General features: G+C 42.2%; 5 protein-coding genes and 2 long non-coding RNA genes across 20 annotated transcripts; 5 read left to right on the top strand and 2 right to left on the bottom strand.

Annotated features, from left to right (window-relative positions):
• The first annotated feature begins 11,290 nt into the window (after positions 1-11,290).
• LOC103554713 (leukocyte immunoglobulin-like receptor subfamily A member 5) lies at positions 11,291-22,659 on the top strand. Of its 14 annotated transcripts, none has more exons than XM_070558474.1 (9): positions 11,631-11,962; positions 12,149-12,223; positions 17,842-17,976; positions 18,421-18,523; positions 18,736-18,867; positions 19,031-19,066; positions 19,257-19,541; positions 19,689-19,991; positions 22,082-22,659. In XM_070558474.1, the coding sequence occupies exons 4-9, from the start codon at positions 18,508-18,510 to the stop codon at positions 22,216-22,218; spliced, it is 909 nt and encodes a 302-aa protein (XP_070414575.1). In that variant the 5' UTR covers positions 11,631-11,962; positions 12,149-12,223; positions 17,842-17,976; positions 18,421-18,507; the 3' UTR covers positions 22,219-22,659. The 14 variants fall into 14 exon arrangements, with proteins under 14 accessions (XP_008524124.1, XP_008524131.1, XP_008524135.1 ...); XM_070558477.1 differs by having other exon boundaries at positions 11,636-11,962; positions 18,629-18,867; XM_070558473.1 differs by lacking the exon at positions 12,149-12,223.
• A 30,874-nt stretch (positions 22,660-53,533) lies between these two features.
• Positions 53,534-68,800, bottom strand: LOC139073565 (uncharacterized). The gene is made up of 2 exons (XR_011522452.1): positions 68,511-68,800; positions 53,534-54,214 (listed from the first exon to the last, which is right to left on the bottom strand). It is a non-coding gene; the product is annotated as an uncharacterized lncRNA (long non-coding RNA).
• Positions 53,772-68,228, top strand: LOC103566287 (killer cell immunoglobulin-like receptor 3DL3). The gene is given in 8 exon segments (XM_070558481.1): positions 53,772-53,883; positions 54,124-54,159; positions 54,973-55,086; positions 55,089-55,247; positions 56,542-56,841; positions 58,330-58,370; positions 59,082-67,308; positions 67,879-68,228. Coding segments are annotated over 7 exon segments (720 nt in total). The 5' UTR covers positions 53,772-53,849; the 3' UTR covers positions 59,118-67,308; positions 67,879-68,228.
• A 19,001-nt stretch (positions 68,801-87,801) lies between the features above and the next one.
• LOC103566281 (leukocyte immunoglobulin-like receptor subfamily B member 4) lies at positions 87,802-92,710 on the top strand. Its single transcript, XM_070559539.1, has 9 exons — positions 87,802-87,869; positions 88,088-88,123; positions 88,295-88,582; positions 88,742-89,130; positions 89,795-89,951; positions 90,265-90,340; positions 90,424-90,461; positions 90,706-90,758; positions 91,776-92,710. Exons 1-9 carry the CDS (start codon positions 87,818-87,820, stop codon positions 91,917-91,919), a joined length of 1,233 nt encoding a protein of 410 aa, XP_070415640.1. The 5' UTR covers positions 87,802-87,817; the 3' UTR covers positions 91,920-92,710.
• A 6,082-nt stretch (positions 92,711-98,792) lies between these two features.
• Positions 98,793-104,851, top strand: LOC103566283 (leukocyte immunoglobulin-like receptor subfamily A member 6). Its single transcript, XM_008542627.2, has 7 exons — positions 98,793-99,199; positions 99,419-99,454; positions 99,626-99,913; positions 100,073-100,372; positions 100,600-100,881; positions 101,190-101,489; positions 104,322-104,851. Exons 1-7 carry the CDS (start codon positions 99,151-99,153, stop codon positions 104,438-104,440), a joined length of 1,374 nt encoding a protein of 457 aa, XP_008540849.2. The 5' UTR covers positions 98,793-99,150; the 3' UTR covers positions 104,441-104,851.
• Positions 104,852-119,505: 14,654 nt separating this feature from the next.
• On the bottom strand, positions 119,506-135,104 carry LOC139073564 (uncharacterized). The gene is made up of 2 exons (XR_011522449.1): positions 134,962-135,104; positions 119,506-122,445 (listed from the first exon to the last, which is right to left on the bottom strand). It is a non-coding gene; the product is annotated as an uncharacterized lncRNA (long non-coding RNA).
• Positions 135,105-135,171: 67 nt separating this feature from the next.
• On the top strand, positions 135,172-141,709 carry LOC103566285 (leukocyte immunoglobulin-like receptor subfamily B member 3). Its single transcript, XM_070558457.1, is given in 13 exon segments — positions 135,172-135,304; positions 135,473-135,508; positions 135,697-135,981; positions 136,130-136,182; positions 136,184-136,433; positions 136,651-136,947; positions 137,207-137,509; positions 138,165-138,212; positions 138,828-138,950; positions 139,264-139,339; positions 139,422-139,459; positions 139,696-139,751; positions 140,768-141,709. Coding segments are annotated over 13 exon segments (1,743 nt in total). The 5' UTR covers positions 135,172-135,270; the 3' UTR covers positions 140,912-141,709.
• The last annotated feature ends 2,470 nt before the right edge of the window (positions 141,710-144,179 follow it).

The following is a 144,179-nucleotide window of genomic DNA, read 5'->3' as shown; positions in this document are numbered from 1 at the left end:
CTCATCAAGAAGATACAGCTATCGTAAATACATATGCATGCAACATCACAGCACCTAAACATCTTTAGCAAATACTAACACATCTGAAGGAAGAAATAGACAATAGTGTAATAATAGCAGAGTGCGTCAATACTCCACTTCTAGAAATTGATAGATCATCCAGATAGAAAATCAACACAGAAACACTGGACATGAACCATACTTTAGACCAACTGGACTTAATAGACATATACAGAACACTCCTTTCAACAGCATTTGAATACACAGTCTTCTCAAGCACACACGGAACACTCTCCAGGATAGATCATAAGATAGAACACAAAATGAGTCTTAACAAACTCAGGAAAATTGACATCATACCAAGTATCCTTTCTGACCACAATGGTATGAAACTAGAAATCAACAATGAGAGGAAAGCCAACAATTTACAAACATGTAGAAACTAAACAACACACTCCTTAACAACCAGTGGGACAAACAAGGAATCTAAAGGAAAATAAAAGAGTATCTTGAAACAAATGAAAATGGACACACAATACACCAAAACCTATGGGGTGCAGCAAAAGTAGTTCCAAGAGGGAAATTTATAGCAATAAATGCATATATTAAGAAAATAGATATATTTCAATTACCAAACCTAACTTTACACCTGAAGGAACTGAAGAAGAAGAACAAACTAAGTCCAAGGTTGGTAGAAGGAAGAAAATAAGAAAGATCAGAATGGAAACAAATGAAGTAGTCACCAGAAAAACAATAGAAAGGTCAACAAAACTAAGAGTTGGTTTTTCAAAAAGATAAATAAAATTTTCAAGCCTTTGGGGAGATCAATTAGGAAAAAAAGAGATAATACTCAAACAAATAAAATCAGAAATGAAAGAGAGGACATTACAACTGATACTACAGAAATATATAGGATCATAATATGTTACTATAAACAATTACGTACCAACAAGTTGGATGACCTATAAGAAATGGATAAATTGCTAGAAAAATACAATCTACCAAGATTAAATAAAAAAATAAATAGAAAATCTGAACAAACCAACAAAAGGAGGGACCTTGAATCAGTTATCCAAAATCTCCCAACAGAAAATCTCAGGACCAGATGGCTTCACTGCTGAATTCTACCAAACATTTAAAGGGGGAATTAATGTCAATCCTTCTCAAATTCTTTCAAAATATTGAAGAAGAGGAAGCACATACAAACATAATTATCATAACACCAAAGCCTCATAAGGACAATACAGGAAAAGAAAATTAGGGACCACTATCCCTGGTGAATGTAGATGCAAAAATTAACAACAAAACCTTAGCAAACAAGATTCAAGAACACATTAAAAGGATTATGCACCATAATCTAGTGAGTTTGGGACACAAGTATTGTTCAATATAGGCAAATCAATAAATGTGATACACCATATTGATAAAATGAAAGATATAGATCATATGATTGTCTCAATAGATACCAAGAAAGTATTTGACAAAATACAACATTCTTTCATGATGAAAACTCTCATGAAATTGGGTATAGAATAAACATAGCTCAATAAAATAAAGGCCATGTAGTATAAGCCCATAGCTAACATCACCCTCAACAGTGAAAAGCTGAAAGTTTTTCCTCTAAGATCAGAAACAAGCAAGGATGACCAGTCCTATTCAGTACAGTACTGGAAGTCTTGGGCAGAGCGATCAAACAAGAGAAAGAACCAAATGAATTTAAATCAGAAAGGAAGTAAAATGGTCTCTGTTTGCAGATGGTATGGTCTTATATAGAGAAAATGAAAAAGACTCCAAAAAATTGCTAGAACTAATGAGTGAATTTAGTAAATTTACAGGATACAAAATCACCATACGGAAATCAGTTGAATTTCTATACACTAAACATGACAAATCTGAAAAAAGAATAAAGAAATAATCCCCTTTACAATTGCATCAAAAATAAAATGAAATTGTTAGGAATAAATTTAAACAAGGATATATAAGAATTTGATGGGAGGTGGTGTCAACATTCCAGTGTAGGCAGACTCTTAACTCACCTCCTCCCAAAGACACAACAAATTTACAACCACTCTTGGAACAATTACCCCTGAGAAAGAACAGAAAAACTGGATAAAAGGAACACCCACAACAAGGGACAGTGCTAACTGAGATGAAAGAGGTAGAAATTCATTTCTGGAGGGAAAAAAGCCACCTTCACAAACTGTGGCATTTCATGACTGGCTGGGAGCAATCTTAAGGTAAGCAGCTTTCCCTGGAGGAGTGGGGAATCTGAGAAGGGGAGCATTATCACTATAAGAAGTTTTTGGACTCAGCACAACCAAGACGAATGTTATAATATCTGGCTTTACTGGTTACTAACAACAATGGGGAGTACCCCAAAAAGCTATGAGACACAAGGGTAAAAAAGCCTGCTCTTAAAGGGCCCACAAACAAACACCCATTTCAGAAAGCAGCCTAAAATAACTAGAAAGAAAGAAGCACGGTTCTTTGGTGAAAAGGGACTCAGTTGACAGGCTCTGGGTGCATCTTGGTGAGAGGTGAGACCTCCCCAGGCTGGGACCACCTCCTGAGATACTGAGACATTTTTGGAAGCCATTTTTGTGACCTAGTATAGGAGTACTGACAGGCACAGGCAGATGCTATTGGAGTTCTTCCCCTGGCCTGTAGCCTGGGGTCTGCTCCACCCAGTAGATCCCTGACTTAATCCAATCAGTCAGGGCAGGCAGCTGGCCCTAGGGACTGGCCCCACCCAAAAGCAAGCCCTCTGACAACTTGTGGGCCCACATACATGGCGTGCCTGGAAACTCTGCAACCCAGCAAGTGGGTCTGCCTCTCTGGGGCAGGGCATATATGAGGAGCAGGTGGAGGCTTTGGGGAATTGGTGGAGTGTGTGGGGCCTCTGCAGTGGGGTGATGGGGCCTGCTTCAGTAGATTGGGGCTTGCACATGAGGCAGGACTGTTTTGATGATGTATATGGCCCTGTGGGTGGTGAAGCTTGTCAGCTGCAGTGGAAATGTACTTCTCAAACAGCCACATAGGAGATCGGCCTCACCTTCCAATGCTTGAAAAAGTTAAGTGCTCCTGTGCCTGGGGCCAACCCCACTCAGCTTCAATCCTGAGAGAACTGACAAGTGCCTTGCAGGCCAGAGGCCTACAGAAATTATAAGCTCCTGAGTCAAGCAACCAGCCAAGCTGGGTGCCTACTCACTTAAAAGAAAAACTGCAACAGTAATCTGCTACTAGACCTTGCAACAAACTGTGCTGGGGTTCCCTATGCCAAATAAAGCGACTGAAGGGTCCATAGCAGCCACCACACAGATGAGAATTACAACCAGCTGGCCAGGGGGACAGCATAGCCTACCCAGGCACCTGCAACAAGAGCAACTCTGCCACAACAGAACACACGTAGCCCACATGGGGGAAACTCCTGGAACATTTGGAACTGATGATGATGAGGAAGCACACTGGTGGGCTTCATTAGGCATCTCTTATGTAAGCCTACCTCTCCAAGATTGGGGGATGTAGCTGACCCACCCAATACATACATATAAGCACAGAGAAAGAGGTAAAATGAGGATACAAAGGAAAATTTTCCAAGTAAGGGAAGAGCACAAAACCTCAGAAAAAGAACTAAATGAAAAAGAAATAAACAATCTACCTGAAGAGAGTTCAAACAAATAGTCATAAGTATGCTCCCTGACATTGGGAGAAGATTGGATGAACTCAGTGAGAACTTCAACAAAGAATTGAAAAATATAAAAAAGAACCAATCAGAAATGAAGAATACAATATTGGAAATAAAAAATTCACTAGAGGGACTCAATAGCAGAGTATATGATACAAAAGAATAGACCAGCAAGCTGGATGAAAGACTAGAGGAAATCACCCAAGCTGAAGAAACCAAATAAAAAAAGAATTAAAAAGAATGAGGACAGTCTAAGGGACCTCTTGGACAACATCAAGCAAACTACCACCTATATTATAGGTGCCCCAGAAGGAGAAGAAAGAGACAAAGGGGCAGAGAATCTATTTGAAGAAATAGTAGGTGAAATTTTTCCTAACAGAGGGAAGGAAACAGACATCCAAGTACAGAAGCTATGGAGATATCAAACAAGGTAAACTCAAAGATGCCCACAGCAGGATACATTATAATTAAAATGTCAAGAATTAAAGTTAAAGAGAGAATCCTAAAATCCACAAGAGAAAGGTAACAAGTTACACACAAAAAAAACCCCATAAGGCTATCAGCTGACTTCTCAGCTGAAACCTTACAAGCTAGAAGGGAGTGGCATGATATATTTAAAGTGCTGAAAGGAAAAAAACCTACAGCCCAAAATACTCTACCCAGAAATGTTGTCACACAGAATGGAAGGAGAGATAAAGAGTTTCCAAGACAAGCAAAATTAAAGGAGTTTATCACCAAGAAACCAGCCTCACAAGAAATGCTAAAGGGATGTATTTAAGTGAGAAAGAGAAGACCACAAACAGGAATAAGAAAATTACTTTTAAAAAATTAATAAAATCAATGGTAAAGGCAAATATACAGTAAGGGCAGCTGATCAACCACCTATGAAGATAACGTGAAGGTCAAAAGACAAAAGTACTAAAATTATCTATTTCCATGATAAGAGAGTGACAGATACACATGTACAAAATAAGAGGTTAGACCTGATATGAAAAACATAAAAGGCGAGTGGAAGGGAGCAAAAGAGTAGCAGTTTTAGTGAGAGCTCAAACTAAACAGAAAATCAACTTAATATGGATTGCTATATAGGTAGGTTATTATATATGAACCTCGTAGTAATCACAAACCAGAAACCTATAATTAATACACAAAAATTAAGAGAAGGGAAGCCAAAAACAATACTAAAGAAATCCATCAAACCACAAGGGAAGAGAGCAAGAAAAGAAGAAATCAATAGAGAAGAACTACTAAAACATCCTAATAAAATGTAACAAAATGGCAACAAGTGCATACTTACCAATAGCTACTTTAAATGTCAAGGGACTAAATACTCTAATCGAAAGGCACAGGGTGGCCAATTGGATAAAAAAACAAGACCCAAATATATGCTGCATACAAAATACACGCTTTAGACCTAAAGACACTCACAATCTGAAAGTGAAGGGATGGAAAAAGATACTCTATGCGAATGGCAAAGAAAAGAAAGCTGGGATAGCAATACTTATATCAGACATAATAGACTTTAACAAGAGGCAAAGAAGGTCACTACATAATGATAAAGGGAATAATCCAACAAGAGCATATGACATTTGTAAATATCTATACACTCAACATAGGAGCAACTAAACATATGAAGTAATTATTGACAGATATAAAAGGAGAAATATACAGTAATACAGCAATAGTAGGGGACTTTAACACTCCACTTACACCAATGGATAGATCATCCAAGCAGAAGATCAATAAGGAAACATTGGCCTTAAATGACACATTAGACCAGATTCACTTAGTTGATACATACGGAACATTTCATCCAAAAACCACAGAATATACATTCTTTTCAAATGCACAAAGGAAATTCTCCAGGATAGATGACATATTATGCCACAAAACAAGTCTACATAAATTTAAGAAGACTGAAATAATAGCAAGCATCTTTTTTGACCACAAAGATATGAAACTAGAAATCAACTACAGGAAGAAAAGCAGAAAAGCCACAAATATGTGGAGATTAAACAAAATGCTAATGAACGATTATTGATTCAATGAAGAAATCAAAGGAGAAATTAAAAAAATACCTGGAGACAAATGAAAATGAAAGTGACATGCCAAATTTTATGGTACACAGCAAAAGCAGTTCTAAGAGGGAAGTTTATAGCAATACAGGCTTCCCTTAACAAACAAGAAAAATCACAAACAAAAAACGTAACACTGCACCTAAGGGAATTAGAAAAACAACAAACACAGCCAAAAATCAGTAGAAGGAAGGAAATAATGAAAATCAGAGCAGAAACAAATGAAACAGAGACTAAAAACACAATAGAAAAAATTCAATGAAACTAAGAGCTAGTTCTTTGAAAAGATAAACAAAATTGACAAACCTTTAGCTAGACTAACCAAGAAAAAAAGATAGGCTGAAATAAATAAAATCAGAAATGAAAGAGGAGACATTACAATGGAGTCCTCAGAAATACAATAGAATATAAGAGAATACTATGAAAAGCTATATGCCAACAAATTGGAAAACCTAGAAGAAATGGATAGATTTCTAGAATCATACAATCTTCCAAAATTAAATCAAGAAGAAATACAGAAATTTAGTAGACCAATCGCCAGTAAGGAGATCAAAAGGCAATCCAAAACCTCCCCAAAAATAAAAGTCCAGAATCAGATGGCTTCCCCGGCAAATTCTGCCAAACATTCAAAGAAGAATTAATATCTATCCTTCTCAAACTCTTCAAAAAAATTAAAGAGGAGTGGAAGCTTCCTAACTCATTCTACAAAACCAACATTACCCTGATACTAAAACCAGAAAAGGACAACATAAAAAAAGAAAATTATAGGCCAATACCACTGATGAACATAGATGCAAAAATCCTCCACAAAATACTAGCAAATTGAATACAACAATACATTAAAAAGATCATATACCATAATCAAGTGGGTTTTATTCCAGGGATGCAGGGATGGTTCAACATCCACAAATCAATCAACGTGATACACCACATTAACAAAATAGAATAAAAATCACATGTTCATCTCAATAGATGCAGAGAAAGCATTTGGCAAGATACAGCATCCATTCCATTTATAGTAAAAAAACTATGAATAAAATGGGTACAGAAGGAAAGCACTTCAACATAATAAAGGCTGTATATGAAAAACCCACAGCTAATATCATTCTCAATGGAGAAAAACTGAAAGCTATCCCTCTAGGAACAGGAACCAGCAAGGATGCCCACTTTCACCACTCTTATTTAACATAGCATTGGAAGTCCTAGCAACAGCAATCAGGCAAGAAAAAGAAATAAATGGGATCCAAACTGGAGAGGAAGAAGTGAAGCTGTCACTATTTGCAGACGACATGATTTTATATATAGAAAAGGCTACAGAATCCGCCAAAAATTTTTCAGAAATAATAAATGAATACAGTCAAGTTTCAGGATACAAAATCAACATAGAAAAATCAGTTGTGTTTCTATACACTAACAATGAAGTAGCAGAAAGAGAAATTAACAATACAATACCATTTACAATTGCAACAAAAAGAATAAAATATCAAGGAATAAACTTAATCAAAGAGGTGAAAGATCTGTACACTGTAAACTATAAAACATTGTTGAAAGAAATTGAAGAAGACACAAAGAATTGGGAAGATATTCCATGATCTTGGATTGGAAGAATTAGTATAGTTAAAATGTCCATACTTCCTTAATCAATCTACAGATTCAATGCAATCCCTATAAAAATTCCAACAACACTTTTCACAGAAATAGAACAAAGAATCCTAAAATTTATGTGGTACAAGAAAAGACCCAAATAGCCAAAGGAATCACGAGAAAAAAGAACAACACTGGAGGTATCATGCTTCTTGCTTTCAAAATATACTGCAAAGATATAATAACCCAAACAGCATGGTACTGGCACAAAAACAGACACACAGATCAGTGTAACAGAATCAAGGGCCCAGACATAAACCCACACATTTATGGACAGCTAATATTCAAAAACGGAGCCAAGAATATACAATGGAGAAAGGAAAGTCTCGTCAATAAATTGTGTTGGGAAAATTGGGCAGTCACATGCAAATGAATGAAAGTAGACCATTGTATTACACCATGCACAAAAATCAACTCAAAATGGATTAAAGACTTGAATGTAAGACCTGAAACTATGAAACTTCTAGAAGAAAAGATAGGCAGTATGCTCTTTGACATTGGTCTTAGCAGCATATTTTCAAGTACCATGTCTGACTGGGCAAGAGAAACAAAAGAAAAAATAAACAAATGGGACTACATCAAACTGAAAAGCTTCTGCACAGCAAAGGAAATCATCCAGAAAGTGGAAAGACAACCTAACAATTGGGAGAAGAGATTTGCAAACCATATATCTGATGAGGGTTTAATATCCAAAATATACAAAGAATTCATACATCTCAACAACAAAAAAACCTAAAAATCCAATTAAAAAGTGGCCAAAAGATCTTAACAGCAATTTCTGCAAAGAAGATATACTGATGGCCAACAGGTACATGAAAAGATGTTCAACATCACTAACCATCAGGGAAATTCGAATCAAAACTACAGTGAGGTAACACCTTACTCCCATCAGAATGGCTATAATTAACAAGACAGGAAACAACAGTGTTGGAGAGGATGTGGAGAGAAGGAAATTCTCATACACAGCTGGTGGGAGTGCAAACTGGTACAGCCACTATGGAAAAGAGTATGACAACTCTCAAAAAATTAAGAATAGAACTACCATATGATCAGCTCTTCCACTGCTGAGTATTTATCCAAAGCACATGAAAACACAAATGAATAAAGATAGATACTTCCCTATGTTCATTGCAGCATTGTTCACAATAGCTAAGACTTGGAAGCATTCTAGGTGCCCAGCAAGGGATAAAGGGATAAAGAAGATGTGGTATATATACACAATGGAATACTACTCTGCCACAAATAAGCGATGAATTCCAGCCATTTGTGAAAACATGGATGGACCTTGAAGGTATTATGCTAAGGGAAATAAGTCAGAGGGAAAAAGTCAAATACTATATGATCCCACTCATAAGTAGGAGATAAAAACAACAAACAATCACATAGAGACAGAGATTGGATTGGTGGTTACCAGACAGGAAAGGGGGAGGGAAGAAGTTTAAATGGGTGATTAGGCACATGCATGCTGTGATGGATTATAATTAGTCTTTTGGTGGTGAACATGATGTAATTTACACAGAAATTGAAATATAACGATGAACACCTGAAATTTACATAATGTTATAAAACAATGTTACCATAATAGAAAATAAATTAATTTAAAAAATTAAAAGTAGAGCTACCATATGATCCAGAAATCCCACTTCTGGGTGTATTTCCTATTCAATAAAATTATGATCTCATAGAGATAGCTACACTCCTAAGTTCATTGCAGCATTATTCACAATAACCAAGATGTGAAACAACCCACATGTCCATCAACCAATGAATGGAATACTATTCATCTTTTAAAAAGAGGGAAAGTTTGCCATTTGTGAAAACAAGGATGAACCTGGAGAGCGTTATGCTAAGTGCAATAAGCAAGACAAAGACAAATAAAACATAATTTGATTTACATGTGGAGTCTAAAATAGTCAAAACCACAGAAACAGAGTAGAATGGTGGTTGCCACGGGCAGGGGAAATGGGGAGACAGAGAGATGCAAAGTTTCAGTTATGCAGATGAATGAGTTCTGGAGATCTAAAGTGCAGTCATGTGGCTACAGGTAGCAAGACTCTATTGTGTCTTTGAAATTTGCTTAAAGGGTGGATCTTAGGTGTCATCACCACACAGACACGAAATGGTAACTCTGTCAGTTGATGGATGTGGCAATTAGCTTGATTCTGCTGATTATTTCACAATGTATACGTATATCAAAACATCACATTGTGAACTTTAAAAATAAATGACTTTTTATTTGTCAATTTTACCTTAATAAGCCTGAAAAAATTTGTTTCGTGTAATTACATGAAGGATTTGGGAAGTGAAATAAGTCAGACAGAGAAAGACAAACACAACACGACTTCAGTTATATGTGGGAGAAAAACAAACACATCCACAAAGAGAACAGATCAGTGGTTACCAGAGGGGAAGGGTTGAAGAGGGCAAAGGGCCACATATGCATGGTGGTGGATAAAACTGGACTGTTGGTGGTGAATATGATGCTGTCTATATAGAAACTGACATATAATAGTGTACTTCTGAAATTTACACAGTGTTATAAGCTGATATGTCTTCAATAAAACAATTTTTAAAAAGTTCTGCCTGGGAAGGAAGTGGCTCCGAGGAGGTAGAAATGACTCAGAGGTTTTGAAGGAGGGCGATGAAGAAACAGGTGGTGCCAACTTACAGAAACAAGGAAGTCAGTGAAGGAATGTGTTTGAGGGGAAGAAACTCCACAATCCCAGCTCAGGGGGCAGGGCCATGCTTTCTTCTGAGAAATGGTGATCAGCCTTCTAAGCATCTCCCCAAGCCTCCCTTTCCCCCAGGGTCGTCCTCCCTGTGAGGGCCCCATTGGCTCCTCCAGGCACCAAGGTAGAGAGAGGAACAGCACTCAGTTTGTCAATCTCTTGCACTTCACATCCGCTCTTCAAATCCACACCACCACGCCCCCTGAGTCCTTCCTAACAACCCCTGATCTATCACAAGACTCAAGATGTCTCATCTATATCATCTCATCAGCCTCCTCCCTGGTCCTCCAGTCCAGGCCTCCACTCCATTTCATTCTTCTCGCTGCCTCCAAAGGACTCTTCTAATAACTCTCTCTCGTCTGATCCTGCCCTGCTCAAAATGCTTACTGTTTCCATCTTCAAAAAACATACAGTTGCACCATCTGATGTTCAAGGTTGTCAATGATCAGGGCTGAGCTAAACTCACCAGCCCCAGCAAACACAACTCTCCTCCTCAACCAAACTCATCATAGTTAACCACACACATGCACAAACACACGCATGAACTGAGCTACTTAACAATTCTGTGCCTTCCTCCAGCTGTTCCCTCAGTTGGTCTGCACCTAGCCCACTCCTTTCCAAATTGCTAGTCCAAGTAGCTGTCTGGTATCTTTCTAGTCAACTGTAAATGTATTTTGTCTTATAAGTTTGTGTAAGAAATATACATGAAAAACATATAAATGACTTACAATACTGATCAACACACCATCCATGGGCTAGAGTAATGTTGGAGTTTTATTTTTAATATAGTTAATTATCAATAAGTTCTTTCTGCCTTATGTTTTCTACATGGTGATAGTCTTTATAAAATAGAAATCTGTTCATACTGTCTTGTTGCTTAAAATCTTCCCATTGCCTCAAAGATAAAATTAAAAATGCTTTCAAGCTTCTCAAGATCCTGTGTGGAAAGGTCCCGCGTTCTCCTGATTGGCCTCAACTCTGAAAACAACTCAGATCTTTCTGGGCAAGGATGCCCGCCCCACCACCTCTAGGATGACCCCTGCTCCTACCTTGGGTCACTGCTTCCCCCAGAAGGACCCCTCACAACCAGGACCCAGGTAGCAGGACATCTACTTGTTATTGAATCTCATTGTACCCTGTTTTCTTTTTTCTTCCAGCTTGTATTAAAACAAGACTACAGCTGAATTATTTGCCACCTAAATATTTGTAATCTCTGTCTTCATTCACCTTAGCCCCAGGAGTCATGGGGAAAGACTCTGTCAGCTTCACCAATGACTCTCCAGTGCCTGGCACCATGAATGGACAGGGTAACTGCTCAGTAAATATTGACTGACTTCCTAGCTGATGAAAGGAAGGAATAAAATTTGCATTTACAGAAGCTCAGCAAAGGAAGTGATTTGCCCCAAGTCACGAAGCCCCTATAAGAGGCAGACCCGGAATTGCAACAGAGGTTGTGCTGGCTCTTCTGCCATCTCCAAGCCTCATGTTCTGAAACAGGTGTCACTTTAAGGATTTGTGTTGGCACGAGGTGGAGGCAGAGTGTGTGGAGTATGAAGAGACTCAAATCTGATCTGAAAGATCCCCAGTACCTACTGTCTCCTCAGCCCCACACTTCAGGAAGAGCAGAGTGAGGCCCTGGGAGGGGCTGTTCTCCTTCTTATGAGGAACTACTGATGAGGAACTCGTGATGTGTTGCATGGAGCCCGGACCTTGTCACACCCCATGTGTCTGTCCTGCCAGGCTCTGTGGACTTTATACATCCTCTGCACGGCTGGAGACCATGGGAAGCAGTGCCGGGACACCTTCCCTCATTGCCTTTCAGTGACTTGGTGAGTTTTAAGGAAAAGAGGATTGGTGCGGTCATGTGGTCACCTCTCCTTTGATGTCCTGGTTATTGAGACCTCAGGACTCAGTAGGCTCAGTGGAGGGGGACTTCTCGGGGGAAGGAGAGTGTGCTCAGCCCCAGATCTAACCCCAGCTCTCAGGGGCCCAGACTATGCCTGGATCTTCTATAGGTGGGAGAGTCACACTCTTACAGGGAACTCTCTTCCATGGATGCCTCAGGGACCCTTGGCACCAGGTACAGGCAGGTGAGTTGTCCCCCACACCTCCTGCTTCATCCTACTGAACCCCCCTGGGCAACTGTGGGAGCACAGAGGGTTTGGACTGATAATGAGTAGTCAGAGAGGGAACTTGAGTGACAGCTGTGGAGGCTGAGGAGAGAAGGGCTCCCCTGAAACTTCAGGTCTGATTCCTTTCCAAGAGCCCCCCCCCAAAACATCCGTATGGACTGTCCCAGGTCCCATGGTCACCATGGAGAGCCCTGTGACCATCTAGTGTCCGAGGTCTCTGCAGGTTGAAATTTACCATCTGTATAGAGAGATGGTCTCTAAACCTTTGGATACAGAGGCCCCACAGGACTCCAGCAAAAAAAAAAAAAAAACCTGTTTCTCTACAAATCTATGAGATCCAATTCCCTGCTATAGGCTCCTCTTCACAGGCATAAGGGAATGACATGTGGCCTCAGGGGACCTCAGCACTCACAGTCTACACCTGGTGTATGTTGGCTGACAGTCTCCCTCTCTTCAACACAGCTCCTTCCTTCTCCCTCAGGAATGTAGGTTGCACCCTCCCTTTCAGCCCACCCAGGCTCTGTGATGGAGTCAGGAGGGGATGTATGTGGTCAGTATGAGAGGAAATGCATGAAGGGAAAGACCCTCAGCTGAGGTGGGGGAAAAGAGCTGACTCTGCCCATGGTGCTGATTTCTGGGGTCGGTTAAGAGTGATCAAGGCAATTTTGGAAGAGGAAGGTAAAGATAGCCTCTCATTTTCAGGTCGAGGAAGCTGGGGGATTCAGTAGAACTTATAACCTGAAGTTGAGTTCTCTCAGCCATCCTTGGATGAGATATCAACAAAATTCTATCCGTATCTGAAACTTTATTCTCTCCTCTCTCAAAAGCAAAATCCTATCCTGCATTTCAAAAGGCTCAATTAGTTCTGAAGTTGTCTGCCAGTGAATTTCTGTGGAAGAAGTTCCATAAATTCTTCTCTGGGGATTTCTGTCCATGCTGAGCATGTTCTGTCCCCACCAGGAAGCACTGTCATTGCATGAGAGGAAAGGAGAAAGGCAGGATTTCTGCCCAATTTCCATGAGCAGCAGGTTGTCACCCAGATCTGGTCATTCTCTGAAACTTATTCCACAAGAACTTATGTTTAGTATTCCCCTCCTCCATCTCCATGTTTCCTGGTATTCCTTGGTATTGAAATTTTCAAATTTCCAGTGCCTCTCTTACATCTATAGATATCTGTATTTTGTCCATGTGCCCTTCTAAATATTTTATTTTATCATTTACCTTTTTTGCTTGTTTCTCATCAATCTTCTTACATAGAATACAAACTGAAAGAATAATTAGCTTATGTTAATTAGGATTATTTTTCATCTGAGAAAAACAGCCTATTTTGTAGATAGCTTATCATTTATTTTCTAAAAGAATACTTTGATAGAGAGAAGAAAGGAAAATGATGTGAAATATGTAATCCTGAGCCAGAGACAAAAAGAACTGGCTGAGACGGAGGAACTGAAAGGTAGACCCAGCCCTTCACTCCTTCATATTACTAATTCTCAGGACAAAATAAAGCCCCAAATGGACATCTCTGCCTCCTAAGTAGATTGAAGATGAGACTCTGGAGGTGCTCATCTCAAGGGATTGAGATTGGCTTTAGCTAGCTTTTGAGACTCACTGGAGATGAGAAAAGAGATTACCTATGCATGCCTAAGTATCCTCATTCACACTCTCTGGTTTTGGCTCTCAGGAGTAGCTGATAAGCTCAAACCCTCACAAAACAAGTCAGACTCCAGGAAGGATGAGTAAGGAGAAATTCTCAGTTATGGAGCCGGGTCCAGAGAACCAAATCCTGTCAACAGAAGGCAGGTGCCCTGGATGGACATGCAGGGATCCTGGGGTGATTTCAGTCTGCCCTGACCACTGTGATCTCTTGGTCCTCAATTTCTAGAATCAAACAACCAAGATTACACAATGGAGAATCTCATCTAGATGGGCATGTTTGCCTTGATCATGGTGGCTATCAGGGTGCTTCTGTTTCAACTCAGCCCAGTCAGAGAATGACCCAAAGTTACAGCCAGGAGATAAACACAAGAGGGAACACACCCACTATTTAGGGAGATAGAAGCTTGGAAATAAATCTGATGATACCAAGAGGTTCTGGAAGAAAATCAGAGGCATAAATAGGGAGAGCAGTCTGCTGAGAATATTGAGAATGTAAACATAGTTCAGGTGTAGGAAATATATGGGTTGTTCCTGTCGAGGCTTTTCTCTAGTTAAATTGTGGTAATTTCTCTCTGTACCACTATTGATTTTTCTTGACTGGACCCCTTCTTTTCTCACCCCTATAACACGTGGCTGCATCCGCATCATAGGTTTGGGTCCACATCTATGTTCATCTTCATGCTCTGCTCCAATTTCCTGTAATATATTTTTCTCTATTTTTATTTACCACATAATTTGATGTATGTACCTCTTCAAATCAGAATACAGAATCTGTTTTAAATAACTGAATAAATGGATGACAATTGGGTCCAGATTAGAACAGATAAATCCAAAATAACTCCCTAAAACCCTTTTTGGATCCATTAAGTCTTTCTTTCCTTGTCGGATGATACCTGTCATAGTTTCTCCTGAAATACCAAACCAACAGTTTGAATGAGCACACTGCTGAGTGAAGTGAAAGTCAGGTGGTATGCTATAACTCAGCGCTCTGAAAAAAACATTATTAAAAATGGTCTTTACATCCTATAAAGATACGTCTGAACGTTTTGTTCAAGATGGAATCCACAGGGTCTTGTGGAACACTGGCGATATTCTTGACTTTCATTTGTATACTAATCAGTCTATTTGTTATTACTGATAAATAATACATTTCTATTTATAACTTGTGTGTATATTCTGTACAATTTTGTGAGGTGAGATTAAATTAAGGTGGAGAAAGCTGTAGCCTTCACTAGACACTGAACATCAACCAAAGTTTCTCTTTATCTGTTATATCAAATATTTCATATATTGGCACTGAGGTTCTCTCAAAACATGATCACCATCAACCTGTTCAGGTTCACCTAAGTCTAGTCAGACAGTGAGCCACTTCCCAGGTGAGAAACTGGGTCTCTGAAGACATTGCCCAATATCACAAGATGTAAAACTATGAATGAAAATGAGTTCATGTGAGTTTCTGAACCCACCATGTCCCATGAATCTGAATTGAGATGAAGGTTATCAGTATGGACTTGGGTGTTATTTCAGAGATGAGGTTCAGCCATCTTCAATTCTTGTTGTCAAAATCATTGTTCTTTGGGAGCCTGATGGTAAGAACTCTTATTCTGCTATCCTAGAGTAAGTCCATAATCTTTTAATGTTTGGAAATAAAAGAATATTTTGAAGTATCGCCACCATTTTATTTAAGCGTTGTTGCTTCTTTATGAATTAAGATATCCTGTATTCTCCTACTTTCCCTTTGAATTTCCAGACCACGTTTGGTTTGATTACGATTTACTTCTTTTGTACAATTACATTAACCAGTTGGGATGTTATAAATTGCACTTTTAATTTTAGGTAGTTAACTCCATTGTTTATCTTGGTATTTAGATATGGTTTTGAACTATTTTTGATGCATCCTCTGCTTTAGATAGGAAAAGAACGTTTCACCTTAGCTGAACTCTCAGTACTTACTTTCTTTCAAAAGTATTCTCTCTCTAACACACACAAACTAACACACACACACACACAATATTTTGACTCAGCTTTCTTAAATTTAAATATGTGTGTATATGTGTATGCATATATAAGCAAATTTTTCCAAAGTTTATTTGTTTTGCCTTTATTTTCCTCACTTTTTAATCTCAATTTCTCTGATTTTCTTATTGTTCTTTGGCTTAAATACATATTTTAGTGTTACTTTTGGTGAGCATGTAAACAGTAAAATGTCTAAGACCTTGTACATCTGTAAACACCTTATTTTTGCTCTTTATTTTTATTAAGATACTTGAAAGCATTTTCTTATTTCAAATAAAAAATACAATCCAACTTTAAGGAGGGGAGAATACATCTGATGGTTAAGGATCTACTACCAACACCCTTCTCATCTCTCCTGATGATGAAGCCTGACGTGGAGGTTTCAACATGTGAGACATGAGTCCAAACATGTCAGATGCGCCCCAGGTCTCCTCAAACTAGGGGATTTCTCCTCTGCTGACCCTTTCACCTTTGCCCCTTAGTAGTAATTTGAGTGAGTATAGAATTCTTCACTCACAATTAATTCTTTGATTGTACTTTTCCATATCTTTTGGCACTTTTGTGTGTGTGTTTCAAGCTCAGCTCCCATCGATTTCCTTCACTTTGCCTTTAAAAATCAAGACTCAGATTTCGCTGATATATTCATGCACCTGACCACTTATGTGTTACTTCTACATGTCTCCAGAACACCCGCTATTTGCCTCTAGGCCTGCTGCAGACATCATTCTCACTGCTTTCCTTCTGAAATTCACAACATACATTATTTTTTCCTTTCTATTCCCCATGAATCTTACTTTTCTCATTCCAGTCTATGTTGCATCCTACAAAATTCCCTCAATATTGTATTCCAGTTTCGTAATTGGATCTTTGGCTATGTCATCTCATTGAGGAAAAGTATATTTTGAGTATATTAAATGAAAGTGTTATTTTTGCCTCTAAGATATTTGTCTAATTCATTTCTAAAATTCCATACACTTCTGCAATATAACTCCTTTTGTTTTTCCAAGAATTTAATTTCCTCTTTTATTTTTTCAGATATTTAGACATGCTTATATTAAAATGAGTTTCATTTATTCCTAGTGTTCTATTTCCTTGGATATGAAAATTCCAGTCATGACTTGGTACATTGTCTTTCACAGCACTGTTTATCATTATTAGGACTTCTCTTTGATGTCTATTTATGTTGAATGCTAACCTCCTACACACTTGATTTTCCCTAGTTTATCCCAGGGCTGTCCTGAGCTTCAGGGCTGAAAGGAGTGGATTGTTGCAACTGAACTGCCCTGTGGTAACCCCTCTCCCAAACTTAGCATCTGACTGGGCATGTGCTCAGAAGGGTTGGTTCCACTATGAACCTCATACTCACACATAGACAAACATCTATGGGGGACTATACTGAAATGAATGTGTTCCACAAACACATGGGACATGACTCAGTGCTGACCTCTGGGCTGGGTCAGTGGGCAGAGATAATCTAGTGCCCACCCACATATATGAGGGAGGGGAAATACAGCTTCCAACTTTAACCTTGAGCCCTGCTCCCTTCCCTGTCTGTGAGGACCTGGGATCCCTCTCCTTTCCATGTAGATGTGAAAACTTCCACTCTAATGACCCCTTGATGGTTCCAGGCACTGTGGCTACTCAGCTTTGATTTTTTTTTCTTGCCATTCTCTCTCTATTTCAGGACTTTCATTTCTCTTTTTCTGCAATTGACTATGGCTGCAAACCAGAAATATTACAAACAACATTTCTCAGTGTTAGGAGCAGATGGGGGTTCTTGAGTGGGCAAATCCATCATCCACCATGACTGTGGAGTCTGACACCTTGATACTCTCATGTTTCAAACCCCACACATCTTAATCAGGACTGGAAGTTAAAATGATTTATCCCTCCTATGAACCCAGCACCACTGACCCCAAAACACCTCTGAGGAGTGGGACTCATGACAACATGTTGCAGATGAGGAAACTGAGGATCAGAGATTGGACATTAACACTCAAGGTCACATGGGTAGTATATGAAGATGGAATATTTAAATGGTAATCAGCCTTGTCCCCCAAAACCAGAGCACTAACCCACTCACTGGCCCCTAAAGGTCAAGACAGTACCCCAGGATGAGGAAGAGAGCTCTGCCCAAGGGAACAAGGAGTCTGAGGAGGTGGGAATGACTCAGAAGTCCCCCAAAACCAGAGCACTAACCCACTCACTGGCCCCTAAAGGTCAAGACAGTACCCCAGGATGAGGAAGAGAGCTCTGCCCAAGGGAACAAGGGGTCTGAGGAGGTGGGGATGACTCAGAAGTTTGTTCCCATAGAAATGGTAGTGGATGCTGTTGCAGAAAAAAGAGAAGTCTGTGAACAGGGGATGTGATAGAAAGAAAACCCACACTCTGGGGCCAGCATAAGGGTGACGTTTCCTTCCTTTATTTCACTGTATTTCTCCTTTGTGCTCATTGTCCCAATGACCTCGACCTGAACTGTACAGTTAGATGTTGAGCGTGTGTCTCTGCTGATCTGAGCTCTGCAGTGCAGCAGGAACCTGCATCTTCCCTGAAACATATCCAGGTCATAGATGACCAGTGTTTATGGTGAGGACACCACAGGGATGTTGTGATGGGTGGGCTGAGGATGAAGACCCCATGGGGGAGGCTCTGAGAGGGAAGGACATGTCCTGAATCACTCTCACGTGGCAGGAACATCTCTGCCTCTATTTGCTGCTCCAAACTGTAAATGAGACACAGCTTCCTGGAGAAGGCAGTTCCCTGAACTGGGGGCTGCTGACATGACAACTCTGTGACAGGGAGGACCAGCCTCAGAGGGAACACATGCTGTCCCTGTCTGTCCTGCTGGACACCGTCGTCTCCTTCTGCATTGCTGAGGACAGAAGGAGAAGACACCATGACTCCTACCCTTATGGCCCTAGTATTCCTTGGTGAGATTTGAGGAGGGTGAGGGGAAGCCTTAGTCTGGGCGGGACCCCATGCCACAGCCAGGTCCTGGTCTGTCAGGAGACCCCAGGACTCAGGAGGCTCATGGGGAGGGGAGGTTCTGCTCAGGATTCAAGGGCAAATCTCTCACAGGGAATTCTCTTCCAGGGCTGAGTATGGACCCGAGGACCCCAGTGCAGGCAGGTGAGTCTGTCCCCAGATCCCCAGATACCACCTTCTCATTGGAGACAAGGGGTCACCCTCAGGCAGCTGGGGATGGAGAACAGCAGTTTGGGTTGAGGGATGGGGATCATCTGAGAGGTTCCTGGAGCTAAGAGCTGGGGGAACTGGGGGTTTGGAATGTCTTTTGACCCAGCCTCTGATATCATTCCAGACACTCTCCCCAAACCCACCATCTGGGCTGAGCCAGGCTCTGTGATCCCTCGGGGGAAGCCTGTGGCCATCAGGTGTCAAGGGACACTGGAGACCCAAGAGTATCGTCTGCATAAAGAGCGAAATCCAGTGCCTTGGGACCAAAAGAGCCCTCTGGAGCCCGGGGAAAAGGCCAATTTCTCCATCCCACACATGACAGAGAAATATTCAGGGACATATCACTGTTACTATCTCGGCCCCACTGGCTGGTCAGAGCACAGTGACCCCCTCGAGCTGGTGGTGACAGGTGAGAGGACACTCAACAGTCCCAGCATCAGGCTCTGCCCTCAGGATGGGGATCGACTCTCAGGGATGTGTCCCTTCTCACAGCCCAGCCCTGGGGGATATGAGGGATGTGTGAGCCCATTTAACATACTTCCTCCTCCTCTCCTAGGATTCTACACCAAACCCACCCTCTCAGCCCTGCCGAGCCCACTGGTGATCTCAGGAGGGAATGTGACCCTCCAGTGTGGCTCAAAGCTTGGATTTGCCAGGTTTGTTCTCACTAAGGAAGGAGAAAACAAGACCTCCTGGACCCTGGATTCACAGCGACAACCCAATGGGCAGTTCCAGGCCCTGTTCCCTGTGGGCCCTGTGATCCCCTTCCACAAGTGGATGTTCAGCTGCTATGGCTTTTACAGGAACTACCCTCACGTGTGGTCACATCCTAGTGACCCCTTGGAGCTCCTGGTCTCAGGTGAGGCTCCTCAACCCTGTGCAGTATCCCTACAATCTATTCAGGGCCCTATCCTCAAGAGATGTCTGGGCTGGGATGGGTGTGATGAGTCTCTGAGGCAGGGTCACCTAGAAGTGGTCTGCCCCTCATAGGCCCTCCTATCCCTGCCCACACCCTTCCCTCTTTATACCCCTTCCTGGAGTATAAAAGATGCCAGGTAGGCAGAAAGGGGCTCTTGGGGGTGGCACAGGACAGATGTAGGAGAAGAGCAAGAGTGAAGTGGACTCTAGGGTCAGGCCCAGCCACTCATTCCCTTCCTGTCCCCTCCAGGACCAGCTTCAGACCCAAGCCTGTCACTGACATGTCCCATCTTTTCTCAGAAACCTCTTTTCTCAGGAGGAGCACAGACCCCCCCCCCCCCCCCCGCCAAGGGCAGTTCTGAGAGTTCTCAGAGGATCTAATGCCAACTCAGATACTCAAGGACAGGCTTGTGTCCCAGGGACACCTTTTGTACATCTCTTGAATGTTTTCCAAGTTTAACCATGGTGAGATACATTTAAAAGACTTCTTAGTGTCAAATATTTGGATATTAACCCCGCTGAATGATGTCTACTATTAATTCACACTTCCTGACATGTATAAGCCTATTTAGAATTTTTACCTTTGGATGTATAATTGGAATTGATCTATACTTTGTTTTTTCTCTTTTTTATGTTAAAACTGGTTAAAATACATTTTCAGGGTTACCTATTTTTTTGTACTCACCCAATTTTATAATGTCACTCATTTTTCTGTTCCTTAAGACTTTGGAGACCAGAAACGTGGACTTTCTTGGTTTTGGATATTTGAAAGAGAGAGGGTAGAGATTACCTTTTGTTTTTCTTTCATTTAGTGTTTACTGAGTGCCATTAACCATTACAAGATTTTAATATCTAAGATGCTGAGAAATTCACACATTCTTGCAACTCAGTTTCTTACCCAGCACTTTAGCCTGAAAAGTTCAAATATAAAATTGAATGGCTAGTCCTCTCTCCTTGAAATTTTATATCAGTTTCCAGAGTTCTTTGAAAGAGAGAGCCAGAGAGAGAGAGATGATGATGATGATGATGATGATGATGATGACAGTTATGGAAACTCCCTCATGTGTCCTGTCATTTCTGGCCTCTCTTGAATGCACCAAACCCTGAATCTCAGCTCCTCTTTCTCCCCTAGACCCTCCCTACATCCCACAGACATGACTTTATTCCTTATTGAAGAACAGACTGAGATCTTTCTGGGGACCCGCTCTTCCTGCATCCTGTGAGGCACTTCATCTGAGTCATCACATGGTTCTTCTCAGGCTCCTTTTTCTATTTAGGAATCAGTTTAAACATCATCTCCAAGGGTGACCTTCACTGTGACACTGTGCAGAACAGACCAACCTCCTTATTAAATAATTTAATTCTTCTAATTAACCCAACCTGTGCTATATGGCTTACACTTTCTCTCTTCTCTCATATGTATATAACCAATCTCTCAACCATGGATCCTGTGTCCCCAGTTGAACAAACAGGAGCTCTCGTATCCGGAGAGTTAGCTTACTTGGTCCATATCCCAGAATGTACAGAGAACATACAAGAAATATTATTTCTGTATTGAGAGATGATCTTTCTCATAAATTCTTAGGTCTTGGGGCACATCCAAATTCTGTTCCAAAGTGAATCAGAAGCAAATTCTAAATTCAAAAAACAGAGAGACTGAAAGAATCAAATAAGAAAATAGGAAATCCTTCTACAGCAAAGAAAGTGTTCACTAAGAGACTGCATAAAAGTTATGTCATGAGAAGCAGAGTGAATTATAAAAACACAGAGCCCAAAGGAAATGCTTGAGTCACATCAACTCCTCATCCATGCCCACTTTTTTATGATTCTCAGAAAAAGCTCACATGATCAGGCCATCACAAAACAAGTCAGACCCCAGGAGTAGTGAGTAGGAGGAATTCTCAGTTATGGGACTGGTGCAGGGGATCATGTCCTATCAAGGGGTGGCAGGTGCCAGGGTGGACCTCCTAGGCTCCTGGGGTGATTTTCCTCTGCTCTGACCTCTGTAACCTTTCTCTACACTATTTCTAGCCTCACACCCTCAAGATTACACAGTGGAGAATCTCATCCGGATGAGTGCAGCTGGCTTGATCCTGGTGGTCCTTGGGATTCTGCTATTTCAGGCTCAACACAGCCAGAAAAGACCCCAAGAGGCAGACAGGAAGTAAACACAAGTGAGAAAAATGCACAGTTCAGAGTAGTAGAGCCTTGAAAGTAAATCTTGTGCACCCAGGAGGTTCCTGAAGAGCATCTGTGGTGTATGATCAGTGAACTGTCTGCAGGTCATTGTGAGGTGTAGTAGTTATCGTTCATGTGCAGGGACAATGTCCGCTCCTTTCTGCCATTAAACTGAGGGACATTCCTTCACAAGCACTTTTGAGTTATCTTGGTGGGTTTGTAACTTTCTCTCTTTTTGTGAAATCAGCATGTATCCCAAAGGACAGATTTGGGTCCACACTTCCTTGCACTTTCATGCTGTGGTACAATTTCATGTAATACATATTTTTTTAAATTTCTAATTACCACATAACTGATGTGTATTAAGGTGTCTCCATCTCTTTGTTCAGAGCATGTAATTTCAATAAATCAATAAATTGACATAACAAGGATCCCACCTGAAAGAGATAAATGCAAAATGATGCTCTAACACCTCTGGACTCCACAAGCCCTCCACTCTTCAATGCTACCTGTGTAGTTTCTTTAGAAATATCATCGCTTGGAATCAAGACATTACTGTCTCAAATCATAGCAAGGTTCTAACAGCTCTTGAAAACCCCATTCTTAAAAACACTCATTCAAGACTTTTTCCAGTTTCTCTGGTGTATATAGTCCCTTCATGACCAACTTCAAGGTGCCAGTGTGAGGTCCCTGATGTAGAGTTTGGAAATGATGCACAAATTTGACTATCACAAAACAATCCAAGCCAATAGGACACCTTGAATGCCACTCTGAGAGCCCCAAAATGCACCTAAGTTTCCTTGTACTTTATGTATAATGATCATTCCTACTTCAATGTTGTGGCACATTTTCAGTGAAATCACAAGACCAAAATTCCATCACGTTCAGGAGACATGCAAATAGAAACATGAAAATATTTGTTGTGAGAGAGAATAGTGAACACACAAAATTCTAATTCATTACTTGTAGGAGTGCAAAGTACATCCATCAATTTAGAGAGTAGATGATATTTATCTAGTTAAAGTAAGAGACATACAACTATGAGCTGTAAGTATATACCTTAGAGAAAATGTGTACATATGCACCACGGTCCATTCACAAGGACGTTGACAAGAGAGTTATTCACATTAGTCAAAATCATCTTAAGACTAGATGCACCAGCAAAGAGAGAATTTGGTGTTCTACATAGAAAATCAAATATTATGTCAGTGAAAATGAGTAAACTAAAATTCAAGTGGTTGAGTGTATCCATCTTCAAACAAGATAGTGAATAAATGTAAGAAGTTTCCCAAAACCACATCTTTAGGATTATCCCATTTACGTCATGTTAGAGGGAAACATCATGTATTAATTAGGGATGTATACCTAAGATAGAATCTACAAATAAAGGAGGGAAGAGAGTTCCATCAAATCCATTATGGCAGTTACAAATAAGGTGAGGTTAGATAGTGTTGTTCAAGACTGAAACCATAGAACTTTCTGGAATACTGGAACTGTTCTTTTGGAAAGTCTACTTTCCATTGCTGGTGGATAGTTCATTTCCATACTAAAAAACTCTCTTTATTTTCCATACAATTTAGTGAGTTTGGTTGAAGTAGGTGGTGAGAGGCACATCCTATACTAGTGACTAATTCTTAACAAAGTGGCTGTTGACCAGTTATAGCAGATACTTCACATGTTGGCATTGTGTTTTCCTCAAAACGTGACCTCTCTCCCTGTCTGATCACCATCACCTGAATCTAGTGAGACAATGAACCTCTTTTCAGGTCAGAAACCGGGTCTGTGAAAAAACACTTTGGCAAATACTAGACCATATGTGATTAAGAATTTAAAGTGTGCCATGAGTTCCTGAACCCGTAATGGCCCAAATACCAGAATTGGTATGAATCCACCCATATGGACTTGGGGGTGATTTCACAGGTGTGATTTTAACCCCATCAGGTAGTGGTTTGGAGTCCCATCCCTGGGGTTGGTTCCAGACTGAACTACACTCAGAATGTGTACTTTTTTATTGGACTTCCATGATGGGGAATCACATAGAGGTCCTGGGAGGGAAGAAGCTCCCATTTCCTACAGAAAACCTATGTCAGGGTTTCTCATGTGCTGTGTTCTGTCTGCTTCCCTCATCTCATCTGCACTGAACCAGGCAAGGTCACCTGGGGCAGTGCCTGGGTCCTCACATGCTCACCTTGTGTTTCCAGGAATGGAAATGATATAGACTGCAGGGAAATCAGTTCAGCCCAGATTCTAGGACAAAATCTCCCCATGGAGCTCAGCAGCCATGACCCCTCCCAAGTGGGGAGCTTTATCTACCCCTTTATCTATCTGCTTTCTTTTCCAGAAATTCTTAACATCCCTGTCCAGTTCAGCTAAGACTCTTTCACATATTTCAGCTCTATCCTCTCATTTAGCCTCCTCACGCTTGACCTTCCATGATGCTCAGACTAGTTAAGATCCTCTATTATATACTCTCCAATCTCCAAAGATTTATTCCACATAACACATCAATTGTATGATTACATAATAGTTTGAAATTAATTATTTCGTGTCCATCACATCCCAAAGACTAATAGGGATCAGGAACAGGATCCATGACAGTTAAGCATATATTTTAGTTAAGCATATAGTCATGCTTGGTACATTGTGTGAATATAGTTGACATTTGTTGATAAACTTTGTCAGACTCCATGAGTTGTAAGTAATCTATCTGTTCAGCTTGGGGAGCAGGGTGCACACAGGGCACATGACCCATTCAAGTGGGACCTGAACCTCCACTCTGGATGCTGTGTTGGGTGTAAGCTGTCTTGCCCTCCATGACCTGTTTCTCCAGGCTCCAACTCCGAGATTAAACAATGGAGAATCTCATCTGCCTGGGTATGTCTGAATTGATCCTGGTGGTGCTAGGGGTGTTGATATACTATGCGTGGCACAGTCAGAGCAAGTCCCTGGGCAAAAGCAAGAGGTAAACTGAGGATGGAGCCCTACACACTCTTCAGAGTTTGTAGAACCTTAGTACAAAATTGCAAGAGGGTATGATGACAAATAAGGTTCTGAAGAGCTGGAGCCATAAGAATGCGAATTCTGTGCTGAGGACCTAAAGGCAACGAAGCAGTATTTCTCAGTGCAGGAGGCAATGATGGAGGCTGAGAACGCTCCTCAGAGGAGGCTCCCTCACCATGAGCCTTTCCCCTTGCCATGCTGTCTCCTCAGAGTCTGGCTTCTCTTATTTCTTTCATCCTCATGACACAGCGCTTTGCCCACATGAAGTTTGTGTCCGTAACTCCACTCTGTCTCATACTCTGCTCCAACATTGTGTATTACAAACGTCTTATTTATAACATGCACATTCCCTGATGTAAGTTGTTGCATCTCTGTGCCTCCAGCTGTGAGTGCAGAGACTCAGATAATGTGATTGAGTAACTGATTGAATGGACTAAAATTTATGTCCAGCCTGGAAGGTGCAAGACCAGAATGATACCCCAACATCCTGTCTGGATTCTGCAGGCTCCTCTCTCTTCACCAGGTGTTTCCCAAGGGGCTGCTGCCACAGCATCCACATCTGGAATCAGCAATATCTTGTGTGACCTCCTGTAAGTGACAGCCTATCTGTCAGCCTCTGTTGTCTTCCTGTGTCACTGGTAGTGATGGTGGCTCCTTCAGGACTGTGGTGCCGATTAAGTGAGGTTTGAATTTCAAGATGGTAGACGTGAGTTTGTCATTTGTTCATTTTAATTTCAAATTGCCTGTTGGAGAGGGGACAGAGCGAGTAGAATCTCACACTCTGATGGGATGTATACAACTTACTTCAGCCAATTTGAGGAGTAGCTTGGTATTTCTTGTGAAGCAATGCACAACTATGACCAAGCAGTCTCACACTTAGGGATGCTCCCTAGGGAAATCTGTGCACATGTGCCCAAGAATATAGGCTCTGGACAGGAAGAGGAGCATTCTTCCAATTAGTCCAAAACTGTAAACAACAAAATTCCATCCACTTAAGAATTAATAACATTTTTGTTTTACTTTTATACAATGGGATATTATACAGCAGTTAAAAATGGATAAGCCAGGACTACAAACAAAAGTACAGATCCTGTAAACATAGTGGTGAGTGAAAGAAGGAAGCCAAAAAGAATGCATATGATGTCATTGTATTATTAAAAACCAACAATGGAAATTACTTAGGTAGGCAAAAACTGTGAAAAGGGGTGAAATGATTAACTTAAAATTATGATGATGGTTACCTATACAGATTATGAAGGAAACTTAAGAAGCTTCTGGAATGCTGTGCTTTTTTTTTTTTTACTTCCTTTTGGTTACCCTTATGTTCAATTTTGATTATTATTAATAATTAATTTTGTTTAATGCTCTTTCTGTAAGTTTTACTCTTCTCAATAAAAAAATTATAGAGAGATCTCAGCATAACCTCAGGGTATAAGAGCAGGATATTATTACAATAGTCGTTATTGCTGGAAATAGCATGGAAGTAACAGATCATCTGCAACCTCAACCAAAGTTCAGGTCTGGGGGGGAATCCAGTGCCCTGGACCCTAAACGCCAGAAGGGATGGGCTTGCGTGGGGTAGACTTCCGACTTTAAAACTCTTTCAAGAAGGGTCAGTATTACACAGTGATCAAGCACTTCACCTCTGATGTTCCATTTTATTTTTACCTTAAAACTTTTTTGTGGAAATTACCTATTTACTATGTTTAATAAATAAAATACAAAATTGGAAAACTGGAAAGTAAGAGTGAGCTATAAAGAAATAAAACATATACAAAATAACCAACTACCTTATGTACATAAACCTCATATTAAATGTCAAAAACTAAAATGATTAGTTTAAAAAGTTGTGTACACACCCCTGAAAGGAATTTTATTTATAAGACAGAAGAAACTACAATAATGATGCCCAGAAAAATAATATAATTTAAAATATGAAGTAGTGCCATTAATCATTACATGATTGCAATTTGAAAGAAGCTGGGAAAATCACACATTTTTTCAACCCACTTTCTTACCCAGCATTTTATCATGAAATATTTCAAACATAAAATTGAATGACTTGTCTTCTCTCCTTGAAACCTTATAGCAATTTACAGAGATCTTGCGAAGAGAGAGCGAGAGGGAGAGAGACAGAGCAAGAGGGTTGGGGGGAGAGGGAGAGGGAGAGAATGAGGAGGAGGATAATGATGATGATGGTGATGGGGCCTCTCTCATCTGTCCTGTCACTTCTGGCCTGTCTTGAATGCACCAAGACCCTGAACCTCAGCTCCCCCTTCTCTTCTGGACTCTTGCTACATGGCACAGACATGACTTTATTCCTTATTGAAGAACAGACTGAGTTCTTTTTGGAGACTGGATCTTCCTGCAGCTTGTGAAGCGCCTCCTCTGGGTATTCACACGACTCCTCTCAGGCTCCTTCTACTATTCACGAATCAACGTAAATGTTATCTCCAAGTCTCACCTTCACTGTGACATTGCTTAAAACAGACTTGCCTCCTTCCTACCTAATTTATTTAATGTAATTAACCCAATTTGTGCTGTGTGAATTAAATTACCTTCCTTTCTCACATACATATATGACCAATCCATCATGAATTGATCCTGGGTCTTCAGTTCTTGGATAAATAGAAGCTCTCATACCTAGAAGTTATCTTACATGGTTGGTATCCCAGAATGAACAGAGAGCATACAAGAACTCCATTATTTCTGTATTGGGAGACCATTTTTCTCATCAATCCTGAGAAGTCTTTGGGCACTTCAAAGCTCTGATCCAAAGAGACTCAGAAGCAAAGTCTAAATTCACAAAACAAACGGAGACTGAAAGAACCCATTGAGAAGAGAGGGAATCCTTCCACAGCAGAGAAAGGGTTCATGATGGGAATGCATAAGTTATGTCATGAAAACAAAGGAATTATAAGACCTCAGATCCCAAGGGAAAGGCTTGAGTCTCATCAACCCCTCATCCATCCTCACTTTTTTTTGGCTCTAAGAAGGAGCTCACACCATCTGCCCATCACAAAACAAGTCAGACTCCAAGAGCAGCGAGGAGAAGTTTTCAGTCGTGGAGGTGGCACAGAGGATCATATCCTCTTAAGCGGAGGTAAGTGCCCTGGGTGGACAACCAAGGATCTTGGGGTGATTTTGCTCTGCCCTGTCCTCTGTGAACTCTTTTCCCACAATTTCGAGCCTCACACCCCAAGATTACACAGTGGAGAATCTCATCCAGATGGGCATGGATGGTTTGATCATGGTTGTCCTTGGGATTCTGCTATTTCAGGTTCATCGCAGACCACAAAGACCCTAAGATGCAGCCAGGAGAGAACAATGCATTGTTCAGAGTGGTAGAGCCTTGGAAATAAATCTTGTGTGCAAAGAAGTTTCTGGAAGAGCTTTGGGGATGTATGCTGTGTGAACTGTCTGCAGGTCATTGCAAGGTGGAGGGACAATGTCTGGACTCTTCTTCCATTAAATTGTGGAACTTTCCTTTCTGACCACTGTTGGGTTTTCTTGACTGGCCCCTATCTTTCCCTCTTTTTGTGAAATAAGCATATATCTCACATGGCCTATTTTGGTCCACAACTCCTTACAATTTCATGCCCTTGGACACTTCCATGTAACACATTTTTCTTTGTTTCTAATTTCCACATGCTTTGATGTATAGTAAGGAGTCTCTATTTTTTCTTTCAGAGCATGCAATCTGTTTTAATAAATCAATAAATTGTAATAACAAAGACCCAGCCTAAAAGAGGTAAATCCAAAATGATGCCCTAACACCTTCTCTTGACTCCACAAGCTCTCTGCTTTTCATTGGATGTTACCTGTGTTGTTTCTTTGGAAATATCATGACTTGAAATAGAGACGTTACTGTTTGAACTGGTAGTGCATTTCTTAATGTCCCTGAAAGGCCCATTGTTAAAAACACTGATTCAGGAATTTCCCAGTTTCTATAGTATATATACTCACTTCGTGGCCAACTTCAAGGTGCCAATGTGTAAAAAACATAGACTAAATCTTCATAAACATGACTTAACAATAGTTATTAGATATGACATTAAAAAGACAAGATGGAAATCAAAAAAATACATGAATTAAAATTCATCAAAATTTAAAATGTATATGCACTTAAAAAAACACTATCAAGAGTGTAGAAGTCAACTCACAAAGTTGGAAAAAATATTTGCAAATCATATATCTAAGAAGGGTCTAGTATCCACAATGTATAAAGAATGCCTTTCACTCAACAACAAAAATCAATCCAATTAAAGATATAGTCCAGAGGGTTGAATAGATATTTCTACAAAAAAAAGAAATACAAGGGGACAGCAAACTTATGAAATAAGGTCAAATCATTAGTCATTAGGGAAGTTCAAATAAAACCACAATGAGATCCTACTTCACTCCCACTGTATTGGTTATAATTTGAAAAAAAGCAAAGAAGTGTTGGTGAGGATGTGGAGAAATCTGAACCCACATACACTGCTGGTGAGTGTGTGAAATGGTTCACCCACTGTGTAAAGCACTTTGGCAGTTCCTCAAAAAGTTAAACCCAGAATTACCATATGATCTTGAAATTCTCCTTGCAAGTGTAAGTTTCAGTTATTCAAGACTAATAAATTATAGAGATCTGCCATGGAACTATGTGCCTATAGTTAACAATTCCATACTGAGCCCAAAAACTTTGTAAAGAGGGTAAATCTCATGTTATGTTCTCTTACTTTAACAAAGAAAAGGAAAATAATTGCAAACTTATATGTGAACAAACACTTATTCAATTGTGTTCATAGAAGTACTGTTTGCAATAGATAAAAAGTGACAACAGCCCAAATATCCATCAACTGATGAACGGAAAAACAACAAAAACAAACCTCTGAATTGTCTATGGCTAGCGCATTTCCGAAAGCATGGAAACAGAATCCACAGTATCAGATGAAGAGTTATTGTCTGGAGGACAAGAGCTAGGGAGGAGGCAGGAATGACTCAGAGGTTTTGAAGGAGAGTGATGAAGAGAAACACTTATAGAAACAAGAAAGTCAGAGAGAAGTGCTTTGGAAAAACAAAACCACAGACCCAGGACAGGAGGGAGGTGGTGATTCCCTCTGTGAGTCAGCTGACAGTATTATAAACATCTCCCCAAGCCTCCTTCTCCTCTTAGGGTCATCCACCCTGTGATAGCCCCATTGGCTCCTCCAGTCAAGTAAGACATAGAAGAGCCCTCAATTCTTCACTCTCCCCCACCTCACACACTATGAGTAAATTCAGCAGTTCTGCCCCTGAGCCCTTCTTTCCATGACCCTGGTCCATCACGGCAGTCAAGTTCAGTTAAAGACTCAAGATGCCTTGTTAGTGCCACATCATCAGCCTCCTTCCTGTCCTCTGCCTCTGGCCTTCACTCCCTGATGAAGTGTTTTATTCTCACGGCCTCAAGCTTATCTGTCACTGACCCTCCCCTGCACAAAACACTTCCACAGGTCTTCTCCTTCCTTCAAGTGAATTCCAACAATCTCCACCTGACAATCCATGAAACTGATGATCCAACTGGGCTAAACTCTCCAGCCTGAGCAAAATCAGCTCCTCCCTACAAACCAAGCTCATCCCAGCTGACCACCTCCCCTCACCAGACACACACACAACCTGAGTAATTACCACATTTGTGCCTTCTCATGGGCAGCTCCCTGAGCCAATTTCAACATAGCAGACTCCTTGCCAAACCTCGTAGACCATGGTAATGAGAAAATTTCTTCCTGCCTCACCACATTCAACTGTGAATGTATTTTTGTTGTAGGGTCTGTGTAAGGGTTACATGAGAAATCCTTGTAAAACACTTAGAATACCCATTGAGTCGTCACTAAATTAATGATAGAGTTTTATCACTGTTTAGGATCATTACGGTCCTCCTACAGAACAGTCCCTACAGAATGGTGCTCTTCTGAAAACAGAAAGCTGATCATATGTTCCCTTACTGAAAATTTTCCTGTTATCTGAAAGACAAAATCCAAGAATACTTTCAGGGTACACAAGACTCTGTGTGACCCGGATGCAGTGTTACCTGATTACTCCCAGTTCTTTGACTAGTTGTCCCTCTTCCTGGTCAAGGATGTCAATCCCTCACCTCGCTTGTGCTAACCCTACCTTGCCTTCATCTCTCCTTCTTCAGAAGCTCCCCACACTCCCATCACTAAGGTTGCTAGACATCCACCTGTTGCTGAACTTTTGCTTTCAGTTTTTCTTTTTCTCTATGACTTACCAAAACTATAGCCAAATTATCCATTGTCTAAATATCTGTATTGCCTGTTGTCACTAACCAGAGCTCCATGAGTCCACCGAAGGAATCGGTCGACTTCACCCACATATCTCATGCCTAGACATGGCAACTACTCAGTAAATACTGATTGATGCCTGGATGGTGAAAGGAAGAAAGAAAATTTGCATTTATGGAGTCTCAGGAAAGGGAGGTGATTTACGTCAGGTCACAGAGGTTCTATAAAAGGCAGAGTGAGAGGTTGAACTGAAATGGGCTGGCTCCTAGGCCCTGCCTTGCACCTTCTACCCTCATGTTCTGGGACAAGTGTCACTCTCTGGATTTGGTTTGACACAAAATGGAGGCAGAGTATGTAGGGTCTGGGGAGATTAAGATGGTCTGGATGGCCCACAGTCCCTTCTGTCTCTTTGGCCCCATATTTCAGGGAGACCAGATTGAGTCCCTGGGAGGGGCTGTTCCTCTTTCCAGGAAACCACTGATGAGGAAACCATGACATGTCAAACATGGCCTAGACTTTTTCACTCCCTCTGTGTCTGTCTGCCTGTCGGGCTCTGTGTTCCTTATGTCATATGCACCAGTGGAGACCATTGAAGCCAATACAGAGATCCCCAACAGTCATTGCCCTTCTATGCCTCTATGAGTTTTTTTGAAAAGCAGGGGATAAGGTTTCCTCCTCTCCCAGATCCTGGTCACTGAGACCCCAGGACTCAGAAGTATCAGTGGGGGCAGAAATTCTTGAGGGAGGAGAGATGTGCTTAGCTTTAGATCTGACTCCAGCACTAATGACCCCAGACCAAGCTTGGAGCTTCTATGTGTGGGTGAGTGGATGTGCTCTCACAGGAACCTCACTTCCAGGTCTGTGGTGAGGCCTATGGGACCGGGTACAGGTGGTGAGTCCCCCACCACACCTCCTGCTTTAGACCAGTGAAGCCCCTGGGCATCTGATAGGAGTACAGAGGGTCTTGCTGGATGATGATCAGTCTGGCAGGGACCTTGGAGTGACAGCTGGGGAGCTGAGGTTGTAAAGGGCTCCCCGACACTTCAGGTCTGATTCCTTTCCAGGACTTCCCCCCACAATCCTCCATCTGGGCTGATCCAGGCCCTATGGCCTCCTTGGGGAGCCCTGTGAGCATGTGGAGTGGGAAGTCTCTGCAGGCTCTACCTGTTTGCCTATATACAGATGTCTTCTATCTCTATGAAGACAGGGTCTCTGAACTCCAGGACACAGAGGCTTCAGAGGACTCCAGCAAAAGGACTGATTTCTTCATTGAATCTATGAACTCCCACCCTGCAGCACTATTTTGGTGTGCATATTATATCAGCAGGAATGACTGGTGAAAGTAGAATGACCCCTTACCCCTGATGGTAACAGGTAAGGGAGGGAGCCGGGTCCCCTTGCACTGTGGGCTCCTCCTCACAGGCAGAAGGGAATGCACTGTGGCTTCAAGGGATGTCAGCCCTCACAGTCCACACCTGGGATACGTGGGCTGATGATCCCTCCTTTAAAAAGATCCCTCCTTTCTCAGGATTGTAGAGCACACCTTGCCACTCAGCCCAGCCAGGTCCTGTGGTGGCATCACGGGGGAAAGTATGGGGTCAGTATGAGAGGAAACGCACGAAGGAGAAGACCCTCAGGTGAGATGGGGAGGAAAGAGATCTCTGTCCATGGTGCTGATTTCTAGAGGTCAATGAGAGTCACCTTGCAACCTTTGGAAGAGTAAAGAAAGCCTCTCAATTTCAGGTCTAGGAGGTTGGGGGAATTCACTGGAAGTCGTAAGCTGAAGTTGAGTTTGCCCAGCCACTCTTGGTTGAGACATTGACAAAATTCTTCCCATATCTGAAACTTTATTCTCTCATCTATCAAAAGTAGAATCCTATCCTGGATTTCAAAAGGCTCAATTAATTCTGAAGTTCTCCGCCAGTGAATTTCTGTGGAAGAATATGCCAAAATCCTTTTCTTGGGACTTATACACTTCCTGTCTCCACCAGGGACCGCAGTCACTATGTAGAAGAAAGAAGAAAGGCAGGATTTATTCCCAATTTCCATGAGCACCAGGTTGTCAGCCAGATCAGGTCATCCTCCAAAACATCTCTCATAAGAACTCAAGTTTAGTATTCCCCTCCTCTCTCCCAGTGTTACCTGGAATTACTAGGTATTGTTTAGGTCAAATTATCAAAGCCTATTTTATATTTATATGTCCATGCATCCATCTAAATATTTTCTATCGTTTTTCTTTTTTGCTTGTTTCTTGTCAACCTTCCTACCTAGATTACAAACTGAAAGAATAATTAGAAGTTATGGTAAGTCTTTGGTTCAAGAAAAATTGTCTGATGTGTTATAGATATTCCATCATTTATCTTCTAAAAGAATAGATTGATAGAGAAAAGTAAGGAAAATGATGTGAACTATATAATCCTGAACTAGAGTGACAACGAGCTGGTTAAAATGGAGGAACTAAATGGCAGACCCAACAAGTGACTCCTTCATATTCCTGATTCTCCCTTCAAAATGAAGCCCATGATGTTCATCTTTGTATCATAATTAATTGGAAGGTGAGACAGTAGGAACACTCTCTTCAAGGTATTGAGATTGGCATTAGCTAGTTTTTGAGTTCAATTGTAGACCAGAAAAGACATAACCTAAGCTTGCCTAAGTCTCCTCACACAGATTCTCTATTTTTGGTTCTCAGGAGTAGCTGATACTTGCAGACCATCACAAAACAAGTCAGACTCCAAAAGGGATGAGTAAGGAGAAATTCTCAATGTGGGGCTTGGTACAGAAGGCGGGTGCTTTGGATGGATGTACAGGAATCCTGGGGTCATTTCAGTCTGCCCTGATGACTATGATCTCTTTGTCCTCAATCTCTAGGCTCAAACAATGAAAATTACACAGTAGTGAATCTCATCGGGACCGGCATGTCTGCTTTGATCACGCTGGTTCTCAGGGTGCTGCTGTTTCAAACTAAGCACAGTCGGAGAAAGACCCAAAATTGCAGCCAAGAGATAAATACAAGAGAAAACAAACCTACCATTTAGTGAGGTAGAACTTTGGAAATAAATATCATGATATCAAGAGGTTCTGAGAGAAAATCTGGGGCATAAAATTGGGGGAACTGTCTATTAGAATACTGAGAATGTAAACACAGGTCAGACGCAGGAAAATGTCCGGGTTGTTCTCGTAGGGGACTTTCTGTAATGAAACTGTGGCAATTTCCCTCCATACCGTGATTGATTGTCCTTATTTTCTCACCCCTGTGACGTGAGGCTACCTCCACATTGCAAGTTTATGTCCACACCTATATTCACCTTCGTGCTCTGGTCCACTTTCATGTGATACATTTTTCTCTTTTTTTATTTACCACATTCCCTGATGTTTGCAACTTTTCAGCTCAGATCACAGAACCTCTTTTAAATAACTGAATAAATGGGTGAAAATTGGTTCCCGATTAGAACAGATAAATCCAAAATAATTCCCCGAAACCCTCACTGGAAGCTTTAAACCCTGCTTTCCTCGTCAGAAGATACCTGGTACAGTTTCTCCAGAAATACCAACAGTTTTAATGACCACACTGGTGTTTGAACTGAAAGTCAGGTGGTGTACTGGTAAACCAGCTCTCTGAAAAAACCATTATTAAAAACGGTAGTATATTATAAAGAGATGTTGGAACATTTTGTTCAAGATGGAAACCACAGGGTCTTGTGGAACACTGAAAATGTTCTTCTTGACTTTCTTTTGTTGACTTACAAGCTTATTTTTTACTATTGGCAAATAACACAGTTCTAACTGTAACTTATGTTTATATTCCATACCACTTAGTGATCACTGAGTAAAAGGTTCTTGAGCTTCACATCAGGAAAACAGCTTAACTCATACTCAACATTATTTGAAGTCAAACCCATTAAAAATCTATATTTTATCTATAGCACTATAGACCTATTCCTTTCAATTCATTTTCCTGATTCATTAGGGTCTTTTTGGTAATGCTTTCTTTTCCTGACTGTTGTACATCTCTTGCACAATTATCTTTCCTCTTTGATTTATAACTATGTGAGACACATTACAAAGGCCTCTTGATTTCAAACATTTGAGTATTAACCCAACTGAATAATGTTTATAATTCATTCACATTTTCTGAAATTTATAAGCTAATGCTCATTAGAATTTCTGCATTCATGTTTATAATTAGGGTTGGTCTCTGTGTTTCTTTTCTTTCTTTCTTTTTTTCTACCATCTTGGTTTTCATATCAAAACTGGGTAAGAAGGTCACATGATTTTCTGTTTTTGTGCTCACTCAATATTACAATTCCACTGATTTTCTCTGTTCCTTGAGATATGAAAACCAGAACTGTGGACTTCCTTGGTTCTGGTGCTTTGATAAAGAAGGTGTAGAGATTGTATTTTAAGATAAAAATCAAATGACTAAGTACCTCTACTTAATACTTTATCAGACTTTCTGGAGTTTGTCCAAAAGGAGAATGATGATGATGGAGCCTCCCTCTTCTGGGAACCCCTCCCTGACCTGTCTCCAGAGCTATGACCATATAGTTTATACCCTACGTGGAAATGTGTATGTAAGAACAAGGTCACATTCATAAGAACGTTGGTAGGAGACACTCTTATTTCAAAAACATTAATAAAACACAAAAAATATATACATTAAAAAAGAAAGGTAGATGGCATATCCCCAACATGAAATATCACATGGAACTGCAAATTCACAGGTTAAATCTACAAATAGCAAATATATAGATTGTCAAATCTGGTGATGAGTAAATGAAAGATTGTCAAAAGGAGGCATGCAGGGCCTTTTTATTACATAAAGTTCAGAAAGAGACATCATTTGTCATTTAGGTAGGCATACCCAAGATAAGCCCAATAAATAAAAGAAGGGATAGAAACAAAAGTAACCCATTTAGTAATTAAATCTAATGTAATGTTGAAAATTTCTTCAAAATGGAAAACATAGGGACTGCTAGAAATCTGGTCACATCCTCTTTGACCTTCACTTGGTGACTCATAATTCTGGTTGCCGTACTAGTAAACCATTCATTTCTATTTGTAACATATTTTTACTTTTATAAATATTTTACTTTATCATATTTTATTTTATCATACAATGTAGTGAGCTGGAATTGCCATAAGGGGTGAAATCCACAGCCTGAACTAGGCATTGGACTTCCAACAAAGTGGCTGTTGTTGTGTTAGAAAGCAAATATGTCACATCTTGGCAATCTGGTTGCCTAAAAACATGACCACCACTTGCCTGACTAGCCTTATAAAGTTCAGTCAAACAATAGGTCCCTGCCTGGAGAGACACTGAGCCTCTGAAGAGAAAACACCTTGCCTAGTATCACTTGACACGAAACTGAAAAATTTAAACACACATTAAAGTTTCTGATTCTACTTTGTTCAAACAATCCAAATTGGGATCGAGGCCACTAATATGGACTTGGGGGTAATTTCAGACATGGGGATAACCACATCATTCATAGTTTCTGGATCACACAGGGATTGGCTCCAGATTGAGCAATACTCAGGTGGTCTGGTCTCTCCTTGGACCCCAATAAGAGGGGGTCAGCGAAAAGCAGCTGTGTGCTGAGGGTGCCAGTTGTTGGGATCAGGCTTGTTTTGATTCCATTCCCAGAGGAAAACTCACTGGATGCTTGACCTTGAAAAACAGACACAGTATAGCTAAGACTTGGTGTCTTTGACAAATGTTGCTGGATAACCGAACGTGAAAAGAAAACATGAAAAAGAATGAAGTTGGACACTCACCACACACCAAATTTACCTCAACATGGATCTGTATAGCAGCTAATATTATAAAACATGGACGAAAACATAGGGGTAGGTCTTCCAGACCTTGTGCTTCCAATGTTTTCCTAGAAAGAACATCAAAAGTACAATAAACCAAAAAACAAAAACATACATTGGACTTCATCAAAATTAAAAATGGGGGCTAGCCTGCTGGCCTAGTGATTGGTTGGGTTCCAATGCTCTGCTTTGGCAGCCCAGTGTTCATGGATTCAGATCCTGGGCACAGACCTACACACCGCTTGTCAAACAATGCTGTGGCGGCATCCCACATACAAAATAGAGAAGACAGACGGAGAAGAGAGGAAGAAATGGACAAAGAGCTTATTCAAAGAAATAGTTGTTTAGAACTTCCAAAGCCTATAGAAGGAACTGGACATGCAAGTACATGAAGGTAAAAGAAATCCCAATTACATCAATGCAAAAAGACCTTCTCCAAAGCATATAATATTAAAACTGTCAAAAGTCAATGACAAAGAAAAAATATTAAGGGCAAGAAGACAGAATAAAATAACCTACAAAGGAACACCCATGAGGTTTTCAGGAGATTTCTTAGCAGAAAACCCACAGGCTGAGACTGGAATGATATATTCAAATACTGACACACAACAACTATCAGCCAAGAATACTCTATCTGGCAAAATTATGCTTCAGATATGACAGAGGAATAAAAGCATTCCAAGACAAACAAAAGCTGAAGGAGTTCATCACCACTAAACCTGACTTAGAAGAAACACTGAAAGGAGCCCTCCTACCTGAAATAGAAAGGTAAAGGTTTACCTTTGAGCAAGGAAATAAGTAGATAAGACAGAATCAGAAAATTGCAGGCCTATATCAGAATAGATTAGTAAACACTTTAATTGTAGCATAAAGAATAAAGGGAAATAAATTATCAAAAAATAACTATAACCAGGAGCCAGCCCTGTGGCCAAGTGCTTAAAGTTCCACACACTCTGCTTTGGGAGCCCGGGTTCATGGGTTCGGATCCTGGGCACAGACCTACACCACTCGTCAAGCCATGCTATGGCAGTGAACCACACACAAAGTAGAGGAAGCCTGCACAGATGTTAGCTCAGGGCTACTCTTCCTCAAGCAAGAAAAGAGGAGTATTGACAACAGATGTTAGTTCAAGGCCAATCTTTCTCAATAAATAAATAAATAAATAAAATAACTATAACCATAATGATCTACTCACAAACCCACAACACACAAAAAAGAGTAATTTGTGACAACAAAAACAAAGAAGGGGAAGAGGGAAGGGATGGAACCTACTTAAGCTAATGGAAATAAGAGGCTATCAAAAATGGACTATCTCACCTGAGATCTTTTATATAAGCTTTAGTAACCACAGTATAAAAAATCAGAACAGAGTTATAAATCATAAATAAAGAGAAAACTGAGAAAACCACCAAACTGAAATGTCAGTCAGAAATACAACGGAACTAAAACATAGATGAACCAGAAAACAAAGATAAAATGGCAATATTAAACCCTCATGTATCAATAATCACTCTAAAGATAAATGGATTGAATTATCCAGTCAGAAGACATGGAGTGGCTGGAAGAATTAAATTCAAAGCCCAACAATATGATGCCTCCAGGAAACACACATCAGCTCTAAAGACAAACATAGGCTTTGAATGAAAGGACGGAAGATGATACTCCAAGCAAACAGCAAGCAAAAGAAAGCAGCTGTAGCCATACTTAAATCAGACAAAGCAGATTTCAAGATGAAAAAGATAATGAGAGACAAAGATAGACATTATTTAATGAAAAAAAGGACATTCCACCAAGAAGACATAATACTTATTATTATATATGCACCTAACACAAGAGTACCAAAGCATATAAAGCAAGTAATGATATAACTAAGGAGAGAAATTAACAGCAACACAATAACAGTAGAGGACCCCAAATCCAACTTACATCAATGGATAGATCATCCAGACAGAAAATCAACAAGGAAATAGTGGTCTTAAACACTAGAAAAGATGAACTTAATAGACATATACAGAACATTCTATCCAAACAGAGAAAGATACACATTCTTCTCAAGTACACACAGAACCTTCTCAAAGATAGACCATAGGCAGGAAAACAATGCAAGCCTCAATAAATTTAAGAAGATTGAAATCATATCAAGCATCTTTTCTAACCACAATAGTATGAAATGTGAAGTGAATGACAAGGATTGTCACAAATATGTGGAGAGTAAACAACATGCTACTAAACAACCATTGGATCAGTGAAGAAACCAAAGGAGAAATTAAAAAATACCTGGACACAAAAGAAAATGAAAACAAAATACCAAAAATTATGAGACGCAGCAATAGTGGTACTAAGAGGGAAGTTTATAGCAATTCAGGCCTACCTCAAGAAGCAAGAAAAATCTCAAATAAACAAGCTTACACTATACTTAAAAGAACTAGAAAAAGAAGAACAAACAAAGTCCAAAGTCAGTCAAAGGAAGGAAATAAAAATCAGAGCAGAAATAAACAAAATAGAGACTTAAAAACAATAGAAAGAATCAATGAAACTAAGAGCTGGTTCTTTGAGAAGATAAACGAAATTGACAAACCTTTAGTCAGACTCATTAAGAAAAAAAAGAGAAGATTAAAATAAATAAAATCAGAAATGAAAGAGGAGAAATTACAATGCACACCACAGAAATGCGAAAGATTATAGGAAAATATCATGAAAAGCTATATGCCAATGAATTAGATAGCATATTAGATAACCAGAAAGAAATAGATACTTAGAATCATACAGCCTCCAAAAACTGAATCAAGAAGAAATAGAGACTCTGAATAGACCAATCACAAGTAAAGAAATGGAAACAGTAATCGAAAACTCTCCCAAAAACCAAGAGTCCAACACCAGATGGCTTCTCTGGTGAATTCCACTAAACATTCAAAGAAAATTTAATATCTATCTTTCTAATACTTTTCCAAAAAATTTAAAAGAAGGGGACGCTTCTTAACTCATTCTAGGAGGCCAAAATTAAGCTGATAGCAAAACCAGACAATGACAACACAAACAAGGAAAATTACAGGTCAATATCACTGATAGAACATAGATGCAAAAATACTCAACAAAATATTAGCAAATCGAACACAACAATACATTAAAAGGATCATACATCACAATCAAGTGGGATTTATTTTAAGGGTGCAGGCTTGACTCAAAACCTGAAAATCAATCAATTAATATTTGCAGTTGACATAATTCTATATATAGAAAACCATAGGAACCCATCAGATAACTATTAGAAACAATCTACAAATACAGTAAAGTTGCAGGGAACAAAATCAACACAGCAAATCAGTTGAATTTCTAGAAATAATGAACCAGCAGAAAGAGAAATCAAGAATACAATCTCCGTTGCAATCACAACCAAAGGAATAACATACTTAGGAATAAATTTAACCAAGGAGGTGAAAACCTACACACTGAAAACTATAAGACATTATTGAGAGAAATTGAAGAAGACATAAAGAAATGGAAAGATATTCCATGCTCATGAATTGGAAGAATAAACAAGGTTAAAATGTCCACATTACCTAAAGCAATCTACAGATTCAATGCAATCCCGATCACAATCCCAATGACGTTCCTCATGGAAACAGAACAAAGAATCCTAAAATGTATGTGGAACAACAAAAGACCCCGAATAGCCAAAGCAACCCTGAGAAAAGAGAATGAAGCTGGAGGCACCACACTCCCTGACTTCAAAATATACTTCAAACCTCCAGCAATCAAAACAGTATGGTATTGGCAGAAAAACAGATGCATAGATCAATGGAATAGAATTGAAAGCCCAGAAATATAACCACAATCTTCGACAAAGATGCCAAGAACATACATTGGAGAAAGGAAAGTCTCTTGAAGAAATGGTGTTGGGAAAACTGGACAGCCACGTGCAAAAGAATGAACATAGACCATTATCTTACACCATACACAAAAATTAACTCAAAATGGATTAAAGACTTGAATGTAAAACCTGGAACCATAAAACTCCTAGAAGAAAATCCAAGCAGTACACTCTTTGACATCAGTCTTAGAAGTACATTTTCAAATACCATGTCTACTCAGGCAAGGGAAACAAAGAAAAAATACACAAAAGGGGCTAAATCAGACTAAAAAGCTTCTGCGTGGCAAAGTAAACCATGAACAAAATAAAAAGACAACCCACCAACTGGGAGGAAATATTTGCAAATAATATGTCTGAAAAGGGGATAATATCCTACACATATAAAGAACTCATACTGTTACCAGAACAAATATGGGTCCTTTCTTTGGGGTTAAATCAAACTGCACCAGAAGTGGATGTTTCTCAAAGTAGCATTTTTATTTGCGGCATGCAGCAAAAAAGAATGGAGACCACAGGGAATAATTTCACAAAGCTATGACCTTCCGAGTACAGGGAGGTGGGTCCCTTTATTTGAGGTAGGAAATGAATGTTCAAAGAGGAAATTTCATCATGGCATGTACAGATGGGCATAAGCTTTCACATGTGTGGTTTGAAATCAGGCTTCTATATACATCACATGACCTAAAAATGGCTTCCTCACCCTTCCCAGAGGAGGGGAATTTACAATGCTATTGAGGACAGGTTACCTTAGTACAACTCTGCTTATCTCTGCAGGTGTCAGTCTTGTGGTTGTGGTCTAGCCCAGTCTGGTCAAGTTCATAGTAGCAGGGTCCAGGGTGGTCATCCCTTAGAGCTTCTTCTTGGAACATAGCTGAGAACCGCATAAGCTTAAGGCCCAAAGGTGTTAGATAAAGGAACTCCTGAACCTTTCAAGAAGACAAGAGACTTAGGTCAAACACAAAGGTCAGAGTTTAGGCAAGACAAAAGTGGGTTAGGGTCCATGTCTGGTGACAAAATAATTCAACAACAAAAAATAAACAATCCGATCAAAAAATGGGCAGAGCATATGAACAGACATTTTTCCAGAGAAGATAGACAGAGGACCAACAGGCACATGAAAAGATGTTCAAGATCACTAATTATTAGGGGAATGCAAATCAAAACTACAATAAGATATCACCTTACACTCATCCAGAATGGCTATAATTAAGAAGACAAAGAGTAACATGTATTGCAGTGGCTGTGGAGAAAAGGGAACGCTTATGCTCTGCTGATGGGAATGCAAACTGGGGCAGCTACTATGGAAAACAGTATGGAGAATTCTCAAAAAATTAAAAATAGAAATACCATGTGATCCAGCCATCCACTACTGGGTACTTATCCAAAGAACATGAAGTCAATCATTAAGAAAGATCTACACACCACTATGTTCATCGTAGCATTATTCGCAACAGCCAAGATGTGGAAGCAACCCAAGTGCCCATCAATGGATGAATGGATAAATAAGATGTGGTATATATATAATGGAATACTACTCAGCCATACAAAAACAAAATTGTGCCATTTGTGACAACGTGAATGGACGCTGAGGGTATTATGCTAAGCAAAATAACTGTGACAGAGGAAAACACACCGTATGATTTCACTCATATCTGGAAGATAAACAAATGAGCATAAGTAGGGAGAACAGATTAGTGGTTACCAGAGGGGAAGGAGGAGGGGGTAAGGTGAAGGGGTTAAGGGAGCACATGGGTATGGCAATGGATAAACACTAGGCTATTGGTGATGAACACGATGCAGTCTACACAGAAACAGAAATATAATAATGCACACCTGAAATGAATACAATGTTATAAGACAATACGAACTCAATAAAATAATTTTTTAAAAATATCCAGATTACACTTTAAATATGTATGATTCTTATTTTTCAATTATACCCCAATAAAGCTGGGGGTAAAAGAAGCAAAGTTTCTAGTTTACTGTCTTTTTTTTACAGAAGTAAAGAATTTGCAACTGCTATGAGTCCTAAAAATTATTCGTGGGGAACCCATTGGATATTCTTTCTGCAAAGAGTTTGTGTTCAGGGACGTGGCTCAATTCAGACCCTCAACACCAACCTTAGGGTGAGAAGAAGCTGGTCATCTTACAGCGTGACAGTCATCATGTGGACTATACAAACTGTGGTGTGGGGACCCTGCCCACCACATCCTGTGAACTTGTCAGCTTTGCTCAACTCCGCCTCCTGTCTGACAGAAGCGGCACCATGTCCCCCAAATTCCTCAGCCTCCTGGGTCTTGGTGAGTCCAAGGAAAGGGAGGAGAGAGTCATGGTGAAAATCTGGGCTTCTCCATGGTACAGGACCAGGTTCCATGGATGGTGGTGCATGGAAGCCTGGGATCCACAGGGGATGAATCATCTCTGATGTGGTTTCCTTCCAGGATTCTGTCTGAGCCAGAGGATCTGGACACACATGAGTGAGTCTTCCCCATTCTGTCGTTACTGTGTGGACCAAACACAGTGTGTTTTACCCAGGGCTGTAGGGGATCAGAAGGATTGGAGCTGATGAGGATGACACTGGGGGACCTGTGGTGAGACTTCTGGAAATGCAAGGAGAGCAGCATGCCCTGTGGATCCTAGGTTCTTATTTTGTCTTGGAGGCTCTTCCCAGACTCTCTTCCCAGGCTCAGTCCAACTCTCTATCTTGTGAAGGAGGCTGTGAAGTTCTGAAGCTGTGACCTGGGGCAGTTGAGTGTCATCTCTATAAGGAGAGGGAAAGGAAATGCTGGACCCTGCAGAGCCTTCCTAAGACCATGTGGTTCATGCTTTCTCCAACCTGCCCTTGACAACAGGATCTACAGGGCCTCCCATTAGACCTACCTCAGGGGAAGGGACTCGTCAGCAGGCAGGGCCACCTGGACATCATGGCACACTCTGATGTAGGAGAAGTTAACGAAAGATCAGGGTTCATATTTCACCTGATTTTTCGTCAAGTAGAACTCACTCCACTCTCCCATGTATAATTTTGTTGTTACAGAAAATTGTGTTTTAAGAGAACCTTAGTCAATATTTTATCAACACTCTAGGCAAAATTCTTATTCTGGGAAGACCTGTCATGTCCGTGTGGGGTAGGCTGTTTTCCTGACCCCTCAGCAGGTCTCCCTTGGCATCAGGAACTCAAGTTTGCAGGGGAAGCCTTGGAAGAATGCAACAGAGGAAAACCCCCATGAGGGCAGCAGGGGGCGGGAGAGGCTCCCAATTTTCCTCTCTAGGGCTGTGCCTCCTTCTCTCTCAGGTAGACATGACAAGCGCTCCCTGTCAGCCTGGCCGAGCCCGGTGGTTCCCCTAGGAGGGAAGGTGACTCTTCAGTGTCATTTCCATCTTCCATTTGTCATATTCAAAATATTCAAAATACATGTGATCTATGTCACTGAACTCAAGAGAGGTCTTTTCAAGAACAATTTCACCATGAGCCCTGCGACCACAGCACAAGCTGGGTCCTCCAGATCTTCTGGATCTTACAGCCACAGCCCTGTGTGGTCAACACGCAGCGACTCCCTGAGGATCATGGTCACAGTTAGGAGAAGCCCAGAGCAAACTAGCATGCAGACGACCCTACTCAGAGTCCAGATCCCAGTGGAGCCCAAGAGCTATCACAGGATCCCTAGTCAGGCCCTCCCCATGGAAAGGTAACCTGCTCTGAGAATGCAAAGACTGGGTGTTTAACACAGAGAATGGGGTGCCCAGGTGAAGGAGGAGGAGCTAATAAGCAGGAGAGCCAACCTAGGGATTAGCAAAAGATGGATGCTGCTACAGCCTGCCAGAAGGACGGACCCAGGCAGGAGCGATGTCATCTGCTCCCAGCACGAGCATCCCACTAGGGAAGTTGTAGCCCTGTTTTGAAAGAGCAGGAGCCTCAGGTATGACACAGTCCCCTCAGGAGAAGTCTCCAGAGGCATGAGGTCTGCATGGACGAGGAAGTACCCCTTCCATCTTCCCCTCCTTCTACAACCTGAAAACAGTCATCCTCTTTGTTCTAGCAGACTCTGAAAGGGGCCTGGGAATGCATCCTGTAGAGTCAGCCTCACCCCACCACAAAATAGATCAGGGAAGAAAGAGAGTGAGAGCGGATCTAACCATCAGAGAGTTTGGAACTAACACAGAGTGGGTTAGGGGTTCTTAGCCAAGAGAGTCAGAAAAGCACATGGAGGTTAGACAGTGAGATCCAGACTATAAAAGTCATGAGCCAGAGGATGCAGAATGAGGCTCAGAGAAAACTCAGTATGAAAGGCAAAGGAAGGAACTGAGGCAGCTTTGGGCTTGAGAGAGGTAGGAATCACTGGCAGTCTCAGAAGTAGGAAGAGGGTTTGCATGGAAACTCACACTCTGTTTCTTCCCAGGCGTGTTCACAAAGCCCTCCATCTCGGCCCACCCAGGCTCCCTTGCGCATGCGGGAGGGACTGTGACCCTGCGCTGTCACTCAGAACTAGTGTTTGACACATTTATCCTTCTCAAGGAGGGGAACACAGGGCATTCTCAGCAATTTGTAGAGGACCTTCCTGATGGGTACACTCAAGCTCATTTCTCCACAGGCCCTGTGATGTCGGCCCATGTGGCACCTACAGATGCTCTCAGTCACTCTCCCAATGAGTGCTCAGCCGCCAGAGACCCCTGTGGGCATGTTGTTCACAGGTGAGTATGCCCAGCACAGCCCTTGTTCTCTTTGTGCCCTGGGGCCTCAGGGGGTGAAGTGGTGATGGGTACAATGTTAGTATAAGGGGTAAAAGACAGACATACAGAGATACTAACAAATGCAAGAGAGAGAGAGAGAACATAGAAGAGTAAAGAGAAGAAAGACAGTACTTTCAATAAGCTAAGGAGAAAACCTAACCATGACAGAACAAAAAAGAAAGAATAAGAAAGAAGAATGGATAAGGATGTCCCAGTATAGGGATGAAGGGTGTCCCCAGCTCAAGCACCAAGGGACAGTTCAGCGCTGGTTCTTAGTTTAACTCCACAGCCCCTCCCTCTGCCATGAGAACAACACACCAGATAGCCCTGCAGCCAGACCTGTGAAAGATCTGAGCAGAGATAAGTACATGGACAAGTTGATCAGCAATGTGGTTTAACACGTCCTGTAGCACAAGCAGGGGGTAGTGATCACTTCCAACCGTCACCACTCAGTGGTCCCTTCCAACACCCTGGGGCACAGGGACACACTGGCCAGTCCCTGCAGTATCAGCCTGTGAGGTTCTTGCAGTTCCTATGGATTTTCAGCACATTCTGCTACAAGGGGTTGGGAAATAGAGAGACCCACAGTCTCTTAGTTCCTGTCTAGTGTAATGTTCTCTGAGTTTCTGACATGAGTACTTATTTCCATGTTCATGGAGGACCCCACAACTCCCATAGCTTTGAGGACGAGTGTACCATGAAGGCATAGGAAGAAAGTAAGAGGATCAAGGCAGTGCAGAGGCCAGGAGGACACACACACACACTCACTGGGTGAGAGGTACAAAGACAAAATAGAGAAGCAGAGAGCCACAGGAAAAGAGACAGGAGTGACTATGATGAAAATAATCCTACATTCATGTCCTAAGATAATTGAGTAAGGTGTATGTTCTAAAATTAAGGTCACTTTTTATACCAGATCTGTACAAGAAACATTTTCTCTGACTCCCCCTTCCACTCACAGATGCTGCCATTATGGGTACAAACTAAGTCCTAAAGCCATATCTGAATGTAATTGAAGAAGATAGTGAGGGAGGCCAGGGATTCTGGAGAGAGAGACAAACACTCAGAAATGGTGTCATAAAAAGTGAACTCATGGGGCCAGCCCGGTGCCACAGTGGTTAAGTTCGCACGTTCCACTTCAGCTACCCAGGGTTCACTGGTTTGGATCCCGGGTGCAGATCTACGCACCACTTGTCAAGCCATGCTATGGCAGGTGTCCCCCATATATAGTAGAGGAAGATGGGCATGGATGTTAGCTCAGGGCCAGTCTTCCTCAGCAAAGAAGAGTAGGATTGGTGACAGATCTCAGTTCAGGGTCAATCTTCCTCAAAAAAAAAAAAAAAGTGAACTCATGTAACACTCTGGATTCCCTATCTTCTCTTATGGATGAAGGCAAAGAGGATCCCTACAAAACCCTTCTTCATGTCTTGTCTGAGGTCCTCCTTGGGTCTTATGTATCCGGGCAGATGGAGACCAGTGTCAGAACAGAAGAAGGAAAGGGAAAAGCCAGACCTTGTTTCAAGAGATCAGACGTTACATCAGACCCTCACCATTATCCATTTCCCAGAATCTACTCATGACCTCGCCTGAGTGATTTCCAGCAGGTGAAAAGATACTTCTTGTCTGGAAGGGAGATAGTGTTTCTTGATCATGGAACTCTTTGCTCACCAGACATCTCCTAGTCCCCTCTACACTTTGCACTTCAGGGAAGAAGTTGTCCCCCAAGGGATGATGGGGAAGGGGTACCAGGATCCCCAACAGTCCTTAGGAGGATGGCAGTGAGGGGTGTGCAGGGGATGAACCTTCCAGAGGAATGGTCCTACTTCAGTGTGCAAGGAAGGACACTGGTTCACCCTTCTCTGTCCTTTTCCCTAGGATCTCCTGAAAGTAATTTCCCATTACCCACAGGAACAAACACCACAAAAGATGAGCAAGGAGGCCTCAATTTAATCCATGATGCCAGAGGAGAGAGAGGGCTTCTGTGTGAGTGTTCATTCTGCCACTTCCAAGCTCTGGCTTTGGGCTAGTCACCCTCACTCTCTCACCCCCATGTTCACCATCAGCATTTGAGACTGTGGTCATCATGGGAATCTGAGGGGACATTTAGCCTCTCATGTCGTGGAACTGAGACCCCTTCCAAAAGGGAGGTAAGGGTCAGAGTGAACTTGACCACCGCCCAGGAGCCATGCTTATCCTCCCTCCATCAAGGTCTGTGGGGATGGGGATGTTGGGGGATGGGGAGGATGGAAGAATGCACCATAACTATTGATTGCCCACTAGTAAAGTTCTACGAGTTAAATATGCAACAGCTAAGCAGGAAGAGGCCTCTGTCCTCATGGCGATCATATTCCAGTGTTAGGTCAAAGAATGGGAGAAGGTGAAATAAATGCCTAACATGTAATTAAAATGTTCTGCATAAAACTACAGAAGTGTCACTTGAAAGAGTATTAAAATAGGCTAGCATTATAGATAGAGAAAGCTTAAGTGGATAACCTAGAGTAGATGAATTCCTAAAATGTAAGGAGCTATGTTAATGACAGAGTTGTTCTTAACAAGATTGGTTGAGGGAGAGTATCAACAACTATATCCATGAGCACCATGAATCCAACCAGACCAGTGTGGCTGACGTGTGGTGGGGGAGGTGGAGTTAAGAGAGGTAGACAGGATCCAAATTATGTGAACGTTCATAAGCAGTTGGAAAGAGCTTGGATTTTATTCAGACTGAGATGTGAAGTGACTCACAATTTTTGATCATAAATGTGTCATGATCTACATTCCATTTTAGAAATAACACATTGGCATAGTGGAAAAGAATTGATTTAGGGGAAGTGAGAGGAAGCCACGGTCCTAGTGAAAGGCTATGACAGTCCTTCTGGGGAAAAATCATGGAGGTTTAGACATGAAGGTAGTAAAGAAAGAACTGAGAAGGTGGATTCAAGATACACTCAGAGGTAGACTCATTAGGAGAGAAATTTAAGAACCTACTTGTAGTAATTTCCAGCTGTGTGATCTTGAACATACTCATTTTCCTCTGAGCCTCTGTTTCACCAGGTAGAAAGTCATACTTGGGGTGTTACAGGCATCTTCTGTCCCTAGGTATCCCTTACTCCCTCTCTACGACTTAATCCTGTCTTTCAGAGAATTGTCATAGAGGAAATTATAGTACTATGTGTGTGTGTGGTGGGGGGGGTGTACATACCACTGTCTCCAAGACCCAAATAAGCCTTCTAATACAGCATTCTACCTCTTATTTTGTGGTAGATGCAAGGACCAAAATGTTTTCCATTACCTAGTAGAGGATACTTCCATGAATCAGAGAAGACCCCCATAAGTTTCACTGACATTTTAGGTTATAAAATATTTATATTCATGTCAAAATTCTATAATCTACAGCACATATGTCTCATCACAGGATTCAGAGAACTTGTTACTTCCTGTTCCTCAAGTCCAATTAAAATCATGTTATCAGTAGAGTGGACCAGAGTAATGGTCTGTAGAATACCAAGATGATCATGGTCCCTTCAGACTATACTGTAACAGAGGACTGGGGGTGAGCAAAGCTCTGGGCATGATGGTGCATGCGTACGGTTGTCTTTATAAGGTGAATGTAGATATTTCTGATCACTCTTCCTGTTATATTTTGGAAATAACATATTCAACAAATCAATGACTAAATAAAAATTGTGTTCTGATAAATAGACCCAACAAATACATCAATTAAATATATGCACCCATAATAGTAGCCATATTTGGAAATCTAGTTAAGTTTGTGGTGGTCCAGCATCACCTGCAACAATCCATCTTGATTTTTTAGATACTATGCAACTGAATTAAACGGAGGTCTGATGGTCCCAACATGATTAGCTGTCACTATGAGTGACTTCAAATTTCATCCCCTGCCCAAATCTTTTCCTCACGTGCTAGCAAAAACCTTAATCCACTTGGGGAGGGTCAGAAAGAATCTGTCGACCTCAGATCCCAAGTAATGACCCATTGTGGCTGGAACAATGGTAAATTTTTAAAAACCCTCTTCCTCCAGGGGGAGTGTAGGACACATGATCCTACAGAGATACCATTAGAGATTTGCAGCTTCTGACTGAAGAATAGGAATTTCCACAAGGTTAGAAAAACATACAGGGTTGGGTTTGGCTGCCATGGGGAACAGGGACAGAAACACTGAACAAGCCCCAAGCTCAAGGCCCAGGCATATAGATCCTGCCTAAAATTGATGTCGAATGAGGACAAGAGAAACCTCTACTTCCTACCATAAGCCTATCCCTGAGGCACTGGATTCTGGAAGTAGGACAACTGCCAGGACATGAGTATGATACCAAGAGAATGAAGACAAGTGAACTGAGTACACGTTACTTGATAGGATTCAATTCCAGACTACAGTGTAGGAAGAGAATCTCAGACAGGATATAGTGGTCTCCTGTATACAGCAGATGGAGTTCAGAGTTCAGGGCAGCTGAAGAATGTAGAATTTTATAGCCAAAAACACGGGAGGAAGGGCTTCCAGATATCTGCATAAGGGTCCAATTGAGTCTGCTGCCAAATACTGGGCTACACAGGCTTAGAGTGAAACTCTACATTTCTGAGCAAAGAATATTTGGGTATTGGAAATCCGAAGACTTCTAAGAACTGAAGCTTCTATGCAGGGTATCTGACTGCATGCCAAAAGGACGTAACACTCTTTAGAAGAAGACACCAAAATCTAGTACTCAACGACATAACATTCATAATGCTCCAATTCCAATCAAAAATTGCTAGGTGTTCAAGGATCTTGGAAAAGTGTACATATGCAAAGGGAAGATGATACAATATAAGGGAGTCCATAAATTTAAAAAAATCTTGAAACTGGAAATTTCAATAAATAAATTTTATTATGGATATTATAAATATGTTTCAGCATCAAAGAGAAAATACAATATAATGTTTCAAAAGAATTTTTTTAAATATAAGAAAGAAATAATTAAGAAATTCTATGAGAAGGATATCAAAAATGAAAAAAAAATAATTCAGTGCATCACATTAAAAGCAGATTACATATTGCAAAATAAATGTCTAGTAAACTTGAAAATATAGCAATAGAAACTCTCCAAAATGAAAGACAGGTAGAAAAAAGTATTGGAACAAATGAACAGAGCTGCAGTGACCCATGGGCTGTAAGTATGTGGTGTTATATGTGTGTAATTGGATTGGTGTTGCATATGTATACAAAGATAGGAGGAGAAGACAGAAAAATATCTGAAAATATAATGGCCAGGGGCTGTCCCCAAGGCCGAGTGGTTAAGTTCACCCACTCCAATTCAGTGGCCCAGGGTTCCACTGGTTATGATCCTGGGCATGGACATGGCACCACTCATCAGGCCATGCTGAGGTGGTGTCCCTCATAGCACAACCAGAGGGACCTACAATTAGAATATACAACTATGTACTTGGGGCTTTGGAGAGAAGAAGAAAAAAAGAAGGTTGGTAACAGTTGTTAGCTCAGATGCCAATCTTTAAAGAAAAAAAAAAAAGATAAAATGGCCTAAATTTATTCATTTGCTTCCCATTTTTTTTCTTTTGCCACTCTTCTTCCTTTCATTAGGTTGTCGTGATGATGCACAACTCTAAACATTGTACTGCTAATAGTCAGTGAACTGTATTTGTAAAACAGGCTAATTTTACCATATGTAAAGGATACATCAAAAAAACTTTTAAAACTAAAAGAATGGAAGATTTTATCCATACAAACTCTAAAACCATGAAAGCTGAAGATATAAAAAGAAGTGCTTCATAATGATAGAGCCAGATTCAAAAAAGCATATAACCATTCCAAATGCATATAGACCTGAATTTAGAACCTCAAAAGACACCAAAACAAAGACAGGATTGAAAGCAGAATTGATCACATCCAAATTATAGCTAGAGATATCAGCACTCCCCTCTAGGAAGATGACAGACCAAGTAGAGAGAATATCAGTAAGGATATAAAAATCATGAAAAGCAATTCAACCGTTTTTACCTAAATAATATTTAGAAAACCTTCCACCTTAAAGTATCCTAATTAACAGTCCTTTCTAGTGAGCTTGGAAGATTCAGCAAGATCAATTTTAAAATATTGAATCATAGAGAATATGATTTATAGCAACAGCTGAATTAAAATTGAAATATTTGACCAAGAGATAGCTGACAAGTCATCAGATATTTGGAAGTCAATGAACACACATCTAAATAACCAATGGGTCAGAAAAAAACATTGCAAAGAAAAGTAAGAAATATTTCATACTTAGCTAAAGTGAATACTTGCCATATCAAATGATAAGTGATCCAGATAAAAGAGTGCTTTAAGGGACATTAAACTTCATATGTTTGTGTTGAGAAGAAAGGTTTAAATAAAGATCTGAATCTCACTTTGAGACATTTTAAAAAAGAGTAAATTAATTCCAAAGTAAGTTGAAGTAAAGAAATAAATGGTAATAATGAAAAATACATACATACATATACACCTGCACACATACATACATACTTGACGGAGAAAAATAACATGAAACCAAAAGACTGTTCCTTGCAAAAAGCAATAAAATTGATAAAAATTGCTCCTCTGATGACTTTTGCTCATATTGGAAGTATTTTGCACTATCTATTAAAGCTGAACATCAACTTGTTCAAAACCCAATAGTTTCACTTCTAGCTATGTATGCCAGTTAATCCTGTATATAGGTACAAGGGATTAAGTGCAAAAATCATCAGAAAGATGTGGGTCATAACAGGGAAAACCTAGAAACAACAAAATTGCCCATTGATAAGTCTATATTGATATAATCATGCAAAGAATAGTATACAGAAATCCAAGAGAATGAAATGGAGCTATAAAAATCAGTATATGTGTCGGCAATATAAATGTGAGAACAAAACAGGAAGATTCGAAGTTTATATATTTTTTTAATTTCTAACAACTATGAATGTGGGTACGTAGGTGTGTGTGTATAAACACACACATACAATTTATAAAAATTAAAAGTTTTACAAATAGATATGAATGTTATATAACTCTATTTAGAACATATAAGGGAAAATTTTATCCAAATTTCAGAAGCTGTAAGGGTCCAACAAAGGACAGAATGAAGGCAAAAACACATAGACACATTTGATTGGTTATTGCAATGGTTTTCAAGTTGGTATATATTATCAGGTTTTTTTCTAGAAATGTTATGCAGTTTTTTTTATAACATTCGTAATTGGCTTTTGTAAAGTTGATTTTCTATAGTATTGTGTTAATGGATATTTATATATTCATATATAATTTAAAGTTAGAGAAAAAGAGAGAGCTAGAGAGAGAACAAGTTTGGATACTTGGGTAATAAGATGAATTCCAGATAAAACTACAATATCCAGAATTTACATGTTTTGTTTATTGCAAAAAAAAAATGGAACTCTGTGATTCCAAATAAATGCATAAACCTTCTCCTGAGAAATTCAATTATTTTTAACTGGTGCTGCTTCAATACTAGAAATATCAGTGTGGAAATAAATTTTGATTTGTATGTTACAATTGGTATAATATTAAGAATACCTATTAGATATTTTAGCTATCTAACACACACGAAGAGTTTGAAGCTCACATACAAATGACAAAAATACATCAAAGGCCTTTAATGTAAGTACAGAATTTGATCATCAGCCTAGGAGGGACTGGATCCAAGATTTTATTTCAAGTCTGACCCTAGTAATTTCTCTGAAGTGACGGCTCTAGTCTGAACATTTTCCGGAAGCTCGGTTACGCCCTCAACCTGGCCCCCGCCTCTGCCATATGTAGGGTCAGAAGAGCCTGTGTGCATCATCCTTCCACACTGTGGTCAACTTATAAGCTACATGAGCTGGGCTCTTCTTGCAACATCCTGTGCACTCATCAGCTTTGCTGGGTCGCTGCCTTCTGTTCAGCAGAAGCTGCGCCATGTCGCCCATGATCATCAGCCTGGTGTGTCTTGGTGAGTCCTGGAAGGGAACAAAGGGGCTTGAACACTATGGTGGAAATATTGGCCTGGAAGTCTGTGTCTCTCCACAGTAGAGCACCCTGTGCATGTGGGGAGAGGTGGGCATTTTTGGCTGAGTTTATCTTCTGCCGAGCACGGGCCTCACTGGTGGGGCTCCTAGGCCAGGCAAGGGCAGGAGTGGGAGGCGAGGTCTTGTGTGGAGATGGACCGTCCAATATGAGTCTTTCTTTCCAGAGTTCTTCTTGGTTCAGAGGATCTGGGCACAAGTGGGTGAGTCCTCTCTCCAAATCTTGGGTTACCATCCATCCCAAATATGAAGATTTTCCTGTAACAGAAGGGTAGGAGGCACAGGACATTGGGTGATGGGTTGACTTCTGTAAGCCTTGTGGGTGAATCTCTTGTAAACCAGAAAATAGGGTCCCTGGGAAATCTATCCCCAATTCTTGTCTAGAGACCCTCCCCAGACTCTTCCTCTTAGTTGAGCCAGGCTCTATGGGCTCCTGGAGGAGACTATGGTGCTCAGGGCTGGCGTGTCTGGAGATAAAATGGTGTCGTCTGTAGAGTAAGGGAAGGAAGCAGTGCCAGGAATGACAGACCCTCTGAGGACAAGATGATAACTCAAGTCCTCCAGCATTTCCATGAGGGAAATGCAGGGCTGCAGAGTGGTGCTGCCATCCTTCTATCAGAAGAGGTGGAAGAACTGTATGCCATGACCCCCTGAAATTCCAGAATGTTCTGTTGCAGGATCAATGGTTTAATGTGCTTCATGTGTTAGCTGATGTGACTTCATTTACATAGTTTATTATTGTTCTGTTCAGTGTCTATTTTGTCTTCTTTTACATTTACGCTTTTTCATCATCAACACCTAGTAAGAGTCTTTTATTCAGTCAAAATTCTCAGTCAATACATGTTGTAGGAAGCTGCCATGTCTATGTGGTGCTGGGGAGTCTTCACGTGGCTCTGAGTACCCCCAGGTTTGGAAAGGAGCCTTAGAACTATGGGGAAGGAGGAGGAACTTCTGAGCACATGGAGGGGAGGAGGTCCCCATTTTCTCCTCTAAGGCTGTGCCTCTCTCTCCCCTAGGTGGTCAGGACAAGCCCTCCCTATCTGCTTGGCCAAGTCCTGTGGTTCCTCAAGGACAGCATGTGAATCTTTGGTGTCACTCTCATCTCGGGTTTGACACATTCAGACTGGACAAGCCCACATCCCTGAGCTTCAGGGCATAATATTCCAGAACACCTTCCTCATGGGCCCTGTGACGCCAGCACATGCAGGAACCTACAGATGTGATGGTTCTTACAGGCACTCCCCCTCTGTGTGGTCAGCACCCAGTGACCCCCTGGTGATTGTGGTCACAGGTCAGAGAGCTCTTACCCAGAGTGGCTATTCACTGTCCCAATCTGCCTAGTCCCAGAATTTTCTCAGGGGAGTGTCAGACAGATCCAGTCAGAAGTACAGGAACCCCTCAAAGTATTTTAGAGAAAACAAGATTTAATACAAGGAAGAGGGTACTGTGGTGGGCAGAATAATGACCCCTTGATGATGACTACATCTTAAGACTCCAAATATACCAATATGTTATGTTGCAATCCAAGGCCAATTCACACTTAAGATGGAATTAAGGTTGCTAATAAAGTGACCTTGAGATACGGAGATGATCCTGGATTATCTGGGTGGGCTCAAGGTCATCACAAGTGTCCATATAAGAGAATGAAGAAAGCAGGAGAGTATCAAGTCATGCAGCATGATAAAGACTTCACCAGCCATTGCTGGCTTTGAGGATGGAACGAGGTTATAAGGCATTCGGGTTACCTCTATAAACCAGAAAAGGCACAGAAACTAATTCACCCCTTGATCTTCCATAAGGATCATAATCCAAATAAAATTTGACATCTTTATTTTAGCCCAGTGAGACCCGTGTTGGGTTTCTGTCATCCAGAACTATATGATAATACATTTATGTCCTTTTCAGCCACAATGTTTGTGGCAATTTGTTACAGTATCAATAAGTAACCAATACAGATACCCAGGTGAAGCATAAATTAGGAAGCCCAACAGGGGAAGTGAGGCTACTCAGCAATAGGGAAGGACAGAATGCTGATGCCACCACTAGATTACAGTGACACAGGGAGGTGTCAGTGCTCATGGAACCAGCCTCAGGGGCCACCCTATGAAGCTTGGACCATGGGGAAGGCACAGACATGACAAGAGATGTGCCCCTCTCCCCGAGGCACAGATTGGGTGGACATTGGGAGGTACAGTGGTACCTGCCTTACTGCTTAACTTTTACCTTCTACCAGGAAACTCAATTCATCAAAAAAATGTATGACCAGGATGATAAGAGAGCCTGGAAATGCAAACTGCAGTGGTCACTCTCCTGCCACCATCATGACGGCAGGAAAGGGCTCTGTGGAAAACAGATACAACAGCAAAAGTGCCAAAGACAGTGCAGTGGGAATGGAGTCTGGTGCTGCTAGAGACAGAGAAACAGAGAAAAGGAAAGAGAGAGAAAGAAGGGGGCATTCACATAGAAAGGGCACAGAGAGCAAGGAGAAAGACAAACATGAGGAGAAATTCTCGATCATTCCAAGTCCCATGGAATGGGGTGAGGAAGGATGGCTCCTTCTAAACTCACAACATCTACGTTCTTAGGAGTCTACAGAAAACCTTCCTTCTTGGCCCAGCCGAGTCCCCTGGTGCAATCAGGACAAAATGTGACCCTGCAGTGTTGCTCAGAGATCGTGTTTGACAGCTTCATTCTGCACAGAGAGGGGGTAATGGAGAGCCCCTTACACCTTGTTGGGCAGCTCCATGATGGGGGCTCCCAAGCCACCTTCCTCATGGGTCCTGTGACGACAGCCCATGCGGGGACCTACAGATGCTTTGGTTCTACCAATTACTCCTCCTATGAGTGGTCGACCCCCAGTGACCCACTGAACATCACGATCACAGGTGAGAGTTTCCAGACCTGCCCCTGTCCTCTTTGGGATGCAGATGGGATGTTCCAGGACTTGGAAGCTCCAGGTGGTGATGAAGGAGATGTACATTGGTTTCTTATGAAGAGAGACAGACTTGGTGACAACTACACCAAGAGAGACAGTGAAAGAAGAGAAACAATATAGAGCATTTGTTACGATATAAAGGAAAGATATAGGGGCAGAGACGGGGGAGTCAGAAATGGACATAAAGAGTGAAGGGAGATATACAGACAGATATGCTTATATCAAAGGGAGGGTGCCCTTCCTCTCTGCATTTGTTCAGACACCTGGGACAGTTTAGAAGTTTGGTTTCCATTTTAAATCCGTATTCTCTTCCCTATCAGAAGAACTCAAAGGCACACCACGTACCTGACTCACATTTCAGGGCCAGGCTGACGTGTCTCAGGCTGATTCTCCATGAGTCCTGTGTCCTCTTCCCATGTGGCACCCAAAGATGCTGTGTTTACTCTGACATGACTTCATTCCATGTGGTTGAGCCATATGTGTCCCAGGATACCATGGTCCTGGGTGAAGGAGCCAAACACCAACCCCCTATATGTTGTATGTTTTATGGGTTCCCAAAGTTGTTTCTCAGGCACATGTTCTGAGGTCACCTCGATGTTGCAGGATTATTGATGTCAAAAGCCCACAGAGAGAAGTAGTCAGAGAGAAAGAAGAGTCAATGAAAATCAGAGACATAGAAACACACGTGTACATGTGCGCACGCATGTGCACACACACACACAGAATGGGCCAGAAGGATGGAAGAGAGAGACAAACACTAGGTCAGAGACACATAAAAAGAAAAAAAGAGATGGAGAAAAATAAAAAGGGATAGACAAGTAGAGAGAAAGATGGGAGGAAGAAGATAAAAACCCTAAAAAGCAGAGACCTGAGTGGGGGACACAAAGATAGAGAAAAATGGTGATGGGGGGTGGATGATAGATTCCAAAAGAGAACTAGAGAGACAGAGAAGCAGAGAATGTCATGGAGATGGAGACAGGTAGGCAGGTAGATAGAGAGATAATGGATGGATGGTTGGATGAAAGGAAGGATGGATAGATACATACATACATATATACATAGACAGATAGACAGACGGATAGATAGATGTAGATACCTAGATAGATGCAAAAAGATAGCGTCAAGACATAAACAGAGACTCAGAATGAAAGAAAAAGATACAGATCAAACCAACCAATCCAAGGAGAGGCAGAGAGAGTAAAAAAACACAAAAAGGAAAACAAATAGGAGGGAGGCAAGGTCAGAGACATAGAGAGAGAGAGCAAGAGACAGAGAAAGTAGAAGGATAGAGATAGACATGAGAGCGAGAGGGAGAGAGAAAGACAAAGAGAAGTCATGAGAATAGGGAGAATGAATTCTCAGTTCAGGTCCTTCAGGTGTTAAGGATACGGTGCGTAAGGAAGAGCCTCTCTAATTAAACTGTCTCTTTTTCTCCCAGGTCTATACAAAAAACCTCTCTTAACCCAGTTGAGCCCAGTGGTAAGTTAGGAGAGAATGTGACCTTGTTCTGCAGCTCCGAGAGCTCATTTGATGTGTACCATTTATCCAGGGATGGGGAGGCCCATGAACATTGGTTTGCTGGAGGGCAGAGCCATAATGGTGCATTCCAGGCCATCTTCCTTCTGGGCCCTGCGACCCCAGCCCACAATGGGACCTATAGATGCTATGGCTCTTTCAATGACTCTCCAGGTGTGTGGTCAGACCCAAGTGACCTACTTTACCTTTCTGTCACAGGTGAGGAAGCTCTAAACTTGCCCCATGTCTTGCGACTCAGACTAAATTTTAAAACTATATCTGAGAAGTATCCTTCTGATAATGAGGGGATGCTTAGGAATTCTGGAGAGAAAGAAGCATAGATAAAGTGGAAGGAAAAAAGAGACTGAGAATGCACCTCCAAGATCCTCCTTCATATCTTGCATGAATGCCCACATTGGGAGGGTCTGTGTATCCAGGCAGATGGAGAAAGGGGTCAGGGCAGAGTTAGGAAGAGGAGCAACGAGGCCCAGTTTGGGGAGATCAGAGCTTGCATCAGCCTCTTCCTATTATCCATCTCCCAGAAGCCCCTCCTGGCCTCTCACCCACAGAGTGATTTCTATGTGGTGCAGATGCCTTTAACGCAAGGTAAGAGACCTCCTTTTGAGTACAGGCATCTTTCATCATCAGCTTCTGCTCCCTCTCTGCAACTTTAAGGGAGGGAGTCAAGTCCCCAGGGACATGGGAAGGTGATCCCAGGACTCCCAGGAGCTCAGCGTTAGAAGACAAAGGATCTGCAGTGGGGTAGAGGATGGGCAGCTTCATTTCCTCATCTCTCTCCTGTCCTGTTTTCAACACTGGTGAGTACCCCAATAAGGGCTGTAGATCTCCATCATCACTCACCACTTGGGTTCAACATGGTTACACCATACAAAGAGAATAAAACCTACTAATTACCTTAATAACCAGTTAGGTAGCTTCAAGGCAAATTTTCCATTAGCTCTGAGACTCCAGAATACGCAGAAACCAATAGATACCTTGATTCTTATCATCTGTCTCTACACAGATACTTGGATCCCTGTGATTCCTGGAGCTCAATGGCTTCAAACTCCTTAGGTCATAGAATGGCTATTATAAGCCCTGTCCTATGGGGATTCCTGAGCAGTAGAGGTGGGAATATGAGGGCTATCTTAGTCAGGGTTTTCCAGAGAAACAGAACCAATAGGATGCATATAGACGTATATATAGATGTATTAATGGAGAGAGAGAGATTATAAGGAATTGGCTCATGTGATTATAGTACCTGAGAAGCCCCAAGATCTGCAGTCAGCAAGCTGGAGACCCAAGACCACTGATGTGTAGCTCCAGTCTGAGTCCAAAGACCTGAGAACCAGGAGAGTCTATGGTATAAGTACCAGTTTGAAAACCAGCAGGGTCAAGACCCAAGGAGAGCTGATGTTTCAGTTTGAGGCTGAGGACGAGAAAAGACTGATGGCCTAGCTCAAAGCAGTCAGGCAGAAGGAGTTCCCTCTTCCTCATGGGAGGGTCAGTCTTTTCATTCTATTCATGCCAAATAGATTAGATGAGGCTCACCCACATTGGGGAGGGCAATCTGCTTTACTCAGTCTACTGATTCAAACGGTAGTCTCACCCATAAACACCTTCACAGACACACCCAGGACAATGTTTAACCAAATGTCTGGAATCCCCATGCCCCAGTCAAGTTGACACATACAGATAACCATCACAGATGCGTATTACAATCAGAGGCAAAAATTCAAAATCAGGTAGAGAAACAGTCAGAGATAACATGATGCTCAGAGGAAGATAAAGGAAGACATATGCAGAGAGAATAAAGCAGAGAAAAAAAGACAGTAATAAACAAAAAATATGCAAAAAACACAGAAAGTGGGGACTAGGATCTCTGTTCAGATACCAAAGGACAATACGAAGAATGAGTGACACCATTACTACATGGGCTTCTCTTTCCCAGGATTGAACACAAAACTCTTATTCTCCACCCAGGCGTGCAATATTGCAGCCCAAGGAGAAGATATTTCACTGGAATGTAACCCAGAAGCATGTTTGTCATGCTCATCTGGTGCCAGGATACAGCAACCCTAGCATCTTCCCTGGAGGATCTAAGACATACTCTGGAGATGGACATTTTTCAGATGTTTAGCAATTGATTTTGTTTTGTTCCTTCTTAGCTGCAGGACCTTTGGCAAAGCCATTTTTCTTAAAGACTCATTTTCCTTATTTTTGAAATCAGGCTGTGACTGATGCCAGCAGAGGAGAGAACCACACCAAGTAGGAGTGTGGACGGTGATCTTGGTGCTAAATTTGGGTTCTTCCTCTGCTAGGAGGCAGAGTGGTACAAAAGAAGATCAAAGTCATTGGAGTCACAGTTCCTGCCTCCTTTTAAGGCATGATATCTTGAGAAGTCCCAGTTGCATCCTCCTTAATTTGGTGCCATTACCATCTCCCTCACAGGGGGCTTTATCAGAATCTAATGGGATCATAAAAGTTAAAAGGCCTCAGGAACAAAGCCTGGCACTTATTTGCTGCTAATGAAATAGTAGACTTCATAACCCTTCTCCTTCCCACTCCTAGAATATCTTTCCTCGGTCTGCCTTCCTCCCAACACGCAGACATCCTAGGGTCCCATACAACCCCTAGTAAGTGAAAGAAGGGTTTAATGAATAAGTAACTGATCTTCGCTGGAGGCATGAGGATAATATAAAGTCATCCAAGTACAAATCCAGTCATTTCTCAGAAGTCTCTGTCTAAGTGGTCCAAGAACCCATTTAGAGACAGACAATAAGAATCAAGGTATCTCAATTTAAATAAAAAATAATTCTTCCTATATGTATCCTTACAGAAGAAAAAAATCATCAACATTAAGGAAAAAAGGTAAAATAGCATCAACAGTAAGAGATGCAGACTAGTATGGAAACAATGTCAGTAAAACGTATGTGAGGAAATACTGTTTCATATACTGGCAGTGGTAATAACCGTAATTAACCGTGTATTCTTTCACTTGTTGGCCTAAGAAAACACTCTAAGAGGTGTATAATTTATTTTAAAAAAGGAAAACACTTAGGAAAACTTTTCAAAATAATACAGTCCATATGTAAGGAAATTTCAAGAGAGAGCCACCTGCCCAAGACCACTAGTCATTTTTTTCCCCATTTATCATACTGAGAAATGTCAGAACTGATCAAAATGTCTCTGATGGTATAAATATGGCCCTAAAAGCCAGTCCACATGTGCACCTGATCCTTACCAAGACTGCAGTCACTTCTTTCCATGAGGCTGTGGAGGGACCAGTGTTCATTCAAACACCACAGCAGAAAACAACAGAGCCACTAACCGCCTATTGCAAATAAGTCCAATAAGATGGGCTTTGGAGAATGGAGCCAGCGATCTACAATGTACAGGCCAAATATGAACCCCTACGTATTTTTGAAAAAGAAGTTTTACTGGAATATGGTCATGCTCATTCATGTAGTTATCAATGGTTAGGTATCATGTAGGTATCATGTGGTTATCAATTGATAACTTCCATGCTGCAACGTCACAATTGATTAGTTGTGACAGAGATTGTATGGTGTGCAAAGCCTATGATATTTATTTTCTGACCCTTTACAAAAAAAAAATTTCCTAACTCTTGGTACATAGCTTGGGGTTGAGTCTAGAATCCATCCTGAAGTCTGGGCCTACACTTAGGGCCCCACCTTTATTCATCTGGACTCAGGAGAGAAGAGAATCTAATGAAATTGAAATTAATGGGCCAAAATAGTTTTGAAAGAAAGAGCAAAGAAGCTGTGGGAAAGATTCTAGAACACTTTAAAATTCTTCTTCCACAAGAGGAAATTACGGAAGAACCCCCCGGCCCCCACCAAAGGTTGTGGTGAGTTAACACAATGTGTCCCTGCTCATTAATAGATGTGGCTCAGGCCAGTTTCTGGCAGTCAACCAATTAATGTTCCCTTCCCCCTAGAAAGCCACTTCGTTTTCAAGCAATAACAATAGTATTTTTAATCAGGTCATTCTGCCTCTATAACCCGTGTATTTTCCCATTACTCCTCTACTCATTTTAAATACCCAACTGAGAGCACAAACATTATTTTTCCTCCACCCAACCCCATTCAAATGAGAGCAAAGAAGGAAAGAAGCCATAAACCACAAGAAAGAAAATTGGGTTGTGGGAAATTTTATGCAATCTATATCACTGAATTCACAGGTGACTGAAAGTGTATATATGGAAATGGATGAAAAGAGATACAACTGAAATTTTCACAAAATGAAATAGTTAATGCGGGAACTTATTTGCCTTCCAAAAGATGGGAGAGGCTCAGGACTTCAAAATAGTTGGAGTGTTGGAAGGCAAGCTTACTGGGGGCTAGGGAGTGGGGGAAATTGGGAGATGTTGATCAAAGGGCACAAACTTTCAGTTATGAATAAGTTCTTGGGATCTAATTTACAATATTGTAAGTATAATTAACAGTACTGTATTCTATACTTAAAGGTTGCTAAGACAGTAGATTTTCCGTGTTCTCACTACAAAAAGGAAATGGTAATTGTTTGAGGTGACAGAGGTGTTAACCAGGCTACAGTGGAAATCATTTTGCAATATATAAATGTGTCAAATCAACACATCGTATACCTTAAACTTACACAATGTTCCATGTCAATTATATCTCAATAAAGGTGGGGAAAAAGAGTGATGTATTGCAATGAAAGTGAGATAGTCAATAGAAAGTTTGATTCAAAATATTTGACTTCCCATACTTGAAGAAGCAGTAATACCCATAATAGCCAGGAGTCTATAACCAAATTATCTGTCTGTCTATCTATCTATCTAATTTATATTCTCTATCCATCCCTCATTTGTTGATATAAATATAGATAGATGTAGATATAGGATATTCTTTCTTTAGAAATGATGAATAGCTCCTGAGAAAATTCCTCTACGTGCTGGCACTGGGATAATCCGCAGCATAAGAGTATACTGCCTGCCTGATCAAGTCCAAGAGGATATACTTAGTCCATGAATTCCAGAGAGGACACATGGGTCTATAACAGAGAAGGCCATGTGGCTTTTTAATGATGGTCCAATGAAGAAAAATCTCTGTCTGCATGGCACCCATCTTATATTTTGTCCCAAGTCCTTCCATTTGGATGTGGGACCTTCTCCAAAGAAGGATTTGAGTCCCTTTAGACGTTGGTTGAGGAAAATGCTCACTTCTGATATGAAACATAAACAGAAAGATTGGTCTCCTCTGGGACCCCACCCAAGAGCTACCCAGTACTACGTTCTTTGGATGTAGCCATTTCTTGTGAAGAAATAGGTGTAGAAATTCTCTGAGGAGGGGCTCTGATCTCATACTTCCTCTAGATCTTACTGTCTTATGAGAATCTTCCATCCTGCTAATATGCACCAACAAAAGGCAAACTGGACTGAGGCTATATCAGAATCATGACCCCAGAGACGGCACTCTCTTCTTTCTCAGCAAGTCCTGAAATGCAAGTGGAAAAGAGGGGAATATGGAGGAATCACAAAGTTGTCAGGGTCCCTCTTAACATGAGGACTTGGTGATTTTAGTGGCTGCCAACAAGATTCTGATCTCCTTAATGGAGAGATTGTCTTTACCCAGATATCTGTAGCTGCCTCTGCCCAAGTCCAAGCTATCTTGTGGGGCTCAGTAGTCAGGTTTTCAAGTTGACCTTGAGAGGCTCATTCAACCCATGCCATGCTGTCTGGGGACACATGATGCTTTCAGAGTTCCTACAGATGAGAGCCTTAGAGACTGGAATCTAGAAGACAAAACTAAAAGATGAGCCTTGGAGCTATGTTCACTGTGGAAGAAGAAATGACACCCTGTATGTCATTATGTAGAGTGATTTATAATAGAGACTGGAAACTGGAGGATTGCTTTTTCCAGACTCTCTCTCTTCCAGTGCTCGGTCTGAGCCAGAAGATTCAGGCACAAGAAGATAAGTGTTTCCCTAAGTCTTCCCAGCCTCCCTAAACCCTCATGGCAGCTCTGAGATAGAAGGGCTGAAGGGATAGTCTAAAGCCCAGATGAATTCCAATTATATTTCCCATTCTGATCGTCTCTGCTATGTCCCCCCTTGCAGAATTTGTATTTCACTTTCTATCTCCAGACCCCTCAAATTCCTCATGCTCAGACCTGGATTGAGTCTTTGCCTCTGTTAGGCTGTCTGTCCATCAAAGACGTGTGCACTACTGACTGTTCACAGCTGTGGGGATGAGGAAGTCAGGGGTCGTTTTTGATTGTCCAAATCTTTCTCCTGTGTTGCATCTACTTGCTTTCACAACCTCACTCTCCCCAGTCTCTCCTCTTTGCTTCAGTTAAAGGGACACTGCCTCAGCCCAATGCTACTGTAGGATCTGTGTATTCTGTACCAACTACAGTACAAAGCATTAAGCAGTACTAAATTACTGCCATATATTCTGTCCCTCCAGCTATTGTTTGGTCTCCTAATGGGTGTAACCCCATATCTATCCATCTAGACACTGTAACCTGTGTCTTTAAAATACGAATATCTTTATCTCTCTCTTAAAACTCCCAGTAGTCTATCTTCAGATAAACCTAGCTATTTCCCCAGGTCTCCCAAGCCCTTGTGTCTACTTCTCCAGCACATCTTCCACTCTCCCTCTGACTCCATGCTCTTCACCCACAGTGACCTTAATTTAGTTTCTCCTTCATCCATTCCACTTTATTACCTCAGGGTCTTGCCTCATTGTCCCTTCTATCTGAAATGCTCCAAACCTTCCTATTCACATTGCCTAGGCAATTCCCACTCATCCTCATATACCAGTTGAATTCTTATGTCTGTTATAAGATCTCCAAATTCTCTATTTTTATACTGTAGGCCATATATCATGATCTACAATTATATAACTGTGTACTTTTTAAATTAATATCTGACATTTCCCACACCATCATTCCCTTAAAGGTATTAATCAAGTCTCTTTAGCTCAGGGTTTCTAGATCTCAGCACTATTGACATCTGGGACAATTCTTTGTTTAGAGGGTGGTCCTGTGTACTTTAGGATATTTAGCAGCATCCCTGGCCTCTATGCACTAGATGCAAATAGTACCTCCCACCCCAGTTGTGACAACCAAAAATGTCTCCAGACATTGCCAAATTTTCCCCTAAGAGGCAAAATTGTCCTCTGTTGAGAACCACTGGTTTATGTCTTGATAGTAGATAAACAATATGCCTGAGTTAGTGGAGGCATCATTTCATATATTTTGGAACAACAAATGCATGATGTGAGTGAATGATACTGAATATAAGGAAGTCCTTCAGGGTCTGTCTTGCTTGAAAACAATCTTTGTGGGGATGGCAAACTCCCTTCTTATCCCCCTTCACAGAGCTGCAGTTGAACACATCACTATCAAGGTGAAAATAATGATACACCTTAACAAATGGAACCAGCTGGTTTTGAATGTCCCACTCTCCCATTTGCTGGTTTCTGTGTCATGGTTAAAGCTGAAAGCAGAAGTCTTCAAAACGCAACATTACTTGCTCAAAGCCACTCAACATGAATGGATTGGTGCTAAGAAGCTAACCAGAACCTTCTTGTACCCCCAAAACTTTCTCAAATCCCTTTCTTTCCTAAATCCCACTCCTGGGGCTAGGACCCAAGTCTCCAAGAAACTCTTATTTTCCAACTCTTAGCTTCCTGGCTCTCTCTTATAGAACTAATCATCATATTTATCCAACACTTGTGTTAGTTGTCCCTCACGTTGCATTCTCTAACTTCTTCAGGACAGAGAGTAGTCTCCAACTGCAGAGTAGAAAGCACAGAATCTAAGTGAGATATTTATAGTTTCCAAACCAGTCTGACAACCCTGTAATTTGTGGTCTTGTGTAATTGACACGGTTTCTCCAAACTTCAGCACCCTCACTTTAGAATGAAGAGCAGGAGTGCATGTTGATAAGAATTACATGGGAACAAAACACCAAGCTAACTTCATAGCAGACTAGAGGTTCCCAGGGGCTGCAAGGAGGGTAGAATAGGAGTGACTGCTTGATGCATATGTAGTCTCCTTTGGGGATGATGAAGATGGAGCTGGATAGAGGTGGTGGTTGCACAACATTATAAATATACTAAATGCCACTGAATCAAACACTTTAAAAATGGTTAATTTTATGTTATGTGAATTTCACCTCAATAAAAATAAATAAATATATAAAAAGGAAGGAATTCAGTTCTTCAAAGATCACTTTGGTCCCTGACCCATCTACAATTTACCAAATCCTCAAGTCTTAGCTCCTCCTTCTCCTCTGCCCGCTCCCTACAACCTGCAGACAGGACTTTATTCAAGAGCAGACTGAGACTTCATCTTTCTCTGTCTCTCTTTCTCTCTTTTATATATTATATATATATATATATAAAATGTATATATGTAGTCATACATACATCTGCTATATACATATAAACACAGTTATATATATTTATACACACATCTATGAATATATACCATATATTCATATGTATCTACAAATGTTCATTTGGATGCCCACAGTTTTCACTGGATGTGTTTTCACACATTTATTATCTATTTTTCCACTTTGATTCACACTCCAAACAAGGAATAATAGTGTTTTAGAAATCTGGTGACTAAACATCACCTTTAGAAAATCTATGCTTGCATGTTTGCCTGTATAGGTCTGTCTGTCTACCATTGTAGGTATTCCTATCTGTATGAAGACTGAATTAATGAGAGAATAAATGGAGGAAAAAGTCAAAGTGATGATTAAAATGCAAATCTCAGAGAGTAAGGACCTGGGTGAGGTGGAGTGAGGGGGACACAGCCTCAGATTCTTACTCCTTTGTTTTCCTGACATCCAGGAGCTTCTGACTCCAATCCTCATCCATGGACCCTGGGACCTCAGGTATTGAGTAAGTAGAACTCTCAGCTATACAGAATAAGCCTATGAGGTCTTGTGTCCCAGACTAAACAGGGAACATACAAGGGCTCAATTGTTTTTGTACTGGGAGACCATTTTTCTCTCCAATCCTGAGCTCTTGGAGCACATCTGAACTCTGTTCCACTGTGACTCAGAAGCAGGTTTTGACTTCAAAGAAAACAAAGAGCCTGAAAAAATCCATTGAGAAGATCAAAGGGAACTCTGCTACAGTAGACAAAGGTTTATTGAAGAAACTATGTATGAATTATGTCACGAGAAATGGGAGGATATAAAACCCAGAACGCAGAGGAAAGGCTGGACTCAGATTTCTCCAATTCCTCAGCCACGTGCTTTTTTTCCCCTCAGGAGTAACTGATATCCCCAACCCATCACAAAACAAGTCAGACCCCAAGAGTGTTGATTAGGAGAAATTCCCATAATGGGGCTGATCTCAGATGGTCATGTCCTGTCAAAGGGAGGCAGGTGCCCTGGGGGTATATCCGGAGATCCTTGGTGATTTTGTTCTTCCCTGACCTTTTAATTCTTTGTCCACAATTCCTAGCCTCACGTCACCAAGATTACACAGTGGAGAATATCATCCAGTTGGGCATGGCTGGCTTGATCCTGGTAGTCCTTGGGATTCTGCTATTTCAGGCTCAGCACACCCAGAGAAGAGCCCAAGATTCTGACAGGAGGTAAACAGAAGAAGGATAACTGCACCATTCAGAGTGCTTGAGCCTTGGAAGAAATCTGATGATCCCAGGAGGTTTAAAGAAACTCTGGACCATAAGTTTGGGGATCTGTCTGCTGAGAATGTTGAGGGGTCTAAACCTGATTTAGATGCAGGAAAACGTCTAGAGTGCTCCCTGTACAGGACTCTAAAGCCATTAAATGTGTATTTTTCTCTCCCTATCATTGTTGGCTTTCTTTGACTGGCTCCACCTTTTTTCTCACCCTTATGCCTTGAGGGTACATCCCACGTGGCCTGTGTAGGTCCACATGTAAAACATCATGTTCTCATCATCTACTTTTATGTAATATAATTTTCTTTATTTCTAATAACCACATGGCCAGATGTACATTGTTGCATCTCTATCTCTTCAGTTCACAGGACTTAACATTATTTCAATAACTGAATAAATTAGCAAAAATCAGATTCTAGTCTTGAAAAGATAAATCCAAAATAATACCTACCACCCTCTCTGGACCTCACAATCCTTTCTCTCTTCATTAGATGCCACCTGTGTCATTTTTCCAGAAATGTAATCACTTGGAATCAAGACAGTTCTGTTTGCAGAGACAGCCTAGTGGCGTGCTGCCCCTGAAATAGCACTTTTTAAAAATTCTTGATTCATGGCATTTTCCAGTTTCTGTGTTGTAAATCCTCCCTTCAACGCCAACACCAAGCTGCCTTTGTGACTTCACAGAATGCAGAATTGGGAAGAGATGAACAGAATCAAATGTGTAAGAGCCACCTGCTATACACCTCCTCACCAGCTTCACATAGACCTCTATTTCCTTCTCTTTTAGAGATAATGATAATTTCTACTGTCACGTTATGGCACAGTTTCAATGAAATTATGACACCATAATCTTAGCACATCAACATGAGAGGCAAAAGAAAAAAAAAATACAATGTAGTAAATAACAGGGCTCACTTAGAATTCCACTATATTAGTGATGATAGTAAAAATTATTTCAGCACACTTGAGGAATATATTGGAATTATGACATAGAGCCACAACAATAAAATTTATACTCTAGAGGGAAATGTGTATGTAAGCTCAAGGTTACACTCACAAGAACTTCGATATAAGAGGTTCTTATTTAGAAAATATCCATGAAACACCCATAAATTAGTAAAAGAAAGATGGGTGGTATATGTCCACCATGGAATATCATACAGCACTGAAAATGCACAGATTAAATCTACAAAGAGTGATGTATATTGATCTTCAAGCATGGTGGTGAGTAATTGAAAGATTGTCAGAGGAGGCATGCAGGGCCATTTCATTAGTCTTTTAGGTAGCCATACCTAAGACAAACCCAATAAATAAAACAAGAGAAGAAACCCCATGTAATCCATTTAGTGGTTAAATAAAATGCAATGTCCAAAGGTTAGTTCAAAATGGAAAACACAGGGACTGCTGGAAAGCAGGTGATGTTCTTTGTGAGCTTCATCTGGTGACTCATAAGTCTGGTTGTCATACTGGCAAACAGTGCATTTCTATTGTAACCTAGTTTTATTTTCCCAACAATTTAGTGAACTTGGGACTGAAACGTGAGTGGAATACACAGCCTGAACTGGGCATTGAACTTCCAGCAAAGTGGCTGTTGATGTGTTTGATAGCAAATATGTCACATCTTGGCAATGCGGTTGCCTAAAAACATGGTCATCACCTGCCTGATTAGACTCACAAAGTCCTGCCAAACATGGGTCCCAGCCTGGGGAGGGGGAAAATTGGCCTCAGAGCAGAAAACACCTTGCCCAGTATCTCTTGAGATGCAGATGAAAAATTTAAATTGCTATTAGAATTTCTGATTCCATTTTGTTCAAATAATCTGAATTGTGATGGAATACAACAATATGGACTAGGGGGTATTTCAGAGATGTTGACAACCCTGTCATGTCATGGTTTAGGGATCACACAGGGATTGGTTCCAGATTGAACAATACTCAAGTGGCCTGGTCTCTTCTTGGACCCCAGTGAGGGAGAATCAGCGAAAGGCAGCTGTGTGCAGGGGGTACCAGTTGTTGGGATCAGGCTTGATTTCATTCCATTCCCGGATGGAAACTCACTGGATGCTTGACCTTGAAAAACAGACACAGAATAGCTAAGACTTGGAGTCTTTGACAAATGTTGCTGGATAACTGAATTCAAACAGAAAACATGCAAAAGAATGAAGTTGGACCCTCATCAGACACCCTACACTGAAATGACCTCAAAATAGGTCAGTATAGCAGCTAATATTATAAAACACAGAAGAAAACATGGGGTAAATCATCATGACCTTGGGTTTCCAATGTTTTCTTAGAAAGAATATCAAAAACACAATTTGCCAAAAAACAAAAAAGAAGTCGATACATAAGACTTCATCAAAATTAAAAATGTGAGTGAATCAAAGGGCACTATCAATAAAGTGGAAACACAACCTACAGAACTGGAGAAAACATTTGTATATTATATATAGGACAATGGTCTGGTCCACAATATATAAAGAAAACATACAACTCAAAACCCAAAAAGAAAATCCAATTTAAAAAATTGGTCAAAGGACTTGAGGCGTCATTTCTACAGAAAAGATATTCTGCAGAGAGTGACGTCAGCATCATGGTGGCGTGAACTTGCCTGGGACTTTTTCCCCTCCAACATACAACAAAAAGGAGCAACTATATTCCAACAGAAAATACCCTAAAGCACAAAAATCCTTGGAAAGTCACAGCAACCACATGACAGAGGGTGGAGAGGTGGAGTCCCCCTCAGAGGAACTGGAATGGGGTAAGAGAGAACTTTGCTCCCACTCCTAAAGACTGCAGTCTCTGACACGGGAGGCTTAGTGAGGGAATGAGTAGGGGAGGGGTCGCACATCCATAGGCTCACCCAGGACTCCCTAGGGTTCCTTGCAGCCTAGAGGGAAGCCCTCTAATGAGGCAAAAGCTTTCACACAGGTGACATCATCAAACCAAGACCCAAGGAGAGCAGATAGCGAGAGCTGATTGGGAAACCCAGGTCTGCACAGAGGAGAAAATGCCCCTCCCCCAAACCACGCCGTGCCATCTCATCTGAAGGTGGAGGGCTCAGCATACGCACCTCTCGGCCCCCATCCAGTGGTGATAGGCTACAACTGCAACCAAATAATATCACAATGGGAAAGTCCCGTCCTTCCAACATCAGGCACTTCATCAAATCTCCAGACCAGAGAGAAAATGACAAGCACCCAGAACTCAGTCCTGAGGACACAGAAATATGTAAGCTAAAAAACAATGAATTCAAAATAGATATCATCAGAAAGTTCAGTGAGGTAAAAGAAAATATAGAGAAACAATTCAACGAGTTCAGGAGCTACTTCACAAAAGAGATTGCAACTATGAAGAAGAATCCATCAAAAATACTAAAGATGAAAGACACAATGAAAGAGATAAAGCAAAATACAGATTCCCTGAATGCTCGTGTGGACACCATAGAAGAGCAAATCAACATAATCGAAGATAGACATGTTGAAATGCTCCAGACAGAGGAGGAGAGACAACTAAGACTAAAAAGAAATGAAGAAAGTCTCCAAGAAATATCTGACTCAATGAGGAAATGAAACATAAGAATTATAGGTATTCAAGAAGGTGAAGAAAAGAGGAATGGAGCAGAAGACATGTTCAAAGAAATAATAGCAGAGAACTTCCCAAATCTAGGGAATGAGAGGGAAAAATGTGTGGAGGAAGCTTCCAGATCTCCTCGATTTGTCAATGTAAAAAGACTTACTCCAAGGCATATAGTAGTAAAACTGGAAAAAAATGAATGACAAAGAAAGAATACTAAGGTCAGCAAGGCAGAAGAAAATAACCTACAAAGGAACCCCTATCATACTTTCAGTGGATTTCTCTGCAGAAACCTTACAAGCTAAGAGAGAATGGAATGACATATTCAAAACTTTAAAAGATAAAAATCTTCAGCCAAGAATACTCTATCCAGCAAAAATATCCTTCATATATGAGGGAGAAATTAAATAATTCCCAGACAAACAAAAGCTAAGGGACTTCGTAGCCATGAGAACCCTTCCCCGCAAGAAAACCTCAAGAAGGGCCTCATACCTGGAAAAAGGAAAAAAAAAAGGAGAAAGGGGTCACAAAACACAGAGTAAGGAGACAGATAGACAGAATCAGAATAGGATAGCAAATATTCAACTATAGCCTTAGGCTAAAGGGAAGGAAAACACCAAAAATAAAGAAAATCTCGTCAATTTAACAATAAACCCACAACACAAGTTGGAATAAGATATGAGAATAATAATGTAGGAGGAGGAAAGGGACTGAATCAGTTTAGATTAAGGAAATAAGAGGCCATCAGAAAATGGACTATGTTATACACGTGAATCTGAATACAAACTTCAATGTAGCCACTAAACCAAAAACAGAACAGAGACACAAAAAATAAATAAGGAAAAAACAAAGAAATACATCATAGAAAATTACATAATTCAATGGGTAGACCAAAACACACAAGACGAGAAACAAAGGAAATGCAGGAAAACTGGAAAATGAGTGACATAAAGACAGCATTAAGCCCTCATACATCAATAATCACCCTCAATGTAAATGGATTGAACTCTCCAATAAAAAGACACAGAGTGGCAAGACGGATTAGAGAACAAGATCCAACAATTTATTGCCTCCAGGAAACACATCTCAGCTCCAATGACAAACACAGACTCAGAGTGAAGGGGTAGAAGACGATATTCCAAGTTAATGGCAAAAATAATAAAGCAGGTGTCGCAATACTTAGACAAAGTAGATTTCAAAATAAGGCAGGTAAAGAGGGGTAATATAAAATGATCAAAGGGACATTCCATCAAGAATAAATAACACATAAATATCTATGCTCCTAACACAGGAGCTTCAAGTTCATAAAGCAACTATTAACAAACCTAAAAAAAGACCATAAAAATAACACAATAATAGTAGGGGACTTCAACACCCCACTCACATCAATGGATACATCATCCAGACAGAAAATCAACGTGGAAACAGTGGAATTAAATGAAAAGCTAAAACAGTGGGGCTTAACAGACATATATAGAGAAACCCATCCAAAAACAGCAGAATACACATTCTTCTCAAGTGCACAGAGAACATTCTCAAGGATAGACCATATGTTGGGAAAGAAGGCAAGCCTCTACAAATTTAAAAAATTGAAATAATAACAAGCATCTTCTCTGATCATAATGCTATAAAGCTAGAAAGTAATTACAAGAAAAAAAGCTGAGAAAGGGACAAAGATGTGGAGACTAAACAATATGCTATTGAACAAGCAATGGATCATTGAAGAAATTAAAGAATAAATCAAAAAATATCTGGAGACAGATGAAAATGATAACACGCCATACCAACTCTTATGGGATGTAGCAAAAGCTGCATTAAGAGGGAAATTCATTGCAATACAGGCACACCTTAACAAACAAGAAACATCCCAAATAAGCAATCTCAAATTACACCTAACTGAATTAGAAAAAGAGTAAACAAAGCCCAAAGTCAGCAGAAGGAGAGAAATAATAAAAATCAGAGCACAAATAAATTCCATTGAAAAAAGGCAGTAGAAAGGATCAATGAAACAAAGAGCTGGTTCTTTGAGAAGATAAGTAAAATTGACAAACACCTAGCCAGACTTACAAAGAAAAAAAAGAGAAGGCTCAAATAAACAAAATCAGAAATGAAAGAGGAGAAATAACAACAGACTCCACAGAAATACAACAGATTATAAGAGAACACTACGAAAAACTATACGCCAACAAAATGGATAACCTAGAGGAAACGGATAAATCCTTAGACTCTTACTACCTCCCAAAGCTGAGTCAAGAAGAAACAGACAATCTGAACAGACCAATCAGAAGGAAAGAGATTGAAACAGCAATCAAAAGCATCCCAAAGAATAAAACCCCAGGACCAGATGGCTTTCCTGCAGAATTCTACAAAACTTTCAGAGAGGATTTAATACCTATCCTTCTCAAGCTATTCCAAAAAAATTGGGGAAGATAAAACACTTCCTAACACATTCTATGAGGCCAACACCACTCTGATACTAAAGTCTGACAAGGACAGCACAAAAAAGGAGAACTACAGGCCAATATCACTGATGAATATAGATGCAAAAATTCTCAGCAAAATTTTTGCAATGTGAATTCAACAATGTATCAAAAGTATCATACACCATGATCAAGTGGGATTCATACCAGGGACACAGGGATGGTTCAACATCCACAAATCAATCAACATGATACACCACATCAACAAATTGAGGAATAAAAACCACACCATCATCTCAATAGATGCAGAGAAAGCATTTGACAAGATCCAACAGCCATTTATGATAAAAACTCTTAACCAAATGGGGATAGAAGGAAATTACTTCAACATAATAAAGGCCATATATGACAAACCCACAGCCAACATCATACTCAATGGGCAAAAACTGAGTGCCATCCCCCTGAGAACAGGAACGTGACAAGGATGCCCTCTATCACCACTCTTATTTAACATAGTACTGGAGGTTTTGGTCAGAGCAATTAATCAAGAGAAAGGAATAAAAGGAATCCAAATAGGGAGGGAAGAAGTAAACTCTCACCGTTTGCAGATGACATGATCCTATATATAGAAAACCCCAAGGAATCCATTGGAAAACTTTTAGACATAATCAACAACTACAGCAAAGTTTCAGGGTATAAAATCAACTTACATAAATCAGTAGCATTTCTATACTTTGATAATGAACTAACAGAAAAAGAATTCAAGAACAAAATACCATTCACAATCGCAATGAAAAGAATAAAATACCTTTGGGTGAATTTAACCAAGGAAGGAAGTACAATGAAAACTACAAGACTTTCCAGAAAGAAATTGGTGACAACATAAAGACATGGAAAGACGTTCCACGCACAAAGGATAGGTATCGGATTGGAAGAACAAACACAGTTAAAATGTCCATACTACCTAAAGCAATTTACAGATTCAATGCAATCCCAATCAGGATCCCAATGACATCCTTTACAGAAATAGAACAAAGAATCCTAAAATTCATGTAGGGCAACAAAAGACTCAGAATTGCTAAAGCAATCCTGAGAAAAAAGAACAAAGCTGGAGGAATCACAATCCCTGACTTCAAAACATACTACAAAGCTAAAGTAATCAAAACAGCATAGTACTGGTACAAAAACAGGTGCACAGATCAATGGAACAGAATTGAAAGGCCAGAAATAAAAACACACATCTATGGACAGCTAATCTTCGACAAAGGAGCTGAGGGCATACAATGGAGAAAAGAAAGTCTCTTCAACAAATGGTGCTGGGAAAACTGCACAGCCACAAGCAAAAGAATGAAAATTGACCATTCTTTTCACCATTCACCAAAATAAACTCAAAATGAGTCAAACACCTAAGGATAAGACCTGAAACCATAAGGCTTCTGGAAGAAAATATAGGCAGTACACTCTTTGACATCAGTATTAAAAGGATCTTTTCAGACACCATGTCTTGTCAGACAAGGGAAACAATAGAAAGAACAAACAAATGGGACTTAATCAGACTACAGAGCTTCTTCAAGGCAAGGGAAAACAGGATTGACACAAAAAGACAACCCATCAATTGGGAAAAAGTATTTGCAGGTCATATATCTGACAAAGGGTTAATCTCCATTCTATATAAAGAACTCACACAACTCAACAACAAAAAATCAAACAACTCTATCAAAAAATGGGCTGGAGACACGAACAGATATTTCTCCAAAGAAGATATATGAATGGCCAATAGGTACATGAAAAGATGTTCATCATCACTGATCATCAGGGAAGTGCAAATCAAGAACTACACTAAGATATCATTTTACACCCATTAGAATGGCAAAAATAACCAAAACAAAAAGTAACAAATGTTGGAGAGGTTCTGGAGAAAAAGGAACCCTCATACACTGCTGGTGGGAATGCAAACTGGTGCAGGCACTATGGAAAACAGTATGCAGATTTCTCAAAAAATTAAAAATAGAAATACCATATGACCCAGCCATCCCACCATTGGTTATCTATCCAAAGAACTTGAAATCAGCAATTCCAAAAGTCCCATGCACCCCTATGTTCATTGCAGCATTATTTACAATAGCCAAGATGTGGAAGCAACCATAGTGCCCATCAACTGATGACTGGATAAAGATGATATGGTGTATACATATATACACAATGGAATACTACTCAGCCATAAAAAAGAATAATATCATCCCATTCACAACAACATGGATGGACCTTGAGGGTATTATGCTAAGTGAAATAAGCCAGATAGAGAAAGACAATCTCTGTATGACTCCACTCACATGTGGAAGTTAAACATGTAGACAAAGAGAACAGATTAGTGGCTACCAAGGGAAAGAGGGGTTGGGGGGTGGGCACAAAAGGTGAAGTGGTGCACCTACAACACGACTGACAAACAATGATGTACAAATGCAATTTCACAAGGTTGTAAATTATCATAAACTCAATAAAAATTTTTTAAAGTATGGCAGCATTTTTCTAGCAAAGTGAGGAGTAAATTCTAAACATAAGGAGGATTTGCTCCTTGCATTAATTGATCATGTTAAGAGTTGGACATTCTTTTAATAAATATTGCTCAGCTCTATAAAAAAAATCGTATGCATGGAAAACCACAAATAATATAAAGATCTATTATTCTAATTTGGAAAGGATTGATCCAGTGTCACTGGATACATCATCAATATATAAAAATCACTTGCATTTCAGACTTCCGGTTTTGGACCAAGTGGAAGTAGAAGCTTGTGTCCCTAACCACCCATAAGGCACAGTAAAAGTCTTGGACCTTAGAATACACCAAAAAATAGAGAGAAGGCAGCAGATGGACTAAGACTGTTCGGACCCCAGGAATGACACAGTTGATGCCCAAGGAGCCATGGGTGGGACCTGGACTGTACCCTTCACCTGGCAGTAATGAGTCATACCCCATGTGACATAAAAGGCCTTCTATAACAAAATATTTAAATAAGATACAGACTCACAACATGATAGCCAAAATGTCCATGATTCTACTTAAAGAGATCAGCCATCATAACAAGAACCAGGAAAATCTCATCCTCAGAAAAGACCGTTGTCAACAGATGCTGACACCAAGATGACAGAAGTTGGAATCATCTGATTGTAAAGCAGCCATAATAAAAATGGTTTGATGAGCAATTACACTTATGGTTAAAATAAATCCAAAAACAAGGAAAGTGTCAACAAAGAAAGAGAAGATACAGGGAAGAAACTATTGGCAATTTTAGATCTGAAGAATACAGAAAGCAAAACAAAAGGTTCCATGGATGAGCTCAACAGCAGAATGGAGAGAAAGTGGAAATAATGAATAGAACAATAGAAATAACTCAATATGAACAACAGGGAGCAAATGAACTGGAAAAGAAGGTGAACAGAGTCTCAGGACACGTGAGACTCTAGCAAAAGATCTTACATCCTTGTGATCCGAGTCCTAGAAGCAGAGGAAAAAGAGGATGAGACTGAAAAACTATTCAAGAAATCATGGCTGGAATTTCCCCAAACTTGAAAAAATCATAAACATATGTGAAACTCAGCAAACCCCAAACAGGATGAACTCAAAGAAAGCCATGCCAACTAATGAAACTAAAAATGAGTTCCTTGAAGGCAGTGAGGCAGAAATGCCACCTGACCATAGCGGGAAACCATTCAGATGACAACAGGCTTCCCATCAGAAACCATGAAGGCAGGAAGCAAGTGGAACAACATTTTTCAGCTGCTAAAAGAAAAGAGCTGTCCATTCCGAACTCTACAGATGGTGACATTATCCTTCAGGGATGACGGGGAAATAAAAACATTCTCAGGTGAAGGGAAAGCTAAGAGGATTGATCACAACCAGACCTCCCCTAAATGAAGTGGAAAGGAAGTTCTTCACCCAGAAAAGAACTGATAATGGGGGGAATCTCGGAACATGAGGAAGGAAGAAAGGAGAAAGAGAATAAAACATGTGGACACTGGGACATGCAGATGACAGAAAGTCAAAACTCCCCAGTTATTTCCCTCCATGAGCACTTACCTCACATTATTTTCAAATTTTGAGGGACCAAAAGCAAACATGCATACATCAGCATGCAATGATGTTTGCATCTTGTGTTAATCAACATTATTTTAGAAAACAAGGATAAATTAAAGTTGTATTTAATTCCCTGAGCTCACGCAGTGAAGGGAGATGTTTGAATTCCATGCAGCCCAGGGAACCTGGGGAACATTTGGAGCCATCAACACACCCCCTGAAGAGCCAGGCCTTGGTAGTGAGACCAAATGAGCCGCAGGATACGCCTGAACACAGATTGTTGTTAAGCCTTGAAAGGCAAAAATAACCACAAAATTGTTTAATCAACTTTAAAAAACAGGGTGGGAAACAGAATCTGTATACTCAACAGTATAACTTTCGTGTTCCCTATTATCAAAATCAAAAACAACCCTGCACTCAGGTGGACAGCAGAGGTTAGTGCCACCCTCAAAGGCTTAAAGGAGGCAGCAATGGGGCCACCATAATACACCAGCCTGGCCCCTGCAAAAACTGGATGGATCATGGGTGGTGGATGGTGAAGGGCCACACACCTCGCCTCACCAAGTACTGACTCCTGTCACAGCTGCTCTGCAGGATGGACGCATTTACTAGGGCAGAATTCTGCAGCCTCTGGTCACTTCTATGCAGCTGTGATCTGGTAACTAAGCAGCAGCTCTTCTTCACCTGGGATGGACTGCACTACACATTCACTGTGTCCAGGGATAAACTCACTCTCCCTCTTTCACAGCATCGTCCAAAGGGACTCTCAGCATTTGACATTGGGGAGAACATCACATTTGTCCACAGTATCAGTGACATGGTGTCACTTTGACCTGAGGAGTAGAGGGTGGCAAGTACTCTGCATGCCCTGGTATGAACTCCAGATAGTGGGAGATTTAAAAAAAAAATGAAAAAGAAGGTCAAAGACTCACGTTGGAAAACCAGTGTACTTTATAGAGGTGCTGCTCTCTGAGCCCTGCCAAGACATGAGATGTATTGCACCTCACAATGCCCCACATGAAGAAAGAGACACAATTCTAGGTATGAGAATTCAGATGGTGGAAGCAGCATATAACGTACTTGAAAAAAACAGATTGATCAATTATCAGATGACTGAGAAATCTGTGGGTTTGAGTGGATCCCAAAGGAAGATAGGGCTCTGCAGTGTCGGGACCCTACATCCATGGCCATGTGATCTGCCAAGTCCCGTGGTGCTATAAGTACCCGTGTGTACTGGGATGCTGTGTGAGGTCCCTCCTGAGCCCCATCATCAGATTTGAAGTTTATCCCCCTTATGTTCCTGCCATCACATCACATGAAATAGTGAGTAGATGCCATTTAAAAGCTGCTCCTGACATGCTACTGGTTCCCAATAGAAAGCGAATGACTGACAAGGAGACATCAGGTGTCTACGCAACTGGAACCATCCATGATGAGCTGGCTATTGTTGTTCTCACAAAATCATAAGATTGCAACCCATTGTTGGATGACAGTGGCAGCAAAGGGGCCATGGACAGGTCCAGAGGAGAAAGATGAGTCACACAAAGATGTGGGTTAGATGCACATGATGCCAGCATCTATACCCATCACGATGGCGCCTCTCCTCAGCCGTCATCTACAGCTCTACGGCCTGGGCCATGCCTGGTTGGTGGGATGTTTTGGAGAAGCATCTCTCTACAGCTCCACTCAGGAGTCTCTGATGAGAGAAAATACATTCAGGAGACAGACATATGGGTGATAAAAAAGATAATGCATTTTTTGTGTAAAGAGATCCAACTAGATATAAAGGTGTACATGGACTCAAGGATAGTAGCAAATGCCTTTTCTATACGGTCAGGGGACTGGAAGGAGCATAACTGGATGGAAGAGACAAGGATATCCAGGAAGGATCCATACAGACAGATGTACAGGAGTGGGTACAAGGCACTGGATCTTTGAATCAGATATTAATGTCCCCAGAGAGCCCCACTGTAGACAAGGTCCTTAACAACCCAGGGGACAGGATGGGTCATTCAGAAGATATTAGGCAGCCTCTGCTCTTCATCATCCCAGTGCTTACATAGTGGCCTATGAAGGACAACCATGGTGGCAGAGATGGAGGCTCTTCATGAGCCTGGTGTCATGGACTGCCTTTCACCGAGAGTGATGCAACAACAGACGCTGATGGATGGCCATCGTTTCAGCAGCAGAGACCAACACAGAGTCCTTAATATTGTATCATTCCTTATGGAAGCATCAGACATGTGGCTGTAAGTTGATTTCAGCCCTGGTGGAATGGACACTATTTGAGCTTAACTAGTATGTATGTTTTGGAATATTGAGGCATAAAATGTACCCCCTTTAAGTGCATAGTTTGATCAGCTTTGGCAAATGGAGAGATTCATGTAACAACTACCACCACAATCAATATACAAAACATTGCCATCACTCCTAAAATTCCACAGTACCTTTTTAGACAATCTATTCCTCCCAAACTGAGACTGAAGTAAACAGCAATCAGGTTTCTTCACTACGTGTTAGTCTTGCCACATCTAGAATTTCATAAAAATGGAATCATACGGGATGTACTCTTCTGTGTCTGTCCTCTTTTGTGCAGTATAATGTTTCTTAAAATTTATCCATTTTATTGATATCTCATTTTAGTTTTACTTTCCTTTCTCCAAAGTTTATTGATGTTGAGCATTTTTTTTCATGTGCTCATTGGTCATTTAAGTATCTTCTTTTGAGAAATGTCTCTTCAAAGTATTCTGCTCATGGGGGAGGGTTTTATTATTATTTGTACACGTCCTTATTTATTCTACATTCAAATCTTCTATCATATACACACACAGTATATATATATTTTTTTCTCTTAGTCTGACTTCTTTCTTCCATTATCTAACACTGTCATTTAAAGAGCAAAAGTTTTTAATTTTATAAACTCCAATTACACTTGTTGTTGTTGTTTGTGCTTTCTGTATCTTTTGAAGGAATCTTTGTCTAATCTAAGATTGTAAAGATTTTCTTTAATGTGTTCTTCCAGACGGCTTATGGTTTGTACTTTGGCAATTACATCTATGATCCATTTCATATTACTTACTGTGTATGGTGTGAGGTAATGGTCAAGGTTCATTTTCTTCCAAACAGATATCCAGTTGTTCCAGCACTGTGGAGAAGATAATCTTTTCCTCAATGAAGTAATTCTGTCTTTTGTTAAAAATTGGTTGATCACCTACATGATCTCTACCTTTGGGATCTCCAGTCGGTTTATTTTTGTACCTCTTATCCTTATGCAAATACCACATTGCCCATAACATTTGTTCCTTCCATGGAAAGTCTTGGTTTAAGAAGTTGTCGAATTACATTCCTGTTCAAAATTGTTGTGCTATTCTTGCTCTTTTATATGTCCACATGTATTTTAATATCAGCCTGTCAATTGCTAAAATAGCTAGTTGGGATTTTGATTGGGGTGGCTTTGAATACACATCTGTTTACAGAGAGCCGAATTCTTAACAATGTTGAATTGACAATTAACAATACTGAATCTTTTAATCAATGAACATGGTATATTACTTCTTCTTTTTTTTAGTTCTTTAATTTCCTTTAGCTAAGTATCATAGTTTTCAGTCTTCAGATCTTACACATCTATATTTATATTTATTCCTACACGCTTATGGTTTTTGGAGCTATTGGAAATAGTATTGCATTTTCATTTTGCTTCCCAATTGTTCCTTGTTAATTTATAGAATGAAATTCAATTGATTTTTGAATACGGATCATATATTTTGAGACCTTGCTCCTTCACCTATTCGTTGTAGCAACTCCTTTGTAGACTCCTTGGGGTTTCCTCTATACATGATTATGAGGACTGGGAACAAAGACAGTTTTATTCCTTCCATTTCAGTCTGTATGCCTTTTATTCCTTTCACTTGTCTTATTGCACCAGCTAGTTCTGAATAGAAGTGGTGAGAGAATCGTTGACTTGTTCTCAATCATAGTGGAAAAATATTCAATATAATGTTAGCTAAATTTAGATCCTAGATGCTTTTAATCTGATTAAGGAAATTCCTTTCTATTCCTATACAGCTGAGCATTTTATTTATTTTATCAAATCTTTGTGTGAATGTATGTATGTAACAGTGTTTTTTCTTTGTTAGTCTCTTCAAATCGTAGATACCTCTATTGATTTTCAAATGCTGAACTAGCCTGGCATCTGAAGATAAATCCCATCTGGTTGTGGTGTATTGTCCTCTTCCTATGTTGCTGGCTTATATTTCCCAATATTTGCATCTATGTTCCTGAGCGACATTGGTCTACACCTTTCTTTCCTTGTACCATCTTTGTCTGATGAGGTTTTGGAGTAATCCTTGCCTCATAAAATCGTTACAAAGTGTTCTTTTCTCTTGTATTTTCTGGAAGAGACTGTGAAAGATTGTATTAATTCTTCTCCAAATGTTTGGTGGTACATGCCAGTGAGACAACGGTGGCCAGGAGTTTTCTTTGTTGGAAAGCTGTTTGAACTACAAACGAATTTAATATTTTTCAAGAATATCAGATAATTTCTTTTGAGTGAGTTTTCATAGTTTGTGTCTTTCAAGAGTTGGTCCATTCCATTCAAATTGTCCAATTTATGGGCATTGTGTTGTTTGTAGTAGTATTCTATTATCTATTGATTATTCGTTAATCAAAAATAATCCTACTTGTAGTGATATCCCATCATTCATGCCAGATGCTGGCAAGTTGTGTCTTGTCTATTTTTTCTATGATTAGTCTGGCTAGTAGTTTGTCAAGTTTAATAGTGTTTTTAAAGAATCAACTTTGGGTTTCATTGATTTTTGTTCCTGTGTTTTGGTTTCCATTTCATTGATTTCCATCCTCTCTTATTATCGCATTATGCTAACTTTGGGGTGAGTTTGCTCTTTTTTTCCTTGTGTCTTTGATCTAAACCTAGGGTTGCGTTTGGAAACCATTCCCTGTTTAATATGAGCAATTGCTGCCCTTCCCTTCCTTCTAAAGTCTAATTTGGCTGCACCCCACTGATCACAGCCCCACCAGGGCTGTTAATGTTTCCAGATGTAACACACTGAACAGCTCCAGCATGAGGGGATGAGGGTGAAAGGACCTATACGGGGGTAAGGCTTCTTCATTTCTCTTGAAGAAGTATAATGTTAACCCTCTGTGGACTCTGTGAAGTTAGGTGTGTATATTATAATACCTGCAACAGCCGTTTATTATGCTGTATTTTGATTCTCATTCAGTTAAAACTACTTTCCAATTTTCCTTGAGTCTCTCTTCAGCCCATGGAGTATTTACAAGTATATTACTTAATTTCCAAATAGTTGAAGATTTTCCAGATATCTTTCTACTAATAAATTTGTCCTTAAATTCAATTAGAGTAAGAAAAGAAATGATATATGATATTAATTCTTTTAAATATGTTAAACTTTGTTTTGTATCCAAGGATATGGACTATCTTGGCCAATATTCCATGTGCACTTCAAACGAATGTCTATTTTGCTGTAGGTTAAGTTTTCCCCTGTGTGTCAATTACATCAAGTTGTTGATAGTGTTGTTCAGGTTTTCTGTGTTCTTCGTGCTTTGCCATTTGTTAGAAGTGTAAAATCCCAGACTGTAATTGTTAATTTACCTATTTATCCTTTCATTTCTGACTGTTTTTCCCTTACGCATTTTGATGCTCTTTGGTTTTGTGCATACACACTTAAGATTGCTATGTCTTCCTGGTGAGGTAAACTTTTTATCTTTATGCAATATCTTTCTTTATCCCTGATAAGTTTTTTGTTCAAAAACATATTTTATCTGACGTCTTTTATTGTACTGTCTGATACAGTAGCCACTGTGGTAGATAGAGAAAGGCTGCTTCCTCCCCATTCCTGAAGATGTCTACATCCTGATCCCTGAAACCTGTGAATATGTTACCTTACGTGCCAAAAGGGACTTTGCAGATGGGACCAAATTAAGTATCTTGAGATTGAAACATTTTCCTGGGTTATATGGGTGAGCCCAAGGTATTCACAAGGTTTCCTGTAACAGAGAGACAAAAGGGTCAGACTCAGTGGCAGGAAATGCGATGATGGAACGAAGAGGTTGTCGTGACCAAAGGAAGGAGTTGGGAGCCAAGTATGGCAGGCAGTCTCTGGAAGATGGAAAAGGCCATGAAATTGATTTTATTCTTCCAACCTCTAGAATAGTAAGATGATAAATTTCTGTTGTTTAAATCCACTAAGTTTGTGGTAATTTGTTACAGCAGCAATGGATAATCTTGGCAACCACTAAAGCTTTCCTTTAATTAATTTTTTTTTTTTAAAGATTTTATTTTTTCCTTTTTCTCCCCAAAGCCCCCCGGTACATAGTTGTGTATTCTTTGTTGTGGGCTCTTCTAGTTGTGGCATGTGGGACGCTGCCTCAGCGTGGTCTGATGAGCAGTGCCATGTCCGCGCCCAGGATTTGAACTAACGAAACACTGGGCCGCCTGGAGCGGAGCACGCGAACTTAACCACTCGGCCACGGGGCCAGCCCCTCCTTTAATTAATTTTGCATAATATATTCATCCTCTTACTTTTAATGTATTTACATTATTGCACTAGGTGAACCTCTGGTAGACGACATGGAGTTGGGTCCTGCTGTTGTTAATCCATCCTGTAATCTCTGCCATTTAAGCGTGCCTGTACCATGAAGTTTCCTTTCAGATTTACACTGTATTGTTTGTTTCTGCTTGTTGCCTCTATTGTTTTTTCTTCAGTTTCCCCTTTCCTGGCTTCTTTTGGCTTTTTTGGAATACATTTTAGTATGCCATTTTAATTGATCTATTGGTTTTTTAACTGTAACTCTTTGCATGTTGTTTCCTGAGTGGCTGTTGTAGGTATTATAATATACACACCTAAATTCACAGAGTCCACAGAGGGTTAACATTATACTTCTTCAAGAGAAGTGAAGAAGGCTTACCCCAGTATAGGTCCTTTCACCCTCATCCCCTCATGCTGGAGCTGTTCTGTGTGTTACATTTGCAAACATTAACAGCCCACCAGACAGTGTGATCAGTATTGCTTTTGACATCCAAACACACTTGAAGGAACATAAGAGGGAAAAATATGCTATGACATATATCTAGATATTTTCCGTTTTGTGTCCTTCCTTTATTCTTGAATGTTCACGTTTCCCTCTAGAATTATTTCCTTTCTGCCTGAAGAACATCGCTTATTTCTTTTATAGCAGGTCTGCTGGCAACAAACTCTCTGTTTCCTTCCTCTCAGGATTATTTCATTTCAGTTTCATTCCTGAAGGATGCATCCAGAAGAATTCCAGGTGGCTCTTCTTGTCACTCACAACTTTAGAATCTTCTGACCTGGATGTTTTCCGATGTGAAATCTGTCATCATTCAAGTCATTGTTCCTCTCTGTGTTTTGCACTGTTTTTCTCAGGATGCTCTCAGTTTTTTTGGTTTCTTTCTGGTTTTCACTAGTTTGATTATGCATTAGGATGTGTGGGCATGGTTTTAAAGCTCATCCTCTTTTGCATTTACTGAGAATCTTGGACATGTAAATTTATAACTTTCAAAAATTCATGAAATTGTAAGCTATTTATTTCTTAAAGTATTTTTTCTTCATTAATGTCGATCTCTTTTTGATGGGAGATCAACGATATAAATTGTTTCAGTGACCCCTGAGTCTGTGTTCATTTTTAAAAATCAGTTTTTGCTCAACCCGTGCTTTCCCCCAGTGCCTGAGAAAGAATCCACAGTGTGAGAAGAAGAGCTCTGCCCAGGGGAGGGAGGAGCACTGAAGAGGGAGAAATGACTCAGAGTTTTTGAAGGAAGATGATGAAGAAAAAGATGATGCTGACTTTAGAAACAAGGAAGTTCATGACAGGAAGTGTTTGGGGGAAAGAAAACCCACAGCCCCAGGTCAGGAGGCAGGACCATGGTTTCTTCCGAGAAATGGTGATTAGTCTTCTAAGCATCTTCCCAAGCCTCCTTCTCCCCCAGGGTCATCCTCCCTGTGAGGGCCCCACTGGCTCCTCCAGGCACCAAGGCAGAGAGAGGAACAGCCCACAGTAACTCACTCTCTTTCACTTCACATCCAATCATAACATCCACACCACTATGCCCCTTGATCCCTAAGTTCTTAACAATATTCCTCACATTTTGCAAGACTCAGAGCATCTCGTCTGTGTCATCACATCAGCTTCCTTCCTGGTCTTCCCATCCAGGCCCCCATTCCTTTCTCCAATTCACTCCTTTCACTGAATCAAAAGGACTCATCTAATAACCCTGTCTGGTCTGATCCTGCCCTGCTCAGAACCCTTCCAACAGTTTCCATCTTCAAGACACATCCAAGTTGTACCATCTGATGTTCAGGGCTGTGAATGATCAGGCCTGAGCTAAACTCACCAGCCCCAGCAAACACAACTCTCCTCCTCAACCAAACTCATCACGGTTAACCACACCGCCCCCCCGCCAAGTACATGCACAAACTGAGCTACTTAACAATTCTGCACCTTCCTTGGGCTGCTCCCTCAGCCATCTGAACCTAGTCAACTCCTTTCCAACTTGAGGGACAAAGAGTCTATCCTGTCTCATTCCACTCAACTGTAAATGTATTTTGTGTTATAGGTTTGTGCAAGGGTGATACGAGAAAACCACATAAATGACTTAACATACCGATCAACACGCCATCCAGAGGCCAGATTAATGTTGGAGTTTTATTTTATCAGTACAGCCTTCCTGCATTACATTTCTACATGGTGACCTTCTTTTAAAACAGAAATATGTTCACACTGTCTGTTGCTTTAAATCTTCCCATTGTCTTAAAGATAAAATCTAAAATACTCGCAATACTTGCTCAAGGTCCTGTGTGACAAGGCCCAGCCTTCTCCTGATTGCTCTCAATTCTGAAAACAGCTCAGGTCTTTCTGGTCAAAGATGCGCCACCACCACCACCTCTAGGCTAACCGCTGCTCATACCTTGGGTCACTCCATCCCCAGAAGGACCTCTCACAACCAGGACCCAGGTTGCATGATGTCTACCTGTTATTGAATCTCGTCGTCCCCTATTTTCTTTTTTCTACCAAATTGTAACAATCTCATAAGAAGATTATACTTGAATTTTGTGCCACCTAAATATTTGCAACGTCTGTCTTCACTCCTCTGAGCCCCATGAGTCCAGGGAAACACTCTGTCAGCTTCACCAATGACTCTCCAGCTCCTGGCGCTGTGACTGGACATGGGAACTGCTCAATAAATATTGACTGATTGCCTGGCTGATTAAAGGAAGGTATAAAAATTGCATTTCCAGAAGCTCAGCAAAGGGAAGTGATTGGCCCCAGGTCACAAAGCCTCTATAAGAGGCAGACTCAGAGTTGGAACGGAATTTGGGCTGATCCTCTCCTGCCTTCTCCAAGCCTCATGCTCTGGGAGAAGGGTCACTCTCTGGATTTAGGTTTTGGAATGGGGTAGAGGCAGTGTTTGGGGTGTGCAGAGATTCAGAGCTGGTCTACAGGGTCCCCAGAGCCTGCCATCTCCTTGGCTCCATCCTTCAGGCAGAGCAGAGCGAGGCCCTGGGAGGGGCTGTTTTCCTTCCTGTGAGGCCAGAGATGAGGAACCTGTCAAACGTCACACAGACCCTGTCACATCCCCTGCATCTGGCTGTCCTGTCAGGTTCTGTGGAACTTATTATAGTCGTCCACACAGGGAGGGATGATGGGAAGCAGTACCAGGACCGCAATCCTCACTGCTCTTCTCTGCCTTGGTGAGTTTCGGGGAAAGCGGAGGGTGGAGTCCCCTCCTCCTCCAGGTCTTGGTCCCTGAAAGACTTCAGGACTGAGGAGGCTCAGTGGGGGCAGAACTTTGGGGGTAGTAGAAATGTGCTGATCCCCAGATCTGACCCCACACGCAGGGGCCTAGACCAAGCATGGAGCATCTATGTGTGGGTGGGAGTACCGGCACTGACAGGGAACTCTCTTCCAGGGCTGTGTCACGTCCTGTGGAACCAGGTGCAGGCAGGTGAGTCCTCCCCACACCTCCTGCTTCAGCCCAGTAAACTCCCTGAGCAACTGGAAGGAGCTCAGAGGGTCTGGGCTGATGGTGACCAGTCTGGAAGGGGCCTTGAGTGACAGCTGGGGAAGCTGAGGGGAGATGGGCTCCCACAACACTTCAGGTCTGATTCCTTTCCAGGAACCCCACCTAAACCGTCCATCTGGGCTGACCCAAGCCCCATGGTCACCAAGGGGAGCCCTGTGACCATCTGGTGTCAGGGGTCTCTGCAGGCTAATGTCTACCATCTATATAAACAGAACATCTCTAAACCTGTGGAGACAGAGGCCCCACAGGACTCCAGCAACAAGACCAGTTTCTCCATCGAATCTATGAGCACACACACTGCAGGGCTGTATCAGTGCACGTACAACACCAGCATGAACAGCTCATCAGAGCTCAGTGAACCCCTGCCCCTGGTGGTGACAGGTAAGGGGGAGGAGCCGGGTCCCCTCCCACTGTGGGCTCCTCGTCGCAGGCAGAAGGGAAAAGAGTGTGGGCTCAGGGGACCTCAACCCTCACAGTCCACACCTGGGGTACGTGAGCTGATAGTCCCCACTTTAACACAGCTCCCTCCTTCTCCCTCAGGAGCCTACAGTGCGCCCTCCCTCTCAGCCCACCCAGGCCCTGTGGTGGCATCAGGAGGGAATGTGTCCCTCTCATGCAGCTCCAACTTGACATCTGGCACTTTCCGTCTGCTGAAGGAGGGAGGAGCTGACCCTCCCAGAAACATGGAATCAAGGACCTCTCATGGGAGGGGGCAGGCTGTCTTCCCTGTGGGCCCCGTGAACACCTCCCATGTGGGGACCTACAGATGCTATGTTTCTCACAGCTCCTATCCCTATGCATGGTCAGACCCCAGCGACCCTCTGCATCTCGAGGTCACAGGTGGGTGCTCCCCTGATGCATCCATTTCCTGGGACCCCAAAATGACTGACTTAAGCTGTGTGCCCAGTGGAGCCCTTGGGGTGACGGGGGTCAGTGACATGGCATCCTGGGGCCTGAACCACAGAGCAGGAGGCTTGGGGAAGGACCCATGAGAACTCTTACTGCAGACCCAGTGGGTAATGTGGGGTGTGCATCCCCTTCGAAGCCACTGTCCCCTTCTCTCCAGGTGTGTACAGGGAGCCCTCCCTCTCAGCCCAGCCTGGCTCACGGGTGGTCTCTGGACACAACCTGACTCTCCAGTGTCTCTGAGAGGCCTGGCTGTGTTTAGGGCTCAGGAAGGACAGACCTCCCTCCTGCCCTTCCCAGATGCACATGCTCCATGTGCACTCAGGCCCCACGTAGGGGTGCCAGACCTCTGCAGAGTAGGGGACAGGTCTGGGCTGGGAGGAGGAGGAGGGGGAGGGATTGCGTTTGATGGACAGGTCTCTGCACTCATGTTCTCCCTGGAGGGTAACGGGACAGCATAAAAAATAATAGTAATAAAAAACCCCAAGGAAACTCACATTCTGGGTTCCAGTCCCAGCTCTGCCACTTCAGGCTGGGGGACCTGGGGCACATGATTTACCTCTATGTGCCTCGGTTTCTTCAAGTGGGAAACGAGTGTGCTGGGGACAGCAGTTTCCTCTGTGTTAGAGAAGATGAATCCACAGACCCCAGCACGTGTGTGGCCCAAATAGGTGTTCCCTTAAGTAGCATTATTGGCTCATTCATGATGTCACTCATGCCCAAGGTTTCAAATGGTACCTGAAGGTTCTGATTGGAGTCTCTGTGGCCTTCATCCTGCTGTTCCTCCTCCTCCTCCTCCTCCTCCTCATCCGACACCGGCGTCAGGGCAAATACAGGAAGTCAGGTGAGTAGGGGACAGGGCAACCCGGGTCACAGGAGGAGGTGGGTTTAGGGCACCAGCCGGAGGGAAACCCAATAGATGGGAAGGTCAGCCTGTAAGAGACTTTTCCAGAATCTCAAGTCAGAAAACCGTAAAGGAAACACTTAATAACACACAGGTACACATTTACGGAGTTCTTTCAACTATTTCAGTCTTATGAAACGTTGAAACATACAGGCGAGTATGTATTAAGCTTTCCTTTTTTCCTCCAAATTCACATTTGGAGGGTGAGTGGTCATAACCTCCCAGGGCTGAGACTCTGTCCGTCTTGACCCAGCCCAGAGACAGGCTGATCTCCAACTTCCTGCAGGGGCTGCAGACCTACAGCCCAAGGACAGAGGCCTGCAGATCAGGTCTTTCCCGCCCCAAAGACCCCAGAATCCCACCCCGCCCTGGGCCCCCTCTCTGCCCCTAACACTCCCGTCTCCTTCCCCAGCTCCAGCCCAGCTGCAGATGCCCAGGAAGAGACCCTCTGTGAGAGGAAGAAGGGACCGCCCTGGGGGTTGAGGGGGCACACAGATTTCAGTGGGCCATGGGGGGACAGGATGGGAGGGTCTGGGGATTCAGAGTGAGAAGGACTGAAATCCCCTTAGTGATCTCGGGCCATCTCCTCACCCCTGGACCTCAGTGGTCCATCTGGGAGCAGAGGAGGGGCCGCAGCCCTCAGAGACCTCAGGGAATCCTGACAAGAGACACACCCCCTGTTCTGCCCCAGCAGATGCTGCCGTGAAAGACACCCAGCCTGAGGAGGGGGTGGAGCTGCACCATCAGGTGAGACCCCTGCCCTGTCCAGGCCACCAGGGACCTTCCTGTTGCCAAACTTGATCCAATGGACATTTGGCTGTCCTCACATCACCCAGCTCTCAGCAGCATCCCACACTGACCTCTTGTCTCGGGCACCTGGGGCGTCCTGCTGTGACTTCATTCCTCCTGGTTTTGGTGACCTCATGGCCCCCACTAAGTGATCCCCTTTCCTGGTTCCTCATCCTCTGTCTGACCCTCTGGTTGTTGGATTCATCCCCAGGCCTCAAGAGGATGCATGAATAAGTGAATCACCTATAAGTCCCCTAGGCTCCCCTTCATTCATTCACTCAACAATGTGCACAGGGAGCTCGCTGTTTACCTGGCTCCATTCAGGTGCTGTGGGTACAGCAGTGAGCAATACTGTCTCCACGCTCCTTGAGCTCAGCTCGTGGGGGAGAGAGACAACATGCAAATACATGGGTAGGGTGGTAGAGTGCAAAGTGCTGTTAGGGAAAATAAAGTAAGGAAAGGGGTAGAGTGCATGGTGGGGGCAGAGGGAACAGCAGGTGCAAAGGTGCTGAGGCAGCAACATGCTTTTTCACAAAGACAGGACATGTGACTGGAGCCAAATGAGCAAGAGAAAACATGCTGGGATAAGAATCAGAACCATAGACAGCATCAGATGCCCAAGGCTTAGGAATTCCCTGAAGATTCCATCAGGAAAGTGACCTCACTCTGTAACAGTGTGAACAATTGACTGGAGGAAGTCAGCAGTGGGATCAAGGAGACCCTGTTTCTGTCCCTTTGTCTCCCTCCAGCAGGGTCCCCATGATGAAGACCCCCAGGGAGTGATGTATGCCCCGGTGAGCCACTCAAGAGCAAGACTCAGGCAGGGGGTGGCCACCTCTCCTTCCCCCCGTCAGAGGAATTGCTGGATGTAAAGTACAGGCAGAGGGACAGTCAGGTGGCTCCCATCCTCCCCAAGCTCCCAGGCCTCCCCCATAGCAATGACATTTCTTTCCCCCCACTGTCCCCCTTCTCCAGGCTGCTGCATCTGAAGCCCCCCAGGACGTGACCTACGCCCAGCTTAACCACTCTACCCTCAGACGGGAGACGACACCTCCTCCCTCCCAGTCAGAGGATCCCCCAGCAGAGCTCAGCATGTACGCTGCTCTGGCCATCCACTAGCCCAGGAAGGACCTGGACCCCATCCTCCAGGGAGGGAGATGGCAGGGATCCTGGAAGACACAGGAGCTGCCCCCAGAGGACAATCTAATGACCTCCAGCCAGCCTGGACTCCTAACGTGGACCACCAGGAGCTTCTGCAACACTTTGGGAGTCACCTGATTCTGCAATCAAAGATAACTGATATCCTCACATTTTGGACTTCTCAATAATCCATGAGTGAAATGGGAAAACCCACACAGAAGGGAGAGAATGTTTAAATTGGATGATAATGTAAACATTACATCAAACCTACGAAATGGGAAAACTAAGAACCATGAACGAATATATTAGAAAACAAAAAGTCTTAGAAAAAATCAATGACCTACGCTGTCGTACCAAGAATTTAGAAAAAGAATAAGAAATTATTCCAAATGAAGATAACAGGAGGGAAACAATAATGATGAGAGCAACTAGTAATGAGGACAAACAGAAAGTCAAGTCAATAAACCCGAAAAACATCATCTCTGAAAACAGTAATCGTGCTCTTGAATCCCAGCCACACACTCAAGGAAAAAGGAGGGAAGGCTCCCGTTACAGTATGAAGACCGCATCACAGATCCTATAGACTTTAAATAGGTGACAGATCCTTATGAAGCATTTTATGTCAATATATTAAAAGTGTAGATGAAATGGACAATATCCTCAAAAATGCAGTTTACCAAAATGAGGGTCATAAAAACAAATAGAATGTCTGAATTATCTTATATATTAAAACTGTTGAATCTGTAATTAAAATTTTCCCAAAAAGTGAACTCTGGGTCTGGAAATCTTCACTGGTGAATGCTTCAGAACACTTATGCACTTGTGGAATACACACATACACACACGTGCACGCACACACACACACGGACGTGCAGGGATGCATACATACATACACAAAGACACACACACGTGCACAAATGACCACACACATGCAGACAGACACACACACACATATACACCTACCAGACTTACGCTTCCTCCGAAAGTAAAGGAGGCAACATTCCTCCCAACACCTTTCATCAGGCCAGAAAAATAATTGATACCGAAACCTGACAAGAAAACTACAAAATGGGAAAATCACAGGAAGCTCTCTCACAGGATCTCAGCTGTAGATTCCTACACAAAATATTCCCAAACCAGAGTCAGTGATATATAAAATGGATAATATAGCATGACCACGCTGGTATGTCCTTTTCAGGAAGGCATGGTTGGTTCCATATTCAAAAATCAATCAATGTATTTCAAACATAAAAGAATAAATAGAAAAATGACCACAGCAACAGGTTCAAAGCTCCTGAAAAAAATACATCCCTGGACTGTAATTAGTCTTTGGTTGGTGAACATGTTGTAATCTACACAGAAATCAAAATATATGATGATGTACACCTGAAAAAAAAAGGAATCTGTTAGGGAATATGCTGGTATGTGAAGAAGAACTTCCTACCCATTCTCACAAAAGCAGACCCTGTAGGATAATTGTGGGATAAAATGAGATGTTAAATTAAAAAAGAATATATAAATAGTTCTCAAAACGCAGCAGTAAAAAGACAACCTTTTTTTTTTTTTTTTGGTGAGGAAGATTGTCTGTGAGCTACCCTCTGTTGCCAATCTTCCTCTATTTTGTACGTGGGATGCAGCCACAGCATGGCTTGATGAGCGGTGTGCAGGTTTCCACCCAGGATCCAATTCCATGAACCTTGAGATGCCGAAGCAGAACACACAAACTTAACCACTACACCACTGGGCTGGCCCCAAAAACAACCAATTTTTTTTTGAGGAAGATTAGACCCGAGCTAACATTCACTGCCAATACTCCTCTTTTTGCTGTGGAAGATTGGCCCTGAGCTAACATCCATGCCCATCTTCCTCTACTTTATATGTGGGATGCCTGCCACAGCAGGGCTTGATAAACAGTGTGTAGGTCCATGCCCAGGATCTGCACCAGTGTCCCTCAGGCTGCTGAAATGGTGCACATGAACTTAACTGCTACGCTACTGGGCTGGCCCCCCAATTTTTTTTTTTTTTTTTTTTGATGAGCAAAACATTTGAATAAACACCTCACCAAAGAGAATAAGCAAATAAGCACATGAGATGATGTTTAGCATCATTAGCCCTTAGGAAGATAAAAAAATTAAAGCCACAATAAGACACCAAGACATACCTATTAGAATGGCTTAAAGAAAAAATACTCACAAGGCCTAGTAGTGGCAGAGGTGGAAGCATCTGAATCTCTTATGCACTGCTGGTGTCTCAGCCTGTCCTGGTGGCTATAACAAAACACCATAGACAGGGTGGCTTATAAACCACAGAAATTTATTTCTCACCATTCTTGAGGCTGGAAATCTGAGATGAGGTCCCTCTGTGTTTGGGTGAGGTCCTTCTTCTAGGTGGCAGACTCTGTTTGTCTCTGAACAGGGTGGAAAGGGTGTTAGCTCTACGGGGTCTCTTTGATCAGGGCACTCATCCACCCATGAGGGCTTCGCCTCCCTCTCATGACACAGTCGTCTCTCAAAGGCCCCCCTCCTAATGCCATCCCCTTGGGCCTTAGATTGCAACGTAAGATTTTGGAGGGACACAAACATTCACACGATAACAGTGGTAGAAACGCAAAATTGTGAGTGACTCTGGAAAACAGGCACTTTCTTACAGAGTTTGTCATCTTAATAAATCAAGTCCCAGCATCATCTTTGTGTCTGGCTTCCTTTGCTCATCATTAGGCTCGTGAGGTTGAGAGTCACGTGCAGTATTTCATTGGGCAAATGCCCCAAAACTTATTTTATCCATTGTGTTGTCGATGGGTGTTGGGAAAGTTTCTGTTTGGGGCTTATAATCCTGGACGCACCTGTGAATGTGTCTTTTTGTGTGTCTCTTGGGGAACATTTCTGTTGTATATACACCGAGGACTGGAATTGCCAAATCTTAAGTTGTGTGTGTGTGAGAATTTAGTAGCTGCTGCCAACCATTTGCCAAAGGAGTTCTTCAAATTAAAATTCTCACCAGTCATGGTTCCAAATCCTGGCAAAATTAGCATTTTCATGCTGTTTGGTTTTAGCCTTAAATTATACTAATGGAAACAAACAAACAAAATACATCACCATCTATAATGAAAAAAAAATCTCAGAAATAAAAGGGAACTTCCTATCATTTATGAAAGCACCTTTAAAAATCTACAATGGAAATAATTTTTACAGGTATAAACTTGAAATCTTTCTGCCTGTGGCTGAGAATAAGACAAGAATGTTCACTATGACCTCTTCTATCCAGGACAACTGTAAGAATCAACCAAACAAAAAAGGCAAAAAAAAAAAATGTGATAAGCAGTGAAGGGATGGAATAAACGTGTATTACTCACAGATTACACAACTGTGTACATGGAAAACCCAAAATGATATAAAGATCTATTATTCTAATTTGGAAAGAATTGATCCAATGTCACTGGATACATCATCAGTGTATAAAAGTCACTTGCTTCTCAGACTTCCAGTTGACACCAAGAGGAAGTAGTGGTATGTCGCTCTAACCCCCTATAAGGCACAGTAAAACTCCTGGACCTCGTATATACAAGAAACATGAGAATACTCCAACAGTGGAGAGAAGGCAGCAGATGGGCTAAGGCTGTTAGGACCCCAGGAGTGACACAGTGGGTGTCAAGGGAGCCACGTGGGAGACCTGGACTGTAGCCTCCACCTGACAATAATGAGTCAGTAAGAGCGAGACAAAAGGACCAGAGTCAGTGGTAGGAAACGCAATGATGGAACCAAGAGGTTGCAGTGATGGAAGGAAGGGCTCAGGAGCCATGTACAGCAGGCAGTCTCTGGACGCTGGAAATGGACAGGAAGCTGATTTTCACAGCAGAGTCTCCAAAATCAAGCACCACTGTGCCATCTCAACTTTAGCCCAGTGAGACTGACGTTTTTACTTCTGACCTCCAGAACAGTAAGATGATAAATTTGTGTTCTTTAAATCCACTAAATCTGTGGTAATTTGTTACAGCAGCAATGGGAAACTTAGGCAGCCATTTATGTTCTTTTAATTAATGTTTCCATAACATATCCTCTCACTTTTACCCTACCTACCTCATTGTATTAAAGTGAACCTCTGGTAGACCGCCTGGAGTGGGGTCATAGTTCTTGTTATTCCAGTCCTACAATCTCTGCCATTTAATTGTACTTGCACTGTTTATATTTAACGTAATTATTGAAGGTTCTTTTTGGGGTTTACCATCGTATTGTCTCTTTTATGCTTGTTGCCTCTATTGGTGTTTCTTCAGTTTTCCTTTCCCTGTCTTATTTTGGCTTTTTGGAATACTTTTTAGTATTCCATTTTTAATTTATTTATTGCTATTCCAGCTGTAACTCTTTACATGTTGTTTCTTAAGTGGCTGTTGTAGGTATTATAATGTACACACCTAATTTCGCAGAGTCCACAGACTTAACATTTCACCTCTTCAAGAGAAACGTAGAAGTCTTTTCAGCACCATATAGGTCCTTTCACCCTCACCCCTTTGTGCTGTAGCTGTTCTGTGTGTTACACCTACAAACATAAAAAATCTCACCGCGCAAGGTGATCAGTTTTGCTTTCAACAGCCCAACACATTTTAAAGAACTGAGATGACAAAAATATGCTATGACATTTACCTAAATATTTACCATATTTTGCTCTTTCTTTGTTCTTGAATTTACAAATTTCCCTCAAAATTATTTTTTTTCTTCCTGATAAATTTACCTTATTTCTTTTAGGACAGGTCTGAGGACAAATTCTCTCGGTTTCCTTTGTCTCAGAATGACTTCATTTTGCTTTCATTCCTCAGGACACATCCAGAAGAATTCCAGGTGGCTCTTCATGTCTCTCAGAACTTTAGCATCTTCTGACCTGGATGGTTTCTGATGTGAAATCTGTAATCATTCAGATCATTTTTCCTCTGTGCGTTTTGTGGCATGTTTCTCTGGATGTTCTCAACTTTTGTGGGGTTTTTTTGTTTCCGCCAATTGGATTATGATTATGAGATGTGTGGGCATGGTTTTTAAAGCTTATCCTATTGTATTTGCGGAGCATATTGAATGGGTATATTTACGACTTTCAACAAATCTCTGAAATGGTCAGCTACATATTTCTTCAAATGTATTTTCCTTCATTAGTATCATTTTCTTTTGCTGGGAGATCAACTATATAAATTGTCTTACACATTCCTGGGTCTGTGTTCATTATTTAAATTTTTTTTGCCTCCAACAAGTGCTCTCCCCCAGTGCCTGAGAAAGAATCCACAGTGTGAGACGAAGAGCTCTGCCCAGGGGCAGAAGGGGCACTGAGGAGGTAGAAATGACTTAGAGGTTTGAAGGAAGTTGATGAAGAAAAAGGTAGTGCTGACTTATGGAAGCAAAGGAGTCACTGAAAGTAAGGGTTTGGAAGGAAGAAAACCCACCATCCTAGATCAGGAGGAAGGGCTCTGTTTCTACTGAGAAATGATGGTCAGTCTTCTAAGCATCTCCTCAAGCCTGCTTCTCCCCCAGGGTCATCCTCCCCATGAGGGCCCCACTGGCTCCTCCAGGCACCAAAGCACAGAGAGGAACAGCCGTCAGTAACTCACTCTCTTGCACTTCACATCCAGTCATCACATCCACACCACTACGCCCCTTGAGTCCTTCTTAACAATATCCCTGAACCACAGCAAGACTCAGGAGGTCTCATCTGTGTCATCATATGAGCCTCCTTCCTGGTCCTCCAATCCAGGCCCCCACTCCTTTCTCCAGCTCATTCCTCTCACTGGCTCCAAAGGACTCTTCCAATAACCCTATATGGTCTGATCCTGCCCTGCTTATAACCCTTCCAACAGTTTCCATCTCCAAAAAAGATACAAGTTACACCATCTGATGTTCGGGTCTGTGAATAATCAGGCCTGAGTTAAACTCACCAGCCCCAGCAAACACAACTCTCCTCCTCCACCAAACTCATCACACTTAACCACACACAACCCCAAACACACACAGAAACTGAGCTACTTAACAATTCTGAGCCTTCCTCTGGTTGCTCCCTCAGCCAGTCTGACCTAGACAACTCCTTTCCAACCTGAGGGATCAAGAAGCTGTCCTGTCTCATTCCACTCAACTGTAAATGTATTTTGTGTTATAGGTTTGTGCAAGGGTTATACGAGAAAATCAGGGAATGACTTAAAACAATGATCAACACACCACCCATGGGCCAGATAATGTCGGAGTTTTATTTCAATAGAGTTAATTATCAGCAGAGCCTTCTAGCATCACATTTCTTCTTGGTGGTACTCTTTTTAAAACAGAAATCTGTTCAAACTGTCTGTTGCTTAAAATATTCCCATTGCCTTAAAGGTAAAATCCAAAATAGTTGCATGGTGCTCAAGATCCTGTGTGACAAGGCCCAACCTTCTCCTGATGCTCTCAATTCTGAGAAGAGCTCAGATCTTTCTGGCCGAGGATGCCTACCACCACCACCTCTGGGCTAATCCCTGCTCATGCCTTGGGTCACTCCTTTCCAGAAGAACCCCTCACAACAAGGATCCAGGCTGCAGGATGACTACCTATTACTGAATCTCACTGTCTCCTGTTTTCTTTTTTATGTCAACTTGTATTAAAACAAGGCTATAACTGAATTCTTTGCCACCTAAATATTTGTAATGTCTGTCTTCATTTATCTGAGCCCATGAGTCCAGGGAAAGAATCTGTCAGCTTCACCAATGACCCTCCAGCGCCTGGCTCCATGATTGGACATGGTAACTGCTCAGTAAATATGGACTGACTGCCTGACTGAGGAAGAAAAGGAAGAAAATTTGCATTTACAGAAGCTCAGCAAAGGGAAGTGATTGGCCCCAGGTCACAAAGCCTCTGTAAGTGGCAGAGTCAGAATTGGAACAGAGCTTGTGCTGGCTCCTCTCCAAACCTCATGTTCTGGGACATATGTCACTCTCAGGATTTGGGTTTGGTATGAACTGGAGGCAGAGTGTTTGGGGTATGCAGAGACTCAGAGCTGGTCTGGAGGGTCCCCAGAGCCTGCCATCTCCTCGGCTCCATCCTTCAGAGAGAGCAGAGTGAGGCCCTGGGAGAAACTGTTCCCCTTCCTGTGAGGCCACAGATGAGGAACCCATGACGTGTCAACAGAGTGTGGACCTTGCCCACCCTCTCCGTCTGTCTGTCCTGCCGGGCTCTGTGGACTTTCTCAGTTGTCTGCACCACTGGGGACCATGGGAGGCAGGGCCAGCACATCTGTTCTCACTGTCCTCCTCTGCCTGGGTGAGTTTGGGGAAAAGAGGAGGGACAGTGTCTCCTCCAACCCCAGGTCCTGATCCCTGAGACCCCAGGACTCAGGAGGCTCGGAAGGGGCAGAACTTCTATGGGGAGGAGAGTGTGCTCAGTGCCCTGAACAGACCCCACTGCTCAGGGGCCTAGACCAGGCCTGGACCTTCTCTGTGTGGGTGAGTAGACGTGCCCTCACAGGGAATTCTCTTCCAGGGTTGTGTTGGAGTCTGTGGAACCAGGTACAAGCAGGTGAGTCCTCACACACACCTCCTGCATTAGCCCTATAAACCTCCCTTGCCTCCTGGGAGAAACAGAGAGTCTGGGCTGATGGTGACCACTCTGGGTGGGGTCTTGAGTGACAGCTGGGGAAGCTGAGGGGAGAAGGGTCCCCCAAACACTTCAATTATGATTCCTTTCCAGGAACCCCCCCTAAACCCTCCATCTGGGCTGAGCCAGGCCCTGTGGTCACCAAGGGGAGCCCTGTGACCATCTGGTGTCAGGGGTCTCTGAGGGCTGAAGTCTACCATCTGTATAAAGAGAGGGTTTCTATACCCGTGGAGACAGAGACCCCACAGGACTCCAGCAACAAGACCAGTTTCTCCATCGAATCTATGAGCTCACACACTGCAGGGCTGTTTCACTGTGCATATCGCACCAGCAGGAAGGGCTGGTCAGAGCGCAGTGACCCCCTGCCCCTGGTGGTGACAGGTGAGGGGGAGGAGCTGGGTGCCCTCCCACTGTGGGCTCCTCCTCATCCGCGGAAGGGACCAGAGTGTGGGCTCAGGGGACCTCAGCCCTCACAGTCCACACCTGGGGTACGTGAGCTGATAGTCCCCCCTTTAACACAGCTCCCTCCTTCTCCCTCAGGAGCCTACAGTGCACCCTCCCTCTCAGCCCACCCAGGCCCTGTGGTGGCTTCAGGAGGAAATGTGTCCCTCTGGTGCAGCTCAGAGGTCACATCTGGCACTTTCCATCTGCTGAAGGAGGGAGGAGCTAACTCACCCCAACAAATGGAGCTGAGGATCCATAATGGCAGGTGGCAGGCTGTCTTCCCTGTGGTCCCCGTGAACACCTCCCATGGGGGCAACTACAGATGCTATGGTTCTCACAGCTCCTACCCCTATGCGTGGTCACAGCCCAGCGACCCTCTGCACCTCGAGGTCACAGGTGAGGGCTCCCCTGACCCATCACTTTCCTGGGACCCCAAAATGACTGAGCTAAGCTGTGTGCCCCGAAAAGCCCTAGGGTGGTGGGGGCCAGTGATTTGACCTTCTGGGTCCTGAACCACAGAGCAGAATATTTGGGGATCAACCAGTGAGAACTAGCTCACTGCAGGCCCCAGTTGGCAATATGGGGTGTGCTTCCCCTTCAATACCACTGTCCCTTCTCTCCAGGCGTGTACAGGGAGCCCTCCCTCTCAGCCCAGCCAGGCTCGCTGGTGCTCTCTGGAGACGACCTGACCCTCCAGTGTCTCTCAGAGGCCGGTGTTGACAGATTCGCTCTGACCAGGGATGAGGGGCTCACACCTCTCCAGCATCTTCATGGGCAGCACAGCCCTGACTTCCCCCTGGGCCATGTGGACCACACCCACGGGGGCCAGTACAGATGCTACGGTGGATACAACCTCTCCCATGTGTGGTCAGCCCCCAGTGCACCCCTGGACATCCTGATTGCGGGTGAGGAGCCCCATGTCCTTATTGTCAGCTCAGGGTCCTGGATCCAGCGTCATTCCTAGTGATGATGGGTTCCAGGGAGAGGGCTCTGGAGCAAAGGCTGACATGGAACAGTGGTCCAGGAAAAGGGAGCAAGAAAGGGCGAGTGAGGGTCCAGGATAGAAAAGAGACCCACCCAGAGGGACTGAGAGGAGCTGAGAGGGGGTCACAGACAGAGTCCCTGGAGAGAGGATGGTGGCCCCTCAGCTCAGGGTTAAGGCTGTGTGGGGAGGGGGCAGCTCTCTACATATCACAACCTTCCCTTCACTCAGGAATGTACAAGAAACCCTCCCTCTCAGCCCAGCCGGGGCCCTCGGTGTCCAGGGGAGAGAACGTGACCCTGCAGTGTCGCTCTGAGATCTGGTCGGATACCTTCCATCTGTCCAAGGAGGGGTCACCTGCTCCTCCCCAGCACCTTCGTCTGCAGGACACGGCCGCCCCCTTTCAGGCCAACTTCACCATCGGTCCTCTGACCTCAGACCATGAGGGGACCTACAGGTGCTACAGCTCACACAGCACCTCCCCCTACCTCTTGTCACTCCCCAGTGACCCCCTGGAGCTCCGGGTCTCAGGTGAGGAGCCCCAGCCCTGTCCCCTCTGTCCCTATGACCTATTTGAGGTCCTGTCCTCCAAGAGAGCTCAGGGCTGTGATGGGAGAAAGGGGGCTCTGAGTGAGGGTCATCCAGAAGGGATCTTCCCCTCAGAGGCCCTCCCACCCCTGCACACCCGCTTCCCCCTCACCTGGGTCTACGAGGTGCGTGCTGGGCTGAAGGGTCTTGGGGGCCACAGGGCAGTTGTGGGAGAAGAGTGTGAGTGAGGTGGAGACTCCAGGGTCAGCCCCAACCCCTCTCCTTCATCAACTGGTGAGTCGTCGAGGCCCTTTGCTCAGAGGGAGCACGGACCACCCCCAGGCACTTCTGAGAGTCTCTCAGAGGATGCGATGTCCCCTTGATGCTCGAGGACGGGCTTGTGTCCAGGGGAGCAGGGATGGGGCAGGCATGCAGCGGAGCCACGGGCCTCCAGGAAAGAGGCAGCTCTTGCCTACAGAAATTTACAAATTTAGGTTATAAAGATTTATGTCTTAAAAATAGGCAATTCTATTCCTGTTTTCATGGGGTTAGGGTAAATCTATACATTCATTGTGGAGAATAATTTCTTATTCATATCAAGTTTTCTTATAAATGACACTTAAAAGGGAGGTTTATTAATGACTTCAGCCCCCTTTTGAAGGTTTATTCATATAGTCATCTACACTCATAGCTTAAGAATTGTTCAAGCACTTTATTTATAAGTAAGATCTTTGATTTCTTTATAATTTCTAAATTACAATTAAGTACAGATAACAATGATACTGGTTTGGTTACATTAATTTTATACCCTATTATCTTACTACAAATTCTCCACATTTCAATTGTTTTTCAGTTGATCTCCTCTGATTCACTGACAATAATTATATTAACCTCAAGAAAACTGAATTTCTACTTCTTTGTTTCAAGATTGTATACATTGTTTTTGCATCAAATACCTTATCATGATGATGACAAAGTACCATGTTAAGATGTACCTGAGTATCACTTCAACAAAACATCTTCATTTCTTGCCCAAACTTTTTTATGTCAGACATATCAAAAATCTGTATTTTATATATATTTAACACTATCGACCCACCCATGTCAATCCTTTTTTTTTGTTACATTCAGGTTTTATTTGGAAAAAATATTCTTTTCTTAATAGAAGTTAGGAATTTTTCTAGGCTTTTGTATTATCTTCTGTATTTTTTCTCTTTGCTTTCAACCATGGTGACATACATTTAAAAAACTTTTTAGTATCAACGTCTTGATATTAACCGCACTGAATGGCCTCTATTGTTCATTCATGCTTTCTGATTTGTATAAGCTTATTTAGAATTTTTACATGGAAATGTATAATTAGAATTGATCAATTTGTTTTTCTCAATGTTATTTTAATTTCAAAACTGGTTATAATAGATTTGCAGGATGACCTATTTTTGGGCTCACCCAATTTTGCAATCCCACTGATTTTCTCTTTTCCCCTAAAGCATGGAAGACCAGAACTGTGGACTTCCTTGGTTCTGGGTATTGTTTATGCAGAGGGTAGAGGTTATCTTTTTTCATTCACTTTTTGTTTATTGAGTGCTATTAACTACTACATGATTTTAATTTCAATGAATCTGGGAGACCCACACAGACTTACAACATTGTTTATTACCCAGCATTTTAGCATGAAAATTTGAAATATAAAATTGAATGAATAATCTTCTCTTCTCGAAACCTTATAGCAGTTTCCAGAGTTCTTCCAAGGAGAGAGGAAGAGTGAGACAGAGAAAGAGAGAATGATGATGATGATGATGATGTGATGATGGTGATGATGATGATGATGATGATGATGGTGATGGTAATGATAGTGATGGAGCTTCCCTGTTCTGTCCTTTCTGGTGTGTCTCTAATGCACCAAGCCCCTGAAACTGAACTCTCCCTTCTCCTCTGGACCCTCCCTACATCCCACAGCCGTGACTTATTCCTTATTGAAGAAAAGACTGAGATTTTTCTGGGCACCTGCTCTTCCTGCAGCCTGTGACGCACCTCGTCTGGGTCTTCACACGGCCCTCTCAGCCTCCTTTTTCTATTCAGGAATCAGCTTAAAGGTCATCTTCAAGTGTGATCTGCACTGTGAAACTGTTCATAACAGCTCTGCCTCATTCTTATCTAATTTATTTCACGTAATTCTCCAACTTAAGCTGAAGGGTTGGAATTTTCTCTTTCTCTCCTTCTGTGTGTGTGTGTGTGTGTGTGTGTCTAACCAACACTCCGTCCTCAATTGTCGAATAAATAGCTCTCATATCTAGAAGTTATCTTACATGGTCTGTGTCCCAGAATGAACAGAGACCATACAATAACCAAATTATTTCTGTATTGCAAGATCATTTTTCTCATCAATCTGACCTTTTGAAGCACATCCAAACTCTGTTCTACAGTGACTCAGAAGCACGTTCTAAACTCAAAAAACAAAAGGAAACAAAAAAATCCAATGGGAACAGAGAGAATCCTTCTATAGCATAGAAAGTGTTCATTAAGGGACTGCATAACAGTTATGGCATGAGAACAGAGGGAATTGAAGACAGAGCCCAGGTAAAGGCTTGAGTTACATCAACCCCTCATCCATTCCTCCCCTTTGTTTGGTTCTTGGAAGGAGCTGACACCATCAGCCCATCACAAAACAAGTCAGACTCCAAGAGTGGTGAGCAGGAGAAATTCTCAGTTATGAAGCTGGTGTAGATGGTCATGCCCTTTCAAGAGGAAGCAGGTGCCCTAGGGGGATGTCCAGGGGTTCTTGGGTCATTTTGGTCCCTTCTAACCACTGTACCTTCTGTCCACAATCCCTAGCCTCACATTCCAAAGACTACACAGTAGAGAACCTCATCCGGATGGGCGTGGCTTGCATGATCCTGCTGATCCTCGGGATTCTGCTATTTGAGGCATGGCACAACCCAAGAAGATCCTAATATCAATCCAGGAGGTACACACAAGAGAGAATAAAGCACTGTTCGGAGCAGTAGAGTCTTGGAAATAAATTTTGTGTGCCCAGAAGGTTCTGGAAGAGCATCTGGGGCTTATGCTGTGTGAACTGTCTGCAGGTCATTGTGAGATGGAGGAATCATTGCTCATGTGCAGGGACAATGTTGAGACTCTTCTGCCATTTGACTGTGGAACAATCCTTCCTGATAACTGTTAAGTTATGCTGACTGGCTCCTATCGTTCCCCATTTCTGTGAAATCAGTGTATAACACATATGGCAGATTTGGATCCACACCTCCTTACACTTTCATGCTCTACTACACTGTCATGTAATACATTCTTCTTTATTTGTATTCACAACGTACCTTGATGTATATTAAAGAGTCTCCACCTCTTCATTCAGAGTATGCAGTCTCAATAAATCAGTAAACTGCCATAACAAAGACGCAGCCTGAAAGAGATAAATCCAAGATGATGCCCTAACACCCTCTCTGGACTCCTCAAGACCTTCACTTTTCATCAGATGCTACCTGTGTACTTTCTTCAGAAATATCGTCACTTGGATTCAAGACATTGCTGTTTGAAGTGATAGCACGGTTCTTACTTTCCCTGAAAAATCCATTGTTAAAAACGCTGATTCAAGCCTTTCTCCAGTTTGTCCAGTGTTACACTCCCTTCATGGCCAACTTCCACGTGCCAATGTGAGGCCCCTGATGCAGAGCTGGTAAGTGATGCACATTACTGACATTCACAAAACAGTCCAAGCCAATAGGACAACTTGAATTACACTCCAAAATGCACTTAAGTGTCCCTGTATTTTACATGTAATTATCTTGCCTATGTCAATGTTGTGACACAGTTTCAGTGAAATCACAAGTCCAAAATTGCAGCACATCCACATGAGATGCAAGGAGAAAAATGGTAATATCAGTTGTGGTAGAAAATAGTGAGCATATAGAATTCTGATTCATTACTTGCAAGAGTGAAAACTACGTCAATTAATTAAGAGAGTAGATGATACCTATCAAGTTAAAATAAGAAACACACAGCTATAATGTTTAATTACATACTTTAGAGAAAATGTGTACATATGCGGCAGGATCCATTCACAGTGCATTGACAAGAGAGTTATTCATACTAGCCAAAAATCATGTTTATTGGCAAGCGAGTTATTCATATTAGTCAAAAATCACTTTAACATTACATGCACCAAAAAAGACAGAATTTGGTGTTCTTTGTAGAAACTTTAATATTAAATAAACATCAGTGAAAATGAGTAAACTAAAATCCAAAATGGTCATGTGTATCCATCTTCAAACATGATAATGAATAAATGTAAGAAGATTATAAAAACTGTGTGTTTAAGATTATCCCATTTAGCTAAAGTCAGTAAGGAAATATCATATAATGTATACATAGGATAAACTCTACAAACAAAGGAAAGGAAAGAATTCCTTGAAATCTATGATGGTGGTTACCAGTAAGGCAATGTTAGATGGTTTTGTTCAAGATGGAAATGATAGAATCTTCTGGCAGTGTTTTTCTGGACTTTCATCTGGTGACTCATAAGTCTACTTATCATTACTGGTAGATAGTGCATTTCTATTCTGTAAACTATGTTTATTTTCCATACAATTTAGTGAGGTGGTGTTGAACTAGGGTGGTGATGGCCATATCCTACAATAATGACTAGTTTCTAATAAAGTGGCTTTTGATCAGTCATAGCAAATAGTTCACAGGTTGGCATTGGGTTTTCCTCAAAATATGATCTCCTGCCTGATCAACCTCACCTGAACTAGTCAGACAACGAGCTGCTTTCCAGGTGAGAAACTGGGTCTCTGAACAGACACTTTGCTCAAGAGCAGACAATATGCAATTACAATTTAAAGTGGGTTCATGTGAGTTCCTGGACCCATAATGGCCCAAGAATCTGAACTGGGATGAAGCCCATGATATTTACTTGGGGGCTATTTTGGAGATGGTGTTCAACCCCATCAGGGAATGAATTTGGTCACACTGGAAGGGTTGGCTCCAGACTGAACCACACTCAGAATGTCTGGTCATTTCTTGGACACCAATGAGGGGGAATCAGATAGAGGTCATGGGAGACAAGCAACTCTCCTTTCCGATAGTAAACATATGTCAGAGGTTATCATATGCCCTGTTCTGTCTGATTCTGTCTGCTTCATCATTTGCACTGAACCAGAGAAGTTGGGCTGGCACAGTGCCTGGGTCCCCACATGCCCACCCTGTATGTACAGGGATGGAAGTGGTGTGGACTGTGGGGAAATAAGCCCAGACCTGATAGTAGACAAAAGGATCCACATGGCGCTCAGCAACCATGATCCCTTTCAAAGGGACCTCTATCTATACACTTTCTTCCTCCTGGAATTCGTAACACTCCCAGCCACTTCAGCTATGACTCCTCCACATCTCTCAGCTCTCTCCTCTATTTCACCTTCTCTAAGTTGACCTTCCATAATGCCCAGACTAGTTATGACTCTCTGTTATGTATCTCCAAGCTCCAAATATTTATTCTACACAACACACGCCACAGTGTATAGTTACATATAGTTTGTAATTAATTATTTTATGTCCATCACATCCCCAAGACTAGTAGGAATCAGGTACTTGAATACTGCTGTCATAATAAAGACGAAATCATCCCATTTGCAATGACATGGATGGACCTTGAGGGTATTACGTTAAGCAAAATAAGTCAGACAGAAAAAAGCAAACACCACATGATTTCACTCCTAACTGGAAGATAAACAAAGACATGAATAAAGGGAACAGATTAGTGGTTACCAGAGGGGAAGGGGGTTCTGGGGTGGCTAAAGGGGTAAAGGGGCACATATATATATGGTGACTGACAAAAATTAGACTATTGCTGGTTAGCACGATGCAGTCTATACAGAAACTGACAAATAAAAATATACACATGAAATTACACAATGTTGTAAACAATTATGACCTCAACAAAAGAACTGGCAAAAAATAAAGCAAAATGGAAATTTATTCTCTTATAATTCTGGAGACCAAAAGTCTACAATCAAGTTGTCAGCAAGGCCATGCTCATTTTATAGGTTCTAGGGAAGCATCTTTCCTCTTCTAAAAATGACATCAGAAATATTGGATGAAGACTGACCCTAATTCAGTATAATCTTAATCAACTCTATTACATCTGCAAAGACTTTACTTTCCAAAAAAGTCACATTCACAGGTTCTGGCCATGAGAACTTCAACATATCATTTATGGTGACACAATTCGACTCATAACAGCATCCTAAAGAAAATATACATAGGAATGAATACATCAAGGGAAGTGCGACACATACACTGTAGTTTAGTTTTGGGGTTTTTTTTAATCTGCTCAAAAAAATTTTAAAGACCTAAATCAATGGAAAAACATTCCAGGATCATGGCCTGGAAGATTTAACATTGTAAAGATGACAATACTCTCCAAGGCAATCTACAAAATCAATGCAATCCCAAGGCCATTTCCGAAGAATTAAAAAAAGGCATTTCTTTAAGTCAAGATAATTGTAAAAGACCCACAAGTCAAAATATCAGGAAAAAGAAGAACAAAGATGGAGAACTCACACTTCCTGATTTCAAACCTACTAGAAATCTCCAGCAATCAAAGTAATATGCCTGCTGGCATGAGGACAGATGTATACCTGCATGGAATAAAATCGAAGGATGAGATATAAACCTAGACATATGAGTAGTTGACTTTTGATGGTGATGCCAAGACCACTGAATGGGGAAAGAATAGACTCTTCACAAATCGTGTTCAGAAAACCAGATATCCACAAGCAAAAGAATGAAGCTGGATGGTTACACACCCCACATTCAAAAATTAGGTCGAAATTAATCAATAGAAGAGCAAAGATATATAAAACTCAGAGAAAAACAGAGAGTAAATCTTCATAACCTTGGACTTGACAAGTTTTTCATATATGACACTAAAAGCACAAGGAGCAAAAAAAAAAAATACATTAATTGAACTTCATGAAAATTTAACTAGTATGTCCAATAAAAAAACAGAATCGAGTGTAAAAGACAACCTAGAAAATTAGAAAGCTATTAACAATTCATATATATAATAAGAATCTAGTATCCACAAAACATAAGAAATACCTTTAACTCAACAACAACAACAAACTCAATTAAAATATAGCCAAATGGGACATCAGCATCATGGCAGAGTGAACTTGCCCAGGACTCTTCCCTCTAACATACGACAAAAAGGGACATCCATACTCAAACAGAAGAAATCCTAACAACACAAAAACCTTGGTGAGACACATAGACACACGATGGAGGGTGGAGAGGCTGGAGCCCCCCTCAGAGGAGCTGGAACAGGGTAAGAGAGAACTTTGGTCCCTCCCTTAAAGGCTGCGATTGCTGCAGTGGGAGCATCCATGAGGGAAGGAGCACAGGAGGGGTCACTCATTCACAGGGTCACCCAGGGACTCCCATGGGCCCTTTCAGCTTAGAGGGAAGCCCTCTAATGGGGTGAAACATTTTGTGCTGGGTGACCTCATCAAGCCAAGACCCCAGGAGACCAGATAGTGAGAGGTGATCGAGAAATCCCCGACAGCATGCAGCATAAAGAGCCCCACTGCCCACCCACTCAGTGTGGCTCCAGCCCCTGGGATCTCGGCTGAACACAGAGGGCTCAGAATATGCAGCTCTTGACCCCCACACAGTGGCAATAGGCTGTAACTGTAACCAAATTTTATCAGAATGAGAAAGAGCTGACCTTCCAACATCAGACACTACATCAAATCTCCAGACCAGAGAGAAAAACGACAAGCACCCAGAACTCAGTCCTGAGGACACAGAAATATATAAGCTAAACAACAATGAATTCAAAATAGCTATCATCAAAAAACTCAACAAGGTAAAAGAGAATGTAGAGAAACAATTCAATGAGTTCAGGAGCTACTTCACAAAAGAGATTGAAACTATACAGAAGAATCAATCAGAAATATTAGAGATGAAAGACACAATGGAAGAGATAAAACAAAATACAGATTCCCTGAATGCTCAAGGGGACATCATAGAGGAGTGAATCAGCATAATCTAAGATAGACATAGTGAAATGCTCCAGACAGAGGAGGAGAGAGAACTAAGATTAAAAGGAAATGAAGAAACTCTCTGAGAAATATCCAACTCAATGAGGAAATGCAACACAAGAATTATAGGTATTCAAGAAGGTGAAGCAAAAGAGAATGGAGCAGAAAGCATGTTCAAAGAAATAATAACAGAGAACTTCCCAAATCTAGGGAATGAGGGGGAAATATGTGTGGAGTAAGGTTCCAGGTCTCCTCGATTTGTCAATGTAAAAAGACTTACTGCAAGGCATATAGTAGTAAAACTGGCAAAAATGAATGACAAGGAAAGAATCTCTGGGCGGCAAGGCAGAAGAAAATAACCTACAAAGGAACCCCTATCAGACTTTCTGCGGATTTCTCTGCAGAAAACTTACAAGCTAGGAGAGAATGGAACGACATATTGAAAACTTTAAAAGACAAGAATCTTCAGCTAAGAATACTCTATCCAGCAAAAATATTCCTCAGATATCAGGGAGAAATTAAATCTTTCCAAGACAAACAGAAGCTAAGGGACTTCGTAGCCAGAAGATGCCCCCTACAAGAAATCCTCAAGAAGGCCCTCATACCTGAAAGAAGAAAAAAAGGAGAAAGAGGTCACAAAACACAGAGTAAGGAGATAAATAGGTAGACACAATCAAAATAGGATAGCAAATATTCAACTATAGCATTAGCGTAAAGGGAAAGAAAACACCAAAAACAAAGATAATCTTGTCCCTTTAACCACAAACTCACAACACAAGTTGAAGTAAGATATGAGAAGAACAACTTAGGAGGGGAGGAAGAAAGGAACTGAATCGGTTTAGACTAAGGAAATAAGAGGCCATCACAAAATGGACTATCTTATACACGAGATTCTGAATACAAACTTCAGGGTAACTGCTAAACAAAAAAAGCAGAACAGAGACACCAAAATAAATAAGGAAAAAACAAAGAAACACATCATTAAAAACTATATAATTCAACGGGTAGGCCTAAACACACAGGACAAGAAACAAAGGAAATAAGGGAAACAGGAAAACAAGTGATATAATGACAGCATTAAGCCCTCATACGTCAATAACCACCCTAAATGTAAATGGATTGAATTCTCCAATAGAAAGACACAGAGTGGCAAGGTGGACTAAAGAACAAGACTCAACAATTTGCTGCCTCCAGGAAACACATCTCAGCTCCAATGACAAACACAAGCTCAGAGTGAAGGGGTGGAAGGCGATACTCCAAGCTAATGGCAAACAAAAGAAAGAAGATGTCACAATACTTATATCAGACAAGGTAGACTTCAAGATAAGGCAGGTACAGAGAGACACAGAGGGTCAGTATATAATGATCAAAGGGATGCTCAATCAAGAAGAAATAACACTTATAAATATCTATGCACCCAACACAGGAGCACCAAAGTTCATAAAGCAACTATTAACAAACATAAAAGAAGATATTAAAAATGACACAATAGTAAGGGACCTCAACACCCCACTCACATCAATGGATACATCATTCAGACAGAAAATCAACAAGGAAACAGTGGAATTAAATGAAAAGCTAAACCAGTTGGACTTCACAGACATATACAGAACACTCCACCCAAAAACAGCAGAACACATTCTTCTCAAGTGCACATGGAATATTCTCAAGGATAGACCATATGTTGGGAAACAAGACAAGCCTCTATAAATTTTAAAAAGTTTAAATAATAAAAAGCATCTTTTCTGATCACAATGCTATACAGCTAGACACTAATTACAAGATAAAAGCTGAGAAAGGGACAAAGATGTGGAGACTAAACAACATGCTATTGAACAAGAAATGGATGATTGAAGAAATTGAAGGAGAAATCAAAAGGTATCTGGAGACAAATGAAAAGGATAACATACTGTACCAACTCATACAGGATGCAGCAAAAGCCATATTAAGAGGGAAATTCATCACAATACAGGCACACCTTAACAAACAAGAAAAATCCCAAATAAACAATCTCAAATTACACCTAACTGAATTAGAAAAAGAAAAACAAACAAAGCCCAAAGTCAGCAGAAGGAGAGAAATAATAAAAATCAGAACACAAATAAAGCTGTTGAAACAAAAAAGGCAGTAGAAAGGATCAATGAAACAAAGAGCTGGTTCTTTGAGAAGATAAACAAAATTGACAAACCCCTAGCCAGACTTACAATGAAAAAAAGAGAGAAAGCTCGGATAAACAAAATCAGAAATGAAAGAGGAGAAATAACAACAGACTCCACAGAAATACAACAGACTATAAGAGAATATAAAAGAGCCAACAAAATGGATAATCTAGAGGAAATGGATAAATTCTTGGACTCTTACAACCTCCCAAAGCTGAGGCAAGAAGAAACAGACAATCTGAATAGACCAATCACAAGGAAAGAGATTGAAACAGCAATCAAAAGCATCCCAAAGAATAAAACCCCAGGACCAGATGGCTTTCCTGCGGAATTCTACCAAACTTTCAGAGAGGATTTAATACCTATCCTTCTCAAGCTATTCCAAAAATTTAGGGAAGATGGAACACTTCCTAACACATTCTACAAGGGCAACATCACGCTGATACCAAAGCCTGACAAGGACAGCACAAAAAAGGAGAACTACAGGCCAATATCTCTGGTGAACATAGATGCAAAAATCCTCAATATAATTTTGGCAACCCGAATTCAGCAATACATTAAAAGGATCACATGTCATGATCAAGTGGGATTCATACCAGGGACACAGGGATGGTTCAACATCCACAAATCAATCAACGTGATACACCACATCAACAAATTGAGGAATAAAAACCACGCAATCATCTCAATAGATGCAGAGAAAGCATTTGACAACATCCAATAGCCATTTATGATTAAAAAAAAAAAAACTCTTAACAAAATGGGGATAGAAGGAAATTATCTCAACATAATAAAGGCCATATATGACAAACCCACAGCCAACATCATACTCAAATGGGCAAAAACTGAGCACCATCTCTCTGAGAACAGGAACAATAAAATGATGCCCACTATCACCACTCTTATTCAACATAGTACTGGAGGTTTTGGCCAGAGCAATTAGGCAAGAGAAAAGAATAAAGGGAATCCAAATAGGGAGTGAAGAAGTGAAACTATCGCTGTTTGCAGACAACATGATCATATATATAGAAAACCCAAAAAAATCCATCAGAAAACTAACAGAAATAATTAACAACTACAGGAAAGTTGCAGGGTATAGAATCAACTTACAAAAATCAGTTGCTTTTCTATACCCCAATAACGAACTTACAGAAAGAGAACTCAAGAATACAATTCCATTTGCAATCGCAACTAAAAGAATAAAGTACTTAGGAATAAATTTAACCAAGGAGGTGAGGGACTTATACAATGAAAACTATAAGACACTACTGAAAGAAATTGATAATGACATAAAGAGATTCCTTGCTCATGGATTGGAAGAATAAACATAGTTAAAATGTCCATACTACCTAAAGCAATCTACAGATTCAATGAAATCCCTATCAGAATCCCAATGACATTCTTCACAGAAATAGAGCAAAGAATCCTAAAATTCATATGGGGCAACCAAAGACCCCGAATTGCTAAAGGAATCCTGAGAAAAAAGAACAAAACTGGAGGCATCACAGTCTCTGACTTCAAAACATACTACAAATCCATAGTGATCAAAACCTCATGATACTGCTACAAAAACAGGCACACAGATCAATAGAACAGAACTGAAAGCCAAGAAATAAAACCACACATCTATGGACAGCTAATCTTCAACAAAGGTGCCAAGAACATACAATGGAGAAAAGATAGTCTCTTCAACAAATAGTGTTGGGGAAACTGGACAGCCACATGCAAAAGAATGAAGGTAGACCACTATCTCACGCTATACACAAAAATAAACTCAAAATGGATCAAAGACTTGAAGATACATCCTGAAACTACAAAACTCCTGGAAGATAATATTGGTAGTACACTCTTTGACATCCAACTAAAAAGCATCTTTTCAAACACCATGTCCTCTCAGACAAAGGAAACAAAAGAAAAGATAAACAAGTGGAAATTCATCAGACTAAAGAGTTTCTGCAAGGCAAAAGAAACTAGAATCAAAATAAAGAGACAACTCAACAATTGGGAGAAAATATTTGCAGATCATATATCTGACAAAGGGTTAATCTCCACAATATATAAGGAACTCACACAATTGAACAATAAAAAAAACTAACAACCTGATCAAAAAATGGGCAGAGAAGATGAACAGACATTTTTCCAAAGAAGATATACAGATGGCCAATAAACACATGAAAAGATGTTCAACATCACTAATCATCAGGGAAATGCAAATCAAAACGACACTATGATATCACCTTATGCCTGTTAAAATGGCTATAATCACTAAGACTAAAATTAACTAATGTTGGAGAGGGTGTGGAGAGAAGGGAACCCTCATACAGTGCTGGTGGGAATGCAAACTGATGCAGCCACTATGGAAAACAGTACGGAGATTCCTCAAAAAACTAAAAATAGAACTGCCATACGACCCAGCTATCCCACTACTGTGTAGCTATCCAACAATTTGAAATCAACAATTCAAAGTAACATATGCACCCCTACGTTCATCGCAGCACTATTCACAATAGCCAAGACATGAAAGCAACCCAAGTGCCCACTGACTGATGATTGGATAAAGAAGATGTGGTATATAGATATATACAATAGAATACTACTCAACCAGAAAAAATAAAGATAAATTCATCCCATTTGCAATGACATGGAAGGACCTAGAGGGAATTATGCTAAGAGAAATAAGCCAGTCTGAGAAAGACAAACCCCAGATGATTTCACTCATATGTGGAATATAAACAAATACAAGGACAAAGAAAACAGTTCAGTGGTTACCAGGAGGAGGGAATGGGGGGTGGGCACAGGGGGTGAAGGGGAGCACTTGTGTGGTGACAGACAAGAAATAATGTACAATGGAAATCTCACATTGATATAAACTATTATGAACTCAATAAATATATATATATATATAATCAAATGGTTTAAATAGACATTTCTACAAAAGAGATATACAAATGGACAGCAAAGAGATGAAAGATGTTCAATACATTAGTCCTTATGGAAATGCACATAAACCCACAGTGAGATACCACTTCACACCCACTAGATTGGCCATAATTTGAAAAAAATAAGTGCTGACGAGAATGTGGAGAATCTGAACCCAAATACATGGCTGATGGGAATGTGAAATGGTTCAGCCACTATGGAAAGCAGTTTGGCAGTTCCCTAAAAACTTAAACCCAGAATTACAATATGACCTAGAAATGCTTCTAGATCTCAGTTTCAGTTATGCAATATTAACACATTCTAGAGACTTGACAAACAACTATGTGCCTATACATAACAATACCATACCAAGCATGAAAATGTGTAGAGAGAATAGATCTCATGTTAAGTGCTCTTATCACAATAAAGAGAAGAAAAGAAAAAGAATTGCAAACAGGTATTTGAACAAACTCTTATGCAAATTTGTTCATAGCAGAACTATTCACAATAGACAAAAAGTGACAACAACCCAAATGTCCATCAACTGATGAATGGAAAAACAACAGCAAACCTGTGAATTGTCTCCAACTGGCACATTTGCCCAGAGCATGGAGACAGAATCCACAGTATCAGATGAAGAGTTATAGTCTGGGGGACAAGAGGTGGTGAGGAGGCAGAAATGACTCAGCGCTTTTGATGAAGAGTGATGAAGAGAAGGTGCTGCTGCTTATAGAAACAAGGAAGTCAGAGAGAGGAAGTGGTTGGAGAAACAAAACCACAGAGCCAGGTCAGGAGGGAGATGTGATCCCCACCGTGAGTCAGTTGACAGTTGTATAAACATCTCCACAAGCTTCCTTCTCCTCTTGGGGTCACTCATCCTGACAACCCCACTGGCTCCTCTAGTCAAGCAAAGCAGAGAGTGGAAGAGCCCTCAGTTCCTCGCTCTCTTCTACCTCGTATACAATGAACAAGTTTAGCAGTTCTGCCCCTGACCTCTTCCTTCCATGACCCCAGTCCATCACCTTAGTTAAGCTCAGTTGAAGACTCAAAACATCTTGTTGATGCCACTTCGTAAGCCTCCTTCTTGTCCCCTAACCCAACTCCCTTGTCCCTCACTCCCTGATGGAGTCTTTTATTCTCATAGCCCCAAGCTTATCTGTCACTGACCCTCCCCTGCACAAAATCCTCCCACAGGTCACCTTCTTCCTTCAAGTAAATTCCAACTATCTCCACCTGATAATACATGAGGACGATGATCAGGCTGAGGGAAACTCTCCAGCCCTGCAAATCCAGCTCCTCCCTACAAACAAACTCATCCCAGTTGACCATCTCCCCTCCCCAGACACACCCACAACTTGAGGAATTACCACATTTGTGTGTTCTCATGGGCAGCTCCCTGAGCCAACTTGAACATAGCAGACTCCTTTCCAAACCTCCTAAACCATCACAACGACAATGAAATCTTCCTGCCTCATCCCACTCAACTGTGAATGCATTTTTCTTGTAGGATTTGTGTAAGGGATACATGAGAAATCCTCATAAACCAGATTACTGATGGACTCATTATCTAGGAGTTGGATGAATGATGGGGTTTTATCACTGCTTATATCAACACAGTCCTCCTACAGAATAGCCCATACAGAGTGGTGCTCTTCTCAAAAGAGCAATCTGTTCATACGATCCTTTTCTGAAAATGTTTCTGTTGCCTGGAAGATAAAATCCAAGAATACTTGCAGGGTGCACAAGAGCCTTGTGACCAGGACGCAGCAGTATCGACTACCCTAGACTAGTTCACCCTCTTCCTGGTCGGAAGTGCTTGCCCCTCACCCGACTTATGTAAACCCTGATTTGTCTTGGTCTCTCCTTCTCCAGAAGGTCCCCATACTCCTGTGTCAATGAAATTGTGATGTCAAAATACTAAAACATCCATATTAGAGTCAAAATAGGGCAAAATCAATTGTGGGAGAAAATCTTGAGTACTTATAATCTCCAGATATTTCTGGGAGGAGTAAAAATTGCTTCAGTCAATTTGGGGAATAGATAGTTAAATTCAGTCAATTTGGAGAGTAGATAACAATTATCAGATAAAAGGAAGAGGCACAAAGCTGTGCATGTCTTCCTCATTTTTTGTGAGAAAATTGGCCCCGAGCTAACATCTGTTGCCAATCTTCCTCTATTTTGTGTGGGATGCTGTCACAGCATGGCTTGATGAGCAGTGCTAGGTCTGCACCTGGGATCTGAACCTGCATGCGAACCTGGGCCACCAAAGTTGAGTGTGTGAACTTAACCATTAAACCACTAGGCTGGGCCCATACATCTCTTACTTTTAACTAAAAATTGTGTGTGTGTGTATATATATATATACACACACATATATATGCACATATGTATACACTGTAGATTAAAATGTGTACATATAAACAATGACATATTTATGAGAATGTTTACAGGGTATAATTCATTTTATGTAAAACTACAGAAATAAATCCCACAAATAATGAATATTTGTGTTATATATATGCAATTTAATATTATACAGCAGTAAAATGCACAAACTAAAACTACAGTTAATATAATATGTCAGTTACATCTCAGTAAAAAATAAAATGTCTGAATGTAGAAAAAACGCAACAGTAATACAGATCAATTTTCAAACATCATAGTGTATACACAAAGGGAAATTTTAGGACACATGAGTGTAAGATTATTCAAGTGCATACAAGAAGTGCAAAAGGAGATATTTATTTTTTTAGGGAAAAGTTTGACTTGGGGCTGTCCCAGTGGTGTAGTGGTTAAGTTCATGAACTCTGCTTCAGTGGCCCAGGGTTCCTCAGTTCAGATCCTGGGCACAGACCTACACACCACTCATTAAGCCATGCTGTGGTGGCATCCCACATACAAAACAGAGGACGACTGGCATAGATCTTATCTCCAGGACAATGTTCCTCAAGAAAAAACAAGAAGATTGGCAACAGATGTTAGCTCAGGTCAAATCTTCCCCACCAAAAAAGAAAATTGAGTTTTAACTCTATAAACAAAGAAAGGAACAGAATCTCGTGGAACCCAAAATGATGGTAAAGTACAGGTAATCTAGAAGGATTTTTCAAGACGGAAACCACAATCTGGAATATCAACAATGTTCTTCTTGACTTTCACTTGTTGACTCAGAAGTCCATTTGTTCTTACTGGTAAGTAAGACATTTCTGTTCATAACCTATGTTTGGTTTCCATACAATTTAGTGAGGTGGGATTAAGTAGGATGGAGAAAGCCATAGTCTTCACTAGACACTGAATATCAGCCAAAGTTGCTCTTGATCTCTTATAGCAAATACTTCAAATGTTGACATTGAGTTTTCCTCAGAATAAGTCACCATCTACCTGTTCAGACTCATTCGAGTCCAATCAGACAGTGAGTCACTTTCTTCGTGAGAAACCAGGTCTCAGAAAAAACACTTTGCCCAATATCACAGGATACGGAATTAATGGTTTAAAATGGATTCATGTGAGTTTTAGAACCCATCATGTCCAATGAATCTGAATTGGGATGGAGGCCAACAATACAGCCTTGGGGGTTATTTCACTGATGGAGTTCAACCCGATTAATTAGTAGTGTGGGGATCACACAAGGTCTCGATTCCAGATGGAACCACAATTAGGATGCCTGGTCTCATCTTGGTCCCCAGTGAGGGGGAATTGGAGAAAGTGCAAGAAGGAGGAGTGGCTCCCTTTTCCTGTGAAATTTCTACATCAGAAGTTCTCATTGGGGCCTGTCCTGGTGGCATAGTGGTCCAGTTCACGTGCTCCACTTTGGCAGCCTGGGGTTCTCAGGATCTGATCCTGGGCTTGGCCCTAGCACCACTCCTCAAGCCACTCTGTGGCAGCATCCCACATAAAATAAAGGAAGACTGGCACAGATGTTAGCTCAGTGACTATCTTTCTCAAGCAAAAGAACACTTTGTTTTGGCATCATTTATCTGTTGTGGTTCCTTCTCAATCCTAGGAACTTTCATTTCTCCTTTTCTGAATTTTGCTGTGGCCACATAGTTCAGAACTATTATAAATAGCATTTTTCAGTGTCTAGGACCCGACGAGGGCTCTTGGGTGGGCACAACAATCATCCACTTTGACCTTGGAGACCGACACCATGATCCTCTTGTGCACCAATTCTCGTACATCTTAATCTGGCCTGGAAATTAACAATGATTGAGCCCTGCCCATGAAGTGGGCTACACTGACCCCCACAACTACTCTGAGCAGTGGGGTTCATGATAAATCATTCCAAATGAGGAAGTTGAGGCTCAGAGATTGGATGTTACTGCCCAAAGTCGCATAGGCAGTGGATGATGGATGAACATGTAAGTAAAAGCCAGTTTTCCCTTCAAATTCAGAGCCCCAACCCAACTCACTGACCCCTAACGCTGGAAGGCAGGATGACAGGATGAGGAGAAGATATCTGATAAAGGAAACAAGAGACACTGGGAGACAGAAATGACTGAGAGGTTTGTTTCCAGGAGGATGGGGTGGATGGTGCTGCAAAATTCAAAGGGAAATCAATGAAGGGCCATGTTTGGTAGAAAGAAAGCTCCCCATCCGGGGCCCAAGGAAGACTCATGTTTTCTCCCCATGTTTCACTGTTTTTCTCCTTTGTGCTCACTGTCACAATGAAGCTGTTCTTGACCTGTACAGTTAGATGTTAAAGGTGTGGCTACTGATCTGACCTCTGCCAAGCATGCAACACAGCACATGGGTTACTGTATTTTTCTTCTCATGGGAGGAGCAACTTAGGACACCAACAAGGACAACAAACAACCAACATTCCTTTTCTTAAATGTTTTTTCGTAAAGGATATTTTTGGGGGTCAAATACTTACTGCTTTGCAGATATAAAATAAACACAACTTAAGATTTTATTTAACTCATCATTAATGAGGGAACTAGAAAGAAGTTACAACCAATTTACAGCTGAACCCAAAGAGTAGACACATTGATAGATCAAGACTATTGAATGGAATTCCCAAGTCCAGCAGAAAGGTTCCTCCCACGTGCTATGGTCTCCTCCTGGAATTCTCTCTCTCTCTCTCCCATTCACCTTAGGCAGGAAGTCCCTCTCAACCTTCAGTTCTGTCCTCAAATGTCACTTCATCAAATCAAGGTCTTCGATCATATCCCAGATGAGTTTTCATCTCCCGTCATCTCTTGTCCTACCTCCATGGGGTGTACCTCCTAACATATAGCTTAATGTGTAATTATGTACTTGTTAATTATAAGGTTACTATATGGATAATCCCCAAATCATCATTTCTGGAAGGCAAGATCAATACCTATTTTTTTTATGCTTTTTGGTGAGGAAGATTGGTCCTGAGCTAAAATCTGCTGCCAATCTTTGTTTTTCTTTTTTTCTCCCCAAAGCCCCAGTACATAGTTGTATATCTTAGTTGTATATCATTCTAGTTCTTCTATGTTGGATGCCACCACAGGATGGCTTAATGAGCAGTGTGTAGGTCTGTGCCCAGGATCTGAACTGGAAAACCCCAGGCCATCAAAGCAGAGGACGCAAACTTAATCACTTGGCCACGGGGCCAGGCCCCAAGATCAATGCCATTTTATCACATATTCCTGAATTTTTTAAATTACTTTGTTGTGTTCAGGACACTTAACATGAGATCTAACCTCTTAAGAAAATGTTAAGTGCTCAGTACAGCCTGGGTAACTATGCACACAACGTTGTACTGAAAAACCACATCTAAGAAAATAACACAGAAGAGGTGAACACAAGATTGAGAATGCTGTTTATCTTACATAATGTGAAGTTCACGGATGGATAAGAGGTCACACGTGAGTTGATATTATTATTATTGTGAATATCCTGGTTTCAAGTTTAGTGATAATTTTACATTTTTATTCTTGAAATAACTTAATTTTTCTGAGAATACTATTTGGCTATTTTAAAATACGTTCACCTTGGTGCAGGTCCAGTGGCGTAGTGGTTAAGTTTGCGTGCCCTGCTTTGGTGGCCAGGGGTTCGTAGGTTCAGATCCTGGGCACAGACCTGGCACCACTGGTCAAGCCAAGCTGTGGCGGCATCCCCCATAAAATAGAGGAAGATTGGCACAGATGTTAGCTCAGCGACAATCTTCCTCAAGCAAAAAAAAGGAGGATTGGCAACAGTTGTTAGCTCAGGGCCAATCTTCCTCACAAATAAATAAATAAATAAAATACATTCACCATTGTGTATACATCTATATGTGTATTCCTGTGCTGTATGTGCATGTGTGTATAAAGTCACATGCTGCACAATGACGTTTTGGTCAAAGATGGCCTGCGCATATGATGGTGGTTCTGTGAGATTGGTATCATATAGCCTAGCTCTGCAGTAGACTATGCCATCTAGGTTTGTGTGAGTATATTCTATGATGTTCACACAATGATGAAATTGCCTAACGACACAGTTCTCAAATGTGCTCCCTATCGTTAAGTGACACATGATTGTATATGTATTATTAGGGTTGTTTTGAAGTGAGAGAGAGAACTTCTAAGTTTGACTCATGAGTCAAGAGGAATTTTAAATAGAACTTCAATAGCCAGAATTTGCGTGTTCTGTTCTGTGATAATAGTGCAGATAAAGTTTGCTTGACGCTTTGTGGGAAAATTTTAAAATTTGCAAATATTTCTCAATTTGCAATTTGCAATTAATAAAGTTTTGAAAATAATAGAATAAGTACTTTATTTTATCTTAAAATATTTTATAACATTAGCAATAAATATATGTTAATTTGGCAGAAGGATGATGCTTATTGTAAATCGAATGAAGCGTGTATCTCAAAAACTGCAGTAAGAGGTGTTACATATCTTTATATGGTTTTATAGGTAGGAAAATTAAATTTGAACTTATGTATGAGGGATTAGTCAGTTATGAGGTTTATGTCAGGCCTTCATTAGGGCCTGTAATGAACCATGAACGTTGTCTGTAATTTATCTACAGCACCTCCCGTATTAGGGTGACAAGAATCTGGTCATCTTCCTGTGTGGTGGGTCACCTGTAAACCCTGCAAATTGTGAAGTTGGGACCATGGCAACCACATCCTGTTTATTTTCCAATTTAGCTCAGCTCCTGCACCCTGTCCAACAGAGGTAGTGCCATGTCCCCCAAATTTGTCAGCCTCCTGTGTCTCTGTAACTCCTGACGGGAAGGGAGGAGACAATTATGATCGAAAACCCTGTCCTGAAGATGTGGGCTCTTCACAGCCCAAGGCTCGAGTTAAGAGCCTGTGGGAAGCAGAGTTCATCTGCTGTCTGAGTCCAGGCTGATTGGTCAAGGCTAGTGTCCAAGATAGGGCATCATTCCTAGGAGGGTGTGATTCTTATGGGACAAGCCATCTCTGAAGGGGTTTCCTTCCGGGATCCTCTCTGGTCCAGAGGATCTGGGCATTTATGGATGAGTCCTTCCCCAGTCCCAGGTGGCTGTGTTGGTTGGATACAGATGATTGTCCCAGGTGGGAGGGGTTGAGCACAGGAGTTGGTGATGCAGGTGACCTGGGAAGGCTGGACAGGAATCACCTGGCAGCACAAGAAGTGGAGCTATCTGGCATACCCAGCCTCTGATTTTGTCCTAGAGATCCTCCATGGACACCCTCTGTGGGCTGAGCCAATCTCCTGAAGGAGCCTGTGGTGTTCAGAATCTGGAGTCTCTGGGGATGGTTACATGGAGAACCAAGAACTGACTCAGATTCTCCAGCCCATCCAGGATGCTGAGATAAAGGGTATTCCAGCTCCCAGAGTCTGAGAAGGGACTGTTCAGGAGGCAGTGTCTTCATGGACCTTGTGCCACATCCTGGTCAAGGAAAACATTTTTATTAAGTTTCATGGCTTTTTCTTGCATTTCTTAAATCCTTTAGATTTTGCCATTCTCAATGCATGTTTTTTGTTATTACAGAGAAATGTTAAGAGAAAATTTGCTCTACATTTTCTCAACATTCTCAGCAAAATTCTTGTTCTGGGAAGAACTGTCAGGCCCGTGCAGGGGTGGGCTGTGTCCCTGGCCCCCCCAACCCCCCAGGTCTCCCTGGGCATCAGGGATGCCAGTTCGGGGGAAAAGCCTTGGAAGAATGTAAAGGAGGAAAGGCACCTTGAGGGCAGTGAGGGGAGGGGGCGGCTCCCCATTTTCCTCTCTAAGGCTGTGCCTCCTTCTCTCCCAGTTGGACACAACAAGCCATCCCTGTCAGCCTGGCCGAGCCCTGTGGTTCCCCTAGGAGGGAATGTGACACTTCAGTGTCATTTCCATCTTCCATTTGTCGTATTCAAAATACTCAGATGGACTCACATCCCTGAGCTCCAGAGAGGAATTTTCAACAGCTTTACTGTGAGCCCTGTGACCACAGCACGTGAAGGGATCTATGAATTTTCCAGAACTTACAACCACATCCCCTCTGTGTGGTCAGGACACAGTGACCCCCTGGAGATCATGGTCACAGGTAGGAAAAGCCCAGCCCTGGCAGTGTTCACCCTGTGTCCAGATGGCCCTACCCAGAGTCCAGATCCCAGTGGGACCCAGACAGTGAGCAGTGGATCTAAAGGTCACAGAGCTTAGAACCAACACGGAGGATGTTGGGGGCCTCTGGCCAGAAGAAACAAAAAAGCAGATGGAGATGAGGCAGTGAGATTCAGGCTATAAAAGTCATGAGCCAGAGGATGGAGAACGAGGCTCAGAGAAAATGCAGTAAGAAAGGCATAGGAAGGAACTGAGACAGCTTTGGGTTTGAGGGAGGTAGGAATCACTCTGAAAATATCAAAAGAAGGGTGAGAAGGGTCCACATGGAAATTCACACTCTCTTTCTTCCCTGGTGTGTTCACCAAGCCCACCTCTCAGCCCACCCAGGCATCTTTGTGCAGGTAGAGGGGACTGTGACCCTGCCCTGTCCCTCAGAACTAGCGTTTGAAACATTTTTCCTTCTCAAGGAAGGGGGCACACGGCATTCTCAGCAATTTGTAGAGGACCTTCCTGATGGGCATACCCAAGATCATTTCTCCATGGGCCCTGTGACATCTGCTTATGCAGGGACCTACAGATGCTATGGCTCTGTCAGTCACTCTCCCCATGAGTGGGCGGACCCCAGTGAGCTTGGGGATGTAATCACCCAGTCACTGTGATTTCAGGAGAGTGCGGCTGGCTCAACCTCTGTTCTCTTCATGCCCTGGAGCCTCAAGGGGGATGTAGTGTCAAGTACAGTCTTAGCAGAGGAGGAGAAAACAGACATACAGAAGTACTAGCAAACTCAGGAGAACAGGTTGAGGGGTGAGGGAAAAGGGGAAGAAACAGAGAACTTTTATCATAATCCAAAGAAAAAACAAATTCGAGAGTGGCAGAGGATGAGACAGAGAATGAGAAAGATGGACCAAGAATGATTCCTGAGCACAGGGATGAAGAGCGTCCCCAGCTCAGGCACAGAGTGACAGTGGGAGTTGCCTCCCGCTTTACCACCACAGCCCCTTCCTCTGCTGTGAGGACACAGTGACACACAAGACAGTCCTGCAGCCAAGCCCTGAATGAGCTGAATAGAGTTTGGGACCCTGAGGTAATAATCAGCAACGTGGTTTGCCACATCCTCCTGCACAAGAGGGAGTAGTGGTCACCTGAAATCTTCACAACCTAGTGGTCACTTCCCATACTTTGGGGCACAGGGTCGTGCTGGCCATTCTACATAAGAAGATTCTCAAAGATCCTATGGATACTTTGACACTTTCCACTCCATAATCTGTACTGTGTCAGGGAGCCTAAGGCCAACAGCATGTATTCTGAGAATCCTCAAAGTGTCCAGTTGGTTGCATTATTCGAGAGAACCCCACACGTCTTATGGCTTCCTGCAGCAGTAAGACATGGAGGTACAGTCAGAGAGCAATAGAGAATCAGGCAAAAGCAGGGTCCTAGAAGGACGCACACACACAATCACTCAGCACTGCAGAGATAAAGGTGAGGTTGACAGGCACTAGAAGACACACACAGTGGGTGCCCCAGAATGGGAACAGAGAATGCTTTGTCATAACCAAGGACAGTGTGATAAGACTTGTGCTCTCAGAAAAGCTCTCTTTTTCTCCTGGGAATAGACAAGAAACCTTGTCTCTCTGCCCAGTTAGGTCCTGAGGTGATATCAGGAGAGAACCTGGCCTTATTCTGTGAGTCCAAGTGCTCTTTGTCCTGGGCCATCTATCGAGGGAGGGGGAGGCCCATGAACGCTGGCTCCCAGGAGGGCAGAGCCACAATGGTGCATTCCAGGCCATCTTCCCTCTGCGCCCTGCGATGCCAGCCCATGGTGGGACCTATAGGTACTATGGCTCTTTCAATCACTCTCCCTGTGACTGTCCAGAACTGAGGACCCACTGCACCTTTCTGTCACAGGTGAGGGACCTCATCCTGTCCAGGGTCATACGATACACTAAATCATGGAGCTATAGGTGAGGGCGCCCTGTTGGTGATGAGGAATCTTAGGGATTCTGGAGAAATGGAAGCAAAGAGAAATACAAAGAGTAAAAGAGAGGATGGCAATCAGGGCACCTCCAAACCCTCCTCACCTGCTGTGTGGATGCCCACATCGGGGTCCCACATATCCAGGAGAAGGAAGAAAGGGGTCAGGCAGATCCAAGAGGAGGAGGAGAGGCTGGAGGCAGTTTGGGGAGATCAGAGGCTGCAACAGGTCCTCACCCTTATTTGTTTCCCAGGAGCCCCTCTGACCCACAAGTGATTTCCCAGTTGTGGAACACAGATATTTATCACCCAAGAGGACTTACTGTCTCTTTTCATAGCTGTCTTTCATCACCAGGCATATCCTAATGCCTCTTTACACCATCACATCTCAGGGAGGCAGCATCTTCTCAAGGCACTCAGGTGGATGGACCAGAAGGCCCCCATCAGTCCTTAGGGGGATGGTAGAGTGAGAGGTGGATAGAGGACCAACCTTCCAGAAGGAACAGTCCTACTTCAGGGGGCGAGGAAGGACACTGGCTCATCCTTTGCTGTCCTTTTTCCTAGGAATTCCTACAAATACTTGCCCATCACCCCAAAAAATAAGCATCACAAAAGATGAGCAAGGAAGTCTCTTAATTTAATCCATAAATGACCCAGAGGGATCCTGTGTGAGTGTTGACTCTGCCACCTACCAGCTCTGTGACATTGGGTTAGTCAGCTTCCCATCTGATCCCCAAATTCTCCATCAGCATTTGAGAGTGTGGTCAGTATGGGAATCAGAAGAGGCATATAGGGTCTCATGTTCTGGAACTGAGGCCTTTACCAATAGAAATGAAGGGATCATAGGGACCCTGACCCCACGCTCAAGAGAGATGCTTATCCTCCCTCCATCAGGGTCTGTGAAGATGAGGATGATGAATGATAAGGATTTAGGGGAACACTTTAAATATGTACTGTCCATCTGTTAATACTCTATTAGCTGGATATCCAAAAGTTAACAAGGAAAAAGATCCTGCCTTCATGAGGATCATATTCCAGATGTGTGTGAAGGGAGGAGAAAAGGTATGAGTAAATGAATGAAAATTCATTAAGATTCATTAATTCATACACATTAAGATAGGGTCATGTGATAGAGAAAGCTTAAGTGGATAACAGAGTGAGTGGTAGGCAAGACCATACTGAGGGTGACATTTCAGATGTGATCTAACAACAAGGAAAGTCACTCCTGAGATGCTTAGTCTAAGGATCTTCCCAACAGATGGAACCATGAGTGACATGAATCCAATGAAGCAATGAGCTCGGAGGGTTCAAACCACCGGTGAGCCTGACATGTGTTGAGTGAGATGGAGTTGAGGGAGGTAGACTGGAGCCAAATTAGGTAAAGGTGGATAAGCAAGGACGAGGAGCTTAGATATTATTCTGTTTTAAATGGGAAGCCATTAAAATATGTATATTGGAAAAGTGGCTTTAAGTGCATGATATTTTCGAAGGAACTGATTGGCAGGTGTGAACATAATTTATTTAAAGGAAATGAGTGGAAGCCATGAGCCTGGTGGGAGGTTATGACAGTCCCTGTAGAGAAAAGTCATGGCAACCTAACCATGAAGATGCTGGGGAAGGAGTTAAGTGGATGGCTTCATGACATACTCAGACGTAGATTCATTAGGAAAGAGATTCCTGAACAGTTTTTGTATTTCTCAGCTGAGCCACCTTCAGCATCCTCATTATCTAAGTTGTAAAATTTCTTGGCATAAATTTGTTTGTAGTATTTCTTTAGTACCCTTTTAATGTCTGTAGGACTGGTAGTGATGCTCCTCTTATTCTTGATATTGGTAATTTACGTCCTCTCTTTCTTCCTCTCTTGCTGTTTTTCTTTACATCCTACAAGCTTTGATATGTTGTAATTTCATTTACCCTTTTTCACTAATATTTGGTAAATTCAACTTTGTGTCATTCTATAATCCATAAATATTGAGATTTTGTTTCCAAAGTATTGGGGTTTCTTCTTAATGTTTTCTTATTGTCAATGCTTATTTAATTGCACTCTAATCAGGAAACATGATATGTATGGTAACAGTTTGGAGAAACATAGATACTTACTTTGTTGTCTAGTAAGAAATCAATATTTTCTGTTCAATATGTGCTTTAAAAATGAGCATTCCCACTTTGTTGTAATATGTATGTCACGAAAATATTTCTATAAAATTATGCATACTGTGTGCACATCAGATTGCACATTCATTTGTGATTCAATGCTCACGTAAATTTTTTGCCTGCTTAACCCATCAGATATTATATATTATTCTGATAAATGTTTGTTCAAATCCTCCATTATGTATCAACTTATGTTTTACATATTTCAAGGATATGTGATTGGTTGAGTGAAACTTCATAATTATGTCTTCATAGTAGATAGTTGATTTAAAAATATAAAATATCAATTGTTGGTCTTTTAAAAGTATTTTTATGTTTGTATTAATTTCCTATTGCTGCCATAACAAATTACTACAAATTTAGCAGCTTAACACAATTTATCATCTTACAGATCTGTAGTCAGAATTCCGAACGGGTCTCACCAGGCTAAAATCAATGTGCTGACATGGCTGAGTCCCTTTATGGAGGCTCTAGAGAGGAGAATCCATTTCCTTGCTCATTCAGATTATTGGCAGAATTATATACACTTGCCTACACGCATAGATATATGCACATATCAAATGCTTATTAATACTTCTATGTACTACTGATTTCTTTTGTTCTCAGTACCATCCCATTTTCTCCATTTTGGTTCATTACTCTCACTTATTTATATCATTTAGTACTGCTCTTAGAGAGGGTGTGGACACAAAAATATCTTCATGCTTCTATGTCTAAATGCCTGATTCATATTAATATTCTATCTATGTATCACAGTACTTGGTAAAGGAGAAGACTCACCTCGTCAGAGTGAAAGACATCTTGTATTTAAGGGATATGTCCACCAACGCCCTCCTTATCCCTCACAGAGATGCAGCCGGATGTCGTGGGTTTAAGGTATAGGACACGAGTCCCAATATGTCAGATATTCCTCCAGTCTCTTTGTCTTTAAGGATTTGCCCACTGCTGACAGTTCAGCTTTGCTCCTTAATAATATCTAGGCTCAGTATACAACTCTGTACTCACAATTAATGCCTGGAAGGTATTTCTCCAGTATTTTCTGTCACCTGTTTTTGCTCTTTAGAAATCCAATTGCAATGAACTTGTCATTCACTTGAAGGTCACTTGCATTTTCTCTATTCGCTTTAGAACTATTTTTTAACTTATTCTCAATGTTCTTTACCAGGGCCAAGATAAGATTTTCATTTTTAAATTCATGCACTTTAAAGCCATGTTCTTTCTTCATTTCTGTAAAAATTTCAACCACTCTCTCTTCAAGTTTGTCTAAAACCATTCTCACTTCTTTCATCCTGAAACTGTGATAGAAATCTGTTTAACTCTTCTCATTCTATTTCCTCTGTATATTCATTATATTTTCTATTTTTCCACTTCTGGTCTCATTGTGATCCATTCTAGCAACTTTAAACCCTATTCTATTCCAGTGACGTCAGCAGGATGGCAGAATAGGAAGTCCCAGGCCTCGTCCCTCCACAGAAACATTGATGAAACAATGATATTTGGGCAAAAATACCTTTATGAGAATTTTGGAATCCAGGTAGTAAGTTGCAACAACTCAGAAGAGCATAAAACCAAAAAAAAAAAAGAAAGTTAGAACTGGATAAAAAGATCAGTTTCACTTTTCCCGTGTCGCTCCTGCCCCAAGCCACTGAGAGACCAGGTCACTCCGGGATTTCTCCCTCAGAGAAAAGAGTGAGTGAAGCTGCATCTGAGGGCGCTGCCCCAGAGACCGATTGATGTCTCACCTCTCTCAGAGCACAAGGTGAGAGGGGCACCTGGGGGCAGCCAAGGACAGAGGAAAGGGGCTCCCAGTGCTGGCACAGCCCTGAGACTGCTCCCCCAGGATGGAGGGAGAGGAGTAGAGCTTGCGTATCCACAGAAAATGCTGGAGAGGCTCCCCAAAGTTCTAATAGGACTTATTTGTGGTCATTTCCTGCTAGAACCAGACCATAAAGACTGAAAGAGGTTGCTGCTTCTCCCAGTGGGCAGACACCAAAGAAAAGCTACAAGAAACATGGAGAATCAGGGAAATAGAACACTACAAAAGGAAAAAGATAAATCTCCATTAACTGACTTTAAAAAGTGATCTATATGTTGCCGGACAAATTATTCAAAATAATTATCTTACTTATTTTAGGTGAAATAATCTTCCAGAAGGGTGTCAAGAAGACAATTGAGAAAGTACAGTCTCTTCAATAAATGGTGTTTTGGGGAAGCCGGCCCCATGGCCTAGTGGTTCCGTTCAGTGTGCTCCTCTTCAACAGCCCAGGTTCAGTTCCTGGGCAAGGACCTACACCACTTGTCAGCCACCATGCTGTGGTGGCGGCCCACATACAAAATAGAGGAAGACTGGCACAGATGTTACCTCAGGGTTAATCTTCCTAAGCAAAAATAAAATAAAATAAAATTTAAAAAATTAAAAAATAAAGAAATAGATGAATAGTGTTGGTAAAACTAGATATCCATATGCAGAGGAATGAAATTGGACTCTGAGTTCACATCACATACAAAAATCAACTCAAAATGGAGTAAAGACTTAAATGTAAGACCCAAAACAATAAAACTACTCGAAGAAAATGAAGGTGAGAACCTTCTTACAACAGTTTAGGTAAAGACATTTTTTTGGATATGACACCAAAAGCACAGGCAACAAAAGCAAAAATAGACAAGTAGGATTGCATCAAATTAAAAAGCTCTGCAGAGCAAAGCAAAGAACTGATTGAATGAAAAGGCAAATTATAGAATGGAGAAAATACCACAAACCGTATATCTGATAAGGGATTAATTTTGAAAACACTGAAGTGTGGAGATTGATAAGAGAAACCTTAACTAAATTGGAATCGAGAAGGCCTGTAGGGGGTGCTCTTATGCCCTATCACACATTGTCAATCACACCAAACAGGAAGCGACATACTCTTGCATCTTCTGCAGGAAGTGAAACTACTTTACTACTGAAAGAAGACTTCTCTCCCCACCGGCAAAAGACCAGCCAATGACAAGCCTCCACAGCTCAGCCAATGAGAAGCCTCCACAGCTCAGCCAATGAGAAGCCATTGTCACCCTGAACTGCTACTTTCCCCCAATGGATTTTTAGTTTAGCACAGCCACTCCCTACTCCCCCTTTTTCACTATAAAAGCAGCTCCCCTTCTTTGTTTGAGGTCTTTGCCTATGCTTTGCCATAGTGTGAATTGTAGTTCTTTGGATATTCTTGAATAAACTCATTTTGAGATTAAACAACAGGAAAACTTGCTTTTGAAGTTGGCAGAAGGAATTCATACAACTCGATGCAAAAATGACAACAATAATCCAATTAAAAAATGGGCAAAGGACCTGAATAGGTACTTCTCAAAAGAAGACATCCAAATGGCCAATCAGAATATGAAAAGGTGCTCAACCTCACTAATCATCACGGAAATGCAGAGCAAACCCACAGTGAGATAGCACCTCATGCCTCTTAGAATGGCTATTATGAAGAAAACAAGAGATAGCTAGTGTTGGCAAAAACGTGGAGAAAAGGGAGCCATTGTGCACTGTTGGTGGGAAAGTAAATCGGCACAGCCGTTTTGGAAAATAGTCTGGAGGTTCCCCTAAGAATTAAAAACAGAACTATCATATGATCCAGCAACCCTACCTCTGAGTACATTTCCAAAGTAAATAAAATTAGGATATCAGAGAGATATCCGCACTCCTCTGGTCTTTGCAGCATTATTCACAGTAGTCAAGAAATGGAAACAACCTAAATATCCATCAACCAATGAATGGATAAAGAAGATGCAGTGTACATACATGCAATGTGGCAATTTAAATAATCAACAAGCAATCTATAGATAAGCAAGATAGAGTTATATTTATTGAGCTAATGCTGAGGACTAGCCCATAAGTATTATCTCCACCAGGGAAGAAAGCACTCCTGAGAAGCATGGTTTACAGCATGAGTATATACATTTCCAGAAAAGGAACATACATCAAGAGTGACAGGAATACAATTTTTTTCCCAAAGTCACAAGGAGGTGTTTTGCTACAGTTTAGCACATACACAGCAGGTCAACTTGACCTGGTTCTCTGGGAAGAAAAGCTTATCTTCAAAGAATTACTGGCATTGGTATCAGAGAAAGGGAGACATTCATCCCTATTAAAAGAGTGGCGTCGTTGCTTTGGGAAGATGTTTGAAGCAGAGGTACAATGCATGTCTGATGGGCCATAAGTCAGGCTGCTTGGGGGAAAACAAGTTTTAGGCGGAATCAGGGTTAAAGTAGAGTGGCGTCGTCATATACCTCAATATGTTAAAACTTCTTATAATTCTTATTTTCATCAACTGGAATATTATTCATCTTTTAAAAAGGAAATTCTGCCCTTTGCGACAACCTGAACGAACCTGGAGGACACCATGCTGAGAAATAAGCAAAACAAATATAAAGACAACATACTTTCACTTACAAGTGGAGTCGAAAATAGTCAAACTCATAGAAACACAGTAGAATGCTGGTTGCCTGGGCTGAGGAAAGGGGGAAATGGGAGATGTTGGTCAAGAGACACAAAGTTTCAGTTGTGCAGATGGATGACTTCTGGAGAGGTAACGTACAGCCACGTGACTACAGTTAAATATACTCTATTGTGTACTTGAAATTTGCTTGGGGGTAGATCTTAAGTGTTCTCACCACACACACAGAATAAAACGTAACTGTGTGGGTGACTGATGTGATAATTAGCTTGATTATGCTGATTATTTCCCAATGTATATATATATGTCAAAACATCAAGTTGAACACCTTAAGTGCATTCAATTTTTATTTGTTAATTGTACCTTAATAAAGCTGAAAAAATTTTCTTTCACCTAGTTACAACAAGCACTTTGAAAGTTCTTCCATTTTTAAGTTTAAATAGTCACTCTCATTTTTATTATATGTATTTACATTTTTATTTCAGAACGGTACTCACTGTCCTCTTCCTTTAGAGAAGACAAGCTTCTAGTTACACTTTCCCTGAACTCTGAGTACTCATATATATAAACATGTGCATGCGTGTGCACATCTGTATGTCTATGAGCACGTGTGTGTGTGCATATGTGGGTGCGTGTGTGTTGTGTGCAAGTGCATGTTTGTACAATTTCCCTTTTCTTATCATTCTTTTCCTCACTGTTGCATTTCTCTTGCTCCACTTTGGGTTCATTGTTCTCCTAAGTGAATTTCATCACTGAGTATTCCTTTCATTGAATGTGAAAATGGTAGAATACCTAAGAACTTGCAGCTCTGGAAATGCCTTCTTTCACTCGCATTCCTTTTATCAAGCTACTTCAAAACATTTTCTCATTTCAAATAAAGCGTAAGATTCCACTACCAAGAGAGGAAAATCTATCTGGTGATTATGGATCCATCCCCCTAAATCTCCTCTTATCTCTCATGAAGACGCAGCCCAATGTGGGGGGTTTAACCTGTGAGATTCAGGTCAAGAGTCTCCTCCTGTTTAGGGACTTGCTCCTGCTGACCCTTTCTCCTTTGTCCCTTAAAAATAATTTGGCTCAATATACAATTCTTCACAGACTCCTAATTCCTGGAAAGTATTTCTCCAATCTCTTCTGGCGTCTCTTTTTGCTGTGGAGAAGGCTGGTCCTAAGAGCTTGTCATTCTATGGATGGTAATTTGCATTTTCTCCAGGAAGTAATTTTAGGACTTTTCATAGGGCCCCAGGCTAGTCCTCCTCAATTTGGGGAGGAGGGAGTTAAATTTGCATAAAATAAAATTGATCATGTTAAAGTGTACAATTCAGTGTAAGATATATGTTTTTAATTTATCCTTCAATTTCTCCATTTGCCATGAAGTGTCAAGACATAGATGCTATTGTTAATTATATGCCTCCTAGCACTTAGCCTTTCCTCATCTTTGTAAAAAGTTGATTCTTCATCTTTTGAGCTCTTGTTAGACGTCATTCTCCCTTCTTTCCTCTGACACTTACAATAGGTGTGATGTTAGCCCTCCTCATTCTGTTCCCCAAGTATCTTAAATTTCCATTTCTGGTCTGTGCACGTTGCATTCTGGAAATTTCTCTCATTTTTATGTTCCGGTTTCATAATTGGCCTTCAGCTGCCTTGTCCTTGAGGGAGTGAATTTTTTTTAATGTCTTAATTCTACTGGATTTTTCATCTCTAAAATTTCTCATTTCAATAGTTGCCTATTCTACAAAAACAATTCATCTTCTTGCCTCAAAAATTCCATTTCTCCATTTATGTTTTGGATATTTAAACATATTTAATTTAAATTCCTCTCCTATTTTCCTATTGACTCTATTCCTTGCATAAGATGATCCGCATTAATCAGTTGCTTGTTGCCCATAGCATGTTCCTCATGATTAAGACGACTCGACTGTCCATTCTTGTTGGAAGCCTCTGCTCCCACACCCTGATCTTCCAGAGACGGTTTTTCCCAGGGCTGTCCTGGAGTCAGGCTGACATGGGGGGACTGTTGCAGCTGTTCCTGCCCCATGGCATCCACTCGCTCAAACTCGGCACCTGCTCAGGGTTGTGCCCAGCAGGCCTGGTCCAATGGAAGCCTCACATTCAAATGTGGGGCAGGCGCCCAGGGCTGACAATACTGAATTCAATCTGTTTCAGGACACACAGGGGAGGTTGCTCAGTGCTGACCATGGGCTCGGGCCAGTGGGCATGTATTCCAGTGCCCACCCAGAAACACAGGGAGGGGAGCCACAGCTTCCAACCTTCTCCTGGAGCCGTGAGCCCTCCCTTCTTGTGAGGACCTGGAGGTCCTCTCTGTTTCCACACAGCTGACCTCCTCCACAGGGCCCCTTGATGGTCCTGGGTACCGATGGCCACTCAGCTTTGTTCTCTATTCTTTATTGTGCTTCCATCTCCATTGTTGGAACTTTCGTTTCTCTTTTTACATTTGTCTGTGGGTGCATGTTTCAGAAATATTGTAAGTAGCGTTTCTCAGTGTTGGGAGTAGACACGATCTCTTGGGTGGGCACGTCAATCATCCACTTGAGTGTGGAGTCCCACCCCACAGTCCCTTCATGTCCAAACCCACTCCTGTCTTATCCTGACCAGGAAATTGATTGATCGCACCCATGAACCCAGCACCACTAATCCCACAACCACTCTCTGAGGAGGGGAGTTCATGACAACATGCTGCAGATGAGGAAACTGAGGCTCAGAGATTGGGCGTTAATGCTCAAGGTCACATGGGCTGTGGATGATGGAGAAATATTTAAACAAAAATCAGCCTTATCCCCCAAATAAGAGCCACTCATTGAGAACTGAAACTGAAGACAGAACCACAAGATGAGGAGAGCTCTTCCCAAGGGAGAAAAGGGTCTGAGGAGGCAAGAAACGACTCAGAGGTTTGTTCCTAGAGAGAAGGGGGTGGACGCTGTTACAAGAAAAAAGAGAAGTCCGAGAAGGGGGCTGTGATAGAAAGCAAGCCCACACTCAAAGGCCAAGAGAGAAATCATGTTTCCTTCCCTTATTTCACTGCATTTCTCCTTTGTGCTCATTGTCACAATGACACGCTCCTGAACCGTACAGTTAGATGTTGAGCGTGTGTGTCTGCTGATCTGAGCTCTGCAGGCAGCAGGAAACTGCGTCTTCCCTGAAGCATCTCCAGGGCCTGGATGACCACTGTCCATGGTGAGGACCCCACAGGGATGTTCTGAAGGATGGGCTGAGGATGAAGGAGACCCCATGGGGGAGGCTCTGAGACGGAAGGACATACCCTGGGTCACCTCACCTGGAAGGGGCATCTCAGGAAGGCACCACATCTATTGTTGTGAAGTCTTGCCCATCGGTGAGATGAGTGCGGATCAGGCAGACAGTGGGGGTCAGGAGAGACCATCTTTCATCTGAAATGTCTCCAGAGCGCCTGGAAGATCTGCCCCAGCTCTGGGGAGGGCAGTTCCCCTTTCTGTGGGGCTGCTGACATGAGAAACCCGTGACAAAGGACCAGCCTCCAAGTGGCCACACCCTGTGCATCCGTCTGTCCTTCCAGGCATTGTAGTCTCTTTCATCTTCACAGCTGGGGCCAGAGGGAGGAGACGCCATGAGCCTTACCCTCACAGCCCTGCTCTGCCTTGGTGAGATTTGGGGAGGGGGAGGGGAAGCCCTGGAGCCCTGGTCTGGGAAGGGCCCCACCCCACAGCCAGACCCTGGTCTGTCAGGAGAGCCCAGGACTCAGGAGGCTCATGGGAAGGAGGGTTCTGCTCGGATTCAGGGCAAATCTCTCACAGGGAATTCTCTTCCAGGGCTGAGTGTGGGCCCGAGGACCCCAGTGCAGGCAGGTAAGTGTGTCTCCAGGTGTCCCAGGTCCCACCTTCTCTCTGGGGACAAAGAGCCCCCACCAGGCAGCTGGGATTGGAGAACAGTAGTTCTGGGTTGAGGGATGTGGGACGTGTGGGGGGTCCAGGGCTAAGAGCTGGGGAACTGGGGTGGGGAATGTCTTTTGACCCAGCCTCTGATTTCCTTCTAGGGACCCTCCCCAAACCCACCATCTGGGCTGAGCCAGGCTCTGTGATCCCCTGGGGGAGTCCTGTGACCATCTGGTGTCAGGGGACCAAGGAGACTCAGGAGTTCCAACTGTATAAAGAGGGAAGCTCACTGCCCTGGAGCAGACAGAACCCACTGAAGCCTGGGGACAAGGCCACGTTCTTCATCCCACACATGACAGAGCAATATGCAGGGCGATATCGCTGTTACTATCTCAGCCCCACCGGCTGGTCAGAGCTCAGTGACCCCCTGGAGCTGGTGGTGACAGGTGAGAGGACACTCAGGGATCCCAGCCTCAGGCTCTGCCCTCAGGAAGGGGGTCTGCTCTCAGGGGTGTGTCCCCTCTCACGGCCCAGCCCCAGGGGATATGAGGGAGGTATGAGCCCCATTTTACGTGCTGCCTCCTCCTCTCCTAGGAATCTACAGCAAACCCTCCCTCTCAGCCCTGCCGAGCCCTGTGGTGACAAGCAGGAGGGAACGTGACCCTCCAGTGTGACTCATGGCTGAGATTTGACAGGTTCATTCTGACTAAGGAAGGAGAACATCAGCCCTCGTGGACGCTGGACTCACAGCGACACCCCAGTGGGCAGCCCCAGGCCCTGTTCCCTGTGGGCCCCATGACCTCCAGCCACAGGTGGACGTTCACATGCTATGTCTATGACAGTAAAAACCCTCAGGTGTGGTCACAACCCAGTGACCCCCTGGAGCTCCTGGTCCCAGGTGAGGAAGTCCCATCCTGGTCCCACCCATGATTTGAGGCACCAGACAGGGTCTTTACTCTCAGGGACCCCCAGGTGAGTGGGTGGGGTGAGGGGATAAGGGAGCTCCTGGGGAAGAGGCACAAAGAGTGAGAGACAGTGAGACCTGGGTTCCAGGATGGAGAAGGGGGTTTATGGGAGGAATCAGCCCCTGCATCCACAGGTGGTCCTTCTCCCAGGTGTGTCTGGGAAGCCCTTCCTCCTGAACCAGGAGGGCTCCATCGTGGCCTCTGGACAGAGCCTGACCCTCCAGTGTCTCTCTGATGTCGGCTATGCCAGATTCGCTCTGTCCAAGGAGGGGGGACATGACCTCCCCCAGCGCCTTGGACGGCAGCCCCAGGCTGGACACTCTCAGGCTGATTTCCCCCTGGGCCCTGTGAAACCCTCCCACGGGGGCCAATACAGATGCTACGGTCGACACAACCTCTCTTCTGAGTGGTCAGCACCCAGTGACCCCTTGGATATCTTGGTGGCAGGTGAGGAGCCAGGGAATTCAGTCAGGAGCCCAGACTATGCACAGGCCCTGCCAGGGAGCCCCACAGGGTCATGCCTGGAAGAGGGGTGTGAGGTCCTCAGGGAGGGAGAGAGACAGAGAGACAGGGGATGGGCAGTGAGAGGGAGACACTCAGAGAAAACAAGACAGACAGAGATGGGGGTCCTCAGAGAGAGGCCTGGGGACTCTTGGTTCCAAACAAGGTGGGCGGGCAGCCCCTCACCCACCCTTCCTCTCTCTAGGACAGCTCCCTGACACACCCTCCCTCTTGGTGCAGCCAGGCCCCACGGCGGCCTCAGGAGAGAATGTGACCCTGCTGTGTCAGTCACAGGGGCCAGTGGACACGTTCCTTCTGTTCAAGGAGGGGGCAGCCGATCCCCCACTGCGTCTGAGATCAAAGTACCAAGCTCGGCAGTACAAGGCCCAATTCTACATGAGTCCTGTGACCCCAGCCCACGGGGGGACCTACAGGTGTTACAGCTCATACAGCACCACCCCCTACAAGTTGTCACACCCCAGTGACCCCCTGGAGCTCGTGGTCTCAGGTGAGGGAACCTGACCCTTTCCTTTCTGAGTCACTCAGCTCAGGGCCTTGTCCCCCAGAGAACTCTGGGCTGGGATAGAATCGGGGGGGGGGGGGGGGCTATGAGGAAGGGTCACCCAGAGAGGGATCTGCCCCTCAGAGTATAGGAAGGAAACAGGGCCCTCTCGTGCCTGCCCCTTCCCACGTCCCCATCACCAGAATCCTCCATGTGGGTGGAGAGAGAGATTTGGGGACCACAGGGCAGATGAAGGATAATTGTGTGAGCAGAGACGGGGTCTCTGGGGGAACCTCCAGCCCCTCATCTCCTCTTGTCCTTTCTGCTAGGATCCTCTGGGGACCCCACCTCCCCACCCCCAGGGCTCCATTTAACATCTGGTGAGAACAGGGGCCTCTGTCCAGAGAGCTCACAGTTTCTCCAGGCCTGTCTCTCGAGATTCAGCTGATCTGACTCCTAGCTCCTCTCTCAGCACAGCTTGTCTCCAGGGGGCTGGGAGTCGGGCAGAGATGGGGGATCCACAGGGTTCCAGCAAACTGAGGCTGTTGGATCGTGGGTGGGGCAGTCATGGCAGAGGGAGACATTGGGGCCCAGCCTGCGGGAGGGGCAGCCGGGCTGAAGTGGGGAGAAGCAGCCCCCTCACCTCCATCCTGATCCCCAGGGGGCTCTGAGGACCGACTGCCCCGCACAGAGTCAGGCACCACGAGGGGTAAGTGAGGGTCTCTGTGAGGAGTGGTGGGTGGGTCCATGGGGGCGCGGGCTGAGTTAAGACATCAGGAGACTCTGACTTGGACACGCCTTCCCCTGTCTGGGCCTCAGTTTCTCGAAGTGTTAAGGAGAGAATTGTGGCCCAGAGCTTAGACTCCCTGTCAGTTCTGACAGTGGTTCTGACCTTCTGAGAGAGGAGGCCTCACAGGGAAGCCCCCCAGGATGTGATTTTATGGGGTCTTGTCCCCTCTGCATCAGTGACAGTGACATTGTACGGGGGAGGGAGGGGCAGGACAAGGGTCCATGGGGTTCAGGCCCTTTCCCTTCAGCTCAGGGTGCTCAGCTGGAGTGGAAAGAGCAAGGAAGGCAGTCGGCAATCCCAGTTCAGTTCCCAGCTCAGTTACTTCCAACTGGGCGACCTGAAACATGTGACTTACCTCTCCGTGTCTCAGTTTCCTCATCTGTGAAATGGATGGATGGGAGTGGCAGTCTCCCGTTGCAGGATTGTCATGAGTTAGAGGAGATGACTGCACTGACCCCAGCACATGCCTGGCACATAGTAGGTGCTCAATTAAATGGCATCAAGGGCTCGTACATGGCATCACTTGTGCCCAAGGTCTCCAGTGGTACCTGAAGGCTGTGATCGGGATCTCCGTGGCCTTCATCCTGCTGCTGCTCTCCCTCCTCCTCCTCTTCCTCCTCATGCGACACTGGCGTCAGGGCAAATGCAGGATGTCAGGTGAGTAGGGAACGGGGCAACCCAGGTCACAGGAGGACGTGGGCTTAGGGCACCAGCTGCAGGAAAACCAAATAGAAGGGAAAAGCAGCCTAGAAAAAGACTTTTCCAGAATCTCAAATGAGAAAATCCTGAAGAAAACACTTAATACAGCACACATGCACACATTTAAGGTACTTTTTACCTTTTTAATCTCATGAAATATTGAAACATGCACACAGTATGTGTTAAGATTTCCTTCTTGTCTCCTGAATCGCATGTGGAGGGCGGGTGCTCATTACCTCCCAGGGCTGAGACTCTGTCCGTCTTGACCCAGCCCAGAGACAGGCTGATCTCCAATTTCCTGCAGGGGCTGCAGACCCACAGCCCAAGGACTTACGCCTGAAGATCAGGTAATTGCCGCCCCGAAGATCCCAGACTCCCACCCTGCCCTCAGCCCTCTCTCTGCCACTAACACTCCTGTCTCCTCCCCAGCTCCAGCCCAGCTGCTGACGCCCAGGAAGAGAACCTCTGTGAGAGGGAAAAGGGGCCCCCATGGCGGGTGTGGACACAGATTTCAGTGGGCCATGGGGGGATGGGCTGGAAGGGCCTCAGGATTTGGGGTGAGAAGGACTGAAATCCCCCCTGAGCGACCTCGGGCCATCTCCTCACACCTGGACCTCAGTGGCCCATCTGGGAGCAGAGGGGCTGCAGCCCTGAGAGACCTCAGGGAATCCTGACAAGAGACACACCCCCTGTTCTGCCCCAGCAGATGCTGCCGTGAAGGACACACAGCCTGAGGAGGGCGTGGAGCTGCACCCTCAGGTGAGACCCCTGCCCTGTCCAGGCTGCCAGGGACCATCCTGTTGCCGTGCTTAAACCTATGGACACTTTGCTGTCCTCACGTCACCCAGCTCTCAGCAGTGTCCCACACTGACCTCTCCTCTTGGGCACCTGGGGTGTCCTGCTGTGACTTTACTCCTGGTTTCTGTGACCTCATGGCCCCCCCTATGTGGTTGCCTTTCCTGGTTCCTGTCCTCTGTCTGACCCTCTGGTTGATGGATGCACCCCCAGGTCTCAAGAGGATGCACGAATAAGTGAATCACCCACAAGTCCCCTAGGCTCCCCTTCATTCATTCACCCAACAGCGTGCACAGGGAGTTCCCTGTTTACCTGGCTCCATTGAGGTGCTGCAGGTACAGCAGTGAGCAATACTGTCTCCACACTCCTTAAACTCACATCATGGGTGAGAGAGACAACATGTAAATAAATGGGTAGCGTCCTAGAGTGCAAAGTGCTGTTAAGGAAAATAAAGTAAGGAAAGGGGGTAGAGTGTAGGGCATGGGGGCAAAGGAAACAGCAGTTTCAAAGGTCCTGAGGGAGCAACATTCTTTTTCAGGAAGATGGGCTGTGTGACTGGAGCCAAATGAGCGAGAGACAGCATGTTAGGATAAGAATCAGAACCATAGAAAGCATCCAGATGTCCAAGGCTTAGGAAGTTCCTGAAGATTCCATCAGGAAAGTAACCTCACTCTGTAACAGTGTGGACAATTGACTGGAGGAGGTCAGCAGTGGGATCAAGGAGACACTGTTTCTGTCCCTCTGTCTCCCTCTAGCAGGACCCCCATGATGAAGACCCCCAGGGAGTGACATATGCCCCGGTGAGCCACTCAAGATCAAGACTCAGGCAGGGGGTGGCCACCTCTCCTTCCCCCGTCAGAGGAATTGCTGGATGTGAAGTACAGGCAGAGGGACAGTCAGGTGGCTTCCATCCTCCCCAAGCTCCCAGGCCTCCCCCATCGCAATGACATTTCTATCTCCCCACTCTCTCCCTGCTCCAGGCTACTGCATCTGAAGACCCCCAGGACGTGACCTACGCCCAGCTGAACCACTTGACCCTCAGACAGGAGATGACATCCGCTTCCTCCCAGTCAGAGGAGCCACCAGCAGAGCCCAGCGTGTACGCTGCTCTGGCCATCCACTAGCCCAGGAAGGACCCGGACCCCACCCTCCAGCGAGGGAGACTGCAGGGACCCCAGAAGGCACAGGAGCTGCCCCCAGGAGACACTCAGCTAATGACTTCCAGCCAGCCTGGAATCCTAACGTGGACCACCAGGAGCTTCTGGGACTCATTGGGAGTCACCTGATTCTGCAATCAAAGATAACTGATATCCCCACATTTTGGACATAAAGCAACAGACTTCTCAGTAATGCATGAGTGAAATGAGAAATCCAAAACAGAAGGGAGAGAATGTTTTAAATTGAATGATAATGTAAACATTACACATCAAACCTATGAAATAGGAAAATTAAGAACCATGAGTGAATATATTAGAAAAGAAAAGCCTAAAAGATCAATGACCTAAGCTATTAAATCAAGAATTTGGAAAAATAATAGAAAATTATCCCAGATTAAGGTAGAAGGAGGGAAATAATGATGATGAAAGTAGCTACTAATGAGGACAAATAAAAACGTGAGCCAAAAAGTTTCATTCTCGAAAACATCAATCACACTTACAAATCCCAGCCACAATGCTCAAGGAAAAAAGAGAGAAAGCACATATTACATCATCAGGACAGCATCACAGATCCCACAGACTTTAAATACACAACAGATCATTATGATCAATTTTATGCCACTACATTAGAAAATGTAGACGAAATGGACAAAATCCTCAAAAACACAATATACCAAAATGATGGATAAAAATAAATAGAAAATCTGAATTGACATATATATTGAATATGTTGAACCTGTAAATAAAATTTTCCCAAAAAATGAACTCTGGGTCTGGAAATCTTCCCTGGTGAATGTCTCCAAACACTAACGCAGTCATGAAATACACATACACACACACACGGACACACAAACACACACACACATGCAAGCACATACCAGACTTAAATAAGCCTCTTCCCAAAAATAGAGAAGGAGGTAATATTCCTCCCAACACATTCTATGAGTCCAGGAAAAACTGATACCAAAACCCGACAAGGAAACTACAAAATGGGGAAAATCATAGGAAGCTCTCTCACAGGAACTTGCCTGTAGATTCCTACACAAAATATTCCCAAACAACACTCGGCAATATATAAAACGAATAACACAGCACAACAATGTTGGTATGTTTTTTTCAGGAATGCATGATTGGTTTCATACTCAAAAATCAATCGATATATTTCAAACATAAAAGAACAAATAGAAAAAGATGATCATATCAAGAGATTGAAAGCCGCCGATAAAACACATCACCACTTATAATGGGAAAAAACTCCCTCAGATATAAAAGGGGATTTCCTATCATTTATCAAAGCATCCTTAAAAATTGGGAAGAGAAATAATTTTTAAAGGTACAAAATTGAAATCTTTCTGCCTGTGACTGAGAAGGAGACAAGAATATTCACTATGACCTCTTCTATTCAGCAGGGCACTGAAAGAAACAATCAAATAAAGTAAAAATAAAAACATGATAAGCACTGAATGGATGGAATAAAACTGTATTACTCAAAAATTACAAAATTGTGTGCATGGAAAACCACAAATAATAGAAACATCTATTATTCTAATTTGAAAAGCATTGATCCAATGTCGCTGGATACCACATCAATACATAAAAATCAGTTGCATTGCAGACTCCCAGTTTTGGACCAAGAGGAAGTAGAGCTATGTCTCCCTAACCCCCATGAGGCACAGTACAACTCCTTGACCTTGTACACACAACATCATGAGAACACGCCAAACAGTGCAGAGAAGGCAGCACATGGGCTAAGACTGTTAGGACCCCAGGAGTGACACAGCGGGTGTCCAAGGAGTCACGTGGGGGACCTGGACTGTAACCTCCTCCTGGCAGTAATGAGTCAGTACCCCAGCCAGGTGTCAGAAAAGGCTTTCTGTAACAGAAGATTTAAATACTATCCAGATTCTCACAATATTTTATCCAAAATGTCCAGGTTTCAATTTAAAAAACCACTCATCATAACAAGAACCAGGAAAATCTCATCTTGCATGAGAGAAGACCATTGTCAACAGATGCTGACACTGACATAACGCAGAGGTTGGGATCATCTGAGGAGGACTGTAAAGCACCATAATACAAATGCTTTGATGGGCAATTACACAAATGCTTAAATTAAATCTAAAAAATAAGTCTCAACGAGGAAATAGAAGATACAAAGAAGAAAGTAATGGAAATTTTAGATCTGAAAAATACAATAATCTAAATAAAAGGCTGCAAGGATGTTCTCAACAGCAGAATGGAGAGGACGGAGGAAATAATGAGCATGAAGACAAAACAACAGAAATTACTCAGTCTGAACAACAAGGACAAAATAAACCAGAAAAGAAGATGAACAGAGCCTCAGGACCTGTGGGGCTCTAACAAAAGATCTCACATCTATGTGATCTCAGTCTTAGAAGCAGAGGAGAAGAGGAGGAGACTGGAAAACTATTCAGCAAATCATGGCTGGAATTTCTCCAAACTTGGCAAAAGTCATAAACCGGCATATTCATGACACTCAGTGAATGCCTAAGAGGATAAGAAATCCACGCCAAGACTCAACATGATCCAACTAAGGAACAAAAGACAAGTTTCTTTTTTCTTGATGAGGAAGATTGGGCCTGAATTAACATCTGTGCCCAGCTTCCTCTATTTTGTATGTGGGATGCCGCCACAGCATGGCTTGATGAGCGGTGTATAGGTCCATGCCCGGGGTCTGAACCCGCAAGCACACGAACTTAACCACTACACCACCAGGCCAGCCCCAAAGACAAGTTTCTGGAATGCAGTGAGACAGAAATGCCACCTGACCATAGAGGGAAGCTATTCAGATGACAACAGTCTTCCCATCAGAAACCGGGAAGGCAGGAAGCAAGTGGAACATTTTGCAGGTGCAGAAAAGAAAGAACTGTTGACCCTGATTCTACAGATGGTGAAGTTATCCTTCAGGGATGAAGGGGAAATAAAAACATCCTCAGGTGGAGGAAGCTAAGAGGATTGATCACAAGCAGGCCTCCCCTAAATGGATGGAAAAGGAAGTTCTTGACCCAGAAAGGAACTGATAAAGGGAGGAATCTTGGAACATGAGGAAGGAAGAAAGAAGAATGAGAAGAAAACACGTGGACACTGGGACAGCGCAGAGGCAAGAAAGTCAAAACTTCCCAGTTATTTTCCCTCCATGAGCACTCACCTCACATTATTTTCAAATTTTGAGGCAGCAAAAACAAGCATACATGCATTGATGCAATGATGTTTG

This window comes from Equus przewalskii, chromosome 9 (genome assembly GCF_037783145.1).
Source record: "Equus przewalskii isolate Varuska chromosome 9, EquPr2, whole genome shotgun sequence".
Classification (NCBI taxonomy): domain Eukaryota; kingdom Metazoa; phylum Chordata; class Mammalia; order Perissodactyla; family Equidae; genus Equus; species Equus przewalskii.
The sequence above is the reverse complement of the archived record's forward strand: the minus strand, read 5'-3'. Positions and strand labels throughout refer to the sequence as shown.

Excerpts from the sequence above, each read along its gene's own strand:
- LOC103566283 (XM_008542627.2), top strand. The coding sequence starts at position 99,151 with ATGGGAGGCAGGGCCAGCACATCTGTTCTCACTGTCCTCCTCTGCCTG. Across the intron at positions 99,200-99,418 it reads CACTGTCCTCCTCTGCCTGG|GGTTGTGTTGGAGTCTGTGG; the intron begins GTGAGTTTGGGG and ends ATTCTCTTCCAG. Across the intron at positions 101,490-104,321 it reads CCTGGAGCTCCGGGTCTCAG|CCTCACATTCCAAAGACTAC; the intron begins GTGAGGAGCCCC and ends CACAATCCCTAG.
- LOC103566281 (XM_070559539.1), top strand. The coding sequence starts at position 87,818 with ATGATGGGAAGCAGTACCAGGACCGCAATCCTCACTGCTCTTCTCTGC. Across the intron at positions 90,341-90,423 it reads GACAGAGGCCTGCAGATCAG|CTCCAGCCCAGCTGCAGATG; the intron begins GTCTTTCCCGCC and ends CTCCTTCCCCAG. Across the intron at positions 90,759-91,775 it reads GGGTGGAGCTGCACCATCAG|GCTGCTGCATCTGAAGCCCC; the intron begins GTGAGACCCCTG and ends CCCCTTCTCCAG.
- LOC103554713 (XM_008525902.2), top strand. Across the intron at positions 18,868-19,030 it reads TATGGCCCTAGTATTCCTTG|GGCTGAGTATGGACCCGAGG; the intron begins GTGAGATTTGAG and ends ATTCTCTTCCAG. Across the intron at positions 19,067-19,256 it reads GAGGACCCCAGTGCAGGCAG|ACACTCTCCCCAAACCCACC; the intron begins GTGAGTCTGTCC and ends ATATCATTCCAG.